The 121,896-nt window shown below is 38.7% G+C and overlaps 3 protein-coding genes across 6 annotated transcripts in view; all 3 read left to right on the top strand.

Moving 5' to 3' along the window:
* Window positions 1–287: 287 nt before the first annotated feature.
* Window positions 288–99,908, top strand: LOC129771946 (DENN domain-containing protein 5A). Of its 4 annotated transcripts, XM_055776103.1 has the most exons (14): window positions 288–832; window positions 1,016–1,438; window positions 61,183–61,708; window positions 63,161–64,178; window positions 64,243–64,499; window positions 64,569–64,778; window positions 82,022–82,235; window positions 82,296–82,563; window positions 82,834–83,172; window positions 83,411–83,543; window positions 83,610–84,006; window positions 96,207–96,325; window positions 96,400–97,044; window positions 97,109–99,908. In XM_055776103.1, the coding sequence occupies exons 2-14, from the start codon at window positions 1,216–1,218 to the stop codon at window positions 97,296–97,298; spliced, it is 4,539 nt and encodes a 1,512-aa protein (XP_055632078.1). In that variant the 5' UTR covers window positions 288–832; window positions 1,016–1,215; the 3' UTR covers window positions 97,299–99,908. The 4 variants fall into 4 exon arrangements, with proteins under 4 accessions (XP_055632078.1, XP_055632077.1, XP_055632079.1 ...); XM_055776102.1 differs by having other exon boundaries at window positions 288–1,438; XM_055776104.1 differs by lacking the exon at window positions 82,834–83,172 and adding an exon at window positions 82,667–82,702 and having other exon boundaries at window positions 288–1,438; window positions 97,109–99,904.
* On the top strand, window positions 64,787–75,124 carry LOC129771948 (uncharacterized). The gene has a single exon (XM_055776106.1). The coding sequence runs from the start codon at window positions 72,583–72,585 to the stop codon at window positions 73,408–73,410; it is 828 nt and encodes a 275-aa protein (XP_055632081.1). The 5' UTR covers window positions 64,787–72,582; the 3' UTR covers window positions 73,411–75,124.
* A 13,453-nt stretch (window positions 99,909–113,361) lies between the features above and the next one.
* The window catches only part of LOC129768794 (glutamine--fructose-6-phosphate aminotransferase [isomerizing] 2-like), an 11,814-nt gene continuing 3,279 nt past the window's right edge, over window positions 113,362–121,896 (top strand). The window contains exon 1 of the mRNA XM_055770680.1: window positions 113,362–115,335. Coding sequence (XP_055626655.1) covers window positions 114,393–115,335 — 943 coding nt within the window. The 5' untranslated portion in view covers window positions 113,362–114,392. The remainder of the gene's footprint in view (window positions 115,336–121,896) is intronic.

Below are 121,896 nucleotides of genomic sequence, written 5' to 3'. Positions count from 1 at the left end.
GAGAATTTTCCTCTAGCGATCAAAATCCCATCTCCAAAATCGCGGTTTGAAAAATAAAGTTTATGCATGGAATCGAACAAAATTCCTACACTCAAAATTGGTTAACCCCTTCTCAAACGCGCTCCACTGCGTTTCAGGGCTAACTTCACACCCGGCGTGCGCTAGCACTAACCAGTGAAGCACTGTCAATCGCCAGACGCGAAAAGGATTTGTTGTGTCCACTACTTCCACACACAGTTCCGATGGGTTCGCTCTCTGGCTTTGCATACTTTTGCTTTCAGTACGTCTTTGTCTTTCCTCTGTTGCTGATGTTTGCGAGTAGACTTAAATCGCTACGCAATCGAGCATCCAAGGAGATTTTCGTCAGATAAAAATATCTGCATTCGAAAAACAAAAACGGGTGAATCGTTCCGGAATGAAGCAAAGTTAGAAGAAATATTGCGCTCCTCAAGAACTGCCAATACGGGATGGATGGATGTGTGGAGAAATCAGAAGAAGTGTAAATCCTAAGGATCGGTTGAGTGTCTCATGTAGCAATTATTGATCGAAATCAGCGTAAAAGTTGCTTACGAAATCGATAAATAGTTTGTGGAATCGTACACTCCATGAGGAAAAGATGCGATTCTGAATCTGCTGAGAGAGTGTATTATATCATTTAGGAAAGCAACTTGAGCAATAAATGATGCAGTTGCCAGGATAGATTGGTAGCCAAGGAAGGAAAATCGATCCAGTGGCAATCCGAAAACTCCCTTCCCACCAGTGCCCAGTGACGACCAGACGTCGTGCCAAAGTGTGTGTGTGCGCGCTGCTGGGTGGAAGAAATAATTTGCAGGTTGGCAAAATAACACGCATGTGTTGGTGGTGTGGTGGCTCTCTCTCGCGGGCAACACGCGAAAAAGAAGAAGAGTGTATGTTTTGGTGAAGAAGGTCATCAGATTGTGTATCATTTGTGTTTACGTTGTGTACGTCAAATCGGGTGTTGTGTGTATAGTTTTCTTTCCTAAAAAATTCGCAGTTATCTTCGCTCTCTACTTGCGCCTTGTGTTGATTGCGAGTGTGTTCCATAATGTGTTTTGGAAGAATCACTGTTGTCGTATAAAAGGAAACTGGTCAGATCTTGAACTGTCCGCGAATTGTTATCACGATAACATCGAGATAGTTTGACTTCAGGCTTTGAAGAGAAAAATCCTAATCTCAGTGGGTGAATTAGTCAACATGAGTGAGAAGATCAATGGCTGTGCCAGCAATGGTCACTCTAGCAAGCATCAGGATCTCAACGAATCTGCTGGTGTGGGCGGTCCCACTACCAGCAACGAACCCAACGGGAAACCGAAGGGTCTGAATGAAAGTGTGCAACAGCAGTTCACTCGTTTTGCGGATTACTTCGTGATTTGTGGGCTGGATTTGGACTCTGGCCTTGAACCTGATCTTTTTGCAGGTAAGTTTCAATTTTTTAGGGAAGCAGGTTCGCACAGGTGGGCGAGAGTATGCGTGCGCATATGTTCACCTTATTTGTTGAATTTCAAATTCTCAAAAATGGAGTTTAGTCGACAACAAACACTTCTGGTATCAAACATTCTTGGTCTCACTCACTCAAATACATTGAAAAATAATCAAATCGATTCACAACTATAATTAACAATCGGAAATACACATTATCAACAGTTCTCATTGACTAAAGTCGATTTTCATCTTCAGTCAGTTGATGAGACACGCTACGCAACGTATGATCAGGACACTCAGTTCATAGAGGCAAAAGGCATTGAATTCTACTAAATAGCGTTTTTTAAGTTACATTTTGTCAAATCTATACCGGGAATTTGTAATTTTAAATCTTTCCGCTGAACTTTTTTTTCTGTTTTTTATTTATTTTTTAATTTGGTGCTACTGTTAGTAGTCTTAATATGAATTCTGCAGATGAAAAACTCCTGAGCATACAAATATCAAAAGCTCCTTGAAGTATGATAGGTAAGCAGGAAAAGAAAAATACTTCACTGATGTTTTCCAAATTTTTAATAATCATATCTATTACATATGTATGTTTAAGGGAAATTAAAATCAGTTAATTCGATCATTCTCGAACATGAATTTTCCCTCACTCGGCAAAATTCCTATCAATTTCAACCATTATTTCCAGATTAACATGGTCAAACATTCCCACGGGTATCTTTCAACTGAATTTGAGAGAATATCAGTTCGGGAACTGGAAATTTCCTTTGAAACAGTAAATTATGAGAGAACATTTTTAACAAGTGTTCAATGAAAAATCTCAATTCCAGAATGAGAATTAAAGAATAATCAAAATAAAGGGAATGGGTTAGTCGACACAAGTTTGATTTTTTAAGTTCCCACAAACACAACCATAAAAAATTACACCAAGTTTTTTGAATAATTTAGAATTCAGACTGTAGAAAAACGTGAGTATAAGGAATAAAATTACTAAAAACAATAAAAATGAAAATAGTCGCTACCAATGAAGATGCATCGAAAATCGCAGTCGTGGGTATAGTTCAAAACAACTGTAATTTGTAATTCCCACTGAAACGCAGAATACAGACACGAGTCAGGTCGTGAGCTCATTTGGATAATCTTCCTCAGCAAGTGGTAGACCCGATCCCATGTAAGTCTAGTGCACTAGTACTAAGACTAAGCTCCATTCTACAATAGTAATATTAATAGTACAGCAATAAAATTATTTAGTACCGCTGAATTATTAGTACAGTAGAACCCGCAATTACATACACAGTTCAATTTTTTTTTATATTTCAAATATGACTTATTTCAAGCGAAAATGAAATATTTCAACGTTAAAGTGAAAGTTAATTGGCTGTTGAGAATACAGTGAAAGAAAAATCGTGATTCTAGTATATTCTAGTTGAAAAATCATCAGGAATTGTTCAAAATTATATATGAGAAAGATATATTATGACTTTATGGGAATAATAAAAAAATTAATTCTTTTTTAATATTCAAAAAACGAAAAATATATGTATAAAAAAAAAACAAATAAAAATTTATTTTTTTGACTCGATTATACACAGTGAAAAGAAATCGGAGACTGTATAGAATCTAGTCCACCCTGCACTAGGAACTGAAAATGAAACCTGAAAACGAATTTTGAAATCCGGAATCAAGAAACCGGTATATAAACCAGGATTCTGAGATCCGGGAATTGGCACGCTGGATCTACATCTGCAAACAGTTCAGATGTATCATCAGAATTGGAATCTAGAGTCTGGAACCTCTTGGACCAGGAATTTGAATTTCAAAACTAAACATTTCTTAGAGTCCATTTGACCATTCTATCCTGGATTCCTCGAGTCGAGAAAGACGCACCACGCTAGATATGGGGTACAGACTAGGGGGGCGTTGCTGATTAATGGTCAGCTGCATCCCAATAGGAAGTATCCCGTGTCGGGCACACGTACAGAGCATCGAAGACTGCGACATACCAATTATGAGAACACTTGTAATACTAACCTCGAGCCAACCGTGAGTAATCGGTTACATATTACTAACATAGTTGTAAGCAAACATTGTCAAAATATTGAACTCCCGGCCCGTTAGGCTGACGCCATATGAGCCTTAATAAAATATATATTTTGGATTAAATAAAAAATTTCTTAGAGTCTGGACTATGATTATGGAATTTAAGTATGACATTCAATGTGTCGAATTTGGTATCTGGATTCAATGGCTCAAGATCAACAATCAGTTACATGGTTTTTAAAACTGAAGCTTGAATCGGAATCTGAAGTGAAAGAATGAAAAACTGGTATACGGAATCTGCGCGCTCAACCAGAATTTTTATCTAAAACTATGTTTTTGTTTCTGGAACATGAAGTCAAGACATGAGCTTCGTATATGAAATCTACGTATATAAATTTCAGATACAAAGTTTGTTCGCGACCCACAGCGCGAGAGATGAGCGAGTGTCTCATTCAGTAGTTCCCCTGCAAATTTCCCTATTCTTATTCCCATCCAAACCACTCCTTTCCCACCAACTATGCAATGTGCGGTGCATATCCCGATGCCGAACTGGAGCCGAACACATACGGAAAAATATGAAAAGTGCTACCATCCATTCCAATTCGTACATCCATTCCAATTCCAAACGTTGATTGTGAAACATTGCAATAAATTCAGTCAGTGTTAGAAGTTTCCAAGTGTTTTCATTCTTCATACAAGTCTCATCCAAACGGTTTGGCCTTCCATTAGACCCTAGTTCCAGAATTACACAACCTGAACTATCATCGTTGAGGCCTCCTTCAACCGAAGGACTCGCCATTCAATGGTAAGAGTTCACATTTCAGAAACAGAAGCAATGTTTCAATAATGAATATATGTGTAGAATCAGCTGTGCGGATATGACTACGCTTTTAGAAATAATATACAGAAAATGTAACAACCTTCATCCATCTCTTAGAATTATTGCGTCAAAAGTCCTGGTCTTTTGAGGAAATCCAGCGCTCAGCTAAAGTTTGACGAGTTCGAAACGGGAACATCCACCGTCGTAAGATATGGTCGGTTTTGCATTTGGTGGGACCAGCAAAAAGTGCTTTATTATGAGATGCTGAACCCGAACGAATCTTTCGATTTCTACAGTTGAAAATAAAATGCATGATAAACTATCGTGAAAGTTTTGCACAAAATCTAGTATTACTATTTCAGGCACGTGAACGTAAAGATTTTAACATACATGTCAACCCCGTACTGTTGGAACAATCGAGGATACCGTAGCAAATGATTATTATCATGAATCATCAAACGATATGTGTAGAAGTTCAGTGAGGTGACCATCTTCTTTGTTTCTGCACTTCTATCACAGAACAGAAATTTCACACTGAAACTTGAAAAAAATGACACAATTATGAAACTTTCTCAAGGGGTCGCCATCCTCATTCAGAGGTGACATCTATGGCAAAACATGAGTGGATATTATTATGCATCGTATAAGCGATGTGTCTCATATACCCCTCGCAATTCGCCATAATTATGCCGCTTAAGATCATAGTCATGGGTATGGCCGGCTGTTACATCAATGTTAGGGTATTATGCCCTTCAGTTGGAAGTGTCAAATTTAATTTGTGGATCATGATAAGCTAAACTGAGCAGAGAAAGCGAGACTGCGCAAATCGTATACCATAGAGACACTCACTCTCGTGAAGCAAATTTCTACTATTTTTCGTACAAATTTCTGCTACTACTTTTCGTACAAAAATGAGTTGAAAGAATAACTCAAGACACATTGGTCAACTCTGAGTTACCGAGAGAATTTAAATTCGCTAGGAAGAGAGACGATTCATTGTTACTCACAATTTATACAGATCGAGATTTTTACAGTTCATGATTAGTCCTGAGTGGAATCATGCTCCCTCAGTGTCCTATCTGGATCTCCATGCGCCGCAGTAATGGATTGATTTGTTTCATTTCAGTAGCGATTCGCAGATGGAAACTCGGTGGATGAGTTTTTTTATGTAACAGATTCAGGACCATAAACACTGTTCACATTTTCAACCGCGCGGTTTACGTTTTCGTCTTTATCGACAATTATTTATATCATGCTACTCGTGCTGTTTTATATACATCAGTAAGCCGTGGAATAAAGGTGACGTATAATTTTCATCATAACGAATATTACAGATTTTCTTTGTGATATTTTCTTGTAAGCCATTTCAGTGTTTGGAAGACTATTTCCGGAAGAAGTTGTGAAGTTACTGGAGCCATTTGTTTAGCGAGTGAAATTACCCGAAGAAGATATACGTATTTTGAATCTTCAAGTGTTTTTCGGTGTGTGTGTGAAGCTTCCCGCTGTATTGAACCTTAGAGCAGGATTTCTAAAGATCCCCTGCCTCTGGAAAATATAAAACAGCTAAGTTTTTGTTTTGTGTTACTTACTCAATTTATTTATTTAATTTTTTTTTTTCAAATATAATAGTTTTATCTTCTGTGAGTGTGGAGCATTTTATGCTCTTTCTGCTCTCATTTTTATTACACAATTCTATTTAAATTGAGGGGAGCGATCCCTTCGATGTTGATATGAGCATCGTAGTTTTTCCTAGTAATTTTTTTTCTGAAGTTCGTCCTTCGAAGGAAAATAAAAATCAGTCACAGTTAAATTCGACACAACCAAAAATTGATTCTGTTTCACTCAATTCGGTTCAAAATCCAATTAATTCTCCTCAACATCCAACCATTGAGAATGTTCCTTTCAAGAATTCTCGAATACGACAATACCAGAACGTTTCGGGATCATCGAAAAATAGTTGGATGGTATTCTTCCGTCCCAAAGGGTAACCTTTAAGAGTAACCGAAATTTGTAAAGACCTGAAGTCTAAGTACTCAAGTATCTTGGAAATTACAAAACTGAATAAAGACAAGCTTCGTGTCGTGCTCTCGGTTTGCAAAGACGCTAACGCGGTTGTTGATAATTCTTTGTTCACTGATGAATATCGTGTGTATATTCCGGCACATATTGGGCCTGATCACGAACATCACTGCCACATACGCTTTCACATCACTTACACTTCACTTAATCTTTTTGTGTCTATCATCATTGTCACGGATAATCACGTGTAAAAATGAACTCCGTGAAGTGAAAGAGTTCATTCCCGCTTATAAGAGACATGTCGGGCGTTTGAACGTTATGTCGGTTGCATAATTTGGGACGTTTGAACGTTATGTAGGTAAAATTAATACAGTGTATGAGATAGTATTCCATTTAATTGAGCGTATGTTTTAGAATGACAAGTTTGCCATTATACCTCTGTGATTCAGTATTTCAATCCCAACTATTTGGACTCATCCCATGATTCATTTGTTTGGTGCGTTAGTTTGCTGAATCAAACGCTGGTTCAAAGATGAGGAGGGATACTTAGTTGATCGTGAATAATGTAGTTGTTGTACATATGGGAATGTAATTTTATTTTCTCTTTTTATAAATTACGCTAGAGATAAAACATGACTATTATGTTTAATATCCGACATTTCGTATACTCTTGTTCTTAGCTCTGTCTTACTCGTTTGAATAGTGAGAAGTACAGTGGAACCCTATCCACGAGCGGATGATCCACAGTGCGGATTATCCACAAAAGCAAGTTCCATAGTAAATCTATAGGACTTCCCCGAATTTTTCAGCTTAAGCAGCTTTTGTTTTGGTCATGGTTTGCACATTATTTGACCACTGACGTGCACGAGTGGGTAGATGTATAGTTTCATGATTTCTGTATTGATAGAACATAGTTTTCATACTGAAATATCTTTTTTTCGTGTTTGGAACAATTTTTTTGTCCTTTATAGCATTATCCGCGATTTTCGTTATTCGCGGTGAGCTAGCCAGATTTTTCCGCGGATAATTGGGGTTATACTGTATTTACTATAAGTCAAGGTTAGAATATTTTTTTAAAACCGTTTCTTCAATTTTGATTAATAATAATATCTTTTATATCTCAGAACAAACCTGAATTTATCTACCTCACGATCAGTATAATCTGAGCTGCCTCCATATGGGATTCTGAAGTTTAGGATTCCCATTCTCGTGTTATTTGATATACGGGACATGAGGTTTGATTTAATTATTTAAACAGAAATAGCAGCGTTGGTCAGAAACATAATCTTCATATAAAACATCTGATGGGATCCAAGGAATTTGCCAAAAGCAGAAAGTGATTTAGATTTTCTTTAGGCGGATATCAAAGTTATGAAAAAAGAACTAGAGAAGAATTGAATAACAGTATCTTGTGAATGCTTTGCAATTATAGACTCATTCCTTGTTTGAAATTTATTATTACTTTTTTAACATTCTTTCATTCAAAGTTTGTCTTCAAAACGATACCGTTGAAAATATCTATTACGTAAAAAAACAATGGCCTTCTTCGTTATAACTAACGTCTTGATTCGGATAACAAAAACCAGCTCTGCAATGTTGGAAAAACTTTACAGTTATTATTTTATATTCAAAATATCAACAAATCAATACTATACATAATCAATCATAATGATCCTATTTGGGCCAGTAGCCTCCATTGCCACTTTGTGGCAATGCAACTCTCTGTTAGTCTAATCCTAAAAATAGAAACAAAAAAATTTCTATTCATTTAGGGCAATCGGAAGTAGACCATTCGCCATCTTTCAATTGACCTACGGGAGCTACATTTTTAGTCCTTATTTACATCCCATAGCGCATTTACCAAATCCAAATGAACAAATTTACGTCCTCTGGATACGTCAGGATTTCGTTCTAAAAATGCCACCAGGCGGGTAAGTTGTTGTTTGTTTATCTTTTCTTTCCTAAAAAGCAAGTTAACAATCAAAATGTTATCAAGAAAGCTAAATAAATACGAAATTAAACTTAGTCCATTCCGCGTGACTAGCTTTCACCATCTAAAACACAAGTGACAAATATACTTGTTTTTCCCCGTGACGTGACAGTATCGTGGTATTCATAATAACACCAAGTTCATGAAAGTTGTCACGACGGATGAACTCTTCCGGATTCTACACACACGGTGGCAGCCGTAATAACGTTGTATACAATTCTCTTCGTTTTCACCGTGAAGTGACGTTCGTGATCAGGCCCATTGTTGAAATTGATGATGAAAAAATCTCTCCAACTAGCAGATTTCGAAAATGCAGAGGGTATTTTTCATGATGTAAAACTTCCTCATGTGAAAATTTTGGAAGTTCGATCCCTGAATTCATTTATAATTGATGGCAACGAGAAGAAATATTTCCCATCTGGTTTTTTTAGAATCTCATTTGAGGGCACAGCTCTTCCAAATTATATGCTCATTGATAAGCTTTGTCTTCCAGTTCGATTATTTACTCTCAAAATGATGTCAGGCACTAATTGCGAACAGTTAGGTCACACTCAAAACTTCTGTTGCAATAAAATAAAATGTTCTAAATGTGGAGTCGACCATGATGAAAGCATTTGCCATAAAGATGCTGATAAATGCATTCTTTGTAAAGGTGTTCCTCACACAGTTAAGGACTGTCCAAAATAGAAATCCCGTTCAATTAAACCTAAACAGTCACTTAAGGATCGTTCTAAGCGATCCTTTGCTAATATACTCAAGGCAGCTTCACCTCAGGTATCCGAGGTTTCAGAAAATCGTTTCTCTGTTTTATCAGAGGATGATGAATCGGATACTACTTTCGATCCATTAATCGTGGGAAGAGCCAGGAAGAGAAAAAAATACTTCCTCCTCCAAGCCTGCTAAGAAAAAGAGGATTATCCTCTAATCAACCAGAAGCTTCTTCTCATTTTCCTGGTTGGGGATCCTCTAACTATGACGTTCATTTCCCTGAATTGTCAAGTCATTCCAGATTTGCTTCTCAATCGGTTCCTGAACCCCAATCATTTTCAGGAGGTATTCCCTTTTCGTCAATTGTTGGATGGATCTTTGATATTTTCTGAATTTCAGATTCACTCAAATGTCTCATTTCTGCTTGGCTTCCTACTATCAGTCAGTTAGCTAAGCAAATGGTTTCGATGCCTCCTCTCCTTCATTAATTTCAATGCCAAATTGATTGAATGAGTCAGGGAAATCTACTATTTTACAGTGGAATTGTAGAAGTCTTCTACCAAAACTTGACTCTTTCAAGCAAATGCTCCATTTTTTAAATTGTGATGTGTTTGCTCTATCTGAAACATGGCGTCGTTCGGACAATGTATTAAACATCCATGATTTCAATATTATTTGTTTAGGCCGTGATGATTCCTATGGATGCGTTCTCATAGGTATTAGAAAATGCTATCCATTTTACAGGATTCCCTTGCCTTCAGTCACAGGAATTGAAATTCTTGCGTGTCAGGCACGTATCAAGGGTAGAGATTTGTGCATTGCTTCTATTTATATTCCACCAAGTACAATGCTTAATTATCGAAACCTTGTGAATATAATTGAGCTTCTACCACAACCTCATCTTACTTTGGGAGATTTCATGGCATTGGCTGGGGTGAATCTTTTGACGATCGAAGAGCTAATTGTATTTATGATCTATGGGATGAATTCAACATGACAATTTTAAATACAGGTGATATAACAAGAATTGCTCCTTCATCAGGCCGCGCAAGTCGCTTAGATTTATCCCTTTGTTCTTCCTCTTTATCATTAGATTGTTATTGGAAGGTTATCCAAGATCCACCTGGAAGTGATCATTTGCCGATCACCGTTTCTATTTCAAATTATTCTAATTCGTCTGGAACTATAAATGTTCAGTATGATTTATCTAGAAAAATTGATTGGAAGCGATATTCATCAATTATTTCAGAATCAGTGGCATTAGTTAATGAGTTACCTCCGTTAGAAGAATATAATTTTCTAGCTGGTTTAATTCATGACAGTGCTGTATTGATGAGAAATTCAACTCATTCAAATGAACAAGTTGAATATTCTGAAAGATCCACCTTTGACTTTTCCAAGAAGATATGCCCAGACTCAGCACCCGCTCCTCCTCCATTCTTGGAGACATCTGATGATTTTGCGCCTCCGTTCAGTGTGGCTGAATTTTCGCTTACACTTCTGTCATGTCACAATTCGGCTCCGGGGCCAGACAGGATCAAACTCAACTTATTGAAGAACCTACCTGATAATGCGAAAAAACGTTTGTTAAAATTGTTCAATGTTTTTCTTGAGCAGACCGTTGTTCCGCATGAGTGGCGACAGATTAAAGTTATAGCTATTCTGAAACCTGGTAAACCTGCGTTTGATTATAATTTTTATAGACCAATAGCAATGCTCTCTTGCATTCGCAAATTATTAGAGAAAATGATTCTATGTCGCTTAGACAGCTGGATAGAATCCATCTCACCTTCGCAGTTCGGGTTTCGTGGAGGTAAAGGAACTAATGATTGTCTTACTCTGCTATCATCAGAGGTTGACATAGCCTTGTGTAGTAAGCAACAAATGGCATCATTGTTTCTAGATATTAAGGGTGCGTTTGATTCAGTTTCCATTGAGGTTCTTTTTGAAAAACTTCATCTAAACGGGTTTTCTCCAAAATTAAACAGTTTTCTGTTTAACCTAATGCGTGAATAACATATGAGTTTTTCCCATGGTTCTTCGTCAGTTTTACGAATTAGCTACATGGATCTCCCTCAATGCTCATGTCTTAGTCCAATCCTTTACAACTTTTATGTAAGTGACATTGATGTTTGTTTATCAGGAAACTGTACTTTGAGACAATATGCAGATGATTGTGTAGTGTCGGTAATGGACAAAGACAGTTTTGATCAGTATAATCCCTTGCAGATTTCTCTTGATAATTTGATTGATTGGGCTTGTAAATTGGGTATTGAGATTTCTACTTAAAAGTCAGAGATAGTTGTGTTTTCAAGAAAACACCGTCCTGCACAACTGCAACTTAAACTTTTGGGTAGAACAATTAGGCACTCGTCGCATTCAAGTATTTTGGAGTTGTGTTTGATTCCAGAGGCAAATGGGGTAACCACATAGGCTACTTGAAACAGAAAGGTCAGAAACGAATAAATTTTCTCCGATCCATAACAGGGACTTGATGGGGGAGCTCATTCCGACGATTTGATTAGGTTCTATCTGTTATGGAGTATGGAAATTTTTGCTTCAGGTCCGCTGCCCGTACTCATATTCTGCAACTGAAAGAGAATTCAATATCGCTGTTTGCGTATTGCTCTAGGATGTATGCAGTCAACACATACAATGAGCCTAGAAATTTTAGCTGTTTCATTCTGTTTTTTGAAACGTTGTGAAACACTCAATCCGTCAGTGATAGCAAACTTTGAAAAATGCTAACCTTAGGCACTCAAACTAAGCGAATGTCACTGTATCATGAATTTCTGACCCTGGAAAGCTCATCTGCTTTATCTGGTTTGCAGATCATTCCTTCAATTTTGTTCAATCCTTCTATTAATTTTGACTTGTCAATGAAAGTTTATGTGAGGTCTTGTCTGCAATTTTTTTGTCAAGATAGAAACATATTGACTCAACTGTTTTTTACTGATGGATCTAGTCTTAATGGTTCATATTAACTTCTCCATATTCCTTAAGCTTAGTTAAACCTGTTCGGTGTTTGTTGCGGAATTGACTGCAATATACATTGCTTTACAACATATTTAGACCTTGTCACCTGAACATTTTCACATTTTTTCTGATAGTCTCAGCTCTTTAGAGGCATTTCGTTCGGTAAGGTCTAAATATTCTTCGTATTTCTTGTCTGGAATCCAACAGCTTTTAAGTGTTTTGATGAGTAGATCATTTTATATCACTTTTGTATGGATTCCCCCTCATTGTTTGATACCAGGAAATGAAAAAGCAGATCTTCTTGCTAAAAAGGGCGCTACTGAGGGACTCTTATTTCATAGGCCCATTACTTTTAATGAATATCTCCATTTTCCTCGTGAACGTGCACTTCAATCTTGGCAGACAAGTTGGAATGGTAGTGATAAAGGTCGGTGGCTGTATTCTATCATTCCTAAAGTTTCCCTCAAACCATGGTTCAAAGGATATAATTATTCACGTGATTTCATTCGGGTAGTCTGCAGACTCGTGTCTAATCATTATTCCTCGAATGCACATCTTTTTTGAATTAGAATCAGTGATAGTAACCTATGTATTTATGGTACAGGTTACCACGATATTGATCACATTGTGCTCTGAATTTCAAAATAACAGGTTATCTTTAATAGAAAATTTTTGTAAAAAGGTAATGCCACTCAATGTTTCGATTCGCAACGTTCTGGCTACTCGTAATCTCGAATCAATTTTGTTGATCTATTATTTCTTCAAGTCCATACACTTTCAAGTATGAGTATGTGTGTATTTTTTCTTTCATTTTTAATTATCGTTTACATCTCCAACTTTTCTCTTTTTTGTTATGAATTATTTTATTATTTATCAATAATCAATGGTTATTAACGTTTTCATTTTTCTTCAACTATTTCCCTCAGAACTCAAAAATACTCAGATGCACGCAATCGCACGCAATCTTCAAGGAGTTATCTTTATCAAAAAATCCACAAGAAGAAGCCCTCAACAGTATTTTATAATGAATTGATATATAATTATTTATATTGTACCAGAAGAGTTAGCTGATTTCAATTTCGTGATTTTCTCACAACTCGCAATTTTTCGCACAATAAGCGAAAAAGCATCCCTTCGATGAAAAGTAGCTTGAGCGGATATTTTGAACCACGCGAAAAAAAAGTGGGGAAATTTAGCTGGGAACTTTTCCCCATAAAACCAGCCTCAGAGGACGGAATCGGCGTTTAGAAATTTCCGTTTACTTGAATCGTTGCATTTCCGCCAACTTCCAGAGCGGTTTTCTTATCGCGTTACTTACTTTAAAATATAACTCAATTAGGAAAAAAATGTGTTCCGTTGGTGCTCACGAATTGCGGGGAAGGTGAACCGCAAAATAATAACACGAAAACAAACACAATGGTTCAATAAACATTAATGTGTGCGCGATATTTATATGGTGGTGGGTAGGTGGTATTTCTGTGTTGCTTTAGGCCTTGGGCAAAAAAGGGTGAAATTAGGAAGAATTGAGGGGGGTGGGGTTGGTGAATAGCAATGAGTACAACAATCTGCAATATCTACACATATGGCAAACAATGCGCGTTCCGAGACTGGCGGATGTTCAAGGCGCGTAACTGAATACGGTGTGCCTACCGGTGGAAGTATACACGCTCACATGGTATAATGAACTGCACTAGCGGCGGCTCAGCCTGGAAAATGAAAATTGTCAGTGAAAGTTGTGTAAACTGCAACAGCAGCAGTTGGTTTCGGGCCGTTGAATCGGAGTACACACAAGGAAACCAATAAAACCGGGATTGGAACGCTTTCGGTTTCACTTTGTAGGTTAGATAGCGTGGAAATGAATTCCTGAGGTCAAACGTAACACGGAGATATTTGTTTTCGGGACGAAATACTTTCGGGGAAAGTGCGGTTCAAGCACGAAGTGTTGTTTACATCTCGAATTTTGCTCACATATGAGAGCACATATGTGTTTGAATCTTAAACAAACTCATATGAGAATTAATTTCAACAAGCCGCCATAATCCTCCTAATCGCTTTAGTGGCTTGCAAGTCTAGCTGCATATGCTCAAACCGCCCATAACGAAAGCGGCAAGGATTATCTTAATGGACGATTGTATGTTTTCCCTCTTATTACGAGCGATGAATTCTCATCTGGGTCGTTCGCACAGACGTAACACTTGTGAACACTGCTGCCGCCATATCTGGTGTGCACCACAACTGCAAGCCTATGCTCAGTTACGGCCGCGCTCTATGGTCTGTTTCTACAATCTGACGGACGCGGCTTTTTAGCCGCTTCGAAGCGCCAAACGAAGCACTTGTCTCGGTTTAGAAGCAACCGCACTTTCGAGCATTGCATCCTCCCCACGCACAGCTCCTCCCTTGTGCAGTTTGCCACAGCACCAGATTCGAGATGGTTTAAAAATAGCTTTCACACACGAGACCAGGCCTTTTATCTGAAATGTTAATGTACCAACAAACAACCACTGTGCGCTGTAACACGGGTTGCGCTCCTTCACACCGACCTGCCTTCCGATGGGAACGTTTGCGTCAGGACTGTTCCGATCCACACTCCGTCTGCACTTTGTCTCGCAACCGAAAAAAATCTACCCATTCCGGAAGCATAAAATAAACAAGTTTTTTTTTATCTGACGGTATGTTGAGCGCTATCTGGGGCAACCCAGCATCAATCATTCCATTTCATGCCCAAATTGTGCTTTCATGGTGGTTGTTCGCTAGCATAGCAAAGCATTTTGATACAAACCAACCTTCGATAGACAGATTGAAGTGCTTTCTGTTTATCGTTAGCTCAAAAATTTCTCACAATGAATGAAATGGGTCCCTCGTGAAACGTTTACGTTTGAAAGTACCGCACAATTCTAATCGCTTTGGATTAGAATAACACATACAAGGTTCAGGAAAACTTTGGTTAGTCCTCTAGTCAATTAATACTTCCTGCTTTTGAGGTTCGTTAGAGTTTCTATATAAGCATTTGTTTTGATACTGATTCGGTATTTTTTTCATGCTGCTCCAATTCTAGGTTTATTTTTGCAAACAAAAAAAATTGCATGTCAATCTAAATTCTCTCGAATTTGATCCACAATACAGCAAAACCTGTTTTTGTGCGTTTTTTATGCGTTTTTTTTGTACGATCGCAAAAAAATGCAACAAAAATCTAGTGCCAGTTTTTGGTGCGGTGTTTGAAAAAAATGAAGTCATCGGTCATTTATTTTATTTTTAAACGGTTTTATTTTGCTTGCCCTGTAACATGTTTGTAACATGTTTGTCTGTAGCGCTGTCCCACATTAATATAAATATGACCCTCTTCCTGATGACCGATTGATCTGAAATTTGGAACACACCTTCATCTCTGCAGTCACTATAAAACTGCGTATTTCATTATCTTGAAAATCCAAGATGGCGGCCGCTACAAAATGGCGGATTGCATATTTTCTCAAAACTCCATTAATATGGGTATCAAATGAAAGGGATTGACTAGTAGAATACACTTATTTATGTAAAAAGAAAATCCAAAATGGCCGCCACCACAAAATGACGGATTACATATTAAGCTACGTGTATGTTTGACTATATTTAAAGTAATCCATTTCTTCTTCTTCTTCTTTAATGGCACTAACGTTCCTAGAGGAACTTCGCCGTCTCAACGTAGTATTACTTGCGTCATTTTTATTAGTACTTAGTTGAGATTTCTATGCCAAATGACACGCCTTGCAATGCATTCTGAGTGGCAAGCTCTAGAATACGCGTGATCACAGTGCAAGTCGGAGGAAATTTCTTTGACGAAAAATTCCCCCAACCAGAACGGGAATCGAACCCGAACACCCGGCATGTTAGTTATGACGCTAACCACTCGGCCACGGGAGCACAAGTAATCCATTTCCCATCTCCTAAATATTTAGAAGATAACCAACAACCAAAAAAAATATTTTTTTATATTTAAAATATGGCTTATTTCAAGAAGGAATGTAACCTTTCAACGTTAAGGCGAAGTTTTAGTGCTATGGCATGTACAGTGGGGTAAAAATAGTGATTTTTGTAGATTTTGCTTGATTTTTTACCAGGACAGGGTGTCGACTACCTTGAAAAACCTTGAAAATCAGGGAATTTAAACAATGTCAGGGAAAATCAGGAAATATCAGGGAATTTCGTTACCAATCTGGAAAAAAATGAAATTCCATCAATAACAATTTTGACTATTGCAGTAATTAGAAACATAATGATACATAAAAATTGTATTTGACTAGTTTGACTCTTTCTAGGTTTTTCAGTATATGTTTTATTTTCCCTGTAGGTGAATTCAGCTACAACCGATTCCCTTCCTTTTTAATTCTTCGAAACTATAGATAAATTCATGCTTGAAAACCATAATATCAAAGCTGAGATCCTGTGGGGCCTGGAAACAGTTATGTGTCACAACTGCTGAAAAGACGTGGTTGTATTGGAAAGAATGGTGCATGACAGCCAAAATGTTGCGCTAGTTAATTCAACTAGTTCGAAATTCTCATTCTCTTTACCTAGAAGACACGGAAGTCGGAAGTAATATGCGTTGTATGAATTGTTATGAAACGGCTACGGGAAGCAGAAGCGAAATCTCTGGAGGTGAAACGAAGAAAATTTTTGGAAAACACACAGAAAGATTGTAAAATTTAGCATTTCGTTAAAACCTTAACAGTTCCATGAAATTGATCAGAATCAAAATGAACATGACTCATTCTTTACAAGTGTTTAAGACTTTTTTAAGATAACTTTGAACTGTATTAAGGGGGTATTCTAGTGTAGAGATATGATTTTCGGACGTTTTCGAGCTCCGTCAAAATAAAACGAAGTATATTTTGAATTTCCATTATATCATTATTTGTACATCTATCTTTTAACAATAAAGCAAAAATCGAACGGAGTAAAAATAATTAAAATTTAGATTAATTACAAGCTGTTTAAGCGAGGGAGTTAAAAAAAGGTTGTGCCATGGCGTACACGATTCTAGCCCTTCTGAAACAAAAAAAAATTCGAACAGATTCTGAATTTGTCCGAGGTTCATGCCGCTATCGCATGAACCTCGGACAAGTCAAAAACATCTTTTTTGACAAAATGGCGGCCGTTTGAAAAACAAAATGCAATTTAAAACGATTTTTCTTACGTTTATCGGTTTAAAAAAAAAGTAAAATGAAAAAAATATTATTTTTTAGAGGTTCATGCGATAGAGATGCATATTGTATTCATCTAAATTCGACATAAATCGGTTCAGTAGAACTTGAGATATCGTGTACGCCAGTTTGAACAAACTAGTTTCGAACAAAATGCGTTTGAAGTTCATTGTTACGGCCGTACCAGGTTAGATACCACTTAACTAAAATAGCTCTAACTTGGTAAATACTAGAATTATCGATAAGTCCTTTCTAGAGTATATTCTTGAATGTCTAAACTACAGAAATTATAAGGGAAAAAAATATAATTTTTTTAGACGTTCTTAAAATTAAATATTTAAACTAACTAAATGTTTAAGGAAATACAGCTAAAGTACTAGTAGAGAATTTCATAACTAATCTACATCTGGAATTTTTCTGAAAAATTGCTGGAAAATCAAGGAATATCAGGGAATTTCTTTCCGGATTTTGAGTCAACACCCTGCAGGAGTTGTTTATATCGATATTGCAACCAAATTAATAAAGATAGAAGTTGGGCGTCAAAGAACAAATTGTAGAGCGGTTAAAGAACTTAAATTTAATTGACAGAAATTATCTAGTTTAATATAATTTTTTAGGATAAAATTAATTATAACCCATTAAAAATTATTAATTTCTAAGTTTTTCACTTCGGAAATGTTATTAAAATCCACTAATTTAGCTGTTCCACTACTATATACTGTACTAAATTTTCTCATCTTTCAAATGAAAGCATCAGAATCGTCTTCCGTAGCATACTTTTTTAATGTAGAGCCAGTTTGAGTCAACAGAGTCCGAAACAAAAAAAAAGTTCTATAACTCTGTCAATGTTGAAATTCGAACATATGCGTAGGGGTTTTTTTTTGTATCAAATATGATCATCTATCACCTCCTGAGATAATCTGGATAAATTTATTTTTTTCATGTGAGAAAGATGTTTATAATGAGTATAAGGGGATGAATCAAAAATCAAATTACTCTTTTATTTTCAAGAAACGAATAATACATACAAAAAAAACAAATGAAAAAAAGATTTTTTTTGACTCGATTATATACAGGATTCAGTGAAAAGTGAAACAGTGAAAAGAAATCAAAAACTGTATATAATCGAGTCCGCGTTGTATATTTTTTTGCAAAACCCAATCAATATGGGTATCAAGTGAAGGGGCTTGACCAGTAGATCACAGCTTTTTATGGAAAATTCAAATCCAAGATGGCCGCTGTAACAAAATAACCAACATGTTTGCGAACAAAACGGCGTATATTTGACTTAAATTGGATAATTTTCAGTATGTAAAATATAGCGTCAAATTTCGATCAGATATACGACATTTCTTTTTCCCCAACCCTATATGTAAACTATAGTTAACGATAGAAGGCACTTATGTTTTTTTTTTGAAAACTTAGAATTTTACATAACGTATTTAAAAATTAGAAAGGCGTTTATTTCCGTTTTTGGTTATAAGTTTTTGTAAATCCGAACAACAGCCAAAATGGCGGCCGCTGTAATAAAAATTAGCTGTTTTTTCAACAAAAACCGTTATATAAAAAAATTATAAGAAAATTGAAAAATTGCGATATCAAAAAACGGCTGCGTATTAATTTAGATAATTTATTTTTACATTTCTACATGCCAATTTCAGCCAGATCGGTCTGACACAAACATATTTCCAGCAAAGAACTGTTGTTCCATGCGCCCAGTTGCCAAACGGCATAACAATCACCATATTGACATCCAACAAATTGAAAATAAATCTTTGAATTTTCCTCAACCAATCACCAAAGTATCCCAATCAGTGCACAATGATCCAGGAGGTGCATTTAAGTGGAAATTAGCATCTAGAGCTCGGTAGTTATTCTCTAGAGTCTAGACAAAGCCTGTCTTCGACAAAGTTGTTGCATTTGATAGAGCGCTAATTTTAATGTTAAAAATAGGGTGACCAATATTTACGATGAAATAAAAATTCTAACTTTCTTATCTTTATCTATAAAGGTAATGTAAACATGTTATAGCCCCAGTTATTTAAGAAATCTTTTTAGAACAAAGTTTTTTTTTCTATCTCTTGAAATATCCGATATAGAGCTTTTTTTCTAATTTGCGTTAGGGTCACCATAAAAAAACGTTTTTTGCTCTAACCTTTATATTGCAAATTTGACATGCAAACTGTCTTCGGAAGACTTTTAGAGTTTGCTAAGACAAACATTTCGCGATGCAGAACTTGTCAATATCTTAACTCTACTCAAAGTTATTGATATTTCTTCCCAAAAAATACGCTCTTTTCATTCGCTTGTCATTCTTTTTGGGGCAAGCATAAAAAATGTGCGTTACGGCATTTGAAAGAGCATACTTGACTCTACATAATGTGGGATTTCCAAAACTATGTTATTTTTTGTACTTGAGTAAACTAAAATTGAAATCATGAGTTTTTGGGTGAAAACCCATCAATAACTTTGAGTAGTATCTAGATATTGACAAGTTCAGAATTTCTGTTGGAAGGTTGAAAATTTAAATTTTAATCTGTACCAAATAGCGTGAATTACTTTTAATATGAAAACAATAATTGATCTTCTAATTTATCCATTCAATTTGATTTGGCTGAATCGCTAAAAAGGCGTTCAAGGTTTAGAATGATGTGATGATCTTTTGTTGATAATTTTGAACGAGAACTAATTATAAGTGGAGAGGTACAGTGGCCCCAATGAGGTAAGTGTAGCTGCCACATCCAAAAACAGTTTCCAGATTAGATGTCTTTCAAAAATACACAATACCTTTCACGTAAACAAAAAAATGCCCTCAGCTACAAGGTCTAACTCAGAGTGTCACGCAGCCCAACAGAAAACCTTAATTAGGTTGCAACGTTATGGACTGTCATGATCAAATTCAAGAACCCGTCCTTTTTATTCCACAGCCACTGACCACTTAATAACATTCCGCACGAGTTTTGCTCCGAACACTACTTAATTCCAGCCACCGTTGTTGTTCTCCGAGCGCGTTGTTCGTTATAGACGGCCAATGACTTATTGGAAAACCTTCCCCCACCATTAAAAAGTCGCGCTACCGTTTGAAACGCCGCATGGAAATGGATTACTCACAGCCGCAGCAGCATTACACAGCGAAACCCAGTCCCAGTCGTCGTTTGCTGCTTCTCGCATCATTGATTATCCAAATTTTGTTTGGTAATTGCGCGGGCTGCGAGACGTTCAATTTGTTCGAATGTCAAGATGGAGAGAGAGAGACACAGAAATGACGAATGAGCCACTGTGTGGGAATTAGAACGCGATCATTATTATGCTGACTTCGAAACAAAATTCAAACAGTTACCCCTCGACGGAACGCCGTCGTTCCCAATCGAGCGTTAAAAACGCAATTGCTTACCTCGAGGAGTCGATCTCGAAATCGAATGTGTGCGACTCCTTCGAATCGATTGTGTCACGGCGTATAAAGTTTTGCTGCGAGCGCATAAATTTAGTTTTCGCTCAGTCGGTTCAAAGGCGATGACCGTAGTTGGGTGTCTTTGCAACGTCAACTAGCTCCACTTACAGCCGGCCAACAACCAAACAACACCGTTTGAAAATAATCCAATTGGCTCGCAGCTGGCATTTACGGTGAACTTTTGTAACCTGCGCTCGACTAAATTGCAGTGAGAAGTGTTGCTTCGTCGCAAATTGGACACAACTCGAAAGCAGCGGACAGTGCGAATTACGTCGATGATTGAATCAGTAGACGGTCAACGGCTTTTGAATTTCAATGTTATGAACAGATATTGATTTTCGTTTTCAGAAACGCCTCCCACATACCAGCAAGGAGAGCACCACAATGTTCCACGTGCGCTCTTCTATTAAGAATGAATGAACGGCTTTCGTCATTCGCCAATGGCAAAATAACATTCCACTTTCCACTGCTACAGAACACCCTTTGGAGTTTATTTTTGCTCATAACGAAACATCTAGCATTGAATTGCTGTGGGGGCGGTTACTATATAATTTCATTTCGCGTTCCTTCCGTTGTTCAAGGCTGTTCGTGAACTGACTTGGGGACAGTTTTTGTTCCAAAAATCATCCACATCAGCTGGTTGACTATGCTTTGAATCAGTCTAGACTAACAGCCCTATTCTGTATTCCGACGGATTTCCATTTCGTTCGAAACCGTTATTTCGTTCGAGTTTTAATTTCGCATTTCCTATTTCGAACGTTTCGCCCATCCAATGTTCCAAGAGAAACAAATCGAACGAAATGCACAAACAACTCGAACGGAATACAGAATGGAGTTTTATCAAATCGTTCGAAATATTTCGAATCGATCTAAATACAGAATAGGGGTGTAAAATTTACCGCATTCTTCCCATTTTGTCTGGAGGCAGCATTCGCTTCAAAATGTATGTGCAGAATTCCCGTTTACGCGTTTATATTTTGGCAGCAATTTTTTCCATCCTCCTCTTATAAAAGATTTATTATTCTGTTATTATTGAAGCGTTGTCTGACAATAGCAACGGAGTAGAAAAGCCAAAAAGGGTTGGACAAATACAGTGACTTAAACTCGTAGTCGTACACCACCATGAAGATTTCTTTCTTTTGAAAGTCGAAAACAAGCTTTCTGAACATTATATTTAGAAAAAGTCATATGAGAGTTAAAAGAATTGCTATATATTCTCAGAATAATGATTTTTATTTCTCTAAAAATGGCGAATGTATGTGCTAATGCTTAAAAATTGACTCAAAGTCATATTCGTACGCTGGTTGAACTCTCTACTCGATTTCGAAGGCGTTGACTAACTTCCGAATTCCATCATTAAAGCCTGTCCACGTTAAATTTCGGACGCCAGGATGATGCCAGTAAAACAAAAATTCACGTAATACAACAAAACCGATTGTTTATTTCAGTAAAATAGACTTATATCTAAAACAAGGAAAGCTTACTTCGATGTTAATTACGTTGTCAGTAAAATTCACGAACTTTCTTGGAAACATTTGCCATTAGGTTCCGTACAGTATCCTCAGATATGTTGGCGGCGGCGCTTTTCCATCTCCTCTTGAAATCAGCCCAGTTCTTTTCCACTGGGCGAAGTTCTGGACAGTTCGGTGGATTTGTTGTTTTTGGCACATATTTGACCTCATGTGCATTATACCATTTCAGGATGGATTTTGTATAGTGACAAGAGGCCAAATCTGGCCAAAACAACCCTGGAGAGTCGTGGCTTCTTATGGATGGTTGCAACCGCTTCTGGAGACATTCCTTCTCGTAGACATCTTTGTTGATAGTGTCGGTAGAGACGAAAGATTTGGATTTTCGGCCACAACTGCATATGGCTTGTCAAACCAAGTACTTTTTGGGAAATTTAGACTGCTTCTTGGTCCGGAAACACTCGGCTACGGAATTCCTTCGCATTGCAGTGTAAAAAGCGAGACCCGGAAGCTGTTTGAAGTCTTCGAGAACATAAGTTTCATCGTCCATTATGGCACATGAACATTTTTGCAAAAACTGGGTGTAGAGCACCTTAGCACGGCTTTTTGCAGTGAAATTTTGCTTATAATCACGATTGGGCACCTTTTTCACTTTGTGCGCCTTCAGTTCATGCCTCTGCTTCACTTTTTGCACATATGATTTTAATTTTCCAGCCTTTCGGGCCACATTTCTAACTGAAAAGTTGGGATGTTTCTCAATAATGGCAGCCACCTTTCGGTCCATCTGTCGGGAGCGTACTTTTCGATTTGTTCCGCTTCCAACCTTCCGTTCCACAGTTAAGCGCTGGTCAAACGATTTGCACACACTAAACACGGTACTCTTCGGCAGTTTTAGCTTTTTGGCGAGATCGCGTACCGACAGTGTTGGATTTTGCTACCGTTCGCGCAAAATGTGTTTGCGTACTTCCACTTGATTCGACGCCATTTTACCAAACTGAAGAAGAATGTAAACATGTTGGACATCGAAATAAAGAGGAGGGTTTCAGCTGTCACGTAAGTGAAATAGGCTTTAGTATGGTAGTATGGTAGTACCATTACGAATATGAGTTTGAGTCAATTTTCATACATTAGCACACACATTCGCTATTTTAAGGGATCTGTCTGGGGGAGTACGATTACGAGTTTGAGTCACTGTAGACGAAACGAACGAACAAACACGCTTTTCGCGGGATTTATGCTGGAAAACTTGCCGAGTTGAATCTTTATTTTTTGACTCATGGAAAATAGCTTGAAAAATAAGCTTTTGGGTTTTTTTTAGGTATCAACTTCTCCAGTAACCGATAGTCATCTCAAGTACAAAAGATGAAATGATGAGAAATGATGAGATGAAAGATGAAAAATGAAGGTGAAACCAGATTAGATTCCCTGTCTAACTTTTGATGGGGAAACTCATTAAGTATCACCTGAATATGTTTATCTTTCGAAGACCTATGCCTTTTTGACGTGGGACTACGTCTAACAGGAGTATATGGGGGATAAAATGAAAACCTAAAGACAGAACATGCAGGAAAAAATGAAAGATTCCGAATGCTTATAACTCGAACATTTCTTATTGGATCGGAAAGATGTTTGCATCAATTGACACGGAATATTTCTACGCTTCTATCGCAATTAATAAAATGTTATTTTTCATTAGATAAACAATTGAATAACTGTGAAATGTTAAGCGTTATCTAAACGCCCTAACTGCCTAGTTTTGATTGGCCCGATTTATGGTTTCCCGAACACAGACTTCAAAATCAATGTGCCTGGGGGAATCTGCTTTGCAAATACATGAAAGTTGGGGGTATTTTTGTTCCGACTGAAATGTGTTTCCCTAACACAGACTTCAAATCCATGGAGTGTGCGGAAATTGGCATTGCAAATACATGCAAGTCGGAGGCATTTTTGTTCCGGCTGAAATGTGTTTCCCAAACACAAACTTCAGAACCAAAGTGTCTTGGGAAATTAGCAGGTCGGATGTATTTTTCTTCCGACTGAAATATGTTTCTCTAACACAGACTTCAAATCCAAGGAGCGTGGGGAAATTGACATCGTAAATTCGTGCAAGTCGGGGACATTTTTGTTCCGACTGAAATGTGTTCCCTAACACAGACTTTAAATCCAAGGAGCGTGGGGAAATTGGCATTGCAAATACATGCAATTCGGGGACATTTCTATTCCGGCTGAAATGCGTTTACCTATTACAGACTTCTAAACAAAGGTGTCTGGGGAACTCGGAATTGCAAATACATGCAAATCGGGGGCATTTTTGTTCCGACTGAAATGTGTTTGTCTAACACAGACTTCAAAACCAGAAGTCATCATACCGAATGTAAAGTGACTGTCATTAAATTTACTTGTAACGAAGAACATAATCTATTCAAATGCATGAATTGACCTCACATGGCATTATACAATCTTTTTACTCCCAAAGCAAATATTGAATTCAACTGAGTTCGGAAATTGTTTCATTTTATCAAAAATTAAATCAATACAAACAAATGATTGCTAAGCTAAGGTAGTCCCACGTCAACCTTGCGGTTATATCATGGATATAACCCACACATTTTTTTATATGACTTTTTTTATCGGTCCCGGGTGTTTGGGGTTGCATCACAGTGTTATTTCTCATTGAGTAATGTTGGTAAAGTAATGTTTACTCATTTGTTTCGTTTAACCTACATGCATTTGACTTTTGACCGATGCAATTTTTGATTATTTATATACAATTCGAATCAATTCTCTAGGATTTGTTTGGTATGCCTTGTATTACGATTCCCTAATTTCTAAATGGTTCTAAATTAAGGAAAATGGAAGAACTCCTAATTTCCCATATATTTATTCTGTGCAAGACACTCACCATGTATATGCTGGGGAGCTGGCTAATATATCCAATGATAAGTTGTTTGTGCAGCGGTTCCAAAAAAATGTCGAGAGTGATGGTTTGATATGGAATTGCACGAAATGTCAATCTTCTTCTAATTTTTACATCGAACTGAACATCGAAGAATAATTTGTTGCTTCATGCTGTAAAATTAATCCCAGATGAAATCTACAGCTTCCAACCAGTGTTGCCACATTTCCACCTGTACCAGATGAGGTAAAAATCTTTTTCAATAATTGCTGAGAAAAATTTATTTTATTAGCATGAAAAAATACTCATTTATTTACTACAAAGTATTATATTTACTCATTAACTTTGTATCTACCAAAAAATACTACATTTATTGTAAATGTAAATGAATATTTGCAAATCTCGAATGACTTGCGTGTTTGATATGTAAATAGCTTATAAATAGTCTTTCTAAACTTAGATTGGATACTATCTTAAAATAATTTTTTTGAGCTTACGCTTCCGGCTTATGATTTTAAAATTACGTTCATCATGTGGCTGCTGAGCCGATTTCGAATACAATCAAATATTCCTGTTTTGATTAAGTTTAGAAAAAAACCGCCAAGGCATAAGATATTGCGAGCACGTTAGAAACAGGACATCGAAGCACAGAAAATGCGAGCGAACCGTCAATCCTTTTTTGGCATACAATTTTTGTTACAAATGTTCGTTTTTTGAAACTGTGATTTCCTTTCGGAGGAATTTTTCTAACCCTGGAAATGCTTCTAATAGCTACAATCTACAACGCTTAACAACAACAACAAAAGCATGCATGATCTGTTCTTCACATCAAGCTTCTCAGATACATTTTGCTTTATTTTCATTCATACCAAGAGATGTATCTCTAGTGATTCCAAGCAATAACACTGAGCAAAAAAGCAAGACATTTTATAAGCGGAAAAAATCTGTACCAATCTGTACTTTATGAGGAAAATCTGTAATCTGTACCGGAAATAATGAAAAAGATAGATAAATCTGTACGTATAGCAACACTGCTTTCAACAGCTTTCTCCAAACTACAGAAATTTATTGTACCAAGTTTTGATTGTTCCATCCTTTACATGAGTAGTAGCTTATACAGGTCAGACTCGATTCTATGCAATTTTGGACTCGATTATATACAGTTTGAAAAAAAAATTGTTTTATATTTAAAATATGACTTATTTCAAGAAAAAAAGAAACATTTAAACGTTGTGAGAAAGTTGTTTTCTGACTATGTTATTCAAAAAACCAAAAATATGTGTATAAAAAAAAACAAAAAAAAATTTTTTGTCTCCATTATATACAGGATTCAATTATATACAGTGAACATGAATCGGAGACTGTATATAATCGAGTCCGCCCTATATACAGATCTCGTGATTTGAATGAGGCAATTTGCGAAAGGCGGACGCCATAAATTTTATAAATAAAAACAAAATTTACCAATATTCTCCTTTCAACATTTACTCCTAATAACATTAAATACCCATCTCTTCAATGATTATGGAAAAAATGTTAAACCAACCGAAGATTGGTGTAGAAACCTCGAACGTATTGTAAACCAGACCGCTACAAGTTTAATGCTATAAGGGGTTTTCCGTTGATCATTCAAAACAATTTCGATCCGTTATTCCTTCTGTGCGCTTTCTTTTCCAAATCTGCTAAATGTGGTATGTAGCTTACAAAATACTTAACCTAATGCTATCAATAACCCGAAATTCTTAATTTTGCGACTTGGTCCCCTCTGACTTAACACCAACCAAATGTGAAACATGAAAAATAAAATATTTTTTTATTCTGAGATTGTCTACCTGTTCTATGAACAGTTTGAACAGGCGCCACTGAAGATTACCTTCTGGCAAAAAATGTAAACATCAGTTCGTTTATTTCTTAGGATATTATTCGAGAATGCTTTTAACCCTTTGCGATCGGAATCAATTTCCTTTGAAAGAGATTCACCTATCTTTCTACGCCAATAATATTATGTTTATACCGGGTACCGTTCATAGAAACTCCGTATACATTCGTGAGAAAGTTTACTAGACATGAAAATTCGTTTAGAACAAAATGTAATAAATTACATCGTTGAATAAAGTTTTTAGTATAACTCCTTGGTGTGGTGGCTGAGAGCAGACAAACGACCGCAAAGGGTTAAAATAACTCTTTAGTAGAAAGTTTTGGTGGCTCTGACAAGGACCGATGGGTATGCGTGGTTTCGTAGAAACAGCTGAAGATGGGTTTTAAATGATTTATTCTTGTTCTCGGGAAGACACGACATTTGTGATTTGTGTTCCTATTGCCAGTATGCATCCCTTCTTCACGACACCCACTACATTTACAGGTTATTCTATATTTGTTCTACCTCCATCTTCATCGACAATGTGACTCGTGTGATTCAATTAGGGGTAGTGGGGGCAAATTGGTCATGGGGGACAAAGTGGTCACCTGCTTGTTATAGGAGGTTGTGTCCAAGATACGACCGCATTGTTGACGTAGAACTACGCTCTTATTTTATATCGCTTATTTATACCTTCGGATATTATTCTATAATGCTGTGAAATTTTAGAAACAACTGCCTAGTAGAATAATTGATTGATTGATTGATTGATGATTCATTCTTGCCCCCGCAAAACAATACACTAGCTGATCGTTTGTCGCAATTTATTTCATGTCAATGCATTGAAAATTTACAACGAACGCTTTTCCGGTGGCCTTTTTCGCATTTGACATAGACTCAGCTACAGTCGATTATATCCATGTTGCACCAGTACCAATATTCCACATCTCATAACTACAGGGTTTTCCATTTCGGGCTTCCGAAAGTATACAGCCCTGCGCTGACAACCGTTTGACATAGCTGTCAACCAAAGCGTCATATCGTTAGTTAAATGTCTGCCATTTTACAATATGGATCGTTTCAGCATCGCACAACGTGTTAATTTTGTTAAATTATACTATAAAAATGATGAAAAACCGGCAAATGTTTTTCGAGCATTACGGACGGATTTTGGTCGTCATGGACGGCCTACAGAGCACACAATCGCTAATGTAGTGCTTAAATTCGTACAAACTGGATTCGTAGCGGATATTGTGAAACCTGTGCATCATCGTAATGTGCGTTCGGCCGAAAATATTGCTGCTGTTGCTGCCACTGTGGAGGATGACCCGAATGTTTCGATTCCACGGCGTGCTCAGCAATTGGGCTTGTCAAACACATCATTGTGGCGAATTTTGCATTTGGACTTGCACCTACATCGATATAAAGTCCAATTGGTACAAAAATTAGAGCGTGGTGACCATGGAATGCGTCGGGCATACGTCGATTGGGTGAACGAACAACAGCAGCAAAATGCTGAATTTTTACATCAAATTTTCTTTAGCGATGAGGCACATTTCGAGCTCGGTGGCTATGTGAACACCCAAAATTTCCGTATATGGGGCTCAGAAAATCCACACGTGATTGTTGAGAGGCCATTGCATCCGCCAGAAGTCACTGTTTGGTGCGCATTATGGTCTGGTGGAGTCATCGGGCCGTATTTCTTTGAAAATGAGGATGGCGAGACGGTAACTGTGAATGGTGAGCGCTATGGCCGCATGTTAACCGATTTTTTTTCGCCACAAATTGAAGATATGGATACGGATGACATGTGGTTTCAGCAGGACGGCGCCACGTGCCACACAACATGACCGAACATGGCCATATTGCGAACGAAATTTGAGGGACGCATAATTTCGTGTTTTGGTGATGCCAATTGGCCGTCCAGATCATGCGATTTGAACCCGCTAGACTTTTTTTTGTGGGGTTATGCGAAAGACCGTGTCTATGCCAACTCTCCGCAAACTCTTGAACATTTGAAAGACAACATTCATGAAGTTATGACCGAGATACCGCCCCATATGTGCCGAAAAGTCATCGAAAATTACCTGTTCCGGATCAAGGTGTACGAGGAAGCCCTAGGTGGACATTTGAATGATGTTGTATTTCACACATAATGGCATAAACCAAACTTTAATTTGAAATAAAAGTTTCATCGAAATTCGATATTCTAAGTGTATTTTATTTCAATTGACTTTCGGAATTTAAAGTTGGAAAACCCTGTACATCAATATATCTTTAGCACCGTATGGAAACAACATTAATGACAACACTTGCAATATCATGCTACATGTTATTTAGTATTGCCTCAAAGGAATCGCACCTCTAGACATCGTTCGTACAACGTAAACCAAGCGCCAAACAAGCGTTCGCCATAGCATGCACACAGTGCCATACATTGGTGGCTTGAAACTACTAGGAATATAAACACTTCTCATCATTTTGCGCTATTCTCAAAAAGACGGGTGGGTAATGTCGGGGACATAACCGGAGTGACGTAGGACTATACAAAGGGGACAGCTTTTGTTAAATATATTGTTTTATTTTCTTCTCCCACGTGAATACCTCTCTACCTTAAAAATGGATTAGTTTACTGTTTACTCTTTATGAATATGTTGATGGTACTGAAAAGAACCTTTGGTGTTGTGTTTTTGTTTTTTTTTTATCTCATTTATTTATTTATTAGGCTCATTAGCATTTTAGCTGTAACAGAGCCGGGTTTTATTCGTGTACATGTACACATGTTTATGTTTCTATAAATTATAAATTACACAGTCGTTAGTAGTAGCCATTTAGGCGTTAAGTTTTTTCTGTTCCATTACATTATGGTAAATTACACAGTAGTAGCCATTTAGGCGTAAGGGTATTCTTTCTGTTCATCCATTGTTCAGCAGAGCGGACAGCGGAGACAGTTGATATTGATCATTGTTGAGTTATTTATAGAACAGCAGCCCGATGTTTCTTGCAGAGCAGAGCAGTTGTATGGATGAATCGATCTTATTTCGACCGTGGATCGATTTCCATCGCTGATGATGGTTGCGTGGACGTAGTTATTCTATAACAACACAAAGATGGTCAATTGAGGGCCCTGAGTTTGAACTCACGATCGATCGTTTGGTAAGCGAACGCGTAACCAAGTGGCTACGAAGACCCCCGTGTTTTTGTTATCACTCGATATTCCCATCTTGTTCGGTTAAACCTTCCTGTTTAGCTATTGCGTTTGCCACTCGCCACAGCTTTCACAGTTGGAAAATTTCTTCCCATCCAGCTTGTGACATGTTGTTCAGTAAATTACATTTAATGCGACGTGCCGGAGAAACACTTTGCCACTCACTGAAACTAATTGTTGCCTTGATGAGCGCCGAACCGAAGCTGCTCTGTTCTTGATACGGGTTTTCTGATTGTCGTGAGCAGCTTTGCAAGCCAACTCGAGCACTCCGACGGCCGAAACTCTATAATCTGTTAGGTATACTGGTGCTCCGGGACCAATCCGTTCGGCCTAGTTACCCTTGCGGAGCAATCAGTGAATGCGACCAACAGGGAATTGGAGAACTGCACGGTTCGAGTGAGACTTTGCCTTTCCCTTAACTTGTCCTCCTTTGTTACGTCCACGATGCCGATGCCGTACAACCATACGGGTTTACGGTTTGAAAAAAAATAAGATATTTTATTGGGGTCCGCGTGTTTTATACTCTAGCGGTACACACTCACAGGATAGAGACAAATCGGCAGACTCAGCCTGAGGGGCGAGTCCAACGAGACGAACGAATGAGCGTTAAAAGGGAGCGATGGCAAAAAAATACATTCATTACGATTTGTTCGCTCGTTGGATTCACATGCAGGCTAAAAAGGGTCCTTTTCAGGATCACAAAATTATCTTCAATCTAAAGAGTTTATTGTTTTGTTATCACTCGATATCCCCATCTTGTTCGGCTAAACCTTTCTGTTTAGCGATTGCATTTGCCACTCGCCACAGCTTTCACAGTTGGAAAATTTCTTCCCATCCAGCTTGTTACATATTTTACAGTAAATTACATTCAATGGCACGTCGCATTACCACCACTCAGTATCGGATTGAAGGTAATTTTAACCTGTAATTGAACATTTGCGATGACAGTGGTACAGTGTCGACCTTCAATGTGGGGTCATAATTTGGACCCCGAACTCTATGTTTACAAAAATGTCCAACTAAATATGTCGCATTACTGGTCCGTCAAATTAGCTAAATGTCGAGATAAGTGTAAATTACTGTACTTTCAATCTAGAAGCAATTTAAGAATTGGTGAAAATCAATAAGCTCAGAACAACTGCCAAATTCACATACTCATCATATCCTGGCAAACAAATTATGAAAAAATCAATTTGTGTTTTATTATTATTTTGGATATTGTTTTAGAAAGCATTGAACTGTATTTCCTAAACTCTTTTTTGGAAGGTTTAATGGCCCTGAAAAGCGCCTTGTTTTATGGAATGGTTCCAATTTAGAAAACTTAGTACTCGTGGTTTTGAAAAAAAAAACCATTTCGAACGCCCTCGATGCCGCCTTGTTCTGGATTTGCCACCAAAGCAGTGTGTATAAAGAACAAACTTTTTTCTTCTGCTACCTGATGCCGTTTTGCGATTGCGTTTGCCACTCGCCACTCGCTGCAACTGCCTGTTGTGTTGATGTCCACCGAACCGAATGTGTTCTGTTCCGAATGCGGGTTTTCTTATCGTCGCGAGCAGCTTTGTCAGCTAACTCGATCACTTCGGCGGCCGAAACTATATAACGCCGGCTAGGTGGACTGGTGCACTGGTACTAACGCGCTCGGCCTAGCTACCCTTGGGGAACTCCAGATCAACACGGTTTGAGCGGGATTTTGCCTTTCCCTTCACTTTTCCTCCTTTACCATGTCCAGACATGGCTGCTTGGGTTGGTTTTTTGATGTGTTGTGATGCGAACCGATGTGGTGTACGGTTTGAATGAGAATGATCGTTACGGCAGCGGAGCGGGGATTTTGAAGCTGACTGGCTGGTAGAGAATTACGCATGTGTGAGACTGCGACCAATGTTTCGTTCATTTTTTTATTTTTCCTTTCCAATCGTGCTTCATTCTATTTCGCTGCTGCTCTGGTTGCCCGTTTTGGTCGGTACGATTTGAGGAGCACAAAATAGACCAATCAAAAATGGGCACATAGTGCATTTTGACAATGCTTGATATTTCACAATTATTCAATTATTTATCTCAAGAAAAATGAAATGTTATTCGTTATGGTAGATGCGTAGATATATTTCCTATCAATTGATGCAAAAACCTTTGCGATCTATTGAGAAACGCTCGAGTTATAAGCGTTCCAAATCTTGCATTTTTTCTTACTTGTTCAGTGCCTAGATTTCCATTTCACCCCCTATATCTTCCGGTTAGACGTAGTCCTACGTCAAAAAAAACGCTTCTGTTAATATTACTGGCCTCGAAAAAAGTTGCATCACTTTCTCATGCTCGAAAGAAGCGCAGCTGTCACCCTTAGCGGAGGAAGTTTTGCTACTGGCAAGCGAAATCTAATCACATACAAAATTCCAGAACAACATTTACTTTCTTGGTGACTAAACAAGAGAAATAAACTCTTTTTGTTAATAACAACCTCGAAAACAGCAGCAATGCTTCATTATGATCAATATTATCGCAAATGCAATCCTAGTTGAAGGCAGTTTTGCGACTGGCACGCGAACCCAAATAACTTATAACATTCCAGTAAGACATTCAAGATGTTTTGTATTCCCCAAATAATTTTGTAGCGCACAAGCTCAACGCATGCTTCGCCATAACGTCAGTTTAATGCATTGATGCATTCTCAAAGGCACCAACGAAGCCCTTATGATGACGGAAAACAAACAATGTCAACTGCTTGGAAAAATATTGAATTATGCCACACAGCTTGTACTCTGCTGTAACACCCATCGATGCGAATTCGTTGATGAATTTGTTAAGAGCGACCACCTTCACCACCAGCGGGGGGAGCTTGATTTTGGTTGCTGCCTGGATAACGGCGTTTACATTTCCGACCGACGCGCCGAAATCGCCTACTTCGCTGTTGTTCGATGCGGTGTCACACTAGCGAAGGCTCGGTTCAGTGCGAGAGCTTTTCACTGCACCAACATCGCGTGCATCATTAGATGACGCTTGCCTCGAAATTTTATTGCCCCTGGCAATGCGTTCGTTTTTTGCAGGGCTCGAGCCTGCCTTCCTCTTCTTCTTGCTCATCACACGCAACGTGAAGCGGCCAATTTATGACGCGGAAAGAAAAACACGATACGAATAACGTGAAAAACGAACAGAAAAACCAAACGACGATATCCAAGTTGGATTACCACTGGTGGGGTCCAATCTTAGATCGAAGCGCAGCGAAAACAAAGTGAACTTGATTGCTCAACAGTCCGATGTCGAATGAAAGTTTGCCTCAGCGATATCCACTGTTTATACTCTAGGCAAGTATTCCCCTTCATTCTTCTACTTTTCCTTTGTTCACGGAGACTTTGAATGCTACGATTTCCCCTCCGTTGGCCGCTGATAAGTTGCTCGTTATTGACAACTCTGTTCGGGAAAGCACACAAATGGACAGAACAAATGTATGGAAAAATGGAAACGCTTAAAGTTTTCATGAATTTTAACCATTTTCAAACCAGGGGATTCTAATATATAGCATATTAAACAAATCTTACGGAATTTCCGATTCGTTTGGTATGTAAATCGCCAAAATTCGTTCGCGGCAAAAATAGTTATTAACGTTAGCTGTATTTCATAAAAACGTAACCTGTTTTCTGATTTGGCACCCTTAATGAAGGACGTAGTTCTACGTCAAAACAGAAATTACTCTCTTTATAGCCATTCGGCCGTAGTTCTGTGCGCATGGTATCTAAGTAATTTCTCGTGAAATTTAGTGTATTCAATCTGATATGTTGGACAAATCATCAGTTTGGACGACTGTTCACATATACTAGGTGAACACTCGAGGTGAACAGATATTTTGTTTAATCTCAGCGATTAATTAGCATAGAAATTATTTTCATGTTTGGGGGCTAAGTGGTCATAGGTGAATAACAACTTACAATGTTCTGTTTTCTAAAACTGATATACCTCATCACATTCTGCTCTTTTTGGAGATCCTTCTGTGGCTTTGCCCCTTGATAAATATGCCACTCCAACTAAACCAAGTCTCATTATGTGGAACGTTATGTGTTTCTTACTACGTTTTTGTATGCAAGAGAAAATTTAAATTGAGACTCTAGATGAATAGGCCAAGTTTATTTCATACATGTACCTACTATCTCAAATATAATTTGAACAAATTTGGACGAAAAAAACGCATAAATCTATCCCATTTAGCTTGATATGTGCGGGTGATTACTTTGCCCCCACTAGGTGACCCCTTTATAATGAGTTGACCCATAGTATTCTTCGAGAAACGGGAATTAAATCGGTATGTGGACGCTGGAAATGGGCATATTCTTTAGGGTGACCACTATGCCCCCACTTCCCCTATACAAAAACAATCTCCATCTGGCGGGATTAAAACCTATGCTAGGTTAGGCACAACATTTACTGTATTTTCGCTGTCATCGAACAACATGCATCAACCGTTGACTAATAATGACCGAGATGGATTTTAAGCAGGTTCCCAGATTCATAAATTTCTGTGATTTCAATGGCTTACTTTCAAGACAGTTTGAAATATTTGAACAAATTTTGGGGTCAATAAGTTTCAAACATCACTCGTAAACATTTTATCTATCGAATGAAGTGATTGTCATACCCTTTTGTTCGGCCGGCAAAGATGTATCAACGCTTAAAATCTTGCATCCCAAACGTAACGCTGGAAGACGTAATCCAACGTCATAACTGTTCAGGGTGTTTATTTATGCTGTCCAAAAAATTGGAGTGCCCTTGGGAAAATTCAGCAAACAACCTCAAAAAGGAAGGTAAACTGTGAACTAAATTGGTAAATATAGTGTGAGTGCGGCGGGTAAATGAGCAAATTCCTAGCAAACTCCATAAATTTTTGCCGGGTTGTAAAATAAAACTAAGGTTTGGTGGTGGAACACGATGCCTTTTCTATTCCCTTAATCTGAACATTATCCTCGTGAGTCAGCTAATTTAGATGTCGTGTTTGGTCAGTATCTCGATTGGATCGACCGATGGCCATTTCTGGTGACTGCACGAACTTTCCGGACAACCTAAGATTTTTCCGCCAACGAATTATTAATTTCAAATTGAAATAAACAATGCAACGTTGTTTCCCGCGACATTTTCTTGACACTCGTACACCATTCTAATATGGCTCGGAAACAACTACCTACTCTCACATCCATTGATATGCCAATCTTCTGCGGATTGTCATAATTAATTACAACTATTCTACCGGTGAGAAAATCCCACTCGGCTACAGAACAGAACAACTGGCGTCGCATGACATCCAATCACGCGGAAATCTGCAACCGACTCGAATCATTATTCTCACAAAAAACACATCCACCTCCCGCCAATCACGCCATCCGGGATGATGCTCGTTGACGAGTTGGGTTCAACAGCCCGACAAATGGCTGACGTTTGTGTGTTTCACTTGTCACTTTCCCAATGGGAACCGGCGAAAACCGTTTGCTTGCCATGCAATAATGAACTATCCGCTGACTAGCTTTTCCCACCGTCAGCAGTGTTTAATTTAGTTCAGCTGTTCGCTACACTATCGCCACCGTCGCCAACTTGGCACCTATTGAGATCGCCAGAGATATATAACAGGTTTTATTGCGAAATCGCCCGATTGAGAAAGGTTGGCCGCCGTGCGGTGCGCTTCAAACAACGCACATAATTTTCGAATTAATTCACCATTAATGAATTCTTATTACTTCATCGGCACTAGAGCCTAAGGCAGGCGGTGGGACGAGGGATCAGACGGGCAGGACTGAACCATTGTTGATGTTATTGTCGGAGGTGGAGAAAGGGATCATTGTTTGGCTTCGCGGAAATTAAACCACGCGGAGAAATTTCTATCGTCAATCGGCACACAGAAACGCAATTGTGAAGTTACTTTGCGTGGTAAGTCAGTCAACGGGGGAAGAAGGGGCAATGAACGGTTGATTTAATTTCGTTCAATAACTTCATCGCTCTGTACCGCCCTCACTGCTCTCGTTATTGTCAAGTGTGACGACGATGATGGTGGGAAGGAATGTTGGAATGAGTGCGGGTTTTTATTAGAATGGTTGTGAAAATGGGGGAACTGATAGTTTCAAGTGGGTTGCTCCAGAGATTATCTTCTTCAGTTTGACAAATAATCTTTATTGAATGTAATCGCTTCCAAATAACTTCACAAGTAATATTCGTCAGTTATAATGATTGAGAATGCACCGAAATTTAGTTTCAATTGGACATAATTAGTTTTAATTGGTGTTGCTCTTGATAGTCGTGAGTGGAATGGGCGTCATTGTCAATTGCTATTTCGGATGAGCCAAGAAGAAAGTCTTCGACGTGAAAAACTTAGTATTTTTGCAGTGTTCTTTTTGAATATTTTTTTATTCTTTCTAATAGACGGATATTCTTTCCTGTAATTCGGAATATACATTTGCTATCATCTGAAATGTTAAGACCACACGATCCGTAAAAGGAATCTGGAATCTCAAACCTGGAACCTGTTTAATCTGTATTTGAAATTGCATTACGATACAGAATCTGAATACTTAAATCAAGTGTCAATTTTGACAACGGATATCTTTAATCTAATCTGTTAATTGAATTCCCTATTTCGTAAAATATCTAAAATCTGATTGCAGAAACAGTAATCTTAATGTCGTATCGTATCAGAGTGCAGAATCTGAGACTAACATCTGAATATAACAATTCAATCAATCAATCAATAGTTGGTGTCTGAGTTAAACCTTACTCAGTAGTTTAACTTAGGAATTTGTGTCCGAATTCTGGAGTCAGGTACCTAGTACCTGTTCGCGCCCGACGCTCCGAGGGCCGAACAAAAATTCAGCAACCGAAACCACGCTAATCTGCTATAGAAGTGATGAGCACGATGCGATCCAGATACAGTACTACGACAATCATCGTTCTTGGCGTTTCCACCAACAAGCAATATTCCGACAATCATTGTGCAGTTTCGTTTTATCCACCGACCAAAGCGCAGTTCTAACGACCACTGCGCAATAAGCAGTAGCAGAAACAACAACAGCAGCAGCAGAAGGAGAATACAGAAGCGAAAAGTACAGTTGCATTTTACCGACGACGATTCCACGTGTGAGCGCAATGGTGTGATTCCTTCCAATACAGAGAATAAAAATATTAATTTGTAAATCAAGACACCATTCGTTCTTCCTTCCAACATTAAAGTCCTGAGTTCCATCGCAATTATCACGAGCAGTTCATCTTTGAACTACATGTTAAGAGTTTTCGTTTTCTAGCGAGTGATAATTTCCAATTTATTCTGACAGGTTGCGCCTGCGCCCGAACAGTACCAAACTCTCGGAAACTCATTTCCAATCCGTTATCTGATGTATTATGAATTTGAATGAACGAGCTATTTTGAGATATTACTTCGAAAAATTTAACATGGAACTGAACTGAATTAAACTCTACAGAAAGCATTCCATATCAAGTTAGAACAATTTTCAACCGGAAAATCGCTGGCCGGTCGGTATTCGGATCCAATACCTATATTCGTACTAGCCGTTAAATTACAAGAGTAATTCCCTTTTTACTTACCCTTTAGCTGTCTTCGAGAGCTGCCCCAACAGTCGAGCAAACTCAAGTCTAGTTTGAACTTGAGAACCCAAAGCAAGTTAAGAGAACCGATTGATGATTAAATCTAATATCTAAATAGGTATTACTCATGAGGTGCAAAAAAAGCTTTACTAGGTTCCCGGTTCCGGTTTGCTGATGCTAATACTGATCCTTCTGAGACCAGATATTTGGACCAGGCAATCCAAGCCATACACAACCATTAACATATTCATTTTGACCTGCAATCAGACCCGCTACAAGACAGACGAAATTCGTTATTTCTGCAGACGAGACGGGAGATGAACGATCTCGGAATTTTGAACAAGTTTTATTTAGAGAGGTTCGTAACTAGCGTATGAGTGAAGTTTCAAGACATTTCGTTTATTTGTTCACAAGCTACAGTTGTTTAGGTGTCACTACCAGAGCATTCCTAAAGAAACTGGAACAAGTGGACTATCGTATTTTGATCAAACATTGTTTTTTGATGGAAACAACTCCTGAACAATCAATGCAGTGGTTGACGAAATGTTATTCTCTTTTGCTCCTTCGAGAACAACAGTTTTCGGTGGTTTAGTGAATTGAAAATGGGCCTTACATGCACCGCAGATGCACCTCGCTCTGGAAGGCCAAAAGAGGCTACGAATGCAGAAATCGTAAAACAAGTCCATCGACTCGTTTTGAACGATCGTAAAGTGAAGTTACGCGAGTTAGCTGAGACCGTAGGCGTTTCAGCCGGTTTGGCGTTGTTGAAGCGTAATCGAGTGGACTTCTTTCGACGTTTTGTGACAATAAAAGAAACGTGGATCCGTTACTACACTCCAGAGCAGGGCCCAAAGTCTTTGAAGCTGAAAAATGAAGACCGGCTCCACTCTCATTAGCTTCGCTTCGACTAGAACTGCTCCGGCAGCAGCCGTCAACAAAATGTGAATTGACCAAAGAGGGAGAGAATGAGAGAGAGAGAAAGAGAAAGAGGGAGAGAGAGAAAGAAGAAGAGAGAGAGAAAAAGAGAGAGAGAGAAAGAGAGAGAGAGAGAGAGAGAGAGAGGGAGAGAGAGAAAAAGAAAAAGAGAGAGATAAAGAGAGAGAGAGAGAGAGAGAGAGAGAGGGAGAGAGAGAAAAAGAAAAAGAGAGAGATAAAGAGAGAGAGAGAGAGAGAGAGAGAGAGAACATCAACATCAACGAAGACAATCAATGCACTGACACGAATCATGCCCAACAACTTTGGCCCAAGCAGCAGCAAGAGGCACCTTTTGGCTAGTGTCTCCTCATCGACATTACGATACGGGGGTCCAGCCTGGATCGCGGCGTTAGAAACTCAGCGGAACACGAGGAGGCTGAATAGTACGTACCGGCTCATGGCGATGCGAGTCGCGAGTGCGTACAGAACCATATCAACAGAAGCGGTCTGCGTCATAGCCAGGCTAGTCCCTATCAACATCATCTTGGCGGAAGACAGCGAGTGCTATATGAGGAGGGGAACCACAGGAATCCGGAAGCTAATGAGGGCAGAGTCGATGGCTAGGTGGCAGCAAGAGTGGAGTGTGGCTCAAAACGGCAGATGGACGCACAGGCTCATACCGACACTAATGGGCTGGGTGAACAGGAAACATGGAGAGGTGAATTTTCACCTAACGCAGTTTCTGTCTGGGCATGGCTGCTTCAGGCAGTATCTGCACCGGTTTGGACATGCAAGATCGCCTCTTTGTCCGGAGTGTGGAGATGTGGAGGAAACACCGGAACACGTCGTATTTGTATGTCCAAGATTCACCACAAGGCGCGAGGGGCTGCCTACCCTTCATGCTGAGAACATCGTAGAGGAAATGTGTCGTGACGAGGGCACCTGGAACGCAGTGAACAGTGCAATCGTCCACATCATGTCCGAGCTACAGCGGAAGTGGAGGGCCGACCAGCGTGCGGATAACGCCTGACTATAAAAGATGAACCACAGTGAGATCTGAAGCACCGGAGTACCCCACGAGAGCGGCCGTGACGGAGTGCGCGTTATGTTGGAGGGCACTACCTAATCGGCGCTCCGCTGGGAAGAGAAATCCTGCGAGGGTGACTGTGACGGGGCGCGCGTTACGCTGGAGGGCGCTTCCTAATCGGTTCACGTCTCGACAGGTGAGAAATCCCGCGAGGGTGGCTGTGACGGGTTGCACGTCAAGTTGGAGGGCAATTCCTAATCGGTACACGTCTCGACGGGTAAGCGGAATCTGGCAAGAAGGATTGACAAATTGCTGGCAATGCCTCATGGTGGATTGTAAAGAAGAATACTGCGAGGACTTCGACGAAGCGAGCGCCTAGGAAGGCGTCACCAAAACGGTGTGTGCCTCACGAGAGTTGCTGTGACGGAGTGCGCGTTATGTTGGAGGGCACTACCTAATCGGCGCTCCGTTGGGAAGCGAAATCCTGCGAGGGTGGCTGTGACGGGGCGCGCGTCAAGTTGGAGGGCGCTTCCTAATCGGTGCACGTCTCGACAGGTAAACGGATACTGTCGCGAAGAACAGAAAAATGCCTGCCTGTCAACGCCTTATCGTGGCCTGGATGGAGGAACACTGCGAACATTTCGAAGGAGCGAGCATCATGGAGGAAGCCATCGACAAACTGGTGCATACCCCACGAGAGTAGCTGTGACGGAGTGCGCGTCATGTTGGAGGGCACTACCTAATCGGCGCTCCGTTGGGAAGAGAAATCCTGCGAAGGTGACTGTGACGGGGCGCGCGTTAAGTTGGAGGGCGCTTCCTAATCGGTGCACGTCTCGACGGGTAAATGGATGCCTGCAAAATGGTCATAAGCGCAGTGGAGAGCAACGAATGGTGAATAAGAATATAGAGAAAAAGGGAAGGATCAACGTTAGCTTGCGTTGAAAACTCGTGAAGTGCATGAGCACAGCCGCCCCCTGAAGTAGTCGCCTAGACGTGGTCCCGGGGGGAATAAGGCTACGAGTAGAGGGCTTGGTTTTTGTGGGTGCGATCCCCACTCGACGTCTGGGTTATCCCTTCCCAGATAAGGCTGGAAGAGCGTTCCTCACCTCTATAAAAAAAAAAAGAGAGAGAAAGAGATAGACAGAGAGAAAGAGAGAGAGATAGAGAGAGAAAGAGAGAGATAGAGAGAGACATAGAGAGAGAGAAAGAGAGAGATAGAGAGAGAGAGAAAGAGAGAGAGAAAGAGAGAGAGAGAAAGAGAAAGAGAGAGAGAGAGAGAGAGAGAAAGAGAGAGAGAGAGAGGGAGAGAAAAGAGAGAGAGGAAGAAAGAGAGAGAGAGAGTGAGAGGAGAGAGAGAGGAAGAAAGAGAGAGAGAGAGTGAGAGGAGAGAGAGAGAGAGAGTGAGAGGAGAGAGAGAGAGAGAGAGAGAGAGAGAGAGTGAGAGGAGAGAGAGAGAGAGAGAGTGAGAGGAGAGAGAGAGAGAGAGAGTGAGAGGAGAGAGAGAGAGAGAGAGAGAGAGAGTGAGTGAGAGGAGAGAGAGAGAGAGAGAGAGAGAGAGAGAAAGAGAGAGTGAGAGAGAGGCTGATGAGGGATATTGGATAGGTTGGCGTTCTTCGGCGCAACATTTATCTTCATCCGGTTCATCTCCTCCAGTTATATCTTGGTTAAATAAGCCGATCATTCGGGCCAAGGTGCAGGAAGATGAGACTCCCTTGCTCTCGGTTTTCCTCTTCAGCTTCTGCTGCACTTCACGGCCACGCTGCATACCAGCGGCACGATGTACAACTTCTTCGCTTTGGTTTGGAGCTGGTAGTACGAAAAAAGTATATGACGTAGTTGCTGACCTGTTTTCGCCATGGCTGCTGCAATGAATTGTCTTTTTTAGTTATTTTTCATCTCCATCCGAAATTTATTTTTTTTTCAGCATGTGTTTATTAGGGTGTCAATGAAAATGGTCATCTCGAATTTTCAAACGGGACCTTCTTAAAAATGTTGTGCTGATTCCCACGAAGAACTACCTTAAAATTTGTTGATGCCAAATGTCTTCAAAATGCATGAAACGTCAAGACACCCAAGCTAGCGTTGGCATAAAACATTTCATCTTTGGCAGAAATTATGTCATTTCGTGTGCTGGAGAGTCAAATGCTTAAAAATGGTTTGTATGCATGCGAGCAGACATCTCTTCCTGTTTTCTTTTCTCATTTCATTTGGGATTGTTGCCAAAAAAAAGGTCCATACGACGTCAATTTTACACGACCACGCTATCCATATAGCTACCAGCGCTGTTATATTGAAGCGTGATAATATTACATCTCATCATAAAATAAAGTTGGAAAGTGTTTTCTAAGAGGATAAAGAAGAACATAAACGAGAATATATCTTTCTCTGTATACGAACTACACGAAAAGCTTTCATATGCTTTCATTTGAATGTGTCTCCTGTTTCGCTCGCTCATATTGGCTCTAGCATATATATTATACAAATGATATATATATATATATATATATATATATATATATATATATATATATATATATATATATATATATATATATATATATATATCGTCTTTCAAAGATCGTCGTTAGAAGAACGACAAAGTGCCAATAAGTCAATGAAGTAAATGAAGTTCGATTGAGCTGATATTTTGCATAGGGTATTTTTTCGTGGGAATCAACATTTTTAAGAATGTCCTGTTTGAAAATTCGAATGTCACTTTTTTCCCATACATTCAATGGCACTCTATTGATAACCTTCAACGAACGAGCGCATTTTTCTAGAACGATGACCAGTTGGTCGATGGATTTTTATGAAATTGAGTGCTTTATTCCCAGAGCGAGAAAAGGTGCATAATTAATATCGCTTTATTGGATTTTAAGGAAACTTTCAATAATAATAGGTAGTATAGGAACAGGGAACAGTTATTTTTCATTGCCATCCGAAATTTATTTTTTTCATCATGTGTTTATTAGAGTGCCAATGAAAATGGTCATCACGAATTTCCAAACGGAACCTTCTTAAAAATGTTGTGTTGATTCCCACGAAGAGCTACCCTTAAATTTTTGGATGCCAAATGTCTTCAAAATGCATGAAACGTCAAGATCTACTGTCTACAAAAAGATGAAAATTTCAGAAAAATAATGGGAGTTGGAATAAAGGAATAGATGTGTGTATGTAATGTATTTATTTGCTCCAGATCACGCTGCATGCATAAAAAAGGCGTCACCTTACAGAATTCCTGAAATATAACGGAATACAGCATGTATGGCGAGATTAGATTTTTTTTTTTGGAAAATTTACAATGTCGCGAGTATGGCGGCATTCGTTCGCTAAGGGTTAATACCATACCATGTAAGCTAACTCTCGAATTACATGGAAGAATGCAGCTTGTTGCATTGCAAAGCATTGTTCGTTCCAATGTTTACTTGTTTTACTATTCAGGAGCATTTCACTTACCGTTCGGCTGTTTATACTTCGAGTAAAGAATTATAGCAATTATTATTAAGTACCTGAATTGACAACAAGAAATGCGACGCAGATCGCGTGGAAATTCACGCTTGGAAACCTCAGGAACCACGTGCTGTTTTTCATCACTTTGGTGGAACATGGGGTGCTTGGAGATCTTCCCTAAAAAGTCATCCTTCATCAAGGGAAGTCATCAAAATTTTGGAAAAAAAATCGAAAGTTAAATAATTTCGGAAATACCGGACTTTAAAAGTTTTATTAAAGCGAAAAAATCTGAATATTGGCTTAAATATGTTGATGGCTTATCAAATCAGATCGAACTCTTTGGAAGCTAGGCAAATGTGTAGCCATCAGGCTAGGGACGAGCGGCGGCGGCGATGAGACAAGAAATATGCACCAAGAAGAAGAATAACGTTTGTTTATTGTGCTCGGGAAGGAAAGAAAGGATCATGCATCAATCATTCTCTGCTGATTTTGCAAAATCACGCAAACCATCTACTCTACACAAAGCCATCGGATACTCCACTAAACAGTTATTTAAAAAAATCAATGAATTCTAAAATAATCTACGAAATGATAAATGAACTAGTTGAATAAAATAATTCCGTAGTCTTATGTCAATAATGCGATCATGTCCTGGGCACTACACTCCTCATTTTTTTCAATAATAGAACTCTCAATCGCACTTCTTCCATTCCACAAATCAGACACAGAGGAAAAATATGGTAAGGGGACGATTCTCGAAGTCACGACGACACAGAACATGCACCCAAACTAGCGTTGTCAGAAACTATTTCATTTTCGACATAAAACATGCCATTTCGTGCCTTGAAGCGTCAAATGGGCAAATAATGTCATCTGTCCCTCAACGCTTCAAAATATTTGTAACAATACTGAATTCACGACCCCGTCAGGGTAACGCCAGAAAAGCAATGAATGCTTCAATTAATCTGTAATGATTATTTGCCTATTCGTTATGATTGAAACCCAATTAGCTTAACATACTTCTTCGTGTGTTGTTTCTTGGTGTGTAAAAAATAATTGAGTAAATATTTCTGGATCATATAGCTGACTGCGGAAGACCACCTGAAAACGTGTGCTTCTTCCGTGCAAATTGGGTTACCCCATGATGCAGCTTTGATAGAAAAATATTTGTTCGGTTAAACTGAATAAACTTTTTCAACCGTTACACACAGTCAAACACACACACAAATATAATTTGAAACAATCTAAAGTCACATAAAGGGTGTGTCACATCAAATTGCATCACGGAAAAAACGCTGTAGAAATTCGCCCAGTAGACCGATTCTTTTGAAAATTTTTGAACAGAAATCCATTTTCTCTTGAAATTCGCCTCCGATTTGACAACTTTTGGGTCTTTTCCGGAGGGCCTGCTTCATAATCGCCCAATATTTCTCTATTGGGCGAAGCTCCGGCGCGTTGGGCGGGTTCATTTCCTTTGGCACGAAGGTGACCCCGTTGGTTTCGTACCACTCCAACACGTCCTTTGAATAGTGGCACGAAGCGAGATCCAGCCAGAAGATGGTCGGGCCCTCGTGCTGCTTCAATAGTGGTAGTAAGCGCTTCTGTAGGCACTCCTTAAGGTAAACCTGCCCGTTTACCGTGCCGGTCATCACGAAGGGGGCGCTCCGCTTTCCGCAAGAGCAGATCGCTTGCCACACCATGTACTTTTTGGCAAACTTGGATAGTTTCTGCTTTCGAATCTCTTCCGGAACGCTGAATTTGTCCTCTGCGGAGAAGAACAACAGGCCCGGCAGCTGACGAAAGTCCGCTTTGACGTAGGTTTCGTCGTCCATTACCAGGCAATGCGGCTTCGTCAGCATTTCGGTGTACAGCTTCCGGGCTCGCGTCTTCTCCACCATGTTTTGCCTTTCGTCGCGGTTAGGAGCCTTCTGAACCTTGTATGTACGCAGGCCCTCCCGCTGCTTGGTCCGCTGGACGAATGAACTTGACAAATTCAGCTCTGCTGACCGTGGATTGGACGATTCCCAGCATCTTACCGATGTCCCGATGTGACAACTCCGGATTCTCGAAATGAGTGCACAGGATTAATTCACGACGCTCTTTTTCGTTCGACGACATTTTTCCAAATTTACGAAAAATGGACAGTGAAGCATGGCCAACGTGATCTATACACTCTTATCTGATTATAAGCGAAAGCTGAAGATATAATTCCTAAAAATTAAATTTCTACAGCGTTTTTTCCGTGATGCAATTTGATGTGACACACCCTTTAAATACGTGGATAATTTATTCGAGTAGAATCAAGCGCTATCGCATTTCTGCGGTTGTGGTTAAAAGTGCCACTCATTAAAAAAAACGCAGTTATCCAAACCGCGGCAAAGAGGGGCCTTGGATGCGACAAACAATAAATATAATAAAAGAACTCCCACCGCACAACTTCCACTATCTATCATCAACTACAAGTGCGAAAACCAATAATTAACTAAATGTTTTTTTTCATTTGCGGAATCAAATTGAATGGTACTCAAAACGCACACACCCCGAGCCTAGTTATTGGTGGAACGGCCAGTCTTTCAGAAAATGTCCAGAAACAAGGCTAGTTCATCCGTATCTGATTGTGATTGGAAACTAACGTTTCGCCCAAAACGTTATTTATTTCCTGCCCACTCACTCCCACACTTATCACTAACTGCTGTCGAACACGAAACTCATAGTTTTGAGTGATTGGCAACGCAGTTGCTGTTCGAGACTTCTTCTATGTCAAAGGAAAAAAAGTCTACTATCGATTGCAATGGGAAGAAGCACTATGGAGCAGTTTTGTTGATTCAAATTTAATCATCTATACGTGACGCGCGAAGCGTGGCGCGCTAATAATACGCCTCCTCTCTTCTCTTCCTTGCGAATGCGAATGCGTAATTAACCAAGAAAATTAGATAACAACTTGAAACACACGGAAAACATGCTGTTTTCACTGATTTCGCACGTCTGTATTTTGATTTTCCTTTCTACAGAGAGTGAAAAAACAGTTTCACTCGTAAAGATTCGCCCTCTCATGATGGTACGCTCCATGTGGCTGATGGTACGATAAATCATGAACCTAGAATTAATCGTGTTTGATAATAGTTCCGACTTTCATAAAACCACATTCTAATTAGGCAAAATCACACAGAGTGCTACTACCATGAGTCATACGGTTCCCAGTACCTCGGTGCAATATCGCGTTCAAACATACAAATAAAGTTGGTATTCGGAAGCAACTGTCGATTACTTCTTCTCGTGGCGTGTGGGGCAAACACCGCATCACCGGTGGAGGTTTCGCGTCACACCAAACCTTGACATGCCATCGATAATCGAGCCGGAAAAAATTGGTGGGTTATTTTGCTCGTTCAACCAACACCGCGTTAATAATAAATAAGTGTATAAATGGAACGAAACACACTAGATTGACACTTTGCGCAGTAGCTATCAGCAGACACTACCACCGAACCCGCCCCAACAACGCGGGGTGAAAGCTACCACGACTTTCATTTCGGTCAATGGCGCATACATGGGTGGAGAGCGTGTTTTAGGTTGATGGGTATAAACAAACGAAACTTTGGTGCTATTTCGTACGATTTGGGGTTATGAAATATTTGGAAAATGTGGCGAAACGCACCCTGCTGAGTCTGCGGCGGCATAGCTAGTATTTTCTGTGCTCTATGGAGGGGAGTTGTTCTGTCACAAAATTTATAGCCAATCATGCTATATTTCAAATGTAGATTAGACCCAGAAGAAGCTCATTCATCAGTTCAATTATTGTGAATTATTTGATACCACATATGTTCCTGAGAAGATATAAAGACTGTATTGAGCAATTCAAAACGAAATCCACCCAAAAATGCAGATTTTAAAAACATGTAGTTTTGATTCCAATGGAAGTTTGTATTCCATTTGGAGGAAATATGAGTTTTTCAGAGCAATTGGGATTTTTTTGACTCAAGTGTAACTTTTGAAAAGCGTATCGATTTAGTAAGAGAAATCTTTGATAGTTTATATCTCAAAAACTATGAGTCGAAATAGTATCTTAGTAAGAGTTATAGAGTATTGATGTTAAAATGTGCAAAAAATATAAACTGAGAAAAAAATAGTACTCTTTTTTTTATTTACACAAAAAACTGTAATTTGCAATACCTAAAATATATATATTTTTATTTTTTTACAACAAAAAACCTCTTTATCAATCTACTTATAAATGCAGCCATTTCGCTTTTTTATTTTAAATCAAATCAGGATTCATAATTTGTGGCAAATAATGATTGTTAACATTCTAAAAATTCGATGTTCCACAAATTTTATCAAAAATGGTTTTATCATGTTGGACTCATTTTTCAAATTTTCTAAATTACTTCTTTTTCATATGAAAAACAAAAAATATATATATATATTTTAAGATACCGAAATTTTTTTTTTGTGATTCATCAGTAATCTTTTTCTCAGTATATATTTTTTTCACATTTTAACATCAATGTTCTATAACTCTTTCTAAGACACTATTTCGGTACGACTCATAGTTTTTGAGATATAAATTATCAAAAATTTCTCTTACTTAAATCGATACGCCCTTTTCAAAAGTTACACTTAAGTCAAAAAATTCCCAATTGCTGTGGAAAACTCATATTTCCTCCAACCCAAACGGAATACAAACTTTCATTCGAATCAAAAATACTCATGTTTTGTCAGTGGCGTCTCAAACTTTCATAGGACAGGTAGACAATCCAAAAAATAAAAAAAACATTTTTTACAGTCAACTTTCTCTAACTCGATGTTCTGAAACTCGACGTTTTCCCTAACTCGATGGATTTCATGGCACCTTTGATTTATTTTACAACTCGATACCTCCCTAACTCGATAATCCCTTGGATAGTCCCTTGGATATCGAGTTAGGGAGAGTTGACTGTATATTATTTCACATTTGTAGCTGAGAGTGACGAATAATCGAAGGTAATTTATTTGTAATTTACATATCATCCCGAATATCCTTTATTTCTTTTCTGTTTGGGTGAAACTTCTCCACCGTGAAGAATGTAATCTGATGGCTACACTTGACTACACTACACAACCCCCACGCAACACAACACAACACTACAAAATAAGCAGTAATGACTACCGGGTTCAAACGTTTCATCTGAACCCGCCGTCATTCAATCACTTTTCTACATCTTCAAATGCGACAGGAAAAACGCAGTCAGCTGTGTATGAAGCGATCACTACTTCCAAAGCGCTGCCTTGCGTAAAATGATATTTGAGGTTCAATGTTTTCTGTTGAACGAAGCCGGTGAAACCGAAATAAAACACACACCATTGTTGACGGAACAGGTAGCTCACTTGGTCACGCGTCGCCTCGCTGTTTTGGCATTTGTCGATTTCATTTGGAATTGCTCTATTAATAAGAAGAGATTGATTCAGAGACCGATTGCAGAATTCATATTTTGATCCAGACCTTAGTTGGCTGGTACCAGATTCTGATTAACAATCATAAACTTGGAAATACTGACATGAAATTTGACAAATGAATCATATGTCAGATACTAGCTTCTATTTCATTCTGAATATTGCAGATACAAATTATGGAGTGAGATTACGGATCGCAAATTACAAATTCCCTAGTATAGATTGCTGCAAGGTTTTACATATTCTATTCTTAGATTACAGATTACAGATGCAGAATTTAAAGTATGGTATATACCTTTGAGTTGTTGCTCTTTTACTTGTCCGTTACGGATTTCAATGTTTGATAGTTCTAAAATCAGATTTGGATTTTTGAGTCGAATTGCAGAATCTGATCCATATCTAGACTCCGTCGCCAGATACAGATACAACATTCTGATTACCTATTACAATGGAGTTCAGGTTTAGCTATCAAGAGTAGATTCAATATTCGAAAAACGATTCTTTAAAATGCTGAGTTTGTGAGTACGGAATCTTAATGTGTATTTTATTTTCAAATTTTGGTTCTCAGATTCTTATCATGGATGTCAGATACCAGATGATTATTCATTATTTTTTCATCGAACGACTTTTTGTTTCAATGAAATTTTGTGAGGAAAGGCCAAAGTGAGCCAAAGTCAAAAGTACACATATTTCCACTATACAGACGCTGTTGAATGTACTTCATACCATGTTCAATCCAATGGCCTCCGTTGATTTCGACGACGGAAAACTTCAGCAAAATGATTGAAGTCGAAGAATCCGTAGAATTGAAACATCAAAGGTACTGACGTAGAGCGAATCGGATTATGTAAGCCGTTTTTCGAAAAACAGAATCTAAGGCTCAGATTAAGGTACTTGCGTACAATGTGTACAATTAGTTATCCTAAAAAAACAATATTTATATAATGATTGCCTAGTCTATCGATATGGACTTGCCTGAACAACTGATTAAGTTGACATCGTGGCCAACTCCGACGGCAAAATCAGAACACAAATAAAGAAAAAAAATTCAACGATACACCCAAAATTGATTTTTAGCTCATGTTTTGTCATCCCAATTTATGACATTAAATGAGAAATAACATAACAGAAAATGTCATGACTCACAAATACTGGTAAGCTTTTGTATAATATACATGGTACAGCAATAAAAGATTAATACGAGCGAGCGAAACAAAAGATAAATAAGCTTTCCGCAAGCTTTGCCACATACACGGCCCAGATCGAGATAGATATTGTTCTCCTTCATGCGCTCCTTTTTTACTCTTAGAAAACACTTCCCAACTTCATTTTATAATCAGGTGCAATATTATCACGTATTTGCTGAAAAATTTCTTAAGCATCATTAGCCATGTGGATAGCGTGGTCGTGTAAATTAGCTTTGCATTCCAGCCGGCCTAGGTTCGATCGATCCCCATTGACGTCGCATGAACTTTTTTTTGCACACTCCCAAATGAAATGAGAAAAGAAGACAGAAAGAGATGTCTGCACGCATACATACAAACCATTTTTAAACTTTCAAAATAGCTCATTATTTGCGCATTTGACCCAACAGCACTAAATGGCATCATTTCTGCCAAAGATGACATGTTTTCTGCCAACGCTAGTTTGGGTGTAGGATGGGCAAGGATTTCGTTTCTGCTCCGATTTTCCTCGATCCAATGAACAGATACAACATGTTAGATGTCGTAATACAAATAAAGAAACGAGAGAAAGGCCAAAATCCCCTTCTCTATAATCCGCTTTTCCGTAATCCATTCAAACTTGACCCATTTCATATGCTGGCGACCTAAAGATGGAATTTTGCCAATAACAGATTTCATCACATCTAGTCATATTTAATTATAAGGAATTATCCAGTTCATACTCTTTCCTTGTGCGTGATGGATTGAAATAAATCCAACCAACTTTTTTCCTCGATTCAACCGGAAGACAGAACAGACTAACCGGCGCCATTCCATCACGTCACACTCAATAATCAGAGTGGATATAATCAGCACAAGATGACACCAACCAGCAGCGTTCAGCACACATAACCATCAAGCAGCATTCAGTATTTGCTGCGGAGCGTGATTTTTCTCATTTACCATTCCAGATTGACATCTTCCTGTGATGTGAACACAAAGTATGTGTTCGGTATATGCGCGCTCACCGAAAGCTTCCATAATTAATTGGAATAAATTTGCAAGGACTGCCCGGCGTGAGAGAGTGTCATGTTTTATTTAACCATTCACGGTCTGTGACGCACGGACTTGCTTCTTCTCTTCAGAAAATGAATCCATTTTCTGAAGAGCTCGAATTAAAAATGCTTGTTTTATGCCCAGGATGAAATGCAGTTTAACAATAGAAACACGATGTATGTTCACATCGACCCATATTCACTAAAAAAACAGTGTTCTAGTCTCTCTATTTCGAAAACGTGATCATTTATCGGTGGTAACTCCATTAATGAACAAGAACTCAAGCCGAGAGGCGCATACACTGTTACCCCAACCATTGCCGTCTGTTCGTAATTGATGTAAACAAGCACTAACAAATTGAGCCGACTGCGTAACTTTGAACTCGATTCATCGGCAATTAAAAAAGGAATGTACGCGCAAAGAATGCTAAGCGATCCAACCGTTGGTTAATATGTGGTGGTTGATCAATGATGATAGATTGCCTCGCTTGCTGCTGTTGCCGCCGTTTATGCGCATCAAGTCCGTTGGAGCATAATTTCTGCGTAATGCTGATAACCTCTGCGATTGGCCATGATTACACAGTCTTATCACGTTCCTGACTCGCCGCACACATGTGAAGCTGCGTCGCAATTCCTGCGATTTGTGTTGAAAAGGGTCTCGAGCACAACACACCACGTCGATAGATTTCATGACTGGAATGCATTTGACCCATTGATGCACTATATGAAGCGAATATTCTAGGAATTAGTACTCTATTATTTTAGTTGAAATCAATTCGAGAATTTATTGGCCATTTCAAATGGCTATATTAGGGTGGCAGCGAAAATGGTCATGTCAAATTTCAAAAACAGACCATGTACATTTTGTTCATTGGCCCAAAAAAATTATCTGTGCAAAGTTTCAGCTCGATCGGACATGATTTAGGGGTGCCTCAAGGCGCTCAAAGTTTTGATTTTTTGATCCTCGAAAATCTTCCAAGGGAAGAGTAAAGGAAATTTGGAAAATCGATTTTTTTTCAATGCCAAATGACCTCAAAATGCATGAAACGTCGAGATCTGGTGTCACATCGAAACAAAATTTCTGGCTGAAAATCGAACTTTTGGGACTTAGCCTTTGGGCCGATAAGCAAAATGTACACGGTCGGTTTTTGAAATTCGATGATGAATTTTTTCCCATATTTCCATTGCCACCCTAGGCTATATACAGCCATTCCATGCCAAACGAATATGACGGCTCTCAGATTTTCGTTAAAATTGATTCCTTACCGCGAAATATTAGACCCGTATTTTTTTATTGTTGACGTAGGACTACGTCTAACCGGAAGATATGGGGGGGGGGGGAGGTAAAATGAAAATCAAGGCACTGAACAAGTAGGAAAAAATTAAAGATTCTGAACGCCTATATCTCGAGCATTTCTCAATAGATTGCAAAGGTGCTTGCATCAGTTGATAGGAAATATTTCTACGCGTCTATCACAATGAATAACATTTCATTTTTTTTGAGATAAACAATTGAATGATTGTGAAATATCAAGCATTGTCCAAACGCATTGTGTGCCTCGTTTTGATTGGTCCGATTTGTGCTCCTCACAAATTCTAGCGCCCGCTTTGTCTTCGTTCGTTCTAAGCAAAGCATAAAAACAACAGCGCGCCCTCATTTGAACCGTATACACTTGTGTGAAGACAAATATCTCAACAGAGAGAGCAATCCAGTTTCGAGCGCGCAGTATAGAAATACGGCGCAAATTTCAGCGTAAAACTCAGCTTAACACTGGGCGCAAAACTCTGCGTAAGAACGACGCTGCGACCAAATATTTCATCTGTGTTTCCGAGCGTGCTCATTCGTCAGAGCGCATGTGTGCACATGGAGTGGGAGCTCAACTGGGTATAAAAATCTTGTTGCGTGCGCGTATGGATATCTCTCCGTGCTGATCAAGAAGCCGATCAATCTATTGAACGATAAAAAGTCTGCAGTTTGTGGGAACTTCAAGGCCATTGTTCCACGAATATCAGCAGCAACAACCACCGTGTTTTCATCAAATGGACATCCGTTATCCGTCGCTTTCGTGGAATCGATCCAGCACATCAGGGCCTGTAACTGCATTTAGTCTGTCGAGAAAAGTGCTTCTGCAAAATTAGGACAAAGCCTTCGGCATCGTGAGAACGATACGACATATATTGGCACTTTTCAGGGCCACCAAATCATTTATAATAGAGTTAAAAGTGGTTTCCAAAAACCGATGGCTTCTGAAGTGTTATACGAATAAAAATTATAAACTGATTTTTGTTTGCTAAAGCCTGTGTTAATTTAGACGTATCTTTGAGCTTGTTGGTGGTTGGAATTATTTAGATAGATCATTCAGTTTTTACAAATTTTGAATTAAAAAAGTACAAGCAATTGTTTAACATGTTGAGCCCCGATTTTTTCTTGCTGCGCTTTCCATTCCAGAGGAGAAGAAAATAAAACAATATATTTAAAACTATATTCAACAAAAGTTGCTCCCCTTTGTATAGTCCTGCGTCACTCCGGCTATGTCCCCGACATTACCCAGTCTTTTTCATTAGTGTACCTATTTTCATTTTAGGGTGGTCCGTAAAATCGACTTTTCCCCCTTTTTTCCAAAAATGACATTTTTCAAAAATTCATAACTTTTGAACTACTAAACCGATTTAAAAGATCGAAATATCAAATTAAAGCCATTTAACTCGCCAATTAACTTTTTCGGAAAAATATCATACTTGAAATTTGAATTTATATTTTGTAAATATTGATTGTATTGAAGCGACCCTAATTCCTCTATATATGTATGTAGAGATGCTTGGAGAATACCTCGCCAAACCATTTTTCATACTTCATTAAAGCACACTTGCGCTTTGTCGTCAAGTTCCAAAAGTGCATCACCCTTGTCGAAAATCGAACACTTCTCTAATTACATTTGTTCAACTTATGTTGTTACCGCGTCTACATTTTTTTTTACATCAATTTTGTTATTTTTGTGCGAGTGAAACAAATCTCAAGTTTCCACTCGGTTCGTAGCAGTTCAACACACACGGGACATTTTTTGATTACTCGGCGCATAATTATTTATCGGCAGATATAGCAGGGTAACTCCAAGCGCCTCCCCAGAAATTTGAAGGTAGAAGAATTAGCTTGTAGATTTATTTTCGGAAAATTAAAAGAGTCGAGAGTTGCACGCTAACAGGATTGGTCAAGTTTTTGTTGTATGAAAGAAAACCAAGACCGTTCGGGCAACGCTACAATTGGTGACAGCGGTGGGATCCGAACCCACGCCATTTCTGAATGTTTTTTTTATCGTTTTCATGGTTTCAGGACCAAGGGCGCTATGTTTTTCTTATATTTTTTCTTGAAAGCTGAGGATTTTTTACATAACATATCCAAAAATCAGAGAGGCGTTATTTTATGTTCTTGAGTTATGACTTTTCAAGAATAACCGATAGTCCAAAATATAATTTTTCCTATTTTTTTCCAGAAATTACTTTTTTCAAAAAACCATAACTTTTGAACTACTGGACCGATTTAGATAGTCGATATATAAATTTGGTCCGCTTTGAAAAAATACCACACTTGCATGAAAATTGGTAGCAGTTCGGCTCTTGCAAAAATCTACTTGACTATCACAAAGCACCATCTTTCAATGGATACGTGTCAAAATACAGCAATCGGTCGATTGGTTCGTGAGTTACAGCATTGAGAGTGAAGCAACTTTTGTTATTGTGAAAAAAATGGAAAAATCACAAATCAATGAAAACGATGGCAAAATTGCATGAATTGGGCTCCGAATTGCTTCCGCATCCACCGTATTCTTCAGATCTGGCCCCAGCGACTATTTTCTGTTCGCATACCTGAAGAGAATGCTCGCTGGCAAGAAATTTAAGACCGATGATGAAGTGATCACCGAAACTGAGGTCTATTTTGGAAAAACGAAAGAGTACAATAAAAATGGTATCGAAAAGTTGCAAGATCGCCATGATCGCTGTTTCGACCCCGAAGGCAATTATGTTGAATAATAAAATAATAAAATGCAAAAAAAATAGTTTTACTGTGTTACCTTATAAACTTTTCAGCCGAACTGTAAACTACAAAAGACAAATACAATCAATAATTAAAAAATCAAACTACGAAATTTTTGCAAGTATGATATTTTTTGGTATATCGATTATCTTAATAGGTTTAGTAGTTCAAAAGTTATGAATTTTCGAAAAAAAATATTTTTGGGAAAATGAGGAAAAAGATTTTTTGGACCACTCCGAAATGGAAATGGGCATTCTGATAAAAAAAATAAAAAAATACGGGTCTAATATTTTGCGGTAAGGAACAAAATTACCACTTTTCACGAAAAACAGAGAACCACTATATCGGTTTGGCATGGAATGGCTATATACATATACAGAGGTACCCTAAAGATACCTGACTTCAGGTACAATCTAGGCATAACGTAACAAGTTGGTTATTTTTGTACCCATAACGTCCGGTTGAATCAACGAAGTGTTTTTGTGTTGTGGGATTTCAGTTCTACCTTAAAAAGTGTTTGTGTTTTGATTGTGCAACACGAGTAATATGTTGAAAGTTTGTATTGCGATAAACAAAAATTGTTTAATATCGTTACGTTTTGTATTAACCCACATGTCTTCAGATGTTTCTCAACGTATCTTCTTCTTCTTCAATGGCACTAACGTTCCTAGAGAAACTTCGCCGTCTCAACGTAGTATTACTTGCGTCATTTTTATTAGTACTTAGTTGAGATTTCTATGCCAAATAACACGCCTTGAATGCATTCTGAGTGGCAAGCTCTAGAATACGCGTGACCACAGTGCAAGACGGAGGCAATTTCTTTGACGAAAAATTCCCCCGACCAGAACGGGAATCGAACCCGAACACCCGGCATGTTAGTTGTGACGCTAACCACTCGGCTACGGGAGCACTTCTCAACGTAACTCCTAAACATATATTTCTACCATAATGATGTAATTGGAAAAGTTGTTGGAAATTACAAGCAAATTCATAGCATTTCATGAACATGACGGTATAACACGACAAACATATTTAAAGGGCCTATTTACTATAAAAAGACAATAAATTAGAGTGTAGGCAATCTGGCGTAGTGGTAACATCCATACCTTTCACGCAGAGGTCACGAGTTCAATTCTCACTCCCGACATTCTTTCAAAAATGGAAGTAAAAGTGACGAACCAGCCGAAATGTGTTGAAAGTCACTATAATATAGGAAAAAAAAAGAAAACAATAAATTAGAAATATTTTTTCAAATATCTCGAGAATGGCTGCATTTATATGAACATTGATAATTAACTTTTTTGTTTTAAATAACATCAAAATTCATAATTTGTGCCTAAAAATGATTGTTAACATACAAAAAATCGAAGTTTCGAAAATTCATAAAAAATTGATGTTCCACAAAGTTTGTCAAAAATAATTTTACCATCTTGGACTGATTTTTAAAATTTTCTACATGACTTCTATTTTATATGAAAAAAAAATATTAAAAAATACGTATTTTAGGTATTGCAAATTAAAGTTTTTTTTGTGAATAAAAAAGAGTACTGCTTTTTTTCTTGGTGTGGATTTCTTACACATCAATGCTCTATAACTAAATCACCCTTCTAAACTCGAGCAAACCGCGAGTAATCGGTTCTCTACTTCATTAACACTAGAATTAATGAAAAATGATTATGTATACTTGTAACAATACAGATAGGAGTTTGGCTCCTTCAAACTTATGTAACTGAGCCTGTAAAAAATAAACGATTTAATAAAAAAAAAATGCTCTATAACTCTTCTCTTCTCCTTAGACACTATTTCGGTACAACTCTTAGTTTTGAGATATAAATTGTCAAAGAATTCTCTTACTAAAATCGATACGCCCTTTTCAAATGTTATACTTGAGCCAAGAAATTCCCAATTGTTGTGGAAAACTCATATTTTCTTTAACCCAAACGGAATACAAACTTGCTTTCAAATCAAAAATACATGTTTTTAAAATCTGCATTTTTGGGACGTTTTCGTTTGGAATTACTCTTATAGGGTCAAGTCGCATTCAGAAAGTTCTAGTTGAGCTACTTTGAGAAATTCTTTCAATACAATCAAAGTTCAGCCACATGTGTCCAGGAATACCCCCTAAATGGGTTCTTCTTTTTAATGGTTCGCAGAAAATATGCCACGGATGTCTTAAAACGTTTCTGAGGGCTTTCCAATGTGTTTCACGTTAACATTCAATTTCAGTTGTGCATGGAGAGTACTTCCCGGGACTCTTCGATATTTTGCTGCTAGTCGTTTTGAAATACCCTTTCTTCTCATCTCCATAGACAAAACAAGCTGATCACGGTTTCATCCTGCACACAGAGTAAGAAACATAAACAAAACATAAAGAGCCGAATTCTGCGTGTTAAAAATTCTTTCTGAGAGCTTATCCATTTTAACACATTGTGGACCGCTCACGAGTTTTCTCGTGTTTCGCTTTCCGTCTATTACGCGGATGGATCACGAAATAACCCGTGTTTTTTACACTTGATGTTAAAATTCTTGGTCTGCCATGAATCTAGCAAGGCCAAACGATGGCTCGCCTTCGTCTCATCCACGACGAAAGAAACGATTTCATTCGTGGAATCCGAAAAAATGAAGCGTACAAGTTTTCCCCAAAACATGCGGTCCTCAATGTGTCAAACACATCAAATAAGTCACATTCAGATACAAAACACTCAAAACTTGGTGATCTGCAACACATGTTTTGTTAAATTGGAGAGAAGGAAGAATTCGCTGCGTCTTAGCGTCGATGCTAACAGGAACGAAAATCTGACATTTCAAGTGATGTCAGATTTGTTTTGAATATTCGTTTTCTGTACAACTCAATTTTTCCGGTGAATTATCGGGTGATAACAAAGACAAAAGAACCATTCAACTTTTCAATAGTATAAATACGCACAACAAGTAGTCAATTGGTGTATTTAGTCTAAAAAGCGCGAAAGTGCGCAGAGTTAGGTGGAGTTACGGTAGTTGTAATTTTTTCAAAGAAAACATGACAAAGTTGTTGTTGAAAAAACTTTTTCTCTGTAAAAGTGCCCATCTTCCGATGGACGAATTGTTGTAAATTGTAAGGGCTATACATACAATTTTTATTTCAGCGAACTTTTGTTCTTAAAAAATTGTATTTTTTTATGAAAATTCAAACAATTTCGTACAATTTATCCTTCGAATACAATTTTATAGGTATTATAATTTTTCAGTTATAATTTTTTGTAAAAAAAGGAAAATTTTGGGCCCTTTTCAAAAAGTAGTCTAATTTTTTAAATATTTCAAGTATGCAAAACTTTGCATACTTGAAATATTTAAAAAATTAGACTTAAGAAATTAGACAAGCAACTGCTTGAAAGACCCATGTGTTTACATCTACAACTTTTAACAGCTAAATGAGATGGTGCTACCAACGGCCAGTCGAGCTGGCATGAAATTCGTCAATATTGAATTTTAGATCCCGTCAGGCTAACGCCAAAAGACCCTAATTAAATATACATACTGAATCTGAACCTATGAATCATCTAGATGATGATGAACAGATGAACAGATGAACTGATGAGTTATAATGTCATCTCCTTTTATTGTTGAACCGTATGTACCTAAAGAAAACTTTGGTAAAATTCGACAGGTGGAAGGAAAGGGTAGCATGAACACAGCAAGCACATTGAGTGCCAAAGAACGTTAGTTTTCCGATCGTGGTTTTAAGGTTTTTCCCGCTGATTAAACAAACTTTTCGTGTATTGTGCAGTGAAGTTCTGTTCGCCTACAGAAGAGGAACAATTTGATGCAGCGAAACTGTAATCATTGTTATCGAACGATAAATGAAATTAATTACATTTTAATTTTTGCATGTTGTGTGGGGTGACATGGACACGTTTCTGTGGGGTGAATTGGCCCTACAGGTTTGAGGCTTTTCTTTGGTCTAATTGATCCCAGATGCCACTGAATTACAAAAAGAAGATGAGCAGACAACGTTGGAAGAAGGAGGAGCTTGAAAGGGCAACGCAGGCCATCAAGAACGGATTTTCTTTGACCAAGCATCGAAGGTATTTGAACATGCTCGAACAACAGTGAAAAGATCCATACAGAACTCGAGATGGTCTCAATCCAATTTTACTTATCTAGAATCTGACCAAGGCACCTGGTATCGATCCTAGAACGCTGTTACAGATTGTAACATTATCCCAAAATACTTTACACAAACATAAGTATGTTTTTTTTTCGATGAAACACACACTGTAACGGGTGTTAAATAAAAAATGAGAATTTTTTCAATACCTTTCAGTAACTCAAATAAAGAGCGTAAAATTTTCTTTCTCCAAGAAAATTGCTCTTTGGGCTCCCTAGAAACAGTAGTGTTTGGTTTTGCTAGTTTGAATTTAGTCAAAGCAAAGATGGCGTCGAAACAGCACGTGCTCCGCGAACACATTGTACGGTTCTACGAAACGCATTTCCAGCAAAGAAAAAAGTTCACGGTGGCACATTTTAAGGAATAAAATGTACCTGTCAGTACGGTATATCGTATCCTGGGTTCCCTGAACTCAAAGCGGAAGGTCGAAAGTGGTCGTCCGGTGACGATAATGACGAAGCAGAGGAAGACATCGTTAAAGAAGCTGTTTGACAACAAGGACGCAACCAGCCTGCGTGACGCCAGTCGGAAATATGGCTGCTCCCACGTATTGATCCATCGGACCCTCAAGATGGAAGAAATCGTCTGCAGGAAGAAGACGAGGTCGCCGGAGTACACGGAGGAGCAGATTGAGACGGTTAAATCACAGTGTCTGTGGGTGACCAAAAAATACCGCGGGATGTCTTTCGTTCTGAACGACGAAAGCTATTTTCCGCTGTCCAAAACGCATATTCCAGGAAATGATAATTACAACTCCAGCGACAAGTCATCCACACCGCCTGAAGTGAAATACAAGTTCAAGCACAAGTTTGAAAAAAAGGTTATGTTGTACATCGCCATTTCCGACAGGGGCATTTCAAAGCCTTGGTTTAAGCCGAGCGGTCTGGCAATCAACCAACAAATCTATCGAGAAGAGTGCCTCGATAAAACCCTGCTGCCGTTCCTGAACGAGCATCACGTGGATGGGAAGTACGTCTTCTGGCCGGACAAGGCGTCTTCCCATTACGCCAAGAAGACGCTGGCGTATCTTGAGGAGAAAAAGATACCGTTCGTGCCGAAAGATCGTAACCCAACAAACTTGCCCCAGTGCCGCCCAATAGAGGATTTCTTTGGCTCACTCAGTGCCCTAGTGTATAAAAACAATTGAAGGGCCAAGGACACGAAGCAACTGACTACAAGAATCCGGAATTGTATCCGGAAAATGGACGTAAGTGCCGTACAACGTTCTTGTGAGAGCATCGCGACAAAGTTGCGTCGAACAGCAGACCACGGCCCTTACTCAAGCATTCACTGACATTTTTTTGAAGAAAATTCATTATGTTATTAATAAAAAATACTGAAATCGATGAAAAAAAAATTTTTTATATGTGATTGAAAAAATTCTCATTTTTTATTTAACACCCGTTACCAAATCACCCCACAGATGGTCCAAATCACCCCGCATCATGTTTTCCAAAAATCATCTCTTTTATTTTATGATATATTTGGTAGTTTGAAGCTTTATATAATAATTAAACATCATTGATTGAGAGAAAACATGTTTCGCTTAGTGTTCAATGTGAAATTTTTTATTTAGACCTTATTTGTTTGGAAATATTAGGCGATTTGCTTAGGGGGTTCAAATTCCCCCCATTTACCTCACTGGTTCCACAATCTCTGCGATTACATGTCTCATGTCTCGGTCGAAATACACATGACGCGAAACAACGTCAACCATGTCCATCAACTCAACGATTGTAAGGGGAGAAAATAATACTTGGGCTGAGCTGTCTTTATCTATAACGAATGGATGCTGCTCAGCGTCACATCCGGATTGACCTCTTCCAATTAGAACAATTAAGCGTATTTATGAAATGAACAGCGCATTAGAATACGCTGAGGCATCACTAGATGCTAAATCACTCTTTCAACCCAACCGTTGCTTTGGCAAGTGTATGCAAAGCGCTCTGTGGTACATTAAGCCACAACAATTGGTTTCATTCATAGCAGCAGCAGCTGCTACATCAGCTAACGAATGGTTCTAACATTATCCGCTAAATGTAACACCAAATGTCGCTTCATTGCTCATGCCGAATGCTAATCTAGCTCGAGACGGTCCCACGCATTGTCGTATTACCACCTTAACCCTTGTGAGCCAAGTATTCAGATCATCCACCAGACACAAGCCAGGAAGTGAAATGAATTGTCTGTTGCTTCTCTCCTGTATTTAGTTTTCTTCACAAAGTGTTGCCCACCGGCCCACCGAATATCGAATTAACGACTATACAAAATAAACCATGGTTGCGATTGTTGCTTATTAACCCTTGCTTTTTATCTCTCCTCCTCAAAACAGGTGACAGTTTACAATGCTCCCCGCTAGACCGTGCGTACAAGAGCAAACCGCTCGCACACTACCCAGAAAACGTCGCCTGGAACCCATTCGATGCACATGGGATTTGCATGCTCTCCCTGCCCCAAGGATTGCGTTTCCGAACGCAAAAACACAACATCGAGCCACGATTTCATGCCTTCGCAACCACACGGGAGGATGGCAAGCGGTGCTACGGATTTAGTTTAGTATTCTACGAAGAGGTTCGAAATCGCCAGATTTGCAGTGCCATGCATACGCTGCAGTCGATGTTTATCACAGAGATATCCAGCTCACAGCAACCACCTCCGGGTACGTTGCGGAGGGTGAAGGACAGTCCCGTCAGCCGCTCGTTGCCAAGACACTTCAAAATAGCCGCCCAAGCGCCGGCTTCCGCGTTGAGCTATTATGACATCACCAAGGATAAATTGTATGTTGCGAAAAGTGTTTCACTCGTCTGCCAGGTGCCGTACGCTCACGTCGCTGAGCTGTTCCTTCAGAATCTCTACAAGTAAGTTCGGACTGTTCTAAACTTTAAAGGCCAGTATAGACGGATTTCGCGCCAACTCGTCTATGAGATTGGCATGACTCTCTCAGAACTTAATGAAACTTTCTGGGCGTGAAGACCTTAAATAATTAAGCAACTTGGCATACTCAGTTTTCCGAAAATTTATCTAGACTAACATATGGAAAGGGCTAAATATTTTTGATGATTTTTTTTATAATTTTCTTTTAAATGGTAAATCCTATAAAAAAGTGATCTATGAAAGAGTTAGAGGAAAATAATTGAATATTCAGAAAAAAATACTGAAATTTTTTTTTTTAAATCCTACACTGAAAAAAATCAATTTCAAAAACTAAAAATCGATTTTCTCAGAATGGTCGTCTCAGATTTTGATGAAATGGTAGATAAATTGTAGATAAATATGTGCCCTACAACTCTTCCATACATCGCAACTTGTGCATATTTAATGCAAAAAAGTTTTCCTAATAAAAACTTTTTCAAGATTTGAAAACTTGAAAACTTTGTTTTGTACAGCTATAGAAAAAATCAATAACAGGTAGAAATGGATTTATGGTGACCCTTTGATGCTAAAATACAGTTTTCAGCTTGTTTTTGTAGTCAAATACAACATTGAATTGAATCAGAGAGCAACGACAGGTCTCAAACAATAGCCATCTGCCGAAAATCTCTTGATCGGTCGGTCAGGTATCGAATAGTTGTTGTAGATTTAGGTATCTATTAAGAGTCACTGCAGATATGACAATAATAAATGGATTGTATAGATACCTAAAGGATGAATAAAATTGCTCTGCAGTTGTTTGAAAATTACTGGTCGTGACCGGCAGCAAATATAAAGTGACGAAAAATAAATAACATTATTTTGTTTCTGCGTAATCATCAGAATTCAACAAAGAAAAATGTGACTTTTTTCAGCAATATGAGTCAAGCCGTGATCTCCAGGATTTTGAAAAAGTTTTTGTTAGAAAGACTTTTTTTCCTTAAATATGCACAAATTGCGATGTTTGGAAGAGTTGTAGGGCAAATATGTATCTACCATTTATCTGCCATTTCATCAAAATCTAAGATGACCATTTTGAGAAAATCCACTTTTAGTTGTTGAAAACAATTTTTTCAGCGTAGAATTTTGAAATTTTTTCCAGTATTTTGTTTTCTGAAAATTCAATTATTTTCCTAAAACTCTTCCATAGATCACTTTTTTGTAGGACTTACCATTTTCGAGTGAATAAATTTTAATAAAAAATGAGAATAAAATATTTAGCCCTTTCCATATGTTAGTCAAGATAAATTAATAAGCAGCTTCGGAAAACTAAGTATGCCAAGTTGCTTAATTAGGTAAGGTCTTCACGCCCATAATGTTTCATTGAGTTCTGAGAGGGTCATGCCAACATCCGGTCGAGTTGGCACTAAATCCGTCTATAACGATTCTGTTTTTCACAGGTGTCTTCCTCGCCATCCCGGATCTCGTCTCAGCCTCGAGAGCTATGTGTACAATATCCTATACGAAGTATCGACACCTCCTCCCGGGAAGTCCATCCGAATATACATACCACCGGAAGAACCTCACCTACCTCCCATCAGCACCATCCTGCAGCGTCCCGCTCAGAAAGATGAGCTTCCATTCATGGACTTCCCCCTACGACAGCTTTTCACCTATCTAAGCGTGGATTGTGTGATTCAGCTGTTCACTTGCGTTCTTCTCGAGAACCAGGTTCTTCTGAAATCTACCGACTATCGGAAGCTCACCATCATAGCCGAGTGCATCACTTCCCTACTGTTCCCCTTCCAATGGCAGCACGTATACGCCCCGATTCTACCGGCCTCGTTGCATCACTTCCTGGATGCGCCCGTACCATTCGTGATGGGGCTCCATTCGGACTCCGATAGCAGCCTTCGGATTGGCAGCGAAGCCAATCTCTGCTACGTAGACGTCGATCGAAAATCCGTTCAGCTGCCAGAGGAGTTACCGGCGTTTCCCCACAGACACGACTTCATTGCGGAGATAACTGCCGCCCTCGATAAGTACCAAGTACCTCGTGATAGATCTCTAGATCCACCCTCCATTCTCAGCCCAAAGAATCTCCTCAAAGATCACGACATGATGACGTCGAGCTGCACGCTGCCCTCGGGGATGCACGCCCGGCGGAAGCACTCGCTGCACGACGTCCTCGACTGGGACCGGCCAAACTCACCCGATCTGCCACTCCCCACGGCAGCGGTTCCCTCGAGGCCCGACGTCCGCCAGCGGATCGTTGACATCGTCCGTCGCAGCGGAGGCGACGAAGTTGACTCCGGAACCAACGAGGCGATGCCAAGCACAAAGCAAAAACAACCCCTCAGCACGCTGGAGCAATACTACGAAGATCTGAGACTGAACAACTCGATAAGGGAGATTTTTCTGAACCGCTTTGTACAGATGTTTGCCGCCTATGAGCAATTTGTGATTTTACCTAATCAGGTATCTAATTTATATGTTTTTATGTGAACTTTATCGGAACACATCTTTTTCCGCTCTACCACAGGACAAAGAAGACTGGCTTAGTAACCGCGAATCTCTGCACAACTTCGACAAGGCCTCATTCCTGTCGGATCAACCGCAGCACCATCGGCCCTTTCTGTCCCAGTTCGTCGAGAGCCAGATGTTCGTGACACTGATCGACAACAAGATAATGCTTGCGTGGAATGACGACAGCGGCGAAAACACCTGCTCTCTCGATAGTCTGAACGGTGATGTAGAGTACAATCTCAAACTCTTTGACAATCGCATTAGAATTCTAAGGTAGACCATAATCAATCACCATCGCTGCCTCTCACAACCGCATTGAATGCCTTCCCCCTCCGCTTCCAGGAAACGGTACGGTGGCGAAAGTATGATCCGCACTGCTAACTACGAACCCTGCATCCTCGCCAGGGAGACCCAGAAGCTGCTGGACAAGCGACTGGCCAGTATCGATATGGAAGTAGCGCCACCCAGTGAAATCCTGGACAAGCGACCGCCCTACTACCGGAGCTTCCCGCTGCTGGAGAAGTCCGTGCTGAACCAGGAGTGCGCCTCGAGGTACGCAAGGCGTCATTGCCATTAGAAGAATGTGTGTGTGTGTGTATATGTGTGGATTCGGCTAAAAAATAATGCGAAAACAAACCTGCTTCATGCCCCGCCGCCACCGCCGCCTCGCATACGCTTTGTTCTTTTAACGCTGCGGTTGAGAGTGTGCTAAGGGGCTTGCGCATCACATCCACAACACTCCCCGGGAACATACTCTCAAAGAAAAGGCCAAATTCAAACAAGAAAAGGCTTGTTTTCGGGATTATTTGAACGTGTATCGATTTTTGATAGTCGTAGCTGTGTTTTAGTTTGTTCAGTTTGTACAGTTTGTCTAGTAAGCGTTTAATTCTTTTCCTATTCGTGATGTATAGATAATAGAAAAATCTATTTGAGAATAGTGTGTTGTATGCTTTGTTACGTATATTTGGAGTTTCCAAAATATGGGTAGGTTAGTTAGTTTCGGCATGACGTTGACTTCTGGTAAATACCATAACAGTGGATTCTGGATGTGATATAAATCTGTCAAAATTTTATTTTTTTTCATAAAAATATGACTGCTAAGCGTTCAATTTTCTGAAATACCTGAAAATCAAAAATGAAAGTTGAAAATGAGGTTAGTAAATGATTACACGTAGTGTGTCAGAGTTACTATGACGTAGTCGTATCTGTACAAGTATATATTTTTTGCATTTAGATGTTCGTTATCTTCAACGACATTATTTTAATTTTTCGTAATGAAATTCATTCTGTGGTCAATGTAATGGGTACGAACGACGGTCCCAAGTCCAAGCCGGCTGCCCCCAGGTATGGGCAAAATCGCATCGAAATTCGTTCAACAACACTCATTCACAGATAAAACTCACCCTTCTATTCTCCGTTTATGCCTCACTTTATTTGAGACAGAAAACATTCACCTATTCTCTTCGCAAAGCTCGTTCTCGATTAGAACGGAAAAATACTGTCTCGATTCCGCTCATCTATTCTCAGAATTTTTTGCATTCCCTCATTTGCCTTTCGGAATGATGGTGATAGAATCAAACACTGAAAACTTTTGCTTGAGCCAGCGAGAGTCTCTGTAAAATCATTCGTTTTCACTCAAATAGCAATCATTGAGCCTCGATCGCGGCAGTAAAATATAGGTAGATAGTTGAAATCGAGTTGTTTCCTGTGCACTATTGCAATGACATTTTTTTGTTTCTAGTATGAAGCTAAGTCATAACGATTTAAGCCAACGCAAAAGACCATATTAACGCAAGTTATTGATGAGCGGGAAGGTGGATTTCATGTGCACTTGAATGCTGACAAGGAAAAGAGTTCAAGGGAAATAAAATCATACATACACGCAGATTCAATTTATTTTGACTCACTTGTTATTTTGTTTCGTGCGATCCTTCCGAAGGAATATTCATTCATTGAATGTTGTTTTCCACTCTTCGTTTTGTTATGTTTTCTATCAGTCCAGAATGAAGATGGTCGGGGAGTGTAAAATGATTCATCGTGCAATCTCACGATTGTTTGCTGCGTTCTTTTTGTCATGATTGTTCCAAGCAGATACAAGAGTGATTTATATTCAGGTGTGGAGAAATGAGCGAATGAACTTTTCCATACTTGGCTGCCCCTGGCGTCGGAAGCGGTGACCTCTCGCAAGTAAACCTGTGTTCCACTGATTGCCCGGCTAGTTTGAAACATAGGAAACGATCCTTTAGCAAGGTCGGACGGCATACATTTGCCTGTATCATGTTCTGAAGGAATTTTCGTACTCATTTGATACTTTGTTTTGGACATTTAGCTTTTCTAGGAAATGTGAGTTTTATGAAAATATTGCGCTTTTTTAATGAGGCATGAGGTTTCCAGTAAGGTTTTGTGACATTAGGTTTCGTACACAAATTACGTAACGCGAGAAGGAGGAAGGAAGGTGCTATCATAATCGTTGCGTAACAAAATTCTTGAGCTAGCTTCGATTTTTGGACCGAATGAAGGGTGTTCCCTGAGCCAGGATGATAAAGCATGTGTTGTAATGGACCTAACAGCAGCTAGTAAGCAGGCTCCGATCAATGCATCTCGAAAACCGCGTGATTCTGCTGGATCATTATTTTGTCGTGGCTGCTAAACATAAGCTAATTCCGTCTGTGATCGCAGGATGCAAAATAAAGCTAGAGAATCTTGGTCATGCTGAAGCAGTTCAATACATATCCAATATGGTCCAATGTTCGTTGCAGTTCGTTCGGGAAGGCACTGTTCTTCTAACGCATTTTCTCATGGGCTTGATTTTAAAGGGATGTGCGGGCTGTCTGAATTCGAGGTTATTCAGCATTATGAAATAATAAACCCAGTTCATAATTCATAACTAATGTTGATAGAGGACCAGACGGGAACCCTCGTTTTAAAAAGGGGATATATATTTTCAATTGAATCTCAATATAATATTCGTTGCTACAAATGCTCAGAGAAAAAAAGTTAAAAAAAGAGTTAAACGTCGGATGGCTCCTCTTTTCCGGGAGTAACCAGATCTCACTTGGATGAAAACTCGAGATAAGGGACCCGGAACTGGAAATTAAACATTTTGAGTAAGCGGAAATCGTTAGCTGTTGTGTGGAAAAACCTAGCGATTCTGTCAAAGCAGAATATATTGAGTCCGTAAACTCCTAAAATCGATGAAGCGGAATTAGTAGAATATTTAACTGTGTGGTTTGCTCGTCACATAAGGACATCCCAGTTTTGCAAGTAATGAAATGTAACTACAGGAGCTGCTGTATTGACCCAAAAGTAATTACTTTTGTATAAATCTACATCAATTTATACTAGCTCGTGTTCCTCTCAGCTAAGGCCAGATGGTTTGAAAGCACCATTGATTTTTCGTCTCTGTTTATTCGAAATTCTATGAACTTGTCGAAAGTCCTTCTGAAGTCACTTTCGTATGAACATTTGAGTCTGGAAGATGTCTGATTTTTTACGTTGATATTTTCATTACTTACCACGTTCACGCTGGCACGTAACACAGGTGGTCTGCACTCGAGATGAAGAATAGAAGGTGCGAAAATTCACGGGGTTTGGTTGTGTTGAACTTTGATTGTGTTAGTAGCCAGTTCACATACCAGGCATACCAGTCAGTTACTCAAATGGTACAAAATTTAATGTGAACGAATAACGTCGAAAGAGGATATACAGAAGCTTATTACAGATTTCCAAATCATATTTTTCGCATTATGAAAAAAAAACAGAACATATCATGAACTAAAATGTTTAATTTTTTCTTTGATTTCAGAAATAGTATTCTAATGTCTAATATGTTTGGATTCTAGAGCAACTTCATGGAAGTTTGATTTTTGTCAGAAATTGTAATTACTTTTTTCACAATTAGAGAGCTGAAAACTTCGTCGTCTAAAACTAAGACGCAAGCGGAAAACTTTTCGTCTCAAGTCATACGGAGTCAATTAAATTTATTTTTCAAGTTTATCTTACATGAAAAAACTTGCAACCTTTTTTCCCATGTACTGTCAAATGTCAAAAGAACAAAAGATTGTGTGACTCTGACTTTGTTCGTTTACGTTTTTGATCGACGTAACGAGAAGTAAAATTGTATTGAAATTAAGTTTAGAACACTTCAAAAATACTGAAATTTCCGTTTCTGTTAAAATGTCGGGCCCTTATGATTTTGAACGCTAGCATTGATATAGGAAAAAAAACTAGTACGTTCATTTCACTTGCTTATTTTTACTTTTAATAACAACACTTTTCCTAAGTAGTGGACTATTATAAAAAAGTAACATACATCAACGAAATCTGTGACGTCAGAGATTTGAAAAATCTTCCCACCTTTCATTTTCCATCTCGGTTTGCACTAGACTGCCTCATCGTTATTCTGTCATGATTCGTTATATATAACAACAAACGAATGCCACTGGGGGAAATGACTTCTGTAAGGTCATATAACGAAAGTGAATTATTCGAAAAAACGTTCAAGGCATTAAGCGTAGCCGCCAGTGGGCGAGGAGCATGAATTACAGGGCCGTCATGAACGTGTTAATAAAAGCTAAAATATTATAATTTTTTTCCAAACGATTTTGATTTTTTGCAAAGATTATATTAACGTTACGTAATTTAAGGGGATATTCTAGACACGCGTTTCCGACGTTTTCTCGAGCTCCATAAGAATATCGAGCTCTATAAGAATTATTATTTGTTCTTCTATCTTTTAACAATAAAACAAAAATTGAACAGAGAAAAAACATTCATAACTGGAATTGTTAAGAGCTGATGAAGTGAGAGAATTAAAAAAAGTTGTGTCATGGCGTACACGATTCGAACAGATTCTGAATCAGTAAAGTGCCGCTATCGCATGAACCTCGGACAAGTCAAAAACATCTTTTGGCGGTATTCAGAGGTGGCCGTTTGAAAAACAAAATGCGGCTTAAAACGTTTTTTCTTACGTTCCCCGATTTTTTTAAAATAGTAAAATTTAAAATATGTTATGTTTTGGAGGTTCGTGCGATAGAGAGATGCCTGCAGATTGTACCCATATAAATTTTACATAAATCGGTTCAGTAGAACTTGAGATATCGTGTACGCCAGTTTGAAAAAATTGGTTCGAGAAAAACGCGTTTGAAGTTCATTGTTATGGCCGTACCAGGTTGAATACCGCATCACTAAAATGGCTCTAACTCGATAAATAGTAGAATTAACGAGTATATAAGTCCTCTCTAGGGAATATTCTTGTATGCCTAAACAACAGAAATATGAAAGAAAAAAAATTTGATTTTTTTCAAATTTCTAGACTAGAATACTCCCTTAATAGGGAGGATGGTTTGTCTTGCGTTACTTATTGTTACATAGGTTACATTGTGTACCTCGCCAAACACGTTTTTCTCTGCTCTGATCTGTTGCTATTATTTCCTTTGCTATTTTTTTTCCCGGAAACCAATTACACAATGTCGCCTTTTCGATTTGAGAGTGTTCTTCCCTTTCACTGTTTCGTTGGTCCGTACTGAACAGCGGAGACAGTTGATATGCGGCTTCCAATTGTTGTGTTATTGATAGCACAAATAGTCCGATGTTTCATGCTGCAAGCATCAGAACATGTGTAAACGAAGAGAGATTGTATTGTCCTCACTTGATTATGATTGCGTGTACGTTATAATAACACAACAGTGATGTTTTTTTAGCCCATTTATTTATTTATTAGGCTCATTAGCATTTTAGCTGTAACAGAGCCGGGTTTTAATCGTGTACATGTACATAAGTTTATGTTTCTATAAATTGTAAATTACACAGTAGTTAGTAGCAGCCATTTAGGCGTTATGTTTTCTGTTCCATTACATTCTTCACATGCCTTCACATCAACTTGTTACGTATATCTGTATCACGTAAGTGTAAGAAAAAGAGCATCGAATTATGTTTGGGGATAGGAGCTTTTTCAAATTCCCTTTTTTTTAAATACGAGGACAATCGAGAGGAAGAATTACATCAGCGAATAGCCGTGCAGGGTTTAATAGCGCGCTTTTTGTGTTCGCGTCAATGTTTTTTTCGATTCAATTTTGGTCCATCACGATGAAGTGAAATCGGCGAATTCTCTACGCATACTGAAACATCGATTCTCCTATTTCATTCTTTTTTGCTGTCGTTTCCTTTCAATTTTGAAGGCAGAGGCCATCATTGACGATTGAAATTGCTCGAATGGACTATTTTTTCATTTTCATCATGGAAATAAAATATCCTGGGTTGTTTTCCTAAAAAGCGGTATTCAAACAGACATAAGAAGACATGGTATTTGAATATAAACCACTCCAATAAATGAATGTTACAATTCGCCGTGAGAAAGGAAATTTGGAAATTTCGCTGTAGTGTGAAGAATAAATAGATATTTTCTCTATTAGCACTTTGAAAGAGCAACAGACAAACAAAGCAAGAGACAAAGTGAATAATGTGCGACTTGGAATGTAGTAGGCTTCACATTTAAATCAGAAGGCAGGGCAAGGTCATCAACGAATCTCTCGTACAAACGAACGCATGCGAGTAGTAAAAGCGTGTATATCAATACTCAAGAACCCGACAAGATGCATCTAGTACTAGTCATGGGCATCATTTACGTAATTTAATTCAGCTTAAAGCTCAAATTCCCTTTAGGCTGAGCAATGAAATCGGAATGTTTTAGACTTCCATATAAAAAAAAAATATTGTTAGCGTTCCCTAGTGGTATCTTCTGTGAAGGAAAAAAGAATTGCCACGCTAACTGAACTGGAGATGGAGTCCATTTAGATTGTGGACTTGATGATTTTTTCGGAGCTTTTTCACAAGGGTAAGGTTGCACTTTCTTACGGCTGTTCTCGGATGTGCAAAATTTGAACAAAATTTGAGCTTATATATAAGTATTCTTACTTCTAATCCGTTATCAACAATAAGATAAGGGATTTCTCTTCAATCCGAGGAACGGCTATGAAAAAAAAAATATTTACGATTTTCTTCTATCCATCTTCTAAGCCGATTACAGCGATGTGAGTCAACGCAAATAATCATAGGTCGTACACGGTCGTTTGGTCGGTAGATGCAATCACACTGTTTAATCGTTCTTATCTTATTCTTACAAATATACGCTATCCTTTCGGTTTTGGCAGGATAAAATTTTGGTATTGAGCTAAAACGAACCATGCAATTCCGTGAATTCAAAGCTTTTATCCGAATAAGGACTAAAGACCTCCCAGCGGACAGCCTGGAAATTTTGAGTATATTGTCTTATTCGAAAGGATAGTGTAGGGTAAATGATCTTGGTTTATTCAATTTGGGGTGTTTTCACGTAACTAGTGAATGCAAATTTTCTTCACAACAATCTTCACAACAATCATTATATGTGATTGTTAAAACGAGTTTGGGTTTGTTGAAAAGCCGTAAGTCTCTAGTTTCTAATTTTACCGTATGGCGTTGAAATTATTCAAATATTTATGTTTTTTAACGATTTTCCTCAAAGAGAAATTATGATCATGGTTTGTCCAGCTCTGATCATGGTTTGTCCGGTTTTAGAAATCACCATTTTTGACTGAAAAAATTCGAATTTTCAAGTAGATGTTGCATGTATCATTGCTTGGGTTTACTGTCATCATATTGATCCATTCATAATTTAGGCTTTCTTCAGAATGTTGCCTTTTCTTGGGCATTTTAAAAGTGTTCACCTCAACACACTCAACACAGAGAAACTTTATTTCTTTCGCGAAAGACACAATAATAAACTGCAGCGCGCCAAGCGGTTACCATAGAAATCATGTGGACAAACAACATTATTGAATTGGACCTCATGATCAGAATTAAGTTCATCAAAATGCGTTAATTTAATGGTTTAGCTATGTAAATCTGATACAAATGGTGTGCAAGCATGATGTTTACAACATTTGCAAGTGTTATAATCCAAAAAAGGTCTGAACACGTGCCAAATAATCATCTGGTGATTGATTAAAAGTTAGCTCAAGTGAGGGGCGCATTGACACCAATAGCGTGTGTATTTTTTAATTCTTCGAAACACGTGAATCCGTGAAAATATACTATAAAACTACTGTAAATCATGAAGAGGACAATACTCTTTATATGTTTTGAAATATTCGAATACCTAATTTGGCACAGGTGCGTTGAACTCAAGCATTTAAAACAGTGGACAAACCATGATCATATTTTCGACTGGACAAACCAAAATCATTTACCTTAGTTAAAAAAACTTGTCACATTCCCAGTTAAAAGAATAATTTCATAGAATCAAGACATCTTTGGATGTGGAAATTTTGTATCGAAGCATGCCAATCATATTTTCCTTGTAATTTTTTCTACTGCGAGAATGGCAAATAAATCGCTCGAACTCAAATTAGATGAAGATTTCCTCTTCATCCTCAATTTCAGTCAGGGCAGTATACATCTTTTTGCTAATCGACCCGTCGAACGCACACTCATCGAGTCATGGTTTGAGAAACTTTGCATGGAGCCGTACCGTGGAGTGGAAGCGAAACGGCTCCGAAATCTATACCTCGTGAAGCTGGTGACCTGCATTCAGTCGGGCGTTCTGGTAGACCACTTTTGTAGCAAACCGGTGCCCGGCAGTTTAGAACCACTGCCAATGGCTGTCGCTCCATCGAATATGGATGAGCCCCCATGGCTGAAGGATTTCGAGGCCGGTTCGGCGGGTGTTGATGTTGCGGGTGGAGCGAAGAATTTTTCAAGCTATCTGTGCACCAAAAAGCTGGAGAACAACAGAGGGCTTTGTCTGTATCTCGCTGTCTCTATGGCAGACGATGATCACAAGCCAGAGTGGCTTGATATGGTCACTGGGAGGCCACGGCTGCTGTCCGAACAGGACGAAGAAATCGAAGAGGCTTTCCAGAAAGTAACGACGGCTCCTCGTGACGAGGATGGTGGACCCGATGAGTGGGAAGAATATAATGCGCGACTGTTGAGAGCCATACGAAATGAGCTTGCCGGGTCGGCTTCTCCCAGAGATGACACGTACTTGGAACAACTGCTAGCCGATTTCGGTGCATATATCGCCAACAAATCTATGGGAAGGGAACTCGAAACATACAGCGATGATCAGAAACGCTCCTATATGTTGGGTTATTTGGAGAAGAAATTGGAGCATAAACCGAACGATAAAAGGCGATACGTTCATTGAGTTGATTATATTTTTATTGAATTTATTTTGAAATATACATTTACTATATCATTGTGATTTTTGTATTTTATTATGTTTAATGCTAATAACGAATAGAATACACTGCGTTTCACAACTATAGAACCACTCATTTTTTTCTTAGTTTCCAGAGATATGTAAGAAGTCGGTTAAATTGAAGTGTATTGTGTAGGATATAATAACTATCTTCATTTAAAAAACTGGCCGTTTGAACTTTGTTGTTGTGTTCAGGCGCGAAACAATAAAAACTAAAATTCCAGAGTTTCATAACTATAGAACCAGATGGAAAAACTCTCACTCCTTTACAAAATTAACATCAAATTCACATGAATTACAATAAGATTCTAATTCGTAGGTCATCTTTAGTTCTCAGGTTTTAGGTTTTGACCAAGCTGCGCCATATTGTAGTGTGTATCTCGTTCTACGCCGAGGATTCTTCTCGTTTAAGCTCTTCAAATCACTCATACTGCTTGTAAACTACATCTACTATTCGTACGATCACTCCTCATAAGTTCTTGATAGGGTTTTGATCTGGTAAACAAACTGACCAGTCCAGAATCTGAAGCCCCTATTCAATAAACCATGTCTTGACTTTCCGGATTTTATGAATTGATGCCAAATTACCCAATTATCACGTTATTTTTGATGCAAAAACAGAAGTAAATGACTCTGGAGTACTTCATTGCACTGAAGATAGTTATTGTGTTCTACACTATATACTTCAATTCAACCGATTTTTCACATATCTCTGGAAACTCAAAAAATGAGTGGTTCTATAGTTGTGAAACCCAGTGTAGTAGAAATTAGTTCTACTCCATTTTTCGATCGAATTGAAAATTTGCGTGAATTTTTTGATGCTCTTTAATAATGGTTACTGTTCACGGAACCATTACACACATTTAATTCCGATGCACATGCACAATCCACTGTTCAATCAACACCACTATCAACGTCAATCGAACCGAAACCCCTAAACGAAAGATGCATTTCCAATCAGGTTCCTCTTCCCCCAAGTAAGTGAGTCAGGTACGTTGATTTCTATCGCTTTTTGGTGTTTGGTTTTTTTCTTGTTACACTTGGTTAAGGTTCACCGGGTGGCTTCGCGCAAACCGCGAGGACGATGATGACGATGATTCGGCGACGAAGTGTAACGGAATCGGCTCACTTGTTTCGAACACCAATGGTGACGGAGGTGGTATTGCTAATATATGTATATTGTAAACGTACGCGGAATGAACGAAAAGCGCTTACGCATCCCAACCGCCGACACCCCAAATCGTGCGACAATCAACTTGCTTGGCTCCTTTTGGTGGGTTGCGATGTCACTGAAGTATTGAAAAAATAGAAAAGACAGACAACGAGATCACCATTCTACGTAGTGCCTAGTTAGTGTAGAAATAGTGTTCATCAGAACAAGAAGCAATTAACAATGCATGGTTGCATGCGTCCAGTTGATGATAGTCATGAGAAACTCCAGTGCGAATGTTGCTATGAGCTAATACGTAAGAGAACAAAAGTAACAGCCGCTTGCGATGGGCGTGCCTTGACAGGTTGATCCCCTTTAGGCGCAATTTGATCACACTGAAAATGGAAATCCTTACTAATCAATAGCTGTATTTATAGTGAAGATTATTTTTATTACATTTTTTTTTCATATTCGCAATACGATTTTAGTTCGATAGGTTTTAACGCTGGTTCACGAAATATAAGATATTTTATTTACGTTTACAGTATTGTTTGAATACTCAATCCCTTCATTCCAAGAGATTGTGGAAATCTCTGAATTGTTTCTCTTCGTTTTTATGTTATTTTTTTGCGTTTCATTACCTCAATCTGTTCACGTAAGTAATTCCTGGATAGGGTTCATCCGGTTTCTTCTTAGCCACCCTGACTCTTCCACAAAAATGTTGTGATACAACATTATTTCCATATTCTCCTTGAACATTCCTTTCAATCGAATGCTGTGAATCATACTACTTGGCTACAATGTATAATCGCGTCTCATATCAAATTGTACACTGAACTGAACTAAATATAAATATCGAGTGGTTCGAACAATATTTTGGACGAGTCACGCATATTGGCAGAAGCGATTGAATGTTGCATTAAAAATACATCTCCTGCATTTTACAGCAGCCATTCCATGCCAAACCGATATAGTGGTTCTTAGATTTTCGTAAAAACTGGTAATTTCGTTCCTTATCGCAAAATATTGGATAGATAAAACAAAATATTTTTTTTTATTTTTTCCCCTCCCGTTTTTTTGGGAATCATGATAAAAAAACGGGTCTTAACATTGTACGATAAGGAACAAAACTACCAGTTTTCACGAAAATCTGAGAACCACTATATCGGTTTGGCATGGAATGGCTGCAAATGATATTTGAAAAAAAAACATCATGTTTTCTGACGAAACCAAATATAACACAAAGTATCGTGATTTTTCAATTTTCGCGGGTTACGTATTTACGATTTTCGATTTTTTTGTACGTTATGTTGGTACTCATGTCTCACCTATGCTGACAAGTTCTTCTTTCATATGTTTCTCTGTTTCAAATTTTGTTTGAAAAACACCATTCGGATGCTATGGAATCCATAGTATGGATGTTAGAAAACTCTCAAGCTGAACTGTCAGTGGGGAACTCAATTCAAGGGAGCAAAAAGTGAAAACGACAGTGGGGAACACGATATGTTGATGCCTATAAGTTCAGTAGGGGTTCAATTTGGACGTCACCTACGTGGTGCAGACGCATTCCAAATGTGGACTATCAACCCAAAATTGATTTTTAGCTTATGTTTTGTCATCCCGATTTATTACATTAAATGAGCGTAAAAATGACAGAAAAGGCCATTACTCACAAATACTGGTAAGCATTTGTATAATATATATGGTACGGCAATATAAGATTAATACGAGCGAGCGAAACAAAACACACGTTTCAAATAAGCATGCATTACTTGGCCACGGCCCAGACCGAGAAGGATATGGATCTCCTTTATGCTGGAAAGTGTTTTCTAGGAGTAAAATTAGAAAACAATTTGCAACTTCAATTTGTAATCAGATGTAATATTATCACGCTCCTCCCCAACAGCATCATAAGCTATGTGGATAACGTGATCGTGTAAAACAGTCTTGCATTCCAGCCGGCCTTGGTTATTTTCCCGTTGACGGCATTTGGGCTTTTTTTTGGGCGCAATCCCAAAAAAGATGAAAAAAGAAAAAGAAAGAGATGTCTGCTTCCATACATACAAACATTTTAAAGCGTTGGGCGACATATGACAATATTTGCCTATTTGATGCTTCAAAGCACGAAATGTCATGTTTTCTGTCGAAAATGAAATGCTTTCTGATAACGCTAGTTTGGGTGTAGAAATGGTGAAGTTATTTTGGATAAGAGAAACGTTTATCGGCGGTACACCATGTTTTCAGAGGGCCGAGGAGATGTGAGCAACGTCAACAACAGACTTAAACATTGATGAAATGAAGAAAATAATCCTCGCAACGGGCCTCATCCTCGCAACGGGCCTCTGGACGACATATTTATTGTTCGGAACGTCTACTTTACAGATCCGTACAGCATTGCCCTGGAACACTCGTTCAACCCGCCCTCTAGTCCAACTGTTTTTAACTGTCTCATCTACTGTAAACACCAGACCCCTCACCCTAATTGTCTTCGAGGTCGCCAACCTCCTTTCTTCTCAGTGCAGTCATTGGCAAATATTCGCGGATCTTGCGACACCAGAGTCGATAGGTTTTAGTCTTGTTCCAGTTTCTACGCAAAGCGTCACGTTTGTTCGTCAGCGTTTCGTATGAGCTAGAAGCCAAGGACTCCTAGCAAATGTACTCCACCGGAACGTATGTCAACGGTGTTGAGCTCACCATTCATTCTCCTTCAGCTACAAATGTGGTGAACGTCTCTCAATTGGGTTTATTCGGAAGTTTCAAGCCGCCAAAGATGGTCTTGATGGATCTGACGAGATGTTCCCTTGTTCCACCCAGATGCAGCACCGACGATTGTTTCAACTAACAATGGCGTATGTTTCGTAGTGATTCAACCAGTTCATTGATCGCCCTCATGAAACGGGTTCATTCATTCATTCATTGTACAGCAATGTAAAAATTTCAAAAAATTCTCAAAAATATCGGTTTTGTTTATTTATTTATTCAAAAGGGGATTGCTTCTAAGAGCCTTAAACTATGTTAATAATCGATCGTGTTTCCACTTGCTGCAATTATGGCCTCCACACGCTTATGGATCGCACGGCAGATCCTTATAATGTAGTCTGGTTTCATTTCTCTCCAGGTACGAGTTTGTCTGAGGTTTGCTGTGGCGTTGAGAACAGGTCTTGGTCTGCAGGTCTGACGTGCCATCGCCATCGGATTGAGATCAGGGCTGGATGGTGGCCACATATCCTTTGCACAGAACGGCAGTTGTTACTGCAACCACTTCTGAGCGCGGTTCGAGGTATGACACGGACTCCCACCTTTTTTAAATACAGCATTTGAACTCCGTGTTTACTTTGTTGCCTTCTAGGATGAACACCTAGTACATTTTATTGCCATCGGAAGCCACCAATTCAAATACCATTACGCTAGCAGGATGCTTGGTCAGATGCATGTTTTTTAGCACTTCTTTTGCAGAGAGAGAACCAACATAGTGTTCTGGAATGTGATACGGGATCACCGATAAATATGTTCTCGTAGATGTACAGAACTACCGGATTTTTTCGCGTTCAGAACTTTCTTGCATTGCTCGACTCATAGCTCTCGAATGCGGTTGTTAATTATCTTCCGTGCCTTAAAGTCGCTGATCAAGTGTTCCTTCGCCATTCTTCTCATTGAACGCTCTGGATTCGCCCGAATCTTTCTTTTGATGGCAGCGACAACCATCGGAATCAAGCCTGGTTTTGAGTTGCCGTGAACGTAAAGTATCATGTCACGGTGAACCTCATTGTAACAAACAACTCAGAAAATCGTGGTGAATAGAATGTTCTTGTTCACGTTCACATTAAAAGTTCGTCAGTAAGCGTGAAGTAAATAAACATCGAGCTTCAATAAAGTAATTCGGATAAAATATACAGTTGTTAACGAACCAACCCGAAGCAACGAAGTTTTTCGATCGGTGCAGAGATCCGATTAAATGAAATTGCATCTTAAGGTAGGTTTAGAGTTCCCGTGAACGTGAACGCGAACAAACACTTTTTTGTTAATAATTCATCAGTCCATATATAAAACGCGAGGAAAACATCTTGAAACGATAGGAAGAAACATGTTCTAGTTGAAAAACATGTTCAAACACAATTCATATTGATAAAAATGAATTAATTCAATATTTCACAACAATTCTGAATTTCCACCGTGGAATCGAGATGTTGGTGAACTCACCATAGTTCACCGACTTCGATGAACGTGAACGTGAAAACAGTGGTGAATATAGACGTCAAAATATTTCCACGTTCATGTTCACGTTCGAATGTCCCAAAGCATTCTGCAAATTATTTCACCGCGAACTGTGGAAGGATATGTTTAGCAATTCTCAAGTTTTCAATGAAAATTTTGATATGGATGCAATTTCAATCAATCGGATCTCTGCGCGGGTTAAAAAACTTGTTGGTTGGTTTGGGTTGATTCGTGAACAACTGTATATTTTATCCGAATTACTTTATTGAAGATCGATGTTTATTTACTTCTCGTTCACTGTTGAACTTTTAAAATGAACGTGAACGTGAACAAAATCATTCTATTCACCACGATTTTTTGAATTGTTTGTTCGCAATGTAGTTCACCGTGAAATGATCGTCCTATTCCACCGCCTGTTCAAGTTCACGTTCACGGGTACTCTAAACCGGCCTTTACTGAAAAAATTCGAGAGTCGCTTAACATATCCTTTTACAGTTCACGGTGAAATAATTTTCAGAATGCCTTGCGACATTCGAACGTGGACATGAACGGGGAAATATTTTGACCTCTATTTTTTTTTTTTTTTTATCCAAAATATATATTTTATTAAGGCTCATATGGCGTCAGCCTAACGGGGCCGGGAGTTCAATATTTTGACAATGTTTGCTTAGACTATGTTAGTAAGATGTAACCGATTACTCGCGGTTGACTCGAGGTTAGTATTACAAGTGTTCTCATAATTGGTATGTCGCAGTCTTCGATGCTCTGTACGTGTGCCCGACACGGGATACTTCCTATTGGGATGCAGCTGACCATTAATCAGCAACGCCCCCCTAGTCTGTACCCCATATCTAGCGTGGTGCGTCTTTCTCGACTCGAGGAATCCAGGATAGAATAGTCACTAGCCGGCGCAAACATCAGCTCGTGTAGGGTTGTCATGAGCGGTACAACCTTTGGCTCTTGTTGAATGATCAGTGGACTGCACAACCTTTGGCCCGTGTATCTGTAATATCGTGTATCTGTAAAGAGTGTGTGTATGTATTGCCGCGACTAAGTAAAAGTTTATAGATCGGATAGGAGGGATATGAAACGGGGACACAACGAAGGAAACATCATTAAACGTTGACATCGGCGTTTCTGAGGAACAGGTATAGATGAAGCAGAAGATCAGGATCCCGGCTACCTAAGATATCCCGGACGGGGATATCCGATTCTCTGCCTTGTGCTCTCAGTGCTCTAGAGAGCTGAGAGCGGGCAGCATGGAACCGGATACACGACCAGACAACATGCTCGATGTCGTGGTAGCCATCGCCACAATCACAAAGATTGTTTGCTGCGAGCCCAATTTTGACCTCTATATTCACCACTGTTTTCGCGTTCACGTTCACCAAAGCCGGTAAACTATGGTGAATTAACCAACATCTCGATTCCACGGTGGAAATTCAAAATCGTAGTGAAATATTGAATTAATCCATTTCTATCAATGTGAATTGTGTTTAAATATGTTTTTCGACTAGAAAATGTTTCTTCCTATCGTTTCAAGATGTTTTCCTTGCCTTTTATATATGGATTAATAAATTATTAACAAAAAAGTGTATGTTCACGTTCACGTTCACGAGAACTCTTGACCAGCCTTAAGAGCTGATCTCATGTAACCATCTTCGCGGATAGTTGTCCTTTCTTTTCTCGGTCTAAGACGGTCCACCGGGACACTTACACGACGATTGAAATATCTTTTTTGTGCGAAGGAACAAATCACGAATACGGTGCCACTTCCCCATGGTACAACTATCAAACTAAGGAAATCGACTTATTTCACTCGCAGTCTATTATGATGAAACTCACAAGTAATAGCATGCGTGCATGTAAAGAAAACCAAAGCATTGTATGTACAGGTGAAACGGGAACCTAATTTGTACGATGGTGCAAACATTCTCACGCATACGGTATAAAAGCTGCTTTGCAGTTGAAGAAACACAACCATGTGTGTAGTAAAAATCATTGAGAAATATTGAAGACCAAGTTCTTGAAAACTCCCTCCGGATTGTGCAACCGTCCGGCAAGGCCGGTAAGACCGGTAAGACGGAGCTCGTGTACCCCTTGAAGACAAAGCAGCTGGGAGGACGTGTGACAAAATGGACCTTGTTATTAGAGGAGTTAACCTCCACTGTTAAACATCGAACGAGAACCAAGATGAAACATGGGGATGCTTGAAGTCGAGGGCTAGTATTGCTGACATCGAGTAATTCGATATGATAAGAAATGTTCGATAATGTTTAAAGCGGTATTCGAGCTGCTGGAAACCTTAAAGCTTCGATGACTACTTCGTGAGTGATGATTTGTTAATGAAGTCGATCAACGGAAGTCCCATCTCTTTTACTTGCTTCGATACACCTCGTTTTTCGGAATTTTTCTGAACCATCGATATTTTGAAAAAAATGACTGTCTCCGAGTTTGAATAACGACTGTTAGTCGAGTACCGAAGAAAAATAGTTCAAAGCAATGGCGTAAAATGGTGTACAATTAGATATCAGACGCGATATTAATAAGATGCGAATATGAGATTGATACTCGTAGCAGCCTAGTATACACCCAGGTTTTTTTACGCGGTTTTTTCTACGAGGTTTTTTTACACGGACTTTCCAATTAACGCGATTTTTTACGCGGATTTTCCAATTAACGTGGTTTTTTAAAAGGTACGTATCCCCCGCGTAAAAAAACCTGGGTGTAGTTACGACGACGTGTAGTTTGTTTTCACGTACCTCTTTGCTGCTATGGTGGAAAAATTGATCCTCTTCGACTTCTTCATGGAATCATCTAATTATTACGAGGTTTGGTCCATTCCATTAAAATTATTGTCAAAGTTTCGGCCGAATAATCCGTTTGCTTTACTTCAAATAAACTTGGATATTCTTCGTTAGTTACTTCCGATGGAACAGCAACAGGTAAGATTTATTATTCGTTTGTATATACAAGTCCTACATCACTGCAGAGTCTGCGCATGCAAACAAAACCAATTGCATGAAGAGAGCAGGTTTCGTTTAGATGTTTTTCCTCCTTTTTTCACTCCATGATCACTTTGGCCTATTGCTAGCTTACGGAATATCTCACTTGGGGTAGAAGGGTCCCATCAATGATACCAGTACTAACGAGGTCGTTGGATGACGTCGAATGTTGTCTTCTCTTCCGCAGAGGTAACAGTTTGAGACGAGTCAAGAATGGTTCCAAGTGGAAGGTGAAAGAGATTTCCCTTGACGGTGGCGGGGGAGGAGGAGGTTGCAGCAACAAGGAAAACGATAGCGGTGGGAACAAGTCCAACAGGAATTCTGCAAACCTATCGGGTGCGGAGATTAGTCCGGCGTTGATGGCACAAGCCAACTGGACCTTCGTGGAGAAATTGTTGAAGGTTTGTTGAGGTTTGATTGTGTTTATTTTTCGTACGAAGTTCATGAAACCATGTTCTTAGGATTGCAAAAGCAAAACGAAGAGAATGCTGCTGGAGAAAATAGGAACCGAGGCTATCGAGTTGGGATTAAGTGGAGAAGCCTCCGTGACCGGGGTAGAGGAGAACACACTGATAGCGTCACTCTGTGATCTGCTGGAGAAGGTTTGGTCACACGGATTGGTGAACAAACAAGGCAAGTCTGCTCTGTGGACGCATCTGACCAGTTATCTGGAAGTTAAAGACTGTCAGAACACGAGCAAGCAAATCGACAACAACTATCTGACACCAGGTGAGTTTCATTTTTCTTTGATCCATTATCACCAACACCTCAGTATACAACGGACAGTTGCTTCTATCGTGAATGTTTTACACTTCAACTCCCTAACATGCAGCCTTGGCGTGGACGGTTATGAGGAAGCGGATGGATTGTACGTCTTAACATGTTTTTTCACCTGATTATTAATATGTTCATGTGGTAGCCTTACACTATATGTTTTAATGTTAAGCTCATGATTTAGACCAACTTTCTTTATTTTTTACCCATTTTCATTAATTGTAGAAAGCTGCACTATCCCAAAATCAAGCTACAATTGTAATGACAAAAACTCAAGTCTCACCATTAGTCCAAGTGCATCATCCAACGACAATAACGGTGGTAGTACAAACAGTGGCACTAAGAGCAAATTTAACACAATTATACGACTGAAACGTAACCTTAACAAATCTCCCACGGTGGTGCGTCGCAATGAACTAATTTCGTTATCTTCCCCGGAAATATCCCCAAACTCGGCTTCGCGGTTGAGTAACTTTGTTTTGCCCAATATCATTGCGAATCTGGTGGGCACCAGACATTACTCGAGGGTGCCCACTTGCGACAGTGCCCACAGTGGCGACAACGGTAAGTCCGATCCGAGCATGAAGCACGGAACTAACCGATAGAGTGGGTGGATTAACAATCGACCGGAATAACAAACGAGATAAAATACTAACACCGGTGATTCTGCATCCGTACTAATGATGAGAATAACGAGTAATGCCTTGCTTCATTAACAATTGTGCTAATATTGTATGAACTTATTAAGCTTAGACTGTAGTCCTATTGTCACACTCACTGACAAACTGTGATTGTTTTCAAGACCTCTCCTCGTTGGCAATCGAACCGGAGATTCCACCGTCACCAACTCGAGGTCGCTCCAAATCACGCGACCGTAAAAGCTTGGGACCGGAGCAATTGCGCCCACTTCCGGAATCTTTGGAATTTGATATCAGGTACCGTATTACACTACCAAGCAGTTTATATTCGATTTAATACCTAACGCTCCGACTGCCATCTAGGAATATCCTCGCTATGACCGACATCAAGACCCACATCGGATACGCCCGGGCGTGGGTTCGACTAGCGCTGGAGAAGAAGCTTCTCTCGCGACATCTTCGTTCGCTGGTTTCCGATACCGCGCTGCTGAGACAGCTCTACAAACGGTCCGCGTTCGTGCGTTGTGACGACGAGGTGGAACAATTTCTGTACCACCTGCTGACGCTGAATGCGGTGGATTATTTCTGCTACACCAACACGTATCCCACGGCCAAACTACCGTACCGAGTTGTGATATTTCCTTCGAAGAAGGGTAGCGCCGCCACTACCTCGGCCAACGTTTGGATTGCCATCTCGGGCACGTTGGGCGAGACGCAGCAGATCAATGTGCCGCGCCATTCGCTGGAGTTTGTGTTTCATGTAAGTTGGCAGTTTTATGGAAATTATTCCATCGATGATTACATTGTGCACGAATATCTTTTTCGACAAAAAGAAATCTAATATCACATTTTTGTTTGGTTACTTTTCTCGAGCTCCATTTTAACGATAAACATGAATTTTGCGTTCTTCGCTGTGCTCGAAGTATTTCGAATGCTAACATTCTCACTGCCATGTGTGCTATTATGCAAATGGCGAATCAAGTTCCCGGGACGCATATGTACACAAAAATATAGGCTGATAAAACTGACTGAGTGCGGACAAGGCATACAATTTACCCTAATGTGAAGGTTATTTTTAAAACTAGGCAAGTTGAAACAAATAGTATGGAAGCCAAGCTAATTTTCATTTTCCATTCATTTGTGTAGGTAGCATAGCGTTTCCCTAAAACGCGGTCGATCGCGACAACGGTTTCTTTGGTTTAAGGAAATTCAAAACCAACATGCAACAAATATCGTTACGTAATCTTATGTCATCTATGCGGTCATGTCTTGGACACAAACCTCCAATTTTTTTCTTCCACATCATTCTTTTGAGTACATCGATAAAAACTTAAAAAAAAATACTCAACGATTATGTTCGTGATACAACCGCATAGTTGACTTAGGATCAGAGTAGCAAAATCTCATACTCATTTTACTGACAGCGCAAGATATTGAGACAACATCAAATTCAATCACCAATGCCCCTGCAGTTCATGACAAATTAACCGAACTTAATTACATGCAACCGAAACTCCGTCACGCGGAACATTTGGTTTTTGCATTATTCTCCACACTCATTCGTTTCACTGTCTCACTGAGAATTAACATCCAAAATATTCATACGAATCTTCGATCAACTGACAGTGGAAGGGAACAAATATCCATCAAGAGAAATATCATCTCACTGACACCGCGTCAGACGTTTATACGCGTGTTCGTGTGTATGTTCTCCTCGTTTGTTTCTAGCCCAGTCACATTTTTGTGCCGCTTATTGCACACACATCGATGGGCAACGGCACATTCGAGTACTGGGTTTATGGTTTTATGACCAACGAAAATTTCACCAGGACGCAATGATATTTTCGGCTTGAACATTCACTGACATCGAGAATGAATTGATATTTCTGTCGATGGAACGAAAACTATATCAAAACAAACGTGATGGTGAGCCAGCAGTCATAGGCACCGCGGCACCGCGATGGAAAGTAGTGAAGAGTGTCGGTGGAGATATTTTGCACTGACAAAATTTGCTTTTCGATTTCAACATGTTCTTTCGAAATTTTGCATCCTTGCTTAGGATTAAGTTAGGTTATTTGTTTCATATTGATTTTGGATTTAATAACCATAACCCAATCCACCCATTTTTTCAGAAAATATGAAATCAGCCATTTTGTAGCGGCAACCAAATAGGATTTCGAATGACAACATAAATAAACTGCGTACTAAATTTTGAGCATATAATCTAAAGGAAGGGAATCTCGTTGCACAAGTTGCTTCGAAAAAAGTAATTGGTCTTTGTATCTCGTTCTACGCAGAGGAAACTGCTCGTTTAAGCTCTCCAAATCATTCATACTGCTTGTAGGCTGCACCTACTATTCGTACGATCACTCCTCATAAGTTCTTGATAGGGTTTTGATCTGGTAAATTTTATGTTTTCACACTTCACGGTATACTTCGGAGTTTGATATAGATTTATAAAATAAATATACGTGTGTTGGCTTCCAGATCACTAATAGTTATGACCCTAATTTATTATTTATCTTCCGATACATTTCATCGTTAATTCGTATAACGGCTTATGGGATTGCTCATTTTATCGAGCGCATTAGGAGCACCGGTAAGTATGCGGTACGCTACAGTCCTTCCTGCTCAAGTACCTTACTATATACATGACAAAATTCTAATCCGAGAATAGCTTTAACTAATTTTCTTTTTAAATTTACTAACTACATTTTCGAATGTATTATTTACACATAAAATTCACTGAGAATCGAACGCGCTGCGCGCTTGTTTATCATCAAACTCAGAATGCTCAAATTTACGTCGAACTTTTCGAGCGCGACTCCTGGTCATGATCAGGCTATCGCTCGTTTCCTGTTGTTTCGTTCTGGTTGTGTTCAGATCATTCATCACCTCTGGGAAACCCAGGAAAGGCTCCTCTTCGGCCTCGGATACCGTATAGCCGTGAAAATCTCCTGACTCTGTCCGACGGCGTTTCCTCGGATTGACTTCCGGAAGTAGCACTAACGAGCTTCGGACCTGAGAATGAGCCAGTTTTAATTGATTTCGGTGTGCCATGATCGTCGTCTTGTGGAGGGAAATTTGAAAAACGTTCTTAGATATTTGTTTAACAAATTTCACCTCAATCCATCTTTGAGGATCAGTCTTCTTATAATTTTTGTAGTAAAGTAGATCTCCTGCGACTAATTTACTAAATGGATCTGGTTTAGAAGGAGATACGATAGGAATGTCAGTATGAATCCTGTTATCTAAAAATTGTTTGTATTCCTTTTTCGGATTCATCAAATCAAGCAGTATTTTGGGTTTGTAAGATAAAACTTTATGTGACGGCGGACCTCCATCTGCAGTGGCAATTTGACCGCGATAATTGATTAGGAAAAAATTAATTTTGCTGTTCAAATCTAATTGTCGCAACTGAGGATCCAACAAATACTTTTTAAAAGCATCTTTGACAACCCTCACAAGGCGTTCAGCTTGGCCGTTGCTACTTGGATTGTACGGTGGACTCTTCATCACCTTCACTCCGTGTTTTTCCATAAAAGATGCGAACTCCCTCGAGTTGAAGGGTGGACCCCCGTCAGTAACCATTACATCGGGAAGCCCGAACCTAGCAAAAAGAGTCATAAGTGAATTAATCACTCGTTTTGCTTCCGTCCCATGCAACATGACCTCTATTTCCACCCACTTTGAGTAGCTGTCTACGATTAACAGGAATGTTTTACCTTCAAAATGGAAAAAATCAGCATGCAAACGGCTAAAAGGTCTAGACGTAGGTATCCATTTGCTATATTCAGGTTTGACTGGAACTGTACCCATTTTTATACACGCCTCACATTTCTTCACAAAGTTTTCAATGTCCATATTCATTCCCGACCAAAACACTGTTTGGCGCGCCAATTGCTTCATCTTAACTATACCGATGTGGTTCGCGTGCAAAAGCTTCACAACATCTGCTCTCAAGATTTTCGGTATGATGACCCTGTCTTGATAAAGAAGGCAACCCTTGACCACCTCTAGATCAGTTCTTATAGAATAGAAATCCTTAAACAAACTGGAAATATTTTCAGGCCACTCATTCCCAACAAACCGCATCACTTCTGCTAAACAAACATCTTTTTCAGATTCTCTAGATATCAAGGCAAAATCCAAAGGAAAGGCGTCCGTGAAATTCAAACTGTTTATGCTACCAATATCTAGACTCTTAGGAACTGTTTGCTTTAATGGAAAACGCGAACAAAAATCAGCGTTACCCATGTGTTTCGATGCTCTATAAGCAATTTCAAAGTCGTAGATAGATAATTCCATGATGTACCTCTGGAGTCTAGTTACAAACAACGAATTGCTACCAGATTTACCAAATATTCCTACCAAAGGTTTGTGATCGGTGTATACTTTAAACTTTTGGCCAAAAAGAAATTTGTGGAATTTCTTAATCGTACACACTAATGCTAAAGCTTCTAAATGAAGGATGGGGTAACGCTTTTGTGCAGAGTTTAGTGAAAACGATGTGAAGCATATGGGTTTTTCTATTTCATTAACTTCATGGGCTAGAACACCACCTAATCCGTAAGAACTAGCATCCGAGACTACAATTAGCGGCTTGTTTGGATCGTAAAATTCCAATAAATCTGCATTCAACAATGCATTTTTGCTGAATTGAAAAGCTTCCTCACAATCATCTGTCCAATCAAAATTTGCATTATTGGCTAGCAGAGCATACAGACTCCTTAACCTAGATGATAGGTTGGGAACAAACTTATTATAAAAATTAATCAAGCCCAGAAAGGCTCTGAGTTCAGCAACATTTGTAGGAGCTTTTGCTTGACTAATCGTAGAAATTTTTTCTGGAGATGGTGAAAGTCCCTTGTCTGTAACAAGATGTCCTAAATAGGGCAGCTGTGTAACGAAAAATTTGCATTTCTTGAAATTCACTTTGATATTTGCCTGAGAAAGTCGCTCCAGAACCGAGTCTAAAATATTCACACATTTTCCTACAGTTTCAGCCGCGATAAGGACGTCATCAAGATAACAACTAACACCTTCCAGTCCACGCAGGACCTGGTCCATAATCTGTTGAAAAATTGCCGCAGAGCTTGAAGCTCCTTGCGGAAGTCGATTATAAGTAAATAATCCTTTCATAGTGTTGATGACTGTGAACTTTTTGGACCGCTCAGAAAGAGGAACCTGTGTATATGCCCCCGCCAAATCTAGGCAACAAAATACCTTACAGCCTTCCAACGAAGCGAATATATCCTGAGCTAAAGGTAGTGGATAGGTATTAGGCACTATTGCTTTATTGATAGATACTTTACAGTCTATTACCAACCGTATATCTTGATCCTTTTTTACTACCACTATTACAGGCGATGCCCATTCGCTAGCCTTTATGGGTGTGATTACCTTCTGCTGTTCCAACATCTCCAAGTGTTGCGCCAGTTTGTCCTTCAATTTGTAAGGTACCGTATATGCTTTTTTAAAAATTGGTTGCTCGTGTTTAAGGACCAGTTCGCCCTCGTAGCCTACGATGGGTTCTGAAAAATCTTTGTCAAAAATTTTCCTGTACTTCTGTTTCATACATTCGACTATGTCATCAATACCTGTTTTCTCATTCAAACTATTCACCAAAGCAGTATTCGTGAAACAAGATCTCCATCCAGGAAAGAAACAGTCAAGCCATGATCTTCCAATCAAAGGTTGCTGCATTTTAAAACGACAAGTTTTTGCTGTGCTACTCTGCCATTCAATTCTACTTGAACATAAATTTCCCCTAGAATCTTCAATCGAGCCCCATCAACAACAACAAGCTGTCTACTAGAGCTACACATTGGGATTCCTTTAAAATATCTCCTACAATTGGCTTCACTGATTACAGAAACAGCCGATCCCGAATCTATTTCCATTTCGAGCAAACAGTTTTGTACCTTCACCTTAATCAGGCACGGCTCATGCAGCCTATTAACGGAAGAAATCATCAAACATTCCATTCCATCAGATTCATCACCAGAACTATCACAACCACCAGTTGATCTTTTAAAATCATAACTCGAGTCCTTTTCTTCTTTTTCTACATGGTGCACATTGTTCCGATTTCTTAAACTGTAACAATCTCTCCTCAGATGACCGCGCTTCTTGCAATAATTACAAATTGCATTAGTGTAACCACTACTATTCCTCGCTTCAGACGGAGATCTATTTCTAAAACTAACTCGCCTATCATTCCCGTAAGTTATTCTGCCTCTGTACGGCTTATCACGATTATATTCTCTGCTACTTTCTCCATACTTTTTCCCTAGTCTGTTTTTAACCGAATGCACTTCTTCTTTTCTGTATTCACTACTCATTGCCTTAGTTTGTTTCTTTGCTAATTCACTGCTAAGCAACTTCTTTTCTATCACGTCCAGTGTCAAAGTTTCAGACATAAGTAAAGATTTCTGCAACTCCCGATCGTGCAATCCCATAATTAGACGATCCCTAATTGCCGTTTCCTTAAATTGTTGAAAATTGCAAAGCTCTGCTTGCATCTTCACCGACAAAATAAAACTCTCAGCAGATTCATCCACTTTCTGAAACCGATTGTAGAAATAGAACCGCTGCATCATATCGGGGTCAACTTTGTCAAAACGTTCCTTCAATTTTTTTACCATATCTTCATATTTCAAAGTCGCGAGCTCAACAGTCGGAAAAATAAGTTTAAGTTCATCGTAAACAACAGAGCCAGTAAGAGCTATCAAAACCGATTTCTTGTTCTCTTCCGTCCATCCGTTAAAAGAGCTATGATGTTCTAAACGCTCCACATAATTCGTAAAGGACGTACCTTGCACGTAATGGTCTAGCGTTCCGAATGAAGGCATGTTGCAAAATTTGCAAACAACGGAAAACAAAACTCACTTGATACACTCTTTTAGTTTTTATCGATATTAGAACCCAAACAGTTGCACTTATCCACTAACTGTTGTTGTTTACATTAGTGAGTGAGACACAGCCAGTGAAGCCTTTCTCACAACTCACTCAGTCACAGCGAGAAATATTTTCTCCAGCCTGACGTTTCTCCCAACACTAGCTCACGCTCTGATGTTCTCTGCTCACACGAATGGTAACACACTCTCCGTTGATCACTTGTCAAATGGTATCTCAGTGTTGTGAGTTGCCAATTCTCGCGAATGATGACAATAATGCGATTTCGAACAATGGTCCCACGGCAGAATGTAAAATGGCCAAATCGGTGGGAGCGGGGAAGATTTCTGTGAATAATGGAAATAAATAAAATGGCCAAAGCCAATTAATTAAACAATCAAACAAAAGAAATCTTATGTTTTAAATATGGCTATAGAAACGAATTTCACTTATTGAATTACACGTCACACTGGACGCTAAATATATATTACGCAATTGCTCGCAACAGGGCTCTTATTTGCTCAAGGGTTTTTTTTGCCCTCTACAAAAATACTCAAGCACACTGTCTTTGCACAAGTTTTCTAGAGTTTACCACTCTCTACAAAAACTCTGCTCTACTTACTCAGCTCACTCTGAAATTTCCTTGCTACAGGGATTATTCCGTATGAGAGACACTTTTCCTCGTCGCCAGTTTTTATGTTTTCATACTTCACGGTATACTTCGGAGTTTGATATAGATTTATAAAATAAATATACGTGTGTTGGCTTCCAGATCACTAATAGTTATGACCCTAATTTATTATTTATCTTCCGATACATTTCATCGTTAATTCGTATAACGGCTTATGGGATTGCTCATTTTACCGAGCGCATTAGGAGCACCGGTAAGTATGCGGTACGCTACAGTAAACAAGCTGACCAGTCCAGAATCTGAAGCCCCTATTTATTAAATCATGCCATGCCTTTTTGGATTTCATGAATTGATGCCAAATTATCCAATTATCATGATGTTTTTGATGCAAAGACAGAAGTAAATGATTCTGAAGTACTTAATCGCACTTCTGATTGTGCATTCGTGTTGATGAAAAGCTATCTGAACCAGGCCTTTTTGAAAATATTTTCTTCAGACCATCAAACTGCCACCTGCAAAGTTACGAAAAGAAAATATACATGACACGTTCCGTAAGTCTATCCAGTATGATGAAGTTTTATTCAAGATGAATTTGTTTTCATCAGAGAAGCTCTCCTGAAATTGGGAAACCTATGTGATTAGCTTCAACATTAGTTTTTGGACCCGCAACTGTGGAGATTAGTTTTTGATGGCTCGGGAAAAAATTTTCTCAAAAAGACCTGGTTTAGATAGCTCACCATCAACACGAATGAACAGTTAGAAGTGCAACGAAGTAATTCAGAAACATTTACTTCTGCTTATTTACCAGATAGAAACCATATCAAGAACTTATGCAGAGTGATCGTACGAATACTACAACATGGCGCAACTTGATCGAAACCATCTAGAATGGGTTATTTTAACTGATTGAGAACTAAGGATAACCAACGAATTAAAAATTTATTGTAATTCATGAGAAATTGACGTTAATTTTGTGAACGAGTGACAGTTTTGCCATCAGGTTCTATAGTTATGAAATACTAGAATTTTAGTTTTCTGAATGTTTCGCGCCTGGACACAACAATAAAGTTCAAATGTCTTATAAATGAAGATAGTTATTGTGTACTACACTATATACTTCAATTCAACCAACTTCTTACATATCTCTGGAAACTCAAAAAAAAATGAGTGGTTCTATAGTTGTGAAACGCAGTGTAGTTGAGCCATTTCATTTGATACCCATATTGACGGGATTTTGAGAAAATTTGTAGCCCGCCATTTTGCAGCGACCGCTATATTGGATTTTCTAGATTAAGGAATACGTAGTTTTATAAAGACAGAAGAGAGGTGTGCTCCCAATTTCAGAACAATCGGTCAACAGGAAGGGGGTCAAATTTCTATTAATATGGAACAGCGCTACAGATATACAAATTACAAACAGGTTAAGCTAAATAAAATCGTTCAAAAACATATTTGGCTCGTTTTCGAATGTGTTACAAGATGTGACTACTTCCTAGTCTAGTTTTTGGCTGATTTCGTTTTAAAAAATTCATATATTTGGAAGCTAGGACCGACCCTAATGTTGTGCAAACGCCAATGAAGTGGGTTAAATATAAAGCACAACAAGAACAGCGCGGAGCTTAACGTGTTAACCTTCTACAAAGTATAAATTCAATAAATTTGTAACGAAAAATATGCAATATGTAACGAAAAATAAGTCGATACTGGGAGTAAATGCTTGCGAAACAAAGCCGGTACATTGTGAATGGCGCAGGGCTCGGCATAGTAAAGGGTGTGTCACATCAAATTGCATCACGGAAAAAACGCTGTAGAAATTTAATTTTTAGGAATTATATCTTCAGCTTTGGTTTTATAATCAGATAAGAGTGTATAGATTACGTTGGCCATGCTTCACTGTCAATTTTTCGTAAATTTGGAAAAATGTCGTCGAACGAAAAAGAGCGTCGTGAATTAATCTTGTACACTCATTTCGAGAATCCGGAGATGTCACATCGGGACATCGGTAAGATGCTGGGAATCGTCCAATCCACGGTCAGCAGAGTACTAAAACGATACTTCGAGAACCTAACCATCGACCGGAAGGTGAAGAACGGCAAAAATGGATGCTCCGTCAGTGAAAAAGATCACAAACGCGTAGTTAAGCAGTTTAGACGTGATCCGATAAGTTCGGTCCGGGATGTCGCCAATAAGCTGAATTTGTCAAGTTCATTCGTCCAGCGGACCAAGCAGCGGGAGGGCCTGCGTACATACAAGGTTCAGAAGGCTCCTAACCGCGACGAAAGGCAATACATGGTGGGGAAGACGCGAGCCCGGAAGCTGTACACCGAAATGCTGACGAAGCCGCATTGCCTGGTAATGGACGACGAAACCTACGTCAAAGCGGACTTTCGTCAGCTGCCGGGCCTGTTGTTCTTCTCCGCAGAGGACAAATTCAGCGTTCCGGAGGAGATTCGCAAGCAGAAACTATCCAAGTTTGCCAAAAAGTACATGGTGTGGCAAGCGATCTGCTCTTGCGGAAAGCGGAGCGCCCCCTTCGTGATGACCGGCACGGTAAACGGGCAGGTTTACCTTAAGGAGTGCCTACAGAAGCGCTTACTACCACTATTGAAGAAGCACGAGGGCCCGACCATCTTCTAGCCGGATCTCGCTTCGTGCCACTATTCAAAGGACGTGTTGGAGTGGTACGAAGCCAACGGGGTCACCTTCGTGCCAAAGGAAATGAACCCGCCCAACGCGCCGGAGCTTCGCCCAATAGAGAAATATTGGGCGATTATAAGCAGGCCCTCCGGAAGAACCCAAAAGTTGTCAAATCGGAGGCGGACTTCAAGAGAAAATGGATTTCTGTTCAAAAAAAACTACAACCTGACGTTGTACAGAACCTTATGGACGGGGTAAAGAGGAAGGTGCGAGCATACGGGCTTGGGCTCGAAGTATGATTAAAAAGAAAATGCCAAAAGTTGTTTAATAGTTTTTATTTTACTGTCTAAAATTTTCAAAAGGATCGGTCTACTGGGCGAATTTCTACAGCGTTTTTTCCGTGATGCAATTTGATGTGACACACCCTTTAATAGATAGTAATAGTCAACAGAGGATATTCAGCTGACTATCTGACTGACTATATCCGTATTCAGTTGGAAATGACTTTTGGCTTCTTCACGCATTTTCTCCGCCAAAACGAGTAAACAGTCAGTCGGGGGTTAAGTCGCTTTCATCCTCTATGACTCGACTATCTCATTTCATTCTTCCCTGTCAAATTGTATTCATTGCATTTTGAAGTGACTTCCCCCAAAACGAATTCGTTCCTCTCTCTATCATATATCACGTATGCATGCATCGATGTTTGAGTTCCATGTGGTTTAACATACGCTACAGGTGAGCTAAGTTTGTTTGTATCGTACACGAAAATTACTCACAAGTATAAAATAGCGTGCAGTGTGTGTGCGCTATTTTAACACTATTCACTAATACAAACGCGAGGATCTTTATACCATACCTGATAGATGCCTAAATTCGTTGGTTTGAGTTCACGATGGGTAGACAATAAACCGTCCATTAATCCTTCCGTCCTTCGAAGATCTCGGGCCCTGGTATGGGTGGGGTAAAACGGACAGTTGCCAGTGGGATGGACTGTGAAAAGTCTGTTTGTTCTATTCCTAAGGAATGCCCTGCGTCTATAACCGGAAATCAAATCGCCAAAGGTGGACTGTCTAGAAACTGACTGGAACCAAAAGCAAAATAGTTGAGGATCTGTCCGTTTATACTGCTGAATAGCATAATGTCACTTCTAGGTAGATTTATTCGATTTTTCATCACGGACATTCGTGATGAGTTCGGACCTTGGTTGATTAAAATTATTCCTCTCACGAGCGATAAACTTCTACGCTTCATATATGACGAACTTGTCCATATTACCCACATCGAAAAAAAAGTTCTGCGTTTTAGTCTGTTTTAATTTCAGCACAACATTAAAAAACCCTTTTTTGTAAAACATTTGGCCCATTATCTCGAAAAACAGTATATTGAATTATAAGAAACTGAATTCAAGTTTTAGGAAATATGAATTTCGGTCTTACTCCCACTTGGTTCATATACAACGTGAAGTATATCAACATAGAGGAACGTAATATACACACATGATAAATATACACCAGGGTGCCAATGAAAATGGTCATCTCTAATTTCAAAAAGTTACCTCATAAAAAATGTTCACCACCTCGAGAAAACACCCTCTGCAAAATATCAGCTCAATCGAACTTAAGGGAAGGTGGCGCAAAGCGGTCAAAGTTTGAGTTTTTTGAAAATCGAAAAATCACTCAAGAATTTTTTATTTTTTTTATGCCAAATGTTTCAAAATTGCATGAAACGTCGAGATCTAGTGTCATCTCGAAAAAAAAAATGTTTTGTCAAAATTCGACACTCTGGGACTTAGTTATTTTTTGGAAATACGAGACGAAACGTATGGTTATGGGTACCAATAAAAATAGTTATTTCGATTTTCCATTCGAAACTTGCTGCGAAATGTTGATTTGAACGATAATATACCCTATGCAAAATATTAGCTTTTTTTTTGCGCTTGGTCGCATATGTATCAACATTAAAATTGGTATGTAGGGGTTTTTGGGGCCGGGGAAGGTTTTCGTGATAGTTTGAGACCCCCTGTGGAGGTTTTAGGGTGCAATAAATGTTTTAAGGTAGTGAAACATAAATTTCTGCATTACTCGGGAATTAATCGAACAAACGGAATGAAATTTGGCATGTGGAGGTTTTAGGGTGTAATAAATGAATCTATAATGGTTAGATACTCCTCCCCCTCTCTTAAGGGGAAGAGAGGGGGGGCTGGTTCTGCCATACAAACGAAACACAAATTTCTGCATTACTCGAGAATTTATCTAGCAAATAAAACCAAATTTGACATGTAACGAAACGGAGAAACATGTTATTTGCAAGTGGTTGAAAAATCTTGAACGTGAATTGTGTCTGAAAATAATCTGATATTATAATGTTTTGTAGAAGTACTAGGAATTTTATAGTAAAAAGATATTTGAAAGGGTAGATTAGAAGATCAATCGATGAATAATTCTGCGATTGGACCCATGAACAGCTCTTAGTAAGAAAACGTGGATGTGATAACGAAAAATAAATTTTGGGCGGAACGAAGTTTGCCGGGTCAGCTAGTGTTGAATAAAATTAAATTTTGCAGTTTTACTGTGCTACCTTATACATTTTTCAGCCGAACTGTTAGATTAACACAAACATTACGAGTGATTAGTACTCGATTCCATTACGTTTAATCTTAATGGAGGTTTCGATTGTTTCACGATTAAACCATGCGCAATTTTCGTTGCGTCTTCGATTATCACAATCGTAGTTAAAATCTAATTCAACATTCACTTGAGATGCAAACCCTTTGATATTGTCCAATTTGTTTACAGCACAAAACATTAGGAATTCTAACATCGCTGAGAGTCGGCCACGATGACACGGGCATGTCATCCAAATGGCTCGTGGAACACGTCGTCGTGAGAAACGAAGTGACTGGTCATACCTACAAGTAAGGCTTTCATTGAACCCTCATTCTTTGTACGATCACAGATGACTATAACACCATCTATCTACTCTCCCCAGATTCCCCTGCGGTCGATGGCTCGGCCGTGGCATTGACGATGGCTCCATCGAGCGACTTCTGATCGGCCAACTCGTACCACGCACGGTGGACAGCGAAGAGCTGGTGGAAGCTTGCCGCACACCACCCCGAACCCGCAGTCCCAGCATACAGCGACCAGAAATTCGACCTTCGGACATCCAGCACATGCTGGGCGACTGTGTGAACGCGATCGTCAAGTGGCACTACCGACCCAGCCGGGAGCGAGATGCGAGCTCGCTAACGAATTTACTCTGCGGAGAGAATGGGTTGGTCAAATGCTTGGAACAAGCATTCCTGTGCGGTTTCCGCTCGCAGCGACTTTTCGGTAGGAATCTGTATCTGTGGGATTATTTCGTGCGGGTGAAGGAACAATTCGAGGTTTGTTTAGTGGAAGAAACTGTCGATATGGTAAGAGGTGGGGGTTCTATGTGTAATTCACCGCCTACGAGTGGCTCTAGTCCTGAATCGCCACCACAGAGCTCGACGACGGTTCATCCACCAGTCGCTAGACAGGAATTGTCGGCAGTGTGGCGTTGTTACTGTCACCTGATGGATGAGATCAACAACGTTAAGCAAACACTCGGCAAGGATGGACGATTCCAGCTCTTCATTTGTTTGAGCATAAGGTGAGCATCTACCCAAATGCAACATTCAAGGCTTTGTGAATCAAAACATGTTTTTTTTTTACAGGGAACACCTCCTGCATCGAATGCTGGTTCCGATGGCTTACACCAGAGTCACAACCGAAATGTACGAAGAACAAAGCTTCATGCGGAAGAAGGGGCTACTGACATTCCTGAGACAAATACTCGAACCACTGGATGAGTTCCACATTGTGCTGGAAAACTCGATTACCCAGGGAATTGGTTCCCACTGTTGAGCTGTCGTGTAGGATCATTGTGATGATCACTGATGAAGGTCGCTACTGAAAAACGTGTAATACTCACTAGTGTTAGTTTGATTTTGTGAAACATTTTTTTCTACATAAGGTAATCTTCCGTAGAAATCCAATAACTGGTTTATTAGTAACTCCACTGAATCAATCGTGAACTGAACAAGCAACTGAATAATCGAAATCGATGGCCAAAGATATTAGAGCATTTTATGTTCCTGAGATGTTATTCATATTATGTTTCCACTTCGTTGGTTTTTATGTTGTAGTTGTAATTCGAAACGTGATTTTAGTTCGATCAGTTGAACTCTTAGCATAACCCACTATTTTTCACTAGTTTCTAACGGTTATATATTATATATAGTTTCCTCCGCACTACAATTACGCAACAAGGGAAAACATGGTCTCGGTAAAACAAATTTGTGCCAAAATTCACTCGGAATATGGGGAAATAAATATTGGAACGTTACAAATTTACACAAACCCGATACTGTAAAAGAAGAAGGAGTTATTGAAAGAGGAAGAAAAAAAAATTTGATATTGCCTGAAGACAAATCTCGATGGTTGAATGTGTGATAATAGTTACTGTATAAACAAAAAAGCTCACTGTAGCAACGTAACAAAACTGAACTTAGTGTAGCACACTGTTTCCACTTGTCTATTTACATCGAAACAAGCGAACAGAAGGATCGCTTTTGGGAATTTTCTTGTACTCGCTAAATTATACCCCCACCCAGCCAACAACTGCGGCTGTGGTGTCAGATACTAGTCAGTACTAGTGATTTTGTGAGCCACTCTGTAGGATACGATACGAATCAAGTAGGAAGAATACACAAAACAAAAATCTTGATTATTTTGCCCTCCCGTAGCGAAAACCAATTCCGTCTCTAGAATAATCCGAAAGAATAAAATTCTCGGATGAGAAAATGCGTAGCAGCAGCAGCAGCAGGACACGGGCTTACCATCTATGGCGTTCGTAGCCAACATTGAAGTCGGTTTGTGGACATGTTCGGAAAAGTAACACCTTCACTGATATAATTGTATGTGTTCGTTGTTGACTGACAGCTAAGTAGGATTACGATTTTTGTGGTGGAAAACCATGTAGCAATTGGATGAATAGTAATAAAATACTGAAATTTGGTTCAATTCATCGCAAGTCGCGGGTTTGTTTAAAAAAAGAAAAAAAATCCAATTGTTGTAATGAAGTGAAATAAAGGGTGGTTCGAAATGGACTCCATTATTTCAGAGGGTCGTAACGGGGTTGGAGAGGAGGTTGGATGGACGGTACCGTTTTCAGTCGCTGTAATGATTTGGTCTGAAAAGCACGGGGACTTCGTTATCCGTACCTTAAAAAAAAACAATCAGTCAATGATTACGTCACAAAGAGCCAACCGTGGATGGGAGGAAAGGTAAAGAAAGCACCCGGTTACAACGCAATCACCAACGTGGCGTTGAAATTGACGATCCTAGCTTTCCCCCATATGTTCAGGATAAAGTGCGATTCACATACAACATCCACGTTACGTTCACGTCCCGTCACGTTCCGTTACGTCAGTTATTCTACCATGCAGTTCTTATGAAAACATTCACATACACCGGCAACGTAACGACCCGTCAGTATACGTTCAACGAAAACGACCGGCGGGATTTGTAGAAAAGAATAATTGACGGAGACGGACGGTTCGTTGGGTTTTTGTGTGGGCTTTGTGTCTCGACTTTTGTTTTGTTTTGGTTTTATTTTTTATGCCAACATATCTCTTAGTTCCAAATTTCGGAGTCAAAATCATTCGTGACTAGTTGAGAAAAATAGTCTATATATTATTATTGTTGGATAAAGGTCAAAACTTCGGGGTTTAAGCATTTACATAATATAATTCAATGATTTCCGTTGAATTTATCTTAAATTTAGAACTGATTCAGGCATGCGGATTCGAAAGAGGACATTGCAACTGAGGACTGTTGTAGGTGGCGACACCATGAATAACATTAAATGAATCATTCGTTTGACATTTGACGTGACGGTGCTGATGCAAGCATAGACTGCATGCAGAGAAGAGAAGTGGAACTTGAGAGAAAAAAAGTGGCAACGATTTGTGGCAAGAAAATGTAAACAGTGAAAAAATTGACAGATGGTTTACGCTCTAAAAATTGAACATAATGTTGAGATGTCTCTAAAAGGGTGGGAGACATCATACATAAGGTGGGAGGTTCGTATATAATGTTATTAATGTTAGCATCATCATGATAAACACGGCGAATGGGATAGAAATTACGACCTGAAAATTGAGTAAAATATACATATAGACGCTGAAACGCTGTGAACTAATATTATAATACATTTTTATCGGTTTATGTATAATGCATTATCAAAATAAACCCATATGTATTGTAATCATAACTTGCTGTGCTATTCAGAACAACATTTATGGTCGTATTCCACCAATGATGACAAATATGTAATTTACGAATGAAGCTTCGCCATAGAAACTGAACATTGAATAAAAAAATTAAAATGTGGTAAGAGCATCAATTGAAATATTTTAAAGCATTCTCATCGGAATAAATTGAATGACACAATAATTATACGACTAAATGATGTATGAACGCTTAAAAACAACATAAAAATATGATTTCTGAATTAATTTCTTTTTTTTCAGTTTCGAACACACCCCGTAAAAAGCCATTTATATTTTTTTAAATACCCTCTGTTGGTACTGTATCCTGAATTTACAAGGCAATGAAACGTTAACGTCAATTAGTTCCTAGTAATCAGCTTTTTAGTTGCAGGTGAGATTAACCAACTATATTTTTTTAGTATTATATATATTCCATGCCAAACCAACATAGTGGTTCTCAAATTTTCGTGTAAATTGGTAGTTTTGTTCCTTATCGTTAAATATTAGATTCCATTCCATTTTAGGGTGGTTCAAAAAATCTAGTTTTTCCCCTTTTTTCCAAAAATATTTTTTTTAAATTCATATCTTTTGATTATGAGTTTTTTATGAGTTTTTGATAAAAGTCATTTTTGGGAAAAAGTGAACAGAATCGAATCACCCAAAAAAAATAATACAGGTTCAATGTTTTACCATAACGAAAACAAGCTACCAATTTTCACGAAAATCTGAAAACCACTAGATCAGTTTGGCATGAAATGGCAATAGTTCACAAATTTCAAAGTTCGCGTTTTTCTTTTTGTTTTTCATGTCTTTTAGTGCGGCCATAATAATAATTAGGATTACTGCATTTGGATTGATGCTACAAAATATCATTAACTTCCTTGAATAGTGAATGTGATATAATTCACTTTATATATGTATATATATTAATAAATATTTTCAAACGAATAAATTTGTAAAACATAATGCAAAACTAAATACTTTTATACAGTGCCTTCATTTTTTGAGTTTAACGTGCAAAGACCCTTCAATAAAAATGGTATTGGAACAACAGAGTAAAACTGACATACAATTATGACGGAGGATTGCTTTTTGATTGGCGTGTGCTCCAACTGGCGAACCGCCAATTAAAAGGCACTCCAACTAAAAAAGCGCCAATAAGCAAATGGTACTGTGAAACTGTGAAAAATATATAAAAAATACACAATCGAAGACTCTTTATGTCGTTTATGAGTTTGGTCTTTTTAAGTTACTACTAGGCATGTTTGCGGATTAATGGAAAGATATGATATGTTGAACCTTGAAATAAATTTGAAAGTTAAGAATTGGAAAAAAATATGAAATTCATGTGAATGGAGACGACTTTTGTGTACAGCACATGCCACTGGGGCCTTTTTGCTGATTAAGTAAGTAAGATTTCTTCCAAAACATCATAACTTTACAACCATTGAGTCTATTTCAAAAATCGTCATATCAAATGAAATCTTATTCTTCTATGAATCAACTTCAATCTGTCATTCACGCAAACTCAAAAATTTCATACTACAGAAAAACTTTAATTATAAAGCTTAGAGAATTTGCGACTTAATTTTCCACAATTCGCTCTTTCATACCAAATTTCTATCTTGTCGAAATTTTAAACCTCTCAAATTGAATTGTCAAAATGATAGGTCAAAGAACGAAAAGCAGGAAAAATAAACTAATAATGGGGGGGGGGGGTGGTGTAAATAATAAAGCAAGGGTAATCATGGATTTTTCATAACCATCTCAGAAAAATATTGAAAAAAAAATCCTTTTTTAATTTCTCTTTCAAATTTTGATAAAATTGCACTGAATAGTTAAATAAGGGCAATATTAATATTTAAATAAACTTATGTAATTATAAACATGTTTATATGAACCTTCCCATCTTCTCATTCTTCATTAAAGACCTTGCGTCAGGACAGCTAGAAATCGATACACTCTCAAATCAAGTGTGCCTGAAAAAATTATATTCTTCACGTAAACAAGCGATGAAAATGTGGACACTTTTTAGTCATTGAATTGTATGGAGTTCCACTGCTGTGCTGCATGTGTGAATTGGTGGAGACGGTGACGAAACGTAGACCTTCTTTTCCGTAACGTTCTATGTGAATCGCACATAATGCTGCAGAAATCCCTGGACGACGGTTTGGACTGAAATCATTCGAAATGTACTAAAATCATCTTCATCTACTTCAAACTGTAATTCTGTATTCGAGTCTCTACTGACGTTCACCGAGTAATCCGATCTTGTGGGGCTTTTGGTATTTCTTGATCACCACTTGCAATCAGAGTTGCACTGTTTCATCGACATCACTGACAACTGTGCAACGTTAGTCATTTCCTGTTGACGAAAATCGTTTTCAAATGGTGACTGACAAAGCACGATAGAACACGATCGACTTTATTCCCGTTCCCACTTCAGGGTGAAAACAAAATGAAGTGTATCCGCGATGACAACGGTACCGTGTCGACATCTGGATACGAAATTAGTTTTCCACTAAAACTTATCATATTAATACAAATATATCTCGTGATACAATTTTTGTAAGAAATTGTTTTACCACATGAAGAAAACGAAGTTTTGCATTCACATTCAACACTAAATTGATAAGGAGAAGTTAATTTTGACGTAGGACTACGTCTAACCGGAAGATATAGGGGGTGAAATGGAAATCTAGGCACTGAACAAGTAGGAAAAAATGCAAGATTTGGAACGCTTATAACTCGAGCATTTCTCAATAGATCGCAAAGGTTTTTGCATCAATTGATAGGAAATATATCTACGCATCTATCATAACGAATAATATTTCATTTTTCTTGAGATAAATATTTGAATAATTGTGAAATATCAAGCATTGTCCAAATACATTATGTGCCCATTTTTGATTGGTCCATTTTGTGCTCCTCAAATCGTACCGACCAAAACGGGCAACCAGAGCAGCAGCGAAATAGAATGAAGCACGATTGGAAAGGAAAAAGAAAAAAATGAACGAAACATCGGTCGCAGTCTCACACATGCGTAATTCTCGAGCCAGCCAGTCAGCTTAAAAATCCCCGCTCCGCTGCCGTAACGATCATTCTCATCCGAACCGTACACCACATCGTTTCGCATCACTTCACATCAACAAACCAACACAAGCAGCCATGGTTGGATATGGCAAAGGAGGAAAAGTGAAGGGAAAGGCAAAATCCCGCTCGAACCTTGATCTGGAGTTTCCGCTCGTGTTGATCTGGAGTTCCCCGCAAGGGTAGCTAGGCCGAGCGCGTTAGTACCAGTGTACCAGTCCACCTAGCCGGCGTTATATAGTTTCGGCCGCCGAAGTGATCGAGTTAGCTGGCAAAGCTGCTCGCGACGATAAGAAAACCTGCATTCGGAACAGAACACATTCGGTTCGGTGGACATCAAGACAACAACAGGCAGTTGCAGCGAGTGGCTAGTGGCAAACGCAATCGCAAAACGGCATCAGGTAGCAGAAGAAAAAAGTTTGTTCTTTATACAAACTGCTTTGGTGGCAAATCCAGAACAAGGCGGCTTCGAGGGCGTTCGAAATGGTTTTTTTCAAAACCACGAGTACTAAGTTTTCTAAATTGGAACCATTCCATAAAACAAGGCGCTTTTCAGGGCCATTAAACCTTCCAAAAAAGAGTTTAGGAAATAAAGTTCAATGCTTTCTAAAACATTATCCAAAATAATAATAAAACACTAATTGATGTTTTCATAATTTGTTTGCCAGGATCTGATGAGTATGTGAATTTGGCAGTTGTTCTGAGCTTATTGATAGTTGGGGACTTTCCTGATTATTCAATTTTCACCAATTCTTAAATTGTTTCCAGATTTAAAGTACAGTAATCTACAATTAGTTCGACATTTAGCTAATTGGACGGACATGTAATGCGACTTATTTAGTTGGACATTTTTGTAAACATAGAGATCCAAATTATGACCCCACATTGAAAGTCGACACTGTACCACTGTCATCGCAAATGTTCAATTACAGGTTAAAATTACCTCCAATCCGGGACTGAGTGGTGGTAATGCGACGTGCCATTGAATGTAATTCACTGTAAAATATGTCACAAGCTGGATGGGAAGAAATTTTCCAACTGTGAAAGCTGTGGCGAGTGGCAAATGCAATCGCTAAACAGAAAGGTTTAGCCGAACAAGATGGGGATATCGAGTGATAACAAAACAATAAACTCTTTAGACTTTTTGTGATCCTGAAAAGGACCTTTTTTAGCCTGTATGTGAATCCAACGAGCGAACAAATCGTAATGAATGTATTTTTTTGCCATCGCTCCCTTTTAACGCTCATTCGTTCGTCTCGTTGGACCCGCCCCTTTGGCTGAGTCTGCCGATTTGTCTCTATCCTGTGAGTGTGTACCGCTAGAGTATAAAACACGCGAACCCCAAAAAAATATCTTATTTTCTTTCAAACCGTAAACCCGTGTGGTTGTACGGCATCGGCATCGTGTACTCAACAAAGGAGGAAAAGAGAAGGGAAAGGCAAAATCCCGCTCGAACCGTGGTGGTCTGCAATTTCCCGTAGGTGTATCCGCCAATTGCACCGGAAAAGGTAGCTAGGTCGAGCGCGTTAGTACCTGTGTACCAGTCCACCTAGCCGGCGTTATATAGTTTCGGCCGCCGAAGTGATCGAGTTAGCTGGCAAAGCTGCTCGCGACGATAAGAAAACCCGCATTCGGAACAGAACACATTCGGTTCGGTGGACATCAAGACAACAGGCAGTTGCAGCGAGTGGCGAGTGGCAAACGCAATCGCAAAACTGCATCAGGTAGCAGAAGAAAAAAGTTTGTTCTTTATACAAACTGCTTTGGTGGCAAATCCAGAACAAGGCGGCATCGAGGGCGTTCGAATTGGTTTTTTTCAAAACCATGAGTACTAAGTTTTCTAAATTGGAACCATTCCATAAAACAAGGCGCTTTTCAGAGCCATTAAACCTTCCAAAAAAGAGTTTAGGAAATAAAGTTCAATGCTTTCTAAAACATTATCCCAAATAATAATAAAACACAAATTGATGTTTTCATAATTTGTTTGCCAGGATCTGATGAGTATGTGAATTTGGCAGTTGTTCTGAGCTTATTGATAGTTGGGGACTTTCCTGATTATTCAATTTTCACCAATTCTTAAATTGTTTCCAGATTGAAAGTACAGTAATCTACAATTAGTTCGACATTTAGCTAATTGGACGGACATGTAATGTGACTTATTTAGTTGGACATTTTTGTAAACATAGAGATCCAAATTATGACCCCACATTGAAAGTCGACACTGTACCACTGTCATCGCAAATGTTCAATTACAGGTTAAAATTACCTCCAATCCGACACTGAGTAGTGGTAATGCGACGTGTCATTGAATGTAATTTACTGTAAAATATGTCACAAGCTGGATGGGAAGAAATTTTCCAACTGTGAAAGCTGTGGCGATTGACAACAAATCGCTAAACAGGAAGGTTTAGCCGAACAAGATGGGGATATCGAGTGATAACAAAAACACAACACCAAAGTTTCTTTTCAGAACCATCAACATATTCATAAAGAGTAAACAGTAAACTAATCCATTTTTCAGGTAGATAGGTAGGTATTCACGTAGGTGAAGAAAATAAAACAATATATTTAAAATATATATTTAACAAAAGCTGTCCCCTTTGTATAGTCCTACGTCACTCCGGTTATGTCCCCGACATTACCCACCCGTCTTTTTGCTTAAATCAGATCTTTTAGTTTGGCTTCTAGAGCTTGGTAATTTCTTGTATTTATTGAAGTAAACACTATGGCAAACACGCGATAATGGGTCTGATCACGAAACTTCACGGAGAAAACGAAATGATTTGTATGCAAGGTTATATACATATTATTTCGTTTTCATCGTGAGGTGACGTTCACTGACCCATCCGTCTATAATGATCAGGCCCAATGTGTGAGCGAATCATTTAGGTTACGGAATATATGATTGACCAAAGCTTGAACAATCTCTACATTCTGAAATAATTAGTTGATATTCGTAGGCTTCCCTTCGTTCAAATTCCTACTCGCCATTCAAATTCACGTATTTGACACCGTTCAAACTCATTTATACCTTTTGTTCTGCTTAAAGTCTTAGGATTTTATATAAGAATAGCATTCTCGTCGCGCAATGTAAACAAATGCACCCTGGTAAACGTGTTAACTTCCATTACATCAGGTGAAATGAGGGGCTCAAAATAAAAGGGATGTAAGTGACATCATCGATTTCTATACATTGACTCTCTCTTTTGGTCAGATCTTAGCTGCAGACATATTCCCAACTGTATTTGACAAGTTGAGAGATAGGTCAGAACCTCATCTATCGGATTCTATAGCAAACTCAAATTGGAGCGTTTTTGCAGTTGAGTTATTAACTGAATAAAAAAATGATGAAGAGAAATCGATCGAGTCACTCACCCTCCCTTCCTTCTGAGCGCCTCATATGAGGGAATTTCTAGGAATTAATATTTCATTTGCGTGAGATGATCCATGCACTACTAGTCGTCAAACTTGAATAAATTGACCCAGTATTCTATTTTTTTTCAGAAAATTTCGCATAGATTGCAGTTGTAAAACATTTGAATTGATTGATTAAAGTGCCTTTTAGAAGTGAAAAAATACTTAAAATTTTTCGTTTTTTAAGGGTTTTATTATTTTCCCCCAAAAATACATGATAAATTTGATTGTTTCTATCAACAAAATTAAAGCTCTCCAACCCTTCTACAATTCCTTCCTCGACACCACAGTGTTATTCCTATTGTTATCTTTCACTATTTGAAATGTTTTACAACAGAATATTATGGAAATTTTTCTCATCTTTCAAATTAATTCAATTAAATTGTTCTATGTAGCGTACTTTTGAATTGGGATCAATTTAAGGCAAAAAAGACGGGTGGGTAATGTCGGGGACATAACCGGAGTGACGTAGGACTATACAAAGGGGACAGCTTTTGTTAAATATATATTTTAAATATATTGTTTTATTTTCTTCTCCTACATGAATACCTACCTATCTACCTGAAAAAAGGATTAGATTACTGTTTACTCTTTATGAATATATTGATGGTACTGAAAAGAACCTTTGGTGTTGTGTTTTTGTTATCACTCGATATTCCCATGCACCATAATGCGTTTGCCACTCGCCACTCGCTGCAACTGCCTGTTGTCTTGATGTCCACCGAACCGAATTTGTTCTGTTCCGAATGCGGGTTTTCTTATCGTCGCGAGCAGCTTTGCCAGCTAACTCGATCACTTCGGCGGCCGAAACTATATAACGCCGACTAGGTGGACTGGTGCACTGGTACTAAGGTGCTCGGCCTAGCTACCCTTGCGGGGAACTCCAGACCAACGCGATTCGAGCGGGATTTTGCCTTTCCCTTCACTTTTCCTCCTTTGCCATGTCCAGACATGGCTGCTTGGGTTAGTTTGTTGATGTGTTGTGATGCGAACTGATGTGGTGTACGGTTTGAATGAGAATGATCGTTACGGCAGCGGAGCGGGGATTTTTAAGCTGACTGGCTGGCTCGAGAATTACGCATGTGTGAGACTGCGACCAATGTTTCGTTCATTTTTTTCTTTTTCTTTTCCAATCGTGCTTCATTCTATTTCGCTGCTGCTCTGGTTGCCCGTTTTGGTCGGTACGATTTGAGGAGCACAAAATGGACCAATCTAAAATGGGCACATAGTGCATTTTGACAATGCTTGATATTTCACAATTATTCAATTATTTATCTCAAGAAAAATGAAATGTTATTCGTTATGATAGATGCGTAGATATATTTCCTATCAATTGATGCAAAAACCTTTGCGATCTCTTGAGAAATGCTCGAGTTATAAGCGTTCCAAATCTTGCATTTTTTCCTACTTGTTCAGTGCCTAGATTTCCATTTCACCCCCTATATCTTCCGGTTAGACGTAGTCCTACGTCAAAATGGGCCCAAGAAATGTTCAACTTTCATAGTTGAGATTTGAGCTCGATTTCATAGTTGGGAATCAATGAATCGTGAGTTGTCTGATGTAATTCTTCCCCGCAAGCACTTTGGAAGTCATCTAGACACTCAATGCAGAATAGTCGATAAGGATTTGAAAAATAATACAATATCTCAATACTCTTTTAATACCCTCTGAAAATTCTCCGAACTATGGCGGAAAAGGTTTTGAATTGCGCTACCGACTAAAGGTGAAACGGAAATCCAGTGTGAAGATTAATCGCCATTAGCAGTGATCGATCATATTCCGGAGTGGGCAAAAAAATTTTTCAACTAAAATTTTGAGTAACACTGTAACTCTGCCATAAAACAATGCAAAACAATGCATCTCTGTAGTAAAATGTTCTATTGGAGTGCTTCATATATCATGGAACTTCTTCACTGAAATCCATATTCTAAAAATAACTCACGTAAACTTGTGAGCGACCGAGATATTTTGTATGATCCTATTTCTATATAATTCCATATGAACCAAATGGAAGCAAATTAATCAAGTTGATTGGATTATTACTGGCTTCTATGTGATATCAACATTTTTTTTTGCAAGTGTTTAGAAAATCGTGAACTAAAAATGAATTTGGAAATGTTTTGAAATCCATTTATTTTTATTCGATTGGCGATTGGCAATCACAATTAGTAAATCTCAAGATCAATCTTTGGAGTTGTGTAGTTTATATTCAGATGCGAATTGTTCCTCGCCTGGTCAACTGTACATTGCGTGTTTCCGTGTTAGCAAACCAGATAACCTTGATATATTTGCTTATAATGGAAAAACAAAAAATATCATATACTCACAAGTATTTCAAAATTAAACTCATATGAAGCATGTGCTTTGTTATGCTACCCATTTCTCAAAAAACAATGAACCATACAAAAACAATGGGCCACAGCTGGTACAGGGTACAGCTAGTGAAATTTGAAATAAAAACAATTTAAGGATGGATCCCGGTCTGGAAAATCGAAAAAATCGATTTTTTGTTTTTTGCATTTCTGGGAAGCTTATGCCCCTTTTCGATATTTGGTTTCATTGGAAAGTAACAGCCAAAAGTATGACCTCACCTCAAGAGATATCAAAAGGATATAGTATTACTGTACGAATTTTGGAACGCATTTTAGCATATCTTAGTATCTACTTGACCGATTTGGCAGAAATTTTTTATCAGCCTTTGCAAATGGATTATCTAAAGCGTTACATAGACGTTACAAGCGTTACATAGCCGTCAGCGTAATAATCATTATTCGTGCACTTAAAAAATGAAAAATACTTCTTCAAATATATCTTAAATAATAACTAAAATACCTGAGCTCTTCAATTTATTCGTAACATTCGAAAAAAATCTAAGAAAATTCATTATTTTTCGACCTTCCAGACAGGGGTTCCCCTTAAATGGAATTAAAAATTAAATGGAATTTAGGCGCAAATCAGTTCTTTCCTTAATTATTTTAATTTAAAAAGTGGATAAAGGGTGGTAGTGGGAAGGCAAATGTCCACGCTTGTTCACGGAGGGGGAGGGGGGATCTAAAACCGTGCTTTTTCTGTCCACGTGGTATGTGGACAACCCCTTAGATGCATCATATACCACACAAAACAAAATATGAGATATTTGATGGTGTATATACGCTGGTTATACGAATTATCGTTCGCTGGGCGGCCACCGGAGCACCAACTCGATCACAAAACCTGATTTAAAAATTCTAAAATTTACACCGTCGGTTAGTAATAAATCCAAAGAGTTGGAAGAGCAAATTGTTGAACGAATCGATAATCAAATTAACTGTGTATATTGATTGGAAGGTTTTTAATACGAAATGTAGGGAGATGCAAAACTGAAAAACTATCATGGCAACAGTTCCACTGCTACCAAAAGCGCTACCAACGTCTCGCTCGCTTTCTGTGTTAAGGTCAAGACGCGTGTCAAAGAAGGTGGAGGCTTCTGGTCAATTATTTGGCAAGAGGAGCAATAAATGAAAATAAAATAGCAGAAATGAAAACAGGTATATACTACTCGAAACAGAAGAGTAATCACAATTTTTAAATTAAAAAGCATTCAGTTTATACCTGTAAAATTCATAACTCAAGAACAAAATGAGATAAAACCCCAAAACTGTTATTGAAGGTATAAAAGTATCCAGAATTAACATTTTTATCTCTTTTTTATTTGAAAAAATATTTGACCATCCCTTTTTAACGCAGAATCGAAAACGCTAAGGCCAATCGTCAATTGCTGCACCTTCTCGATAGAATTATTTAACGATTGATAATTCCAATGCGAACGTCCATAGGTACGTTCCTCCAACTTGGCCCAAAGTGAATAATCCGAAGGATTGGCAAATGGCCGATCATTTGCTGAGATGAAGTCTGGTAGATTTGTTGCTAGTCTCGTTTTTAATCGTTGTAGGAGTTTTTTGCATCGTTCAAAACATATTCGCTTCAGTCTGGGCATCACACATCGATGTACGCACCAATTAATTTATCCAATTCATTTCGTCTAAAGAACGCTTTTGTTTCCGAAGAGGATTGCATTGAACGCGTTCATGAACAACATAGATAAAATTGTGCAGCCGTATCAACCTCGAGCGTCTCTTTTCAGGTCTATCGCCCACATCATCTGTTTCTTGGTGCTGTTGTAGTGTACGGAATACGAATCGTTCATTGATAGAAAACTGTTTGAGCAACTCATTATTCTGTTTTAACGTTTTCCCGCACTTAAATAACGTGACAGTTGCCACATGCTTCTCGTACAGATAGAACTTTATCGTTGCTAGGAAACCGAACAAGTATTGATGGGACCACGAAACTTGGTTAGAGTGAAAGGGGACATTGAGCTACACGACTGTAGTGTTACCACTTTTCTTCGCTCCAAATTTCTCTGCTGAGAGCAGTCGCGATTTCACTGACATAATTATGGCTATACTTGATAATGTGAATACGGTATCACGATCAAATTGGACGTTCTTTCAATCATCAAATTGTTTCTACAATATTATTTGTTTGTTATAGAAAATCGTAAATTTCACTCGAACTACTTTTCTTGAGCCAGTGACCGATGCGAAGCGTGTTTTACAATTTTACAAACTGTCAGTGATTTTGTTCCTTGACTTTTATTTCACTTCTTTCATAACTGAAACAATTGCTCACAAATATTTGTGGATTCAAACAAAGGAGTGGAAATCCAAGACATCATGGTTTTCAAATTTGTCACACAGCTCTAAATCACATTGCGTACACGAAATTTGACATTTGAATAGCATGTATGAGGCTATTCACAACCGAGGTACTTCAAAGTTTTTTGGCTACTCGCCCGTTTACCCCATACATACAAATCAAATGTAAAATTTCATGGTATGGGTACGTTCGTAATTCTTCGGATCGTTTGACGTTTACTCGCAACCAAGAAACTGACATCGTATAAACCCGGATTTACTGCCGTTACTTGCACGAATTTATGCGAGTGTGAACAGAACAGAACCAAAAACGTGAAAAAGTCCTTTGAGTACTAACGAGAAAAAATTGTAAGGGGTTGTATCTAGGACACGACCGCATATTTTCGACGTAGAACTACGCAATTATATTATGCAATCCACTTGTTTACCATTTCGAATATTATTTTAGAATGCATCGAAATTTTTGTAATAGATTATGTTCTTCGTTACAAAAATGTCAAAATATGTCAACGGAAAAATTGTCAAACGATCATTGTATTTTACATTCCCCTCTGAAATTATTGCACATCTCATGTTTACGTAGTTCCCAAACCACGAAAGACCATTCACCTCTAATATCTGAAATGACGATTTTCCCAGGCTTCTCAGTTTAAAAGTACGTTTTAGGGAAACATATTCCGGTCTGCACAACGACAAGCGGGAACAAAAGTACTCTACACCAAAAAATAGCTCCAACTTGCATGTATTTGCAAAGCGAATTCTCCCAGGCACATTAATTTTGAAGTCCGTGTTAGGGAAACACAACTCGATGGGAACAAAAATCTCCCGACTTGCATTTATATTAGCAAAACGGATTTCCACAGGTACATCGATTTTGAAATCTATGTTGGGGAAACCGTAAATCGGGCCAACCTAAACTTGGCAGATATTGACATTTTACAGTTATTCGATTGTTCATCTCATCAAAAATTACATTTTAATAATTGTAATAGACGCGTAAAAATATTTCCTATCAATTGATGCAAACATCTTTCCGATCTGTTAAGAAATGTTTGAGTTTAAAGCATTCGAAATATGGGTGGGGTTAGCACACAAATTCGCAGAACAAATGTATGGGAAAAAGGAAGTTCCAGTTTAAACCATTTAGAGATTAGCGAACTGTAATGTATAGCAAATCAAACAAATCTTAGAGAATTTCCGATTCGATTTGTATGCGAATCATGAGAATTCGTTCACAATGAAAATAGTTATTAACGTTAACTTTATTTCATAAAAACGTGACCTGTTTTCTGGTTTGGTACCCTTCCTGAAAGACGTACTTCTGCGTCAAAATTGTCAGAAGGTTAAATTAGCACGGGAAAAACGGAAAAGAAAACAGAAAATGATCAGCTTGAATACACACGATTAACAAGAATTACTCACAAAATTATCATTATTCAATTGTATGGAAGAATTTTCAACTATATTCTTAATTTTGCTCATTTGATTTTTTTTTCAAATCAGGCTGCGGGCCGCATGAAAACGTTGGAGGGCAGCCGTTGGCCACACCAATGCTCAAGATAGCCGCAAAGCAGTTCCATTAAATTGACCCACCTTTTAATGTAAACGTCTTGGTCACCACCACCCACTTATGGGAGGTGCCGCCCAAAGTACGTAGAATAGAAGGTAAGGGATATCTCCTGTGTATACACACGGAGAGTGCATGTGCTACACACACAACGAAGTTAGTAATAACAAATCCTCAATTAGTTCGAAGTACTGAAATTTTTTCAATATTTCTCGATTTTAAAAATTCCAAAAATCCTGAAAAGAGACAAAATCGCAAGTCGTGCCGACGGTAAACACGATAATATACCGCTTTTTCAGTGCAAGTAAGTTTTTATGTGGTTTTTATCGATTTCATACTGAACAGGTTTTGTTTACTTCAGCGAAATGTTTAAATACCACGTCCCGCGATGCCGGAACAGAATAATTTCGAATGAGATAAACTAATCGGAGACGTTTTCAGTTATCCCATGCATTCGCTCCATGAACTACGTAGAACTACGCAACCTAAACCTGGAAGCAGTGTCGTTCCCGGAACGGGAACGACACTGCTTCGATATAACCTCTCAACACATTTGTTTATCGGATTGCATTATTTTTATAGTACAGGTGCGATAATTTTACAGTTTTAAATTTTAAAATAATTAAGTAAACTGCTATTTCATCATTTCGAAACATTTTTGGAGACAGTTCTTGTATTATAATTTGAAAAATTAAAAAATGTTTAAATTTATATGGATTCGATCGATGGTTTATTACAATTTCTTGCTTTTTTCCTTTGCCTACCACACTTGAACAAAGCAGGGAGTAGACTACCTTCTTATTCCACGTACTTTGGGTGCCGCCCTGACAATCAGCTGACAGTGACAACTTCTACGTGCAAAGTGTTGTTATGTTTTCGAGGGTTTTTTGCACAACATACACAGTCACATATCCGATTTGATTTTAAGGAAACGATTGATGGGGAAGAGATTGTGTATATGTGTTTTTTTTCCTACAAGACGCCAGCAAACGAAGATAGGAAAAAAACTGTTGTGTGGTTTTGATACACGTCAACAGAAAACAGAAAACCATTCTTCGTGACTTGGCGCTCGCAGAACTCTGGCATTCCTGTGCTGCTTGCGCAAAGCTAGAAGCAAAACCTGTTTTTCAGTTGTCTTAAGTGCTTTCTGTGTTCGCAGAGGAACAAGAACCAATAGAGAGCCGTAGCAGCGCACAACAGGACAACGAGGAACAACGGATCGAGGGTGCTCCGGTCGCGCGTATATAAAGCCATCGTTCGGCAGTGAAAGTTTTCTCAGTACTGAGTTAATAACCCAAGGGAACGGAACGGCGATCAGAGAGGGCGCGTGAATCGAAACTCTAATTTTTATTTGGTTCAAGATCGTGAATCAATTCCAAAAATACTGTGTGTGTTAAGCAGCAGGCTCCTCTGGGCTCTATATCTGACGACTTCCACGTAAGGAGTGTCCGCGCGTCGGCGTGAGAGCAAGTTTGCAAAGCAAGCGAAACAATTGAAAGCAGAATTTGTGGTGAGAGGTGTGGACAACCACACGAAGAACGAACGCGAACGTGTTGTGTGGGGTAAACTGGTACCCGGGGCGAATCTCAGGTGCAAAAGAAGGTGCTGGAGTGGCGATCCACACAATATATTCAAAGTAATAAACTGACGATCCGTGGCAAACAGTCGTCAGTCGTCTGCGTTCCGCGTTCGTGTGAGGTACGGTTATCGGTAGTGAAATCACGGGGGTGTTATCTACAGAAGCGTAATTCTTCGAACTGTTACAAATCTTTCCGGAGCACTTGGACTCAGTGAGTGTGTTAGTGGTTGGACAGCAGCAAACAAATCGAGCTCCCGCAGTGTGTTGTGTGGTTTCCCGCATAGTGGACTGAAGAACTAGAGATACGGAACGATTCGTTTGGTGTAATAAACCGATAAAATGTGTGGAATTTTCGCGTACTTGAACTTCCTGACGCCGAAAACACGGCGCGAGGTTTTGGATCTACTGCTGACCGGGTTGAAGCGGCTGGAATACCGTGGCTATGACTCGGCCGGTGTAGCGGTGGACAATCCTCACGATGATCAGAGCGGCATTGTGACATTCAAGCGCACCGGAAAAGTGAAGATGCTCGAGGAATCCATCGTTGAAGCGACGGAAGATGGCAGCTACAATGGTAACGTCGATACACATGTCGGCATTGCGCACACAAGATGGGCCACTCACGGTGCCCCGAGCGCGGTCAACTCACATCCCCAGCGATCGGACGAGACGAACTCGTTCGTTGTGGTGCACAATGGAATCGTGACCAACTATAAGGACATCAAGAAGTTTCTGGAGCTGCGCGGATATGTTTTCGAATCGGATACTGACACGGAAACCATTGCCAAGCTGGTGCATCACTTGTACGTTCAGCATCCAAACTACTCCTTCAGGGAGCTGGTGGAGCAAGTTGTTCAACAGGTTGAGGGAGCATTCGCGCTTGCCTTCAAGTCAAAACATTTTCCCGGTGAATGCGTCGTAACTCGGCGAGGATCTCCGCTGCTTGTCGGTATCAAAGCCAAGACCAGCCTGGCTACGAATCACGTTCCAATTCTTTACGGCAAGGGACACCGCCATGGATCCTCCGGTAACATTCAGTTCGAGCCGACTCCTGATAATACGTCCGACTTTATGAATCCGGGAGAGGAAGTCGAATATTTCTTCGCTTCGGATGCTTCGGCTGTTATCGAGCATACCAACCGTGTGATCTATCTCGAGGATGATGATGTTGCAGCCGTCAAGAATGGTGCCCTTGGTATTCATCGTCTGAAGAAGAGCTTGGATGACCCACACGCGCGTGAAATTACCACCCTGAAAATGGAAATTCAGCAGATCATGAAGGGTAATGTTGAAGGAAGACCTTTGTTCGATACAAAATCTGCTTTATTACTAACGGAAAATTTTACATAAGACTGATTTTATGTCAACCCCACTGGTTTGGTCAAAGGATGAAATGTAGGAAATTGTTTGAATTTTCGTAAAAAAATGTCATACCTTGTCAATGTCAATAGCCTTTACAGTTTCCAACAAGTCATTCATGCATCGGAAGATGGGCACTTTTACAGGGAAAAAGGGAAAAAGTTGTTTAATTTGAAAAAAAATACAACTAATCCTATTTTTGTTTAAAGTCAAAATGGCGATATAGTGTATTCGACAAAGTTTTAGATCTTATTCAAATATGTACTTTTGTCGAAGACACCAAGTTTCGGTCTGAAGTTTCTGGAATATATGACATTTTTGTATGCAGACTCCTGAAAAAATATGTTTTACTCGTAACATTTTTGTGTTTGAGTTCTCGCGTTTGACATTTTGTTGTCGTATTTCTAAATAGAACAAAAGATTACATAATCGCGATCATTTATACATTAAAATGTTATAAGGTAAACATTGATAGTATTTTTTCAAAGAAAACATGAAAAGTTGTTGTTAGAATAGCTCTTTGCTTGTTGCAATACCATTCTTCCGATGTATGGGTAGCTTGTTGGTAATTGTATGGACTATCATATAATATTTGTTCGGAATTTAAAAAAAAAATTTAGAAAACAAACAATTTCAATTTTAAAAATGTTTTTTCAATAACAAAACATGTTTTGTTAAATTTGTTTAGTTGTTTAAATAAAACTTCAATAATTTCTTACATTTCATTCTTTAACTAAAATTTTGTAGGATCTATAGTTTTTAGCTGAGATTTTTTTTAAATTTTTTTCAAACTTACAACGAAACGAAAACAAATTTTCAACGAAAAATCTTATAAATTTGTTTCATTAAAAAATATGAAACTCACACTGAAAATATATATTTTTTTCAAAATGGAAATTCATTTTTCTCGAAAACGTAGTTTTCTTAATTAAAAAAAAAATATATGCGAAATTTTTTCTACTTTGAAACACGTCAAGTACATTCCAAACGCGTGAATAAACACACAAAAATGTTACGAGTAAAACATTATATTTTTTAGGAATCTCCACGCAAAAATGTCATAAACTATAAAAGATAGAAAGTTGATGCCTTCGACAAAAGTTCATATTTTGATAAGATCTGAAACTTTGTCGAACACACTATATCGCTATTTTGACTTCAAACAAAATTGAGATTAGATTAGTTATTGAGATTTTTTTCAAAGAAAACATGAAACAGTTGTTGGTAAAACAACTTTTTTTCCTGTAGAAGTGCCCAGTATTGGAAATTTTTGAAAATTTTAAGAGCTATTCAAACATTTTTTTGAAAATTAAAAAGACAAAAATTAATTTCAATTTTTGAAATTACTTTTAAGTGCATTTTTTTTGAAATTTTTGTTTGATATTTTTAATGAATTTAAACAATTTCCTACATTTATTCCTTTGACCAGAATTGTGATTGTGTTTTTGAGTTATAAATTTTTGTAAAAAAAAAAAAAAAATCTTTGGCTCTTTTCAAAAAATAGTCTAATTCCAATAACGCAGAGATTGCTCGATACATTTTAGGGATTTTCTTAATAGTTAAACTTCGTTAGATTTACACCTTACGCCCTCTGGAACACACATGAATACTACTCGAGAATATCATTGTGGAACGCCGTTTTTACATCCATTTGATAGATCTCCAGATTTCGATTCATCGTGTCGTAACACCGTAACAGTATCGTATATATGGTTGATTGATTGATTCTTTGTTTTTAAGAGGCCTTAAACTTTGCAGTTCATTCGCCCATAGTATATATGGTTGAAAGTTGAAAGTGTTTTCTCTGCATGTATCCTTTAGCAACCAGTCGGACCTTATATCGCGTAGGATTTCTATCAGCTTCAGTTTTTAATGTGAACACCCCCAGCAAAAATTAAATCGTAGTAAATACCACAATTGGTGGCGATTCTACATTCATCTAAAACACATTCGTGAACTATATGTACATAAAACTGGCATATACATGCAAAAGTGGAGGCGATATACGCATATGCTATATTATAAACGTATGCAAGCGATATGTAACAATATCACGATGTTTGTTACACCGTTATGCGACTCGACACGACAATGGCATAAAATGTATAAGATATACGTATATTATATTGCCTATAGCGATATTACGATACACATTATATAAATATATGACTCAAGCCATCAATGATATATAAAACCGGGTGTTGACATTTTATACCATTTTGGATATACATGGGGCATAGTTTTGTTGATATTTCATACGATTGTGATTGGATACGAATTCATATGTGATTTAGCATGTGCAAAAATTATACGATTTAATGTTGGTTGGGCCATTTACTCGGCTCAGGCTTAACCGCAGCATGGTACTTCACCGCTGTTCAGGTTTGATTTTTGTATCAAGGAACTCGTCAACTATCGCTTGCCTCCATTCCACATCGTGAGGGTGACCATCCACCTCGTCGTATCACGTTGGAATCTGTTGGAAATCAACAGCAGCAGGGAAAGCTATAGAAAAGAATATCAGCAAATCCAACTTGGGATCTCGCGCTCCCGACCACTAAACCTCGGAATACACTCCTCACAGTCGTTCCCATTTTTCGATTGGGGTGGGAGCTCTAATACGTTTTCTTCTTCAGAATTATCAGCCATTCCGTCATCTTCTAGCTCTTCGTCTGGCAAAGGATTGCTATCTACAACAACACACTCAGGTTCAGGCACTATTTGGGGTGAATAAACTGCATTCAATACTGCTTCACCCCACTGAAACTTCGGTGCACCGGATTCAGCTAACATGGTCCCCATTTTCTCCACTATGGTACGATCGAACTTTTCTGCTACTCCATTATGTTAACAGTTGACTCAACTTGGATCCTTTGTTTCATATCAACGGATCCAAGTTGAGTCAACCTATAAGAGTACGCATGAAGCTCGTTCGAAAAACATTCTCTTTCAAGATCGCATCTTAGGTTTTCGATCTTTTTCTCGAATTTCGCCGTCGTCATGGCCTCGTAAACTTGAAATAATCGAAAACTCGGTTTTTGTGTTTCATTAAATATACCATAGTAAAGGATGTAAAATCATCAATGAATGACACGAAGTATTTGTACCCGTCTTCTTTTGTTGAAGTTATCTGGCCGCAAACATCCGTATGAATACGTTTCAACGGTCTTGTTGTTTTCGGTCGACTCTTAATGAATGACAAACGGATCATCTTGACCTCTGCACAAGACTCACCTAATTCACCTCCATTTTTAATCTTCAATTCCATTTACTGCGCCATTTTGCTTCATACTTACTAAATTCTTGTAGCTCAAATGGCTGAATAATTTATGCCATGATTGTAACTCAGAATCTTTCGTAACTGTGGCCAACTCTGACGTTACACACAGCATCTTGCGGAAGAACAAATTTCATATTCTGGAACCCGACCGAGTTTAGAAATTTCGCAATCCGAACGAGACCGACTTCTGCATTCTAAAATCCGTCCGAGATTCAAATCAATCCGACATATGCAAGAGTGGCAACATTGCCTTGACACGAAACAAACGTCAAAATAATTCTTATAATAATTCTTGACTTACGCTTTCAATAATCGCCATAACGACAACAAATTGGAACTGAGATTCTTCACATACAGAACATTTCACAAGGACAATGGGAGATTATCACCTCAACTCAACTCACTCAACAGCTGATTCCGATTTGAAAGCTTGTTCCTGAGATGAAATCATCAACACCACCTCTAGATCCACTAGAACTGTTGCTATTTGAGCTCGATCAAGTCGCCTTTTCAGCCTTGGACATACAACCTTCTTATGGCCTTGTTCACCATACATAAAACATTTTCTTTTGAACTTGTTCTTGTCCTTGATTTTTCCAGATTTCGCTTTCGCTTCCATTTGCACCTTACAGTACTGACAATAAAGAAGAATACACACCGTCAGTTCTAAAAATGTAATCAAAAGGGAGACGAATTCAAAGCAATTATCGAGATTTTATCTTTCCAGGATTATTTATTTATTTATTTATTCGTCTTCGATCTAAACGTACAGACTACTAATTACTCCTAAAAAATAATTGCATGTCATTCTACCAAGTAAGAAGAAAAAAGTTTCGTTAAAGTTTGGTTTGTTCTTCAAAACAGTGAAATAAATTTTAATTGCTCGGTTTGGTCTGGCAAACAAAAAGAATACATGTCATAAAACTATGCATAAAATAATGGATGGGTTATACCTATAATATAACCGCAAGAATGACGTAGGACTGTCGTTGGCTTAGTAATCATTTGTGTTTCTTCGATTAGCAATAATCGCACCTCGGATGTTCCTCATTGGGTACGATATCGCGTAGAGCTATCTTTTGTGCGTATTGATTAAATTATTGATTGAACTAGGGAATGAATGAAACAATTTACGAATTCGATTGCAAACAAATCACAATTTAGGTCAATTCATGTATTATGGTAGTAGTTATCGCAGCAAATAGTTATCATCATTTTGCCTAATCATCAAACGGTATGCGTAGAAGTTCAGTAAGGTGACGACATGAAGGGATATCATCCAATGCAGTTGCAGTTGAATAACCGAGCCAAAGCATTGTATTTGTACCCGCTTTTTTAGACACGTGAAACGAATGTGTAAAAATGCATGGGGGTATAAAAGTACTGCTGACTAGCATGTATCTGCAATGCCGATTTTCCCAACTTCTTGATTTCGGAATCTGTATTGGGAAAACACATTCCGATTTGCAAAAATGCAAGCGAGTACAAAAGTACCCTCTGCTTGCATCTATTTTGCAATGCCGATTTCCCTAGTTTCCATGGTTTTGAAGTCTGTGTTAAGAAAAAATCCATTCATTCCAGCTATCGTACCTCAATCGTTGCGCAATCATAACTGAGTGGATTTCCGAGCGGCACTCGCGGATATATCGATTGGTGTGATTTCAATAGCTTCTTTTGAAAACAATTTTAGGGCTATTGAAACAAGCTTTTGGATCAAAAAGTAACAAACATATAACGCGTAGACATTTTATCTTTCGAATGAAGTGTTTATCGTACCATTTTGTTCAGTTGTTTAGGAGGTATTAACGCTCAAAATCGGGTTGCTTCGGCGTAACGCTTTCGTTTTCGTATAGAAATGAAAGACGTCCTTCGTCAAAAAAAAACAGTCACTAGTATTTCGTGTAACTGCCTGCAAACGTCGGGGCATGCTTTCAACAAATTTTTGCAGGTAATGTTGATCAATTTGTTCCCACGTCGTTGAAAGTTTCTCAAACAGCAGAGTTTTGTTGGCTATCCATTTTCTGGTCAACAGATTTTCGATCGGGTTCTGAGCGGGTAATTGTGGCGACCAATCCATCAATTTCACACGAAATTAACGGAAGCTTTGGATCGTTGTCTTGCTGAAAAAATCTGTAAGGGGTTGTATCTAGGACTAGACCGTATATTTCGACGTAGAACTACGCAATTATATTATGCAATTCACTTGTTTACCACTTTGAATAATATTTTAGAATGCATAGAAATTTTTGTAATAGATTATGTTCTTCGTTACAAATAAATTTGTTGAACGTCCTTTTACGTTTGATATGATACCTAGGACTACCAAAATATGTGAACGGAAAAATTGTCAATCGATCATTGTATTTTACATTTCCCTCTGAAATTATTGCACATCTCATGTTTACGTAGTTCTCGAACCGCGAAAGTTCATTCACCTTTGGTATCTGAAATGACAATTTTCCCAGGCTTCTCAGGTTTAAAATACGTTTTAGAGAAACATGTTCCGGTCTGCACAACGACAAGCGAGTACAAATGTACTCAACACGAACAAATACCCCCGACTTGCATGTAATTGCAAAGCGGATTCCCCCAGGCACATTAATTTTGAAGTTCGTGTTAGGGAAACACAGCGCAGTGGCACATTAATTTTGAAGTCCGTGTTAGGGGAACACAGCTCGGTGGGGATTAAAATATCCCCGACTTGCATGTATATTTGCAAAGCGGATTTCCACAGGTACATCGATTTTGAAGTTTGTGTTGGGGAAACCGTAAACTTGGCTTTACTGCCAAGTTGGGGCGTTTAGATAAAGCTTGACATTTTACAGTTATTCAATTGTTCATTTCATGAAAAATAACATTTTATTAATTGTGATAGACGCGTAGAAATATTTCTTATCAATTGATGCAAACATCTTTCCGATCTGTTAAGAAATGTTCGAGTTATAAGCATTTGAAATACGGGTAGGATTAGTACACAAATCGGCAGAACAAATGTATGGAAAAAAATGCAGTTCTTCCAGTTTTCATGAATTTAATCTATTTAAAGATTAGCGAATTGTAATGTATAGCATATCAAACAAATCTTAGAGAATTTCCGATTCGATTGGTATGTAAATCGTGAGAATTAGTTCACAGTGAAAATAGTTATTAACGTTAACTTTATTTCATAAAAACGTGACTGGTTTTCTGATTATGCACCCTTCC

Source organism: Toxorhynchites rutilus, chromosome 2, assembly GCF_029784135.1.
Source record: "Toxorhynchites rutilus septentrionalis strain SRP chromosome 2, ASM2978413v1, whole genome shotgun sequence".
Taxonomy (NCBI): Eukaryota; Metazoa; Arthropoda; class Insecta; order Diptera; family Culicidae; genus Toxorhynchites; species Toxorhynchites rutilus.
Note: the sequence above shows the minus strand (reverse complement) of the source record. Positions and strands in the feature narration are given on the sequence as shown.

Coding starts and splice junctions, on each gene's coding strand:
- LOC129771948 (XM_055776106.1), top strand. CDS start 72,583: ATGGCAAATAAATCGCTCGAACTCAAATTAGATGAAGATTTCCTCTTC.
- LOC129771946 (XM_055776103.1), top strand. CDS start 1,216: ATGAGTGAGAAGATCAATGGCTGTGCCAGCAATGGTCACTCTAGCAAG. Junction 64,779..82,021: donor AACCAGGAGTGCGCCTCGAG/GTACGCAAGGCG, acceptor TCTCTTCCGCAG/AGGTAACAGTTTGAGACGAG. Junction 96,326..96,399: donor GTGACTGGTCATACCTACAA/GTAAGGCTTTCA, acceptor TACTCTCCCCAG/ATTCCCCTGCGGTCGATGGC.